Here is a 107,634-nt window from a genome sequence, read left to right as displayed (position 1 = left end):
AGCATTGTGGCACTTCTGCATCAGTGAGGGATGGGGAAGCTGTGGCCCTCCAGATGTTATTCGGACTTCATCAGCCCCAGCCAGCATGGCCAGTGGTCAGGGCTGGGAGGAACTGGAATCCAACAACATCTGGAGGGCCACAGATGTTCTCCATCGCTGACCTAAGAAACACTTTGCCCCCCTGCGTGTGAGAGATGGTAGAAGACTTCTATTTAGAAGTGGCATTCCCTCCTGACAGCAGGAAATGCTTCTTCTCAGATCAGGGATGGGGAACCTGTTATCCTCCAGATATTGCTGGCCTCCATCTCCCCTGAACTCCAACAGCCAGCAGGGACAAGCGTCAGGAATGGTGGGAGCTGCAGTCTGACAATATCTAGAGACGTCCTTCATCCCTGCTTTAAACTCAATAAAACAACAACAGATTGTGAGATATAAACCATAGACACAAACCCACAATGAAACAGTTGAAAGAGACATAAAACAAGTAATAATGTAGTAAGGAGCAGAATGTAAAAGGAGCAGATAAAATATATAAAATGCAGGGAGAACAATAGCTAATGATGATATGATACTATAAGTAGTATTAATATCAGTTAATAATTGATTATGCAATATAAAACATTTTATATTACGTTGCTCTCTAAAAACATAATAATATAATAAATATATATAGTATCATTAATATAATTATAGAGCATTACCACAACCTCTTTAATCGTAACTCTAGTGTGGCTGATGAGGTCTTCTCACAAATCCCGCAACAACAAATTAGAGATGAGCTTGCAGTATCCCCTAATTTGGATGAAGTCAGTAAAGCCATTAATCAAATGAAAAATAACAAAGCTAGTGGACCTGATGGGATTCCTGCTGAAGTCTTTAAAGAAGGTGGGCCTGAACTTACACAACAACTTCATAAGCTCATCGAAAAAATCTGGATGAGGGAGGAGATCCCGGAAGACTTTAGGGATGCCATAATTATCACTCTTTTCAAGAAGGGTGATAGAACAGATTGTGAGAACTACTGAGGCATTTCTCTTCTTGCTACCACAGGTAAAATCCTTGCAAGGATCCTCGCAAATCTCCTCCTACCTCTCTCAGAAGACATCCTCCCTGAATCCCAAAATGGTTTCCGCCCTTCTAGGGGGACAGTCGACATGATCTTCACTGCACGACAGCTTCAAGAAAAATGCAGGGAGCAAAACCAACCTCTGTGTATGGCATTTATTGATCTGACTAAGGCCTTTGATACTGTAAATCGAATTGTTCTCTGGACCATCCTTCTGAAAATTGGATGCCCTGATACATTTGTGAATGTTTTGCAACTCCTCCATGACAACATGACGGCAACAATTTTGAGTAACAATGGCTGTCAAAGTGATCCATTCAAAGTGGGATCAGGCGTCAAACAGGGATGTGTCATTGCTCCGACTTTATTTGCTATTTTCATCGCCATGATTCTACACCTTGTTGAGGGGAAACTTCCCACTGGCATGGAAATCACATATCGAACAGATGGAAAGCTTTTTAATCTCAGTAGGCTGAAAGCAAAAAACAAGGTAATTACAACCTCTGTCATAGAAGTTCAGTATGCCAATGATAATGTAGTCTCCGCACATTCAGAGGAAGATCTTCAAACTATCCTAAATGTCTTTGCAGAAGCATATGAAGAGCTTGGCCTCTCGCTTAACATCAGAAAAACCAAAGTGTTTCATCAGCAGGTGCGAACCAATCCCTCTGTAGCCCCATCAATCCAGCTTAATGGTGCGATGCTGGAGAATGTCGATCACTTTTCTTGTCTTGGCAGCCATCTCTCTGTAAAAGCTGACATCGACACTGAAATTCAGCATCGTCTGAGCTCTGCGAGTGCTGCATTCTCCCGAATGAAGCGTAGAGTGTTTGAGGATCGGGATATCCGCAGGGAGACCAAAATGCTTATTTACAAAGCCATTGTACTACTGACCTTACTGTATGCCTGTGAAACATGGACCATCTATAAACGCCACTCCCAACTTCTTGAAAGATTCCACCAACGCTGCCTTTGGAAAATTCTGCAAATTACTTGGGAAGATAGGCGGACTAATGTTCATGTATTGGAAGAAGCAAAGATCACCAGTGTTGAAACAATGATCCTCCAACATCAACTTCACTGGACTGGCCATGAATGCCTGATCACCATCTTCCAAAGCAGCTACTTTACTCCCAACTTAAGGATGGAAAACAGAATATCGGTGGACAGCAAAAGAGGTTTAAAGATGTTCTCAAAGCTAATCTAAAAAAAAGTAACATAAGCATCAAGAACTGGGAAGCTTTGGCCCATGAGTGTCCCAATTGGAGGTCGGCCATTATCAAAGGTGCTATGGACTTTGAAGAAGCACGAGTACAGGGCGAAAGGGACAAACAAGCTAAGCGGAAGGCACGTCAAGCAAATCCTCATTGTGACCATCTTCCATCAGGAAACCTATGTCCTCACTGTGGGAGGCTGTGTGGATCCAGAATTGGCCTCCACAGTCACTTATGGACCCACCGCTAAAGACCTTATCTTGGAAGACAATCTTACTCGGCCACGAGTGATCGCCAATGAATGAATTAGTATTAATGATATTATATTTTAATATTATAATGGTACTGTTATAATGATTATTTAAATTAAGATCACGCTTAATTAATTGGTTATATTAATATTAAAATGTTATTTTATTCATTATATGTTGATATCTAGAAAAATGCTTTATTATTAACAATAAATGTAACACTATTAATGATACTAATAATTATATGACTATAGTATAGTATAACATACATATAGTGCACTAATATAATATAGTGTAGTACTAATATAACCTTATATATAGCTATGGGAAGATTGGGGCGGAGCAAAGACGGAAGGGGCGGGGCTCAAGTGACGCGTCGAAATCCCCCAAGGGCGCCCAATGGCAAAAGGGAAACGGAGGAACCATCGAAATGACCGTGGATAGAGTGGATGCTCCCCGTCCCGGCATGACGCATCTATTCCTTCCAAGCACCAACCGGGCGTGACGTGGCCACCAAACCTCTCCTGCCCTTCCCTCCTCCCGCCTCTATGGAAAGGAGGACCAACCCCTCTCCCGCAAACGGACATCGTCCAATCGGGGGCGCCTCGTCAATGCCTGCGCGACCCCAGCGTCGGTGCGTGGTTCCCGGGCGCGACGCCCCCTTTCCCTCCCTCTCTCCGTGCGCGATGACGCGCCTGAAAGGGGCGAGGCCCGAGCCCTCTCAGCTGACCGCCCGCCATTTTGTCGGCCGCTCTGGCTCTTCCCCCTCCCGGTCAGAGAGTCGCCGGCGGGGCCTGAGCCGTGGGGCGGGGAGGATCCCGTGGGGCGGGATGTGAGCCGGCCTCCCCTCGCCTGCCGCGGCCTCCTTCGTTGCTCCCCCCCGCCGCTCCTCACCGCCTTTTCTCCCCCATACATTAAACCGGCGGCATCTCCGCGCCTCTCCCCTCGCCCACCGTCGCCGGGGCCTGCCTCGCCATGGCGCTGAAGATGGTGAAAGGCAGCATCGACCGCATGTTCGACAAGAACCTCCAGGACCTGGTGCGGGGTATCCGCAACCACAAGGAGGACGAGGTGAGGAAGGGGGGGGACACGAACGTGAAGGCTCTATTTCTCATGATTCTGATTTGGAGGAGAGAAAAGCCAAACGTTAAGGCTGTAGTCCTCATGATTCTGACTTGGAGGAGAGAAAAGCCAAACGTTAAGGCTCTGGTCCTCATGATTCTGACTTGGAGAAGGGAAAAGCCAAACGTGAAGGCTGTAGTCCTCATGATTTTGATTTGGAGGAGGGAAAAGCCAAACGTTAAGGCTGTAGTCCTCATGATTTTGATTTGGAGGAGGGAAAAGCCAAACGTTAAGGCTGTAGTCCTCATGATTCTGATTTGGAGAAGGAAGACAACCCAAATGGGAAGGTTCTGTTTCCTGCAATTCTGACTTGAACCGGGAAGAGTGAAAGGAAAAACGAATGCGAAGGTTCTAGTCCGCATGAATTCAGTTTGAGCAAGGGAAGGAGGAAAACAAATATTAAGGGTGTAGCCCTCAAGATGATTTGAACAGGGGAAGCTGGTGTTACCTGAGTATATATGGTCAGCTGTTGCTCCGGTTGGGTCAGTGTTGTCTGCATGCAAAACAGGCACTATGGTTCTTTATGGAAAAATTAAAGCAAGATACCAGTTCTCATAGTGGTTATGAATAAAGGGCTGGTTTAAATAGAAAGCTGCCTTATTAGCCAGTCTGTGTCAGTATTGCCTACACTGACTGACTCTCCAGGGTTTCAGATAGGAGTCTCTCCCTGCCCTATCAGAAAATGCTGGAGACTGAATATAAGTAAAGTAAGATTCCAGTCCTCATGATTCTGAATAAAAGGTTGTATGCAGAGTCACACCATTGGGCTTTCTGGGTCAGTGTTGTAAACACTGACTGGCAGAGGTGTCTTTCATAGTCCTACCTGGAGATGCTAGGGATTGAACCTGGAACCATCTCCGTACAATAGCTCAGTGATCTTGTCTGCATGGCAGTTCATTGAACGACGCCAAAGTGTGCTGAAGGGCATTGCGTTATTGTCCTTTTAGCTTTCAGCAGGTGGTGCTCTTGATTTCTGCGGAGAGTGCTCCACGTGGAGCCATAGTTGGGGGAAACTGTTTTATGATCACTGCAACCCGAAAGGGCAGGGATAGGGAACCTGGTGCTCTCTAGAATTTGCTGGGACGACAGCTTCCTTCATCCTTGACCACTGGCCATGCTGATTGGGGCTGATGGTAACGGTGAGTTCGGCCCCAGAATGGACAGTTTCTCCATCCCAGCTCTAGAACAAAACAGAACGACGCTTTCAGTGGGATAGGAATGTGCTCGGAGTGCTGCTGAATCATGCCACCAGCATTCCTGTTGGTGGTGCAAACATTCCCAGCTTTGCAGAGAACACTTGTGAGAAGTGGTGGTTCTTAAAGCAAACACGCTAGGCTGGCGGTGAGGGCACACTTCGTGCGCGGAGTGAGAGAGCCACGGGTTATGATCATCGTCAGAATTTATATATCGCATTAAAGACTGTGCATGGGAGAACTTGTGGCTCTCTAGATGTTTTTGGACTCCAGCTCCCATTCAGCGGCGGTCAGAGAAGACTGAATAGAGGAACAGAAAAAGAACCTGCTGGAATGGGCCAGTCACCCATCATAGTCCAGCGTCCTGCTCTCACAGTGGCCATCACTGCCCGTTGTAGGCAAAAAACCATCTGCAGAACGACATCCTTGCATTGTCATTAATATTATTAAATTTCTTACCTGCCCTTTGCCAGAAGATCCCAGGGCGGCTCACAAGAGTATTAAAATGCAATGTTAAATACAGTGTGAAACGAATTGCATTCACAACTAGAGAGGGTCCTAAAATCATATGCATCTCAAAGGCCATGCTGAAGAGCTGTGCCTCCAGCACTCTTTTGCTGTATTGCCTGCCTGTAAAGGGAGGAACTGGCTTATGATTCCTGCACAGCAAATGAGCTTATCTGCCGGTTGCTGGGAATTGCAAGTGGGGAGAGTTTGATGTCGCACTCGAGTCGTGCTTGCGGGCTTCGCAGAAGAGGCATCAGGTTGGCCACTGTGAGAATGCTGGACTAGGTGGGCCCCCTTTGGCCTGATCTAACAGGCTCGTCTTATGTTCACTCCTATCCTATCTATTTGGAAGCAAGCCCCTTTGAGTTCATTGGGAGTTTCACCCAGGGAAGTAGCTACAGAATTGCCAATTTTGCGCATTAATGGCTGAGATGAGATCTAACTGTAATGGTATTTAGCGTTTGCATAGCTCAAAACTGTGTTCCCTGGACCACCAGTGGTTCATTAGCTTCATTCAGGTGGTCCACACAGCATGCCTGTGAAAATACAATTAAAAATAATAAAGCATCTAGCACAGCACGTGACAATTACTACAGCGGGCAAAAAATAATTAAATGTTCTGCCAAGTTCCTCAGCAATTTTCAAGTGGTCTATGGAGAAAAATATTTGGGACTCATTGACGTAGTGCATTTCCTATGTATTTTAAGTGGCTTCCAGTAATCATTCCAACAACCTTGTAAGGTAGGCTGTCTTTGTTTATCCCCACATTATAGATCAGGAGTGCAGGTGCTACGTACATTGTGCTAACATCTTCCTCGCTCATCTTCTCCAGCTGTCCTGTTTTCTATCCATCAGAATTAGACATATTTCACCAGTTTGGACGTAGGATTTGAAGCAGAGGGGAAATAGTTTACACAAGGCTCACTTGGTGAGCTGATTGTTGAAGCAGCTGCAACTTTTTTTTTTTAAAGGAGCAACCAGTCATAAAAGGAGGTTTATTAAATGGAACTTCCATATGAGAGGCCAGTCTACCTTTGAATTCCAGATCCATGGAAGCAAACAAAGCTGGAGAGGATTGTTGCTGTTGTGCCTTGTTTCTGTGGGCTTCTTTGGAGGGGGGTAACCTGGTTAGCCACTGCTGAAAGAGATCCTGCAGACACAAAGATTCATCTTATGGGACCTGGTTTGAATTTGATCTTTTTCTCCTTCCCTTTGGGGAGGGCATTCTCCTTTGGAGCTATTCCATAAGGCAGTATAGGCAAATCTGCAAGGTTGTGTGCCTCTGGGCATGTACGGAAGACAAAATGGCGCTCTAGCAGTTTCTCGAGCTCTCTAAAGGGAGACATTCTCTTTGGTTCAATCTATTATCTTTCCGTTTTCCAGGAAATGAGAGGGGTGTGTGTCTTTTTCTAATGAAGATGACGCAAGGACCTGCAATGTGTTGCTGTTGGGCAGCAACTTCCATCATCCGTGACCCTTGGCCATGCTGGGAGCTGGAGTCCAGCACCCCCTGAAGGACCACGGATGTTCCCCCACGCCCGCTCTATAACAGGCATTCCCCTCTCTTATTATCCCAGTCGATCACTGCGCTCTGCAGGTGAGGGTCTCCTGCAGATACCATCTTATCAGGAGGTCCGTTCTGCACAATATAGGAAACGGACCTTTAGTGTGGCGGCACCGACCCTGTGGAACTCCCTGCCTCTGAATATTAGGCAGGCGCCATCCCTCCTATCTTTTCGGCGCGTTTTGAAGACTTTCCTCTTTCAACAAGCCTTTTAAGTTGAGACCTATCCCAGTCTGTGTCGGAGTTGTTTAATATGTTTTTTTAATAATGTTTTAACCCTTTTCTAAAGTTTTTTTTTAATGTTTTTAACGCTGTTTTGTTTTAATGTATTTTAAGATCTGTTTTTATGATGTTTTAAAGTGTTTTAGTGCTTTGTTTGCCGTGCAGGCTCCTGCTGGGAGGAAGGGCGGGATACAAATGAAATAAATAAATAAATAAATCTGGAGGACCACACTTTCCCATCCTTGGTCTGTAGGCAGCAGGTCTCCAGGGTTTCAGGCAGGGGAGTCAGAGATGGGGATAACTGTGGCCCTCCAGATGCCGTAAGACTACAACCCTCACACACACACCCCAATCTTCCTTGGCCATTGGCCATGCGGGCTGATGGAACAAAATGGGAGTTGGGAGCCTGACAGCATTTGGAGGGCCGCAACTTCCCCATCTCTGCCCTAAGGGAAGATGGCGGAGATCGAGCCCAAGAGGTTCTGCGTGCAAGCATGCCCTCTGCCACCGAACGACTGCCTTTGCCCCACGGACGCTGCCACCTTCCTCTTTGCAAGAAAGTTGGGAATGCCCCCTGGCTGACAGACCGAGAGCCAAGAGGAACCACCACAGCTGTAAGAGAACGGGTGGGGTGGATAAAGGGAAATTAGAAGAAACTTGGCGGGGGGGGGTCTCTGAGAACGAGAGCAGACGGTTTAAAAATTGCACCAAAGCGATGTTGTCCTTGGGGGCTCAGCTGTGATTAAAGAAAATTTAGGTGGATCGGAATGCTTGAATTTCAACAACATTCTTTCTTCCCGCTCCGGTTTCCTGGCTAATTTTTAAGCTGAACGCTTGTCAGGCCCTAATAAAATGTGTTGTATTATTAACCCGCTCATTAAGAGGACTGAAGGATCTGGGGAGTTAGCTGAGAAAAATCCCAAACTACTTCTCAATGAAGGGGATCATGCCGGCTTGGCCGTATCCAGACCCATTTGGGGGAGCTCTCTGTATCGGAAGACGTCTGGCTGGAAGGACAGCCAGCTGGAGATCTTGCCGTGGCCCCTTGGAGAGCTTTGTGTCTCTGGCCTTGCAGTGTTTGCATTCAGAGGCTTAAAACAAGTGTCGATTGTGTGAAGGTGTAGATCCATCACACCATTTTTATCAGGAGGGAGGTGGCGGTCTGTTGATACAGGGTTTTTATCAGCCACCCTTGATGAGTTGCCAGCAGAAGGGGGCTGTTCTGCAGTTAGCAGCCCCTCAGGAAGAAGGGAGACTCTGTGCTAGGTACATATGCGTTGGAACACAAGCATCAGGTTTGCAACCTGAACAATATGTAGGGACATCATTGGAGGCCACTGATTCATAGGGTCGCCATAAGTTGTGATCGACTTGAAGTCACATAACAAAGGAGGCTGATTTATATCGAGTCAGACCTTTGGTCCCATCTAGCCCAGTATTGTTGACACTGATTAGCAGCAGCTCTCTAGGGTTTCAAACAGGACTGCCCTACCTGGGAGGTGCCGGGGATTGAACCTGGGACCTTCTGCATGCAAGGCACTGAGCTCCGACCCTTCCCCAAGGCTTGTAAATCATCGTGTGCTTAGGCACCTCTTGCAAATGGGGGGAGAAGACTCCAGGGAAGCGAGAAAGAGCCTCCGCCCCCTTCATTCAGTTCTCCGTTCCTCATTCTTGAAATAAGGGTGTGAGCCGGCGGTGGGCAGAATGTGTCATGTTGACCTTGGTTGCGGTTCTTGGCGCCTACAAAAGGGGCATGCGGCATCCTCTGCCTGCTGCGGGGGTAGAGGTGAGGTGCCTGTTTGGGGAGCTCTTAATGACTCCAGAGATGACGTTGCGCTTCTCATGGCGCTGAGCCACCTGTGGGCTTCTGATCAGGAAACTAGTCATTCCCCTCCTTTTTTAAGTTTTTTGTTCATGTTGACTGAAGGATTGATTCCCAGCAGCAGATAGCAGGGCTGCTCCCCCTGTGAGCGTTTACTTGCAGACACGTCAGCCCAGTCCATCGGGAACCCTCCAGGAGAGGTTCATTGCCCCCTTTCTCCCCCAGCTGCAAATGAAGATTTGACGAGGGCTGTTAGCATTTCGTGCCCAGACCCACACGGTGCTCATCCAGCGCACTGTGCCATAAAGAGAAGACTGTAGAGTAAACTTACAGCCTTGGTGTCGGAAATTAACTTCGAAGCCCCTTTTGGCCACGGTTCGTTTATGGCACAGAATTCCGCTTCCTGAAAATAAACTTGGCGAGTGCGTTTTGAAAACTTCCCAGCCTTTACGACTCGGGTGGTGTGGAGTTGCAGAATGAATTGCGTGGGGCATTCTGTCATCAGAGCCCCCCACCATGGATTCCCTTGGGCATCTCCCCGCCAGAAAGCGTACCTGGTGTAATTAAAGCAGAGCTTGGAAAAGTTACTTTTTAAAACTATGGCTCCCATCAGCCCCAGCCAGCATGGCCATCGCTGGATTGGGCTGATGGGAGTTGTAGTTCAAAAAAGTAACTTTTCCAAGCTCTGAATTAAAGCATCTTCATGTTGCGCAGGCGTCACCTTCAGAAAGGGTGCGGCAATCAGGGCTATGGAGTTGGTACGCCAAACCTTCGACTCCGACTCCTCTATTTTTCTACTGTCCAACTCCACCCAAAATTGCTTCTTGTCAATCAGAATTTATTTGGAAGTCGGAGTCGGTACATTTCTTGGGTTTTAGTTGGCTAATGCTCCCCGTGGGACAGGGGTGTGGAATCTTTTTCAGCCCGAGGGCCACGTTCCCTCCTGGGGAAGTTTCTGGGGGCCACATGCCAGTGGAGAAGAGCAACAGATGTAAATTTCACCTTTGTGTAGTAGGCTAGTTTCTGCCCGCTGTCATGCACCTCCCTCTCTATCTGGGCAAGCAAGAGGCCTTATCAGCATTCAGGGACACATCCCACCCAAGGAGGCAGTGACGCAGGGCCGGTGGGGGGCGGGAGGACATGCCCTTTGAAGAAGGCATGACCTCGGGTCACGGGGGGCTCGCTAGAGAGGCCGGGTGGGGGGTCTGCGGCTCCCCCTGCGCAGTTCCTTTGATTCCCTTCTGGAAAAAAATGCATGAGCAGCTTCGCCGCCCGCTGTCCCCAGCAAGAAGCACCATCCTAGCTGCTGGAGTTCTCTGTCTGCCTGAGCGGTCTGTGGCAGCAGGGAGAGCTGTAGCCCAGCAATGGCTAGAGTTGGGGGAGGCCTTCCATCCATCCCTCTTCTGGTCCAGGGTGTGGTCAGCAGCCATCTTTGAGCTTGTGTCTTGACTGCACTGAGTGAAAAAGTGTGTGTGTGTGGGAATCCAATTATTGGAGTGCCTGCATCCAGAAAACATTCTTTGTCTATGTTGTTGACACACACACACACACACACACACACACTCTGTATTTCTCATAGGTGACTTGGCAACTTTTTTAAAGCTCCTAGACCATGGGCGGGTTGCCTCAGTCCCAGGGGCCAAATGCGGCCCTGTGAGCCTCTCTGCCTGGTCCTTGGGACGCTCGCCACAGCCCCTTCTCCCCAGGACATGGCCCTCGGCAGGCCTGCTTTGCATCCCGCTTGAGGGTGTCTGCCTGGCTGGCGAGGCTCCTTGGTTTCTGAGCACGGCCTCTCACTGGCTTGGGTGGAGGATTAGAGAGTGGTGGGTGTAGACATCAGCCTGCTGTGCATAGGGAAGGGTCCCCTTCATGGCACCACCCACTTTTGCCTCTGACCAGGTCCACGTGGTCCCCTGAAGGTCGCCCCAAAGGGAATGCAGCCCTTTGGGGTGGAGGTCCCCCATCTCTGTGCCCGCTGCTCATCCTTCCTTAATCCCTCGCTATGCCTGTTCCCTCCCCAACCCCAAACTTCCTGTCTCCTCCCAGTCCACTCTTTTCTCTCCGGCATCTTGTTGGCTCTTTTGCTTTCTCAAGCCTCCCCGTCCCTCCCTTCTAGGCCTTTTAACCTTCCCCCTCTCTACGATATCTGGGAGTCCTCTTGGAGAGCCTTCTGGCTAAAGGGCAGGCTACCCATGCCTTAGATTAATAACATCTTAATTATTTTTTTATTCAGAAAGGATAACAAATTAGAGTAAAACTATTGGAGTATGTTGTAGGTCACTGTGCTTCAGCCTTGGGCCCCCAAATGTTGTTGGACAGCGACTCCCATCGTCTTTAGCCCTGGCTAAGCTGACTGGGGCTGATGGCAGTTGCAGTCCGGCAACCTCTGGGACCCCAAGGCTGAAGGGCAGTGTGGTAGATAGCCACAAAGGCCACACGGCGTTACAGAGTCTTCCTCTTCTCTTAGACCTATTTGCCACAGCGATAAGGGCCCTGTGCCCTCCCATAGCTTGGACTGCGCACCCCGTGACTCCGACCGCTGGGCTGGTGGAAGCTGGAATGCCACCCTGCCTGGAAGCACCCTGCCAATGGCTCCCCACCCCCACGGTGCAGGTTTAGGGCTCCAGAATGGCCTTGGCCCTTTCTCTTGTAATGCGAAGGAGGTTTGCTGATCTCTCGTCACGTTTCGGCTGCTGCAAGAGCTGCTGTTGCTCGGCTGGCACAATTTGAGAAGAAATTCCTCCTCTCCCCCGCAAAGGCAGTGTGCGCTCTCGAAAGGTGTTGTTGGGTTACTGAATTAGACTTTGTTAACTAAGTGTGCTAAATATCACACCTGACTCTCAGCAGCTTCATATGACAGAGCAAAGTGTGGTTTTTTTTGGGGGGGGAAGGTGTTTTGGGAGGTTGGGGGAGGGCAAGAGAAGCTGGAACCTGGGAACGGAGGGAGAACGTTGCCTTTTGTATTCCTGGCTGTCGTCGCAAGGTTTTATTTGGTGCTCCTGGTTTCCTTTTCCGTTTGCTCGACGGCCTCAAGCGCACTTTCTTCTCCCAGTTAAAAAGCCTCCCGACCGGAAGAGGCCTGCCTGCATTGGCCACCAGTGGTAAAAATGGCCGGATCGGCAGGGGGCACATATCAGTGGTGGGCGGGACCAGGAGCGAAAGTGGGCGGAGCGACAAATGTAAATTCTAGCATTGCACGGTGGGGCTGGTCTCTGCACGCTCTCGCACACGCCCCTCTCTGTAGTCCATCTGAGCAAGAGGCACGATCAGAGGTCAAGGACACATTTCCGGCCGGGGAGAGGGGGACATTTGAGGGGGGTGTCCTGATAGAAAGGTGTGAAGGGCCACATATTGACTTGTCCATGAAGTGCTGTGGCACTATATAAATTCATTAGTCGACTTCTATCCCGCCCTTCCTCCCAGCAGGAGCCCAGGGCGGCAAATAAATATCTTAACCATAACCAGCCACATTTTTGCCCATTACGTGTGGCCTGAAGAGATGGACACTTCACATCCACAGACAGACACACTACCGTCGCCATCCCAAACAAGAGCAGCAGCTCTTTCGGCGAATGCAGGAGTAGCCAAGGACGGAGAACTGGATAGGCGCCTGACGGCTCCCGTGACATCTGTCTTCTCCTGCGGCGACACGGCCATCAAATATTTAGCACAAGTTAACAAAGTGTCAAGGGATCCGTTGCGTATCGCACGAGGGGGATCGTTCAGCTCGGACGGGATTGTGAAACTTGACCGGCTCGCTGGCGGATTACGTCGCTGAAGTTCTGCATTCAGTCGTTTTTACCTTTTGTTGTTCAGAATTTTTTTTGTTCAAATGCTGCTGGCCTCTTTTTCTTACATTGGAGGGAAATAGTGGCTATTGGCCTCCATTGGGTAAAGGAGGCTATTGCCTTGGAAAAGACCCCTCTAGCCTGCTGCTCTCTGGTCAGGAGGACTCAAAGAGTTAGTGCTCTCTTTCCAGAAAAGGTGGCGTTGTCTCTTTTATGGTAGAGGTGGGTAGACCTCAAGCTTGAGGGATCTAGCAATATCAGAAGCTGCCCTGTTATTGAGTGAGAAGTCAAATGCTGGGGATTGAACTCAGGACCTTCTGCACGCAAAGCAGTTGCCCTTCCACTGAGCGATGGTTTCCCCTTAAAAATAAAGTAAGATTCCAGTCCTCATTATTCTGAATAAATGGCTGATTTAATACAATTTAATGTTTCAATAATGATATTATTACAGTTTAATACTTGTATATGCTGCCTTATACCAAGTCAGATCACTGGTTCCTCTAGTTCTGTGTTGTCTACCCTGACTGGCTCTCCAAGGTTTCAAACAGGAGACGTTCCCTGAAAATGCCTTCTGCGTACAAAGCAGGTGCCCTGTCCCTGAGCTGCAGCCCTTCCTTTCCCCTCAAAATCCCATCAGCTGGAGCAAAATAGTGACTTAGAATAAGGCATAGATATTACACTTTGACTTAAGGAACAGGGTGTCTCCGACGGCACATCTTAGGCCAGAGGTTTGTTTCCAGTACCAGAGCTGAGCTCCCAGTCCCACCATGCAAAAAATCAATTTCTGGTTTCCCCCCAAACTTCCTTTGCTTCAGCAGCCTAGTTTGTTTTTGTTTTTGAGGGGAGGGAGGGGGGGAGAAGTTGCGGCTATTAAAGAATTGGGAATTAAGAAACCCTTGGTCATCTACTGCAAATCACCCAGAGATCTACCTGTAGATCCTGATCATTATTTGTTAATTTGTCTACCACCTAATACCAGAATAGGCTTCTTAGGGGACAGGTTTGATATATATTATATACTTATAGCTGATCTGTAACAAATCGGAAGTCAAGTTCTTCTTTTTATTTTTGTTGTATTGTTTTTGTTGTTTGATTTTGTTGTGTTTGTTTTATGAAAATTTGAATAATAAAAATTATTACAAAAAAAAAAAATACCAGAATAGGCTTCTGCCCATCCCTGCTCTACGGAAGCAAATTGTATTTGGTCCTTTTTTGTGTCTCCCTCTTTACTTCCAAATACCTCAGGAAGGTACATGTGGGGTTTTCCAATTGTATTCTCACAGCTGACCCTGCAAGCTAAGCTAGGCTGTGACACAGTGGCCCCGGTCACCTGTCTCCGTAAGCCATAGTTAGCAGTTTACTCTGAACACACCAAAGAGGGCTCTTTTGCTCCACTGGCTTGCACTAGCAGAAAACAAACCATGATCCCTGGCTTAGTGTTGTGTCCAAACCAAAGTTTGTGGTTTGTTTCACCTGACAAATCACGATCAGTAAGCCAGCAAGAAACCTTGGTTATCGAGTGTGGCTTTGTTGAGAGAACAGCAAGCCGCGCTCCCTGGTTTGGATGTAACTCTAAACCAGGGATCCATGGTTTGTCTCCTCCCAGCATGAGCAAGGAGGGGGGCAAAGCGGGCATGATTTCAGTAAGCTATGCAAACACAGCCAGTGGCTGGTCTGAAGCAGGGGTGAAGGGCACCCGTGGCCCTCCAGATGTTGCTGGACTACAACTCCCATCATTCCTCACTAGAATGATGGCTCCCAGGGCTGATGGGAGCTGGAGACCAGCAACCTCTGGAGGGCCATGGGCGTTCCTCACCTGCAGTCTAAATTTATCCAGAGAATTCCACAACTGCACAAGGACTTGAGGAGCTGCCTTGCCAAAATCCAGCATATCATTTTCCAGTGTGAAAGGCAATGAGCTGGCTGAAGGAGGCTGTTCACGTACATACAAATTCTGTTGCACAGTTGCTGTTTTGCATGCAAAATCTTATCAGCTGGCAATGCCCAAGCCTTGTGCCATGGGAAATTGGATTCCTGCGACCCCTCAACATTCCCTGGCCCAGGAGGCTGCCTGTTGCATCCCTGCATGATTTACTGGTCTGGCCACACTGTCTCCAGGAGAAGGAGACAGATGAAGTCTACTGTGGTAGCCAGTTGTCAAGGGAACGTATCCTGAGTGATGCTTCCTGTAGAGCAGTTGCGGGGAACCTTTGGCCCTCCAGATGTTGCTGAACTACAACCCCGTCAGCCCCAGCAAGCATGGTCAGTGGTCAGGGATGATGGGAGTTGTGGTTCAGCAACAGGGCCAAAGGTTCCCCACGCCTGCTACAGAGAATCAGTGGGTGGGTTCCTCTGATAGTAGGCAATTCTCAGTTTTGTTTACTCTAGCCCAGAGATAGCCAACAAGGTGCCCTCTAGATGCTGTTTGACTACAGCTCCCGCCATGACCAGGCAACATGGCCAATGGCCAGGGGTGTTGGAGTCCAGAAGCATCTGGAGGGGGGGGCATTGACTAGTCCTTTGGGGGCATAAGGGTGAGGTGTCTATCGAACCTGGAAACGCAAAAAAGTGTGCTTCTGCAATTGCAAGTCCAATGAAATGGCCAAGTAGGACCATACCAAGTGTAGCTAGCCTTGTATTGTCTCTAACTGGCAGCAGCTCTCTGGGGATGTGGGCAGAGGATGATTTTTTCCCATCACCGTCTATCTGAGATGCTGGGGGCGGGTTTGAATCTGGGACCCGCCGCATTCAAAACATGTTCTCAGTGGTGGTTCGCTCCCTTCCCTGGAATCCTGAAAGGGGCTGACTATAAGTGAATGTGGGGAGTCTGCCTTTTCCCTTGACTTTCAGCAGCACTAGGAGGGTGCCTGATGTTGGTGCTGCTTCAGAGCACTTTGACCGCTTTGTCTCGGTCTGCCCTTTCAGTAGCGGCCTCACATGCGGTCCGTAGAGTGGCGGAATCCCATGACTGGAAGCGCGCTGAGCTTGTGTCAGCATTATTCAGAGGAGGGGCCAAAAGGGCCTGTTGCTCTTGAGCATGGGCAGGAGGGGACTATCAGTAGTATAAACTGCAGGACAGAATAAAATAAGACCGCTGTAAAGGTGACTAGGCTCCCAGCACAACCCTCCCTATATACCCTCCTCGTCCTCTATAGACAGGCATCGGGGGAGCGGCCCCCAACCATCAGGTCAACCTTTTATGAAGGGTCCTCTTTTTTCCCCTTGAAAAGCATATAAATACCTAAATCATCGGTGGGCAACCTCTGGCCTGCAGGTCTGGTTGGGCCCGGTAGCGGGTCCTAATTTGGCCTGTGAGGCTGTTTTTCCCCCCAAGCCACGCCCACCTGTCCTGTGACATCATATTGGATTACTGCAGCCCACTTTATCTGGGGCAGCCCTTGTGCACAATGGCGGCGGCTCGCTGGGGTGGGATGCTGCCGCCATGTTTCATTCTGCACGATGTCAGTGCCACGCTAAAGGCCCGATTCCGCCTACCTGTTGTAACTCCGTCCCATTGCATACCAACGGGCACCTTCTCGACTGTCTCTTCGGCCCCTGCTAAAGGCATTTCTCTTTCAACAAGCCTTCGAAGTGGACATTTGTATCCCGGTTGGTATCTGTACTGAATATGTATGTGTGTGTATGGGGTGGTGATTTAAAGTGTTTTTAATACATAATTGTTTTTATATATGCGCCTGTTCAGTATGTTCTTACTGTAGTCCATGTTGCGTCAGGATGCCCCACAGGCAGCGATTCATACATGCAATAGGTGTCTGACTGGTGGTGCCTGCCAACTCCCATCTTTGGCAGACATGGAGGTGTATCAGGTCATTCCTGGTGCTTCCAAACCGTCAACCTTCAGAGAAGATCACCAGCTGCGTCGCTGGGTGAATTTCTGGCTGAATTTCATGCCTCTTTGTCAATCTGATCCAGCATCCTCGCAGTGGCCAGCCAGGCCCCCCCATTGCAAGCAGGACCTGAGCTCAAGAGCAGCTCTCCCCAGCTGTGACTCCCAGCAACTGCTGTTCAGAGGCACCCTGCCTCCAGTTGCAAAGAGAGAGCATAGCCCTTGATAGCCTTATCCTCCATGTCCCCCGTCTGAAACTCTGGAGAGCCAACAGAGGGCCCATCCATACCTAACTGCAAAATCCCATATTTGGTTGGTGGCCTTGAAATCCATACATGTCCTCTTTGTGGTCGGGTTATTGTGAAAACCTGATTATCAAGCATCCGTACGGGTGGGCTTTTTGTTGTCTGAACTGCCTTACCACTGGCCATCCCCCTAAGTCCACCCCTTTTCAGTGATTAGTCCATAATGGTCGTTTGCTTTTCGTGGGCTTTTTTGGAAGAGCGCAGAAACGTATATCTTTTTTTAAATTCACACGCATGCAGAAGTTTGTGGATGTGCTATGGGGTGGGAAGGAGACGGGGGGCTTGGCATATGACGGAGGAATGCCCATGAACCACCTATTGCAGGAAAGTCTGCGGCATTGCGTCCGAGCACATGGATGTTAATGCGATTGATTGATACGGGAAAGCACCTTGGCTTTTGGGGGGTATTTCTAATGCGGATTTGTGAACGTGAAAATCCGTACTAGCTTGTGGATGGCGGGGAATTAATGAGGACACAACAAGCAGATTATACGGGCCCAGAGAGTACTGAGCTAGATAGAGCAAGGTCTGATTTGGTGTAAGGCAAGCTTCCTCTATTCCGATTAAATCAGCCCGTTGTTTAGAATCATAAAGACTGTTGTCTTAATTTTTTTAGGGAAAGGACCATAGCTTAGGAGTAGAGCGTGTGGGTTGCATGCAGAAGGGCCCAGGGACAATCCCGAATGGATCTCCAGGTAGAAAGACTCCCGGTCTGAAATCCTGGAGCGCTGCTGCCAGTCAGAGTAGACAATATAGAGCTTTGTTGTTGTTACGTGCCTTCAAGTCGATCACGACTTATGGTGACCCTATGAATCGGCGACCTCCAAGAGCATCTGTTATAAACCACCCTGTTCAGATCTTGTAAGTTCAGGTCTGTAGCTTCCTTTGTGGCATCATTCATGGGTCAATTTGGTATGAGGCAGTTTGGTATACAGCAATACCTCAGTTAAGGAATCCTCCAGGAACAAAGCTTCTTTTAAGGAAGGCTTTTTTAAAGGTGAAACAGAGCAACTTTGCTTTGCTATGAATAAACTGACCAGCCTGTGTCTTTGCTTTGCTAGAGATAAACTTTCAGGCCTGTGCCTTTGCTTTAAGGTGAAACTGACCAGCCTGTGTCTTTGCTTTGCTAGAGATAAACTTTCAGGCCTGTGCCTTTGCTTTAAGGTGAAATTGGCCAGTCTGTGCCTTTGCTCTGCTATCCATAAACTTTCACGCCTGTGCCTTTGCTTTAAGGTGAAACTGACCAGCCTGTGTCTTTGCTTTGCTATCCATAAACTGACAAGCCTTTGCTTTGCTGTGGTGAACTGACAAGCCTGCATGTTTGGTTTGCATTAGAAGAGATCTCTTGCTTTCTCCCAAGGTTGGGGAGGGAAGGATCCAATCCGATTCAGAGGAGGAGAAGGAGGGAGTATGGGTGGGTGCCAGGTAGGCACCCTTGTTGAAGCTGCCCCCATCGTCTATGAGCAGGTGCAGGAAGTATCCTGATTCTTTCCATGTCATTCCTACCTCCGGTACCAAAGTTTCTGTTGAAGAAGTGATGTCCAGAAACGCATCTACTTTGTTAACTGAGGTATTACTATATATTAAGTGCACCCCTAAGGAGGCCAAACAAATATATTTTGTGCCTAAGAACGAGGTGTGCTCCAGTTACCTGACCTTTTGGGGCAATGCTAGCTCAGCAAGAGTCTGTCGATGACCTGCTCTAACCCTTTCCCTCTCTCTCTCTCCCTTCTCTTCCTCCAGGCCAAGTATATTTCTCAGTGCATCGATGAGATCAAGCAGGAGTTGAAGCAGGACAACATTGCTGTGAAAGCCAACGCCATCTGCAAGCTCACCTACGTAAGTGTCCCCCCCCCTCGTGTCAGGTTTCTTTGGCCTGGCCTGTTCAGCTTACCTATCCAGCATGGGGCATTGGGTGGCGCTGCCTCTTCAGCGATGAGCGCCTCCAGTAATTCCCCCCATCCCTCCGGTTTGGACATAGTGGAGGAGGGAGGATTATTCATATATCAATGGGATTTTTTCCCCATGGAAGTTGAGGTGGTGTGCATAGGCCAAGTTGGGGAGCCGAATGTGGCCCTCCAGGCCCCTCTACCAGGCCCTCATGACCCAGGCCGCTCCCTCTCTCCCCAGGCTATACCTCGCAACGCCCCTGTTCTGCTTCCTCCTCAAGTGCTTTTCCCCGACATGTCCTTGAGCTGCGATCGTGCCTCTTGCTTGCCTAGATGGGGGACACGGGGGGGGGGGCGTGTGAGTCAAGTAACATGTATTTCCCCACCCCTCCGAAGAGATGTTTTGAGGGCGGGTATGGGTGTACATAGGTCCCTCTGACATCTGCTGGTTAACAAAGTTAAGACTCGCACCTTTTTCTCCATTCACGTTTGCCTCTGGCCCTGCCCACCACCGGCGTGCAGCCGCAGGAAGTTTGCCCATGAGAAAAAACTGCTGAAAAATGTTCTCCGCCCCTGGCAAAGGGACTGGTATCCAGGCACTGGCCAGACTCGAGACCGGCTGATCTAGTCAGATAGCTGAATATGAGCCAACAATGTGATGTGGCTGCAAAAAAGGCAAATGCTATTTTAGGCTGCATTAACAGAAGTATAGTTTCCAAATTGCGTGAAGTATTGGTTCCCCTCTATTCAGCACTGGTTAGGCCTCATCTTGAATGCTGCATCTAGTTCTGGTCTCTGCACTTCAAGAAGGATGCAGACAAACTGGAACAGGTCCAGAGGAGGGCAACAAGGATGATCAGGGGACTGGAAACAAAGCCCTGTGAGGAGAGACTGAAAGAACTGGGCCTGTTTAGCCTGGAGAAGAGAAGACTGAGGGGAGATAGGATAGCACTCTTCAAGTACATGAAAGGTTGTCACACAGAGGAGGGCCGGGATCTCTTCTCAATCGTCCCAGAGTGCAGGACACGGAATAACGGGCTCAAGTGACAGGAAGCCGGATTTCGGCTGAATATCAGGAAAAACGTCTTAACAGTTAGAGCCATACGACAATGGAACCAATGACCTAGAGAGGTAGTGGGCTCTCCGACACTGGAGGCGTTCAAGAGGCAGCTGGACAGCCATCTGTCGGGAATGCTTTGATTTGGATTCCTGCATTGAGCAGGGGGTTGGACTGGATGGCCTTATAGGCCCCTTCCAACTCGACAATTCTAGGATTCTTGTTGCATCATCTGCATTCTGACTGCTTTGTGGCATCCCTGCCTTTGTTGGGTGGGGTCCCCGTCCCAAACTCTTGCTTCCCTGCTGGGGTCTTCTTGTCCTCCTCGCCCAGCCGGTTGTCCTAAAGCTGCAGAGCTGGAACCTTTTCCAGCCCAAGGGCTGCATTCCCTTTGGGGGGCCAGTGGTGGGTGGAGCTAGAGGCAAAAATGGGCGGGACAAGGAATGTGGCTTTATAGCTTTACTCCTCCCAACCACACAACTGAGACGTTTCAAGACACACACGTCTGCCATCCTCTGACTCAGCAGTTCTCAAACTTTTTTGGTTTGCGGCGCACTGTAAAACATATAAAAATTTCTGGCGCACTTCATGTAGAAAATTAAAAATATATTAATATATTTTAAACTATGAATAAAAATAACTTAAATACAAATGGGTTTCTTCTCATTTTAAATATATACTTTCATAATATTCGCGGCACACCTAGTCACCTCTTGCAGCGCACCAGTGTGCTGTGGCGCACCGTTTGAGAACCACTGCTCTAACTAGACAAGCAAGAGGGCACGTTCCAGCTGGGCTTGGAGCAGGGCTCAGGAGGGGCGTGGTCTAGGGAGAGTCCTGAGGGCCAGAGAGAGCGGGCTGGTGGGCCACATTCACCCCACAGGTTCCCCACTTCTGCCCTAGAGAGCATGGGAAGTTGTCTTGTACTGAGTCAGTCTATAGCTCCATCTAGCTCTGTGTTATCTGTTGTGACTGGTAGTGGTTCTCCTCTTACGGGGAGCAACCAGGGATTGAACCCCAGGCCTGCTGCAGCCCTTCTAACAAAGGGGCTAGTGGCGGGGTCAGAAAAATTAAAAAGTGGTTTTCGTGACTGTGGTGGAAGGTCGGGTCCTCCGTCGGAAAAAGGTTCAAAGGCTCCTGTCCCGTGCAGAGAGTTAATTTCTTTTGGCACGGATGCTACCCAGGAGGCAAAGTATTAAAGGCACGAATGCTTTTGGTTCTGCTAACCGTGTTTAACTGAGAGGGGAATGTCCCAAGGTTGCCTCGGCCCTCGCTGTCCTGACACTCTGGCCTTTGTCCCCTGCAGTTGCAGATGCTGGGCTACGACATCAGCTGGGCGGCCTTCAACATCATCGAAGTCATGAGTGCGTCGAAGTTCACCTTCAAAGTAAGCGGCCTGGTGGAAGTTCGGTCTGCCAAAAAGCCTCCAGGCATTCCCGGAGGCTGTCGTGAAAACGGTTTTCCTTTAAAAGGGCCCTGGCAACTTGGTTGGTGATGGGTAGCTCTCCCTGACGCAAGGAGAGTCATTCCAGGGCATCCTCGTTACTGAGAAGCCAGAACCAGGGCAGTGCATGGAAGTCCACAGTCTGGGTCTGGCTGGATTCTGCAATCTGCATGCATCGAGCCAGTTTGTGTAACTCCTCACCTTTGCAGAATTCGGGTCGTGCTGGTCCTTGGGAAAGGCGATGAACCACCACTAGCAACTTCATGGCGCGTATTCATTGTTAGTCCTACTCAGAGTAGAATACTGAAATTATTTCTTTATGTGTTTATTTTATTGCATTTGTGTACCGCCCCATAGCCGAAGCTCTCGGGGGGGGGGGTTACAACAATTAAAAACATTAAAAACAAATCTACAAATTTAAAAACACATTTTTTAAAAACCAATAACTCACTTAGCTCCGTTAATTTCACTGGGTCTACTCTGAGTAGAACTTAGGTACATCAGTTTGGATCCAACTATATCTCTAGCATCTGAGATTTAAGGGAAGTTGCCAAGTGCTCAAGCGCATTTTCAGAGCCGGTAAAGCTTACAAATTTAGTGAGTTTAAAAAAACAAACCAAAAAAATGGAATTTGTCAATGAGTTGCACTTTGTTTTGTGTCCCTCCCTCTCCCCCATTTTCCAGTCCAAAAACATGACAGCATTTGAAAAAACCAATACAGATATGTTAAAAACCATACCAAAAACATCCGTAAGCATTGGTTGGCGAAGAAAATTCATTATTAAAAGGCCTGTTTAAAAAGTTCAGTTTTCAGGAGACGCCTGAACGAGAAGAGAGATGGTTCCTGCCAAACCTCTATTGGTAGGGAGTTCCACAGGGCAGAACCTGCCATGCTAAAGGCTCGGTCCTTGGTGGAGGCCAACCGAACCTCAGGGGCCATGTGAGGAACCACCAGTAGTGCCCCGTCAGAAGATCTCAGCGATTGAGATGGAACCTAGGGAATCAGGTGGTCCTTAAGGTACTCTGGGCCCAGGTTGATTAGGGCTTTGTGAGTTAACATAAATACCTTGAACCTGCCCCAGTAGCAAATTTGCAAGCAGTGCAGCTCTTTCATGTTGCCAGTAATCTGCTCCTGTAAGCTATCTGGCCGCTGCATTCTGCACTAGTCAGATGCAAGAGCAGTGCCAGTTATAAGCACATTACGGTAATCGAGCGTTAAGGTTACCAGTGCGTGGACCGCTCTAGTCGTGCTATCAGCAGTCCAAGAACGGTCGAGTCGGCGTACCAGCCGAAGCGGACAGAAAGTACCCCTGGCCACAGAGTTCACCTGAGCCTCTAGCAACAGAGATGGATGGCAGAGCACCCCCAAATGGTGCACCCGCTCCTTCAGAGGGAGTGCATCACTATGCAGGGCAGGCAATCGACCGATCTCCCACCAACAAGGCCTCCGTCTTGTTTTATCAACCCTCATCCAGGCCCCGGCCCAGGGCTTGCACAGCCTCTCCTGATTCAGATGTAATGGAAAAATAGGGCTTGCTCCAAACCCCAATGACTGCTCCCAGGAGCTTCGTATAGATGCTGAATAGCACTGGGGACAAGGTAGTGCCCTGCGTCACTCCATAGCGCAAACACCAGCGGCCTGAACTGCAGCTTGTGCTGTCTATGCCATGGCTGTTTCCCTTGCAGCAGTGGCTAGATGAGGACAGGAACCTAGTGCCAAGTCAGAGCCTTGGTCCATCTAGCTCAGTATTGTCAACGCTGACTGGCAGCAGCTCTACAGGGGTGCAGACTTTCCCAGCCCTCCCCAGAGATTCTGGGCATTGAACCCGGGTCTTGTGCGTGCAAAGCAGATGCTCAAACAATGAGTTGTGGCCCTTCCCCCACCCCCCGCAGGCCAACTTTGACAGGTGGGTGGGGCAACCCACCTGGCATCAGGTGGCAACCTGAAAAGGGCTCGCCTTTTAAAGTCAGTTTGCAAGCAGTTTCATTACACAGCGGACCTTTAGCTTTGTGGCGCCTGTCCTTTGGAATTCCTTCCCTTTAAATATTAAACAGGTGCCGTCTCTTACCTTTTCGGCGCCTGCTAAATTATTATGATTATTATTACTACACTTGTATACCGCCCCATAGCTGAAGCTGTCTGGGCGGTTTACAACATAAAAATCAATATACATTCACATTTGGTACAAAGGAAAAGCAATACATCACATTTTAAATAAACGTAACCGGCCAGTAAAGACCTTCCTCTTTCAACAAGCCTTTTAAGGAGACTTTATCCCTTCCTCTTTCAACAAGCCTTTCAAGGAGAGACTTTATCCCAAGTCTGCATCTGTATTGCAATTGCTTTTAAACATATTTTGCTTTAAATATATTATTGTTGTTTGCCATCCTGGGCTCCCTTTGGGAGGAAGGGCATATAAGTAGAAATACATAAACCACTTGCAAACAGAATTCAGAGCACTGGTGCCCACGTCTCTAACTGCCTCGCATGTGACATCAAAGGTGGGGCTGGTGGTTTGGCAGGAAATGGCCTTGTGGGCCAAATGAAGAGTGTTGTTGGGCCTCATTAGCCCTGCAAGCTGGAGATGCTCCGCCCTGTAGGCCGCTCCAGGCATGCTAAGATCAGCCCAGTCCTGTGTCTACTCAGAAGTAAGTCCTCCTGAACTCAGTGGGGCTTCCTCCCAGGTAAGTGGGGTTTGGTTTGCATCCTCAGATGTACTCGATCCCATCTTACTGCGCTTCACCTTGAGTTCCCAGGCAAGGTCACAACAAATAGCTTTTTTAACCATTCCTGAAAACAATGGCAGCGTTGCCTGTTCGGCCTGAGGTACTGACTTGCTTCCCACCCCCATTTAACCACACAGAGGATCGGGTACTTGGCAGCCTCACAGTGCTTTCACGAAGGGACCGACGTCATCATGCTGACGACCAACCAGATCCGAAAGGTGAGCGTCTCCATTCCGCTTGACCAGTGCCTGTTGCTACCGCCGCCGCCTGCTAAGCCTCCGTTTGTTGGGGTGCTTTCTTTCCTGTGGCTTACGAAATGTAGCTTGTGTTGTTTTAAATGGCTGCTGTTAGAGCGGTACGACAATGGAACCAATTCCCTAGAGAGGTAGTGGGCTCTCTGAAACTGGAGGCCTTCAAGAGGCAGCTGGGACAGCCACCTGTCGGGAATGCTTTGATTTGGATTCCTGCATTGAGCAGGGGGTTGGACTTGATGGCCTTATAGGCCCCTTCCAACTCTACTATTCTATGTCCAACTTTACTATTCTATGATTCTTCCACCGTGCCCCCCCTCCCAAGTTGAGTTTGCTGCACTCTTTATTTGGGCAGTTGCACTGTCTAAATCTCAGGGGTCAAAGAATAACTGGTGCCTCCCAGTTTGAGTTTTTTTGGGGGGGGGAATCCGAAGCATCAATCAGTTGTCAAAAATTTGGGGAGGGCTGGAGCTTTCAGAAAGTTGGCATCTGCAGCCGGAATTAAATTTGGTAGTTTGGGATCTATGATTAAAGCTCTGGCAGATTTGCAGTATAATGGCAAGAATCTCTGATTCTTAAAACATGCGCAAACGCTTTCTCTTCTCAATTGTCCCAGAGTGCAGAACATGGAATAATGGGCTCAAGTTGCAGGAAGCCAGATTTCGACTGGACATCAGGAAAAACTTCCTAACTGTTAGAGCCATACGACAATGGAACCAATGACCTAGAGAGGTAGTGGGCTCTCCGAAACTGGAGGCCTTCAAGAGGCAGCCTGTTTGGGATGCTTTGATTTGGATTCCTGCATTGAGCAGGGGGTTGGACTTGATGGCCTTGTAGGCCCCTTCCAACTCTACTATTCTATGATTCTAAATCATTAATGATTACTGGCCACGATGGCTGCTTTCTCCCTCCACCGTTGGAGGCCGTATGCCTCTGAATATCTGTTGCTGAGTGGAATCACGAGTAGAGAGGGTTGCTCTTGCACTCAGGTGCTGCCTTGGGGCCTTCCCGCTGGGGCCACTATGAGGACAGGAGGCTGGATGAGATGGGCCCACTTTTGGCCTGACCCAGCTGTAGGGCTCTAATGTTTTTATGAGGGTGAGACAAATTCATGGCGGATGCAGGCTCTGGATGGCTTCTAGCCAGGATGGCAAAGTCCTACCTCCATCGCCGTATGCCCCTGGAGACCAATAACTGGGAGTTGCCCCATTGGGGCATCCACCTGGCCACCGTGACAACAGGAGGCTGGACTAGGTGGGCCCCCTCGGCCTCATCCAGCTGCTGCAGGGCTCTTCTGACCCGCCAAATGGCATTGCGTGAACTCCGGTGCTCAATCTTTAAAGATGTATTCTCAAGTAACTGGCAGAAGGCTGTATCTCACAGTCATCATACTCGGAGTAGGCCCATTGAAATCAGTGGACGAGACTAACTGAGGTCTGTTAGTTTCAGTGGGTCTGCTCTAAGTAGAACGCAGTCTTTCCAGGTTGGACAACTGAGGGCTCTTTTCTCTCCTCTCCCCCACTCCTTTTTGCCCGGCCCGCTCTTCCAGGACCTGAGCAGCCCCAACCAGTATGACACTGGAGTTGCCCTGACGGGGTTGTCCTGCTTTGTGACTCCCGATCTGGCCAGAGACTTGGCGAATGACATCATGACCCTGGTGAGTATTTGGGGAGGCAGGATGGGAGGGGGGGAGGCTGGCCCACAACGGTGGCCTCCTCTGCTGAGGGTTCAGCCGCTTCTTTTGAAAGCGCTTTGGAAGCTGTTGTCCCATCACGAAGCTCTGCACTTAACTCCTCAAGTGGTCTCGGAACCTGGAAGGTGTGTGTCTAGATCGCAACCTGGCGCCCTCCCGATGTCGCTGGGTGCCAAATCCATCATCTTCATCCCTGATCCTCTGCCATGCTGGCTGCAGCTCTCAATATGCACGCAGAGTCTGCAGCGGCCGGTGCCCATTGAAGCTGGAGAGGCGGAAGGCCGGGCGGCCAACAGCAAGTGAAGCCAGAGCCAATGACAGCAGAGGCAGCTAATTCCAGTTTTGTCCCCATCCTCCACCTCCTCCCTGCTGAGTTCTCCAGGGGCAGCACTGAGACTAAAAGGGAGGGAACTGACAGGCAGGGCCGCGAACCTGGACTGGTTGCAAATAAGGCAGGCAGGCAGGCAGGCACAGGCTAGCTGAGGGCGGGCCGAGGTTGGCAGGGGAGCGCCTCACCGGGCCAGCCTTCACTGCACAGAGCGTGGGTGAGGCCCAGCAGGTTTGGCCACTGCCCTGTGAGGAGTGTGCATCCCAGAATGTGTTTTGAAAAGACACGTATGCTCTGCTTTTCAGTCAAATCCTCTTTTGTAGGAGGCACGAGGAAGTTGACGGGGATAGAGGCTTTTAAATACAGTAGGGCCCCACTCATACGGCAGGTTAGGTTCCAGCCCCCTGCCGAAAAGTGGAAACCGTTGAAAAGTGGATCAGTTGTAGGGCGGGGGTCTGGAACCTAACCTGCTGATCACGCCGGAGGAGGAGAAATCAGCTGTAGCGCGGGAGTCTTATTGCGCCAGAAGAGGAGGAGATCAAGGGTAGCACTCTACAGCTGATCTTCCCCTCCTCCAGTGAGATCAGCTGGCGCGCGGGGAGCTCCAGCCCCCCCTCCAGCTGATCGCTACGCTGGTGCCGTATTAGCGGGACGCCGAAAAGCAGGGCGCTGAGAAGCGGAGCCCTACTGTAGAGGCATTCCTCCATGTCTCCTATGGAATACATGATGCTGCTACTTCGATCAGGGATGGGTAAGCCTGTTAGCCCTCGGGATGTTTCTGAACAAGAAACTTCCATCATCATCACTGAGTTTTGCTTGCTGCCTGCTGGTGTCTGGAGGCCAACCACCGCTGGAGGTCCTTCGGTCACCAGTCACTGCTGAATCCCCCCTTTCTCAGGAGGGAACGCCTCGTCTAGACAGCGGCGTTCCTCCATCTCTCGAATGCAAGTTGGGAATGTTACTTGCTGCCTGTGGCCCTCCTGATGTTGCTGGCCGCCGGCTCCCATCTTCCTCCCTGGCTGTGGGCCATGCTGGGAGTCTCAGCAACATCTGGCCACAGGTATTCCCCACCCCTCTTCCAAGGTGATTTTTTTTTTTACATACTACCAAAAAACTCAAATAGAGGACCAGTGTGTTGGCTGTGGGTTAGGGCCACAATAGGATTGAGGGGGCTCCAGGTTGAAATCGCCACTCGGACTTTGGAAGAGTATAGGACACCACCTTACATCGAGTCAGTATTGCCTACACTGACCGGCAGCTACTCTCCAGGGTTTTCAGGCAGGCAGTCTTTCACCAGCCCTGCCTGGAGATGCCATTGGGGATTGAACCTGGGGCCTTCGGTGTGCAAAGCAGAGGCTCTGCTCTTGAGCTGCAAACCCTTCCCAGTGGTTTGATTCAGGATAAGGAAAGACGTCTTGGCTTAATCGTTGTGAAAACAATACATGAGCGTTTCCCTTCCCGGACAGATGTCTCACACGAAGCCTTACATCAGGAAGAAAGCGGTGTTGATCATGTACAAAGTGTTCTTGAAATACCCGGAGTCCCTCCGGCCTGCGTTCCCCCGTCTTAAGGAGAAGCTCGAAGATCCCGATCCCGGTTAGTCTCGTGGATACAACGCGATCCAGAAGATTGCAAAGGCCGTTGGCGGGGAGGGGATGCTCTTGGTAGCGGAACCGTGTGTGTGTATATGTGTCAAGTTAAAATCAACTTCGTTTTTACTGTTTTAATTCTTGCAAACCGTCCAGAGAGCTTCAGCTATGGGGCGGTAGACAAACGTAATAAATAAACTGCGTAAGGGCTTGGCAGAGATGGTGGGAAATGTGGTGCGGGGAAGGCGTACAGGGAACACAGGGACAGGAGTGCATTGTAGAAAGGTGGGGAGGGTTCTCTGTCCTCAAATCTGTCTAGGTACTCTCACCTGAATTCACTTGCATGGATTTCCACACGCTCAACCAGAATTAGGGCCCTAGTTCTTTCTTAAGGCCACATCTGAACCTTACATTTAAAGCAGAATTGTGCCACTGTTACACTCACAGCTTCCCCCTGGGAATTGTAGCTTGCTACAGGGTGCTGAGAGTTGTTGGGAGAGACCCCTGTTCCCCTCACCCAACTACAGTTCCTAGAGTCTCCTGGGAAGAGGGATCGACTGTTAAACCACTCTGGGAATTGTAGCGCTGTGAGGGGAATAAGGGTCTCTTAACAGTCATCAGCACCCTTAACAAACTAGAGTTCCCAGGATTCTGTGGGTTAAGCCATGACTGTTTAAAGTGTGTAAATTTAAATGTATGGGGCAGATGCGGCCTAAAGCTTTGAGCCCTTTAGTTCTACGATTTGTTCAAACTTCCCTTTCCCCTGCTCTTCCCCCAGGCGTCCAGTCCGCCGCCGTGAACGTCATCTGCGAGCTGGCCAGGCGTAACCCGAAAAACTACCTTTCCCTCGCTCCGCTGTTTTTCAAGCTGATGACGTCATCCACCAACAACTGGGTCCTCATTAAAATTATCAAGCTGGCAAGTATGAGTGGGCGCCTTCGTTTGCAGCGTCTCGGGTGTGAAAACGCTTGTGTACACCCCAGCCCTGTCGCTTGCGAGGTGTAGCAGCTGACACGAACCAGAGAGGAAAGGAAAAAGCAAGAGGCAGCCTGTGCAGTTGGCTTTTGGGTGGGGAGGGGAGGGAGCGTTCTCACTCAGGCTGCGAGGAATATTTTGGGGAAAGGGGGGATGAGACCCTGACGAGAGTGCGCAGGGAGCTGGCTGTCATACTTGATGCTTCTCCAGTTAGCGGGGCTCTACATGGGATCGGGGGCAGGTCTGCGTGGTAGATGGAAAGGCCTTCTTCACATGCTGCATAGTTACATTCAGAATTCACACCTACAAAGCTGTGATGATGGCCACCAACTCTTGGAGGGCTTTGGAAGAAGATTAGAGGGCTGGTTGTCCCTGCTATATTTTGATATTTTGGACGTTAATAGTCATTACAAGAGCCAGTGTGGCCTAGTGGTTAGAGTGTTGGCCTATGACCTAGGAGACCAGGGTTCAAATCCCCACACACCCCTGAAGCTCCCTGGGTGACCTTGGGCCAGTCACTGCCTCTCAGCCTCAGAGGAAGGCAATGGCGAACCATCTCTAAATATCTCTTACCATGAAAAAAAACCCTATTCATAGGGCCGCCATGAGTCGGGATCGACTTGAAGGCAGCCCAGAACGACAAAATGGGCATTACAGCCCCTGTATTTTAGCTGTTGAAGGATACGGCTAGCAAGGGCTACTAGCCAAAATGGCTATCTTCTCCTTCCACTGTTGGAGGCAGTCAGTGCCTCTGAGTGCCAGTCCTGGGGGGAATCGCAGGGGTGGAGAGTTGCTGCTGCGCCCGGGACCTGCTTGCAGGCTTCCCAGAAGAGGCATCTGTTTGGCTCCTAGGAGAAGAAGAAGAAGAAGAAGAAGAAGAAGAAGAAGAAGAATAAAATTTTATTTCTAAGCTGCCTATCTGGCCGAATTAACGGCCACTCTAGGCGGCGTACATAAAAATTAAAATACAACATATAAGAGGATGTCGAACTACACGGGGGCCTCTTTGACCTGATCCGGCTTTTCTTAGCTTCTTTTGAGGATTAGGCAAAGCCATGCAGGACGCGGCTCTCAGTGGCTACTAGCCATGATGGCTCTGTTCTCCTTCCACTGTCAGAAGTAGTAAATGCCTCTAAGTATCAGTGGAGAGAGTTGCTGTTGCGCTCAGGTCCTCTGGGACATCTGGTTGGCCACTGTGAGAACAGGAGGCTCAGCTTTGGCCTCATCTGTTTTTGAGATGGGCAGCTTTAGGGAGCCGAAGCCAACGGAGGGAGTTTGGAAGTGATCCCCTCACGAAGGCAAAAGGCTGCCTTGGGCTGGGTCGGACCCGCTGCTCAGTCTTGCCTGGCAGAAGCTCTCCAAGGACTCGGGCGCAGGCCAATCCCGCCACCTGCTATCGAAGACCCTTTCTAACTCCACCTTTGGCAGGCTGGTGGTGCCCTCCAGGAGCTAGAGGGCACCAGGTTGGTGACGGCTGCTTTAACTGGCGATGCTGGTGACTGAGCTTGGATCCTTGTTACATGTGGAGCAGATGCTCCCACCACCGAACGAAGGGCCCTCCCCTAAAACACCAAAGTGTTCTCTCTCTCTCTCTCTCTCTCCCCCCTCCCCCCCCGTCCATAGCAGTCAAACTTGGGATCACCCAGTGAAATTCATAGAATCATAGAATAGTAGAGTTGGAAGGGGCCTATAAGGTCATCAAGTCCAACCTCCTTCTCAATGCTCAAATTGATGGGCACTGGGAGGACAGACAGGCAAGAGGGGCCTAACGCACCCCTCTACCACAAGACACGAAGTGGCGGCTGCCAGTAACTTTCTTTTAACTCCCACAACAAATGCATGAGGCCCTAGATAATCAGCGACGGTGGTTAGATGGATCCTCCTTGTCCAGGGGCAGCTGACCTCCGGCTACCCAGTTGCTGGGGAGCGAGAGTGAGAGATCCGTGCCCTGGATCGGTCCCCTTCTGCTGTGGGTCCCCAGACATTGTTGGGCTGTCATCCCCAGCTAGCTTAGCCCCAGTGGTCAGGGAGGATGGGCGTTGTAGTCCAACGGCAAGAAGAGGTCCAAGACTGAAGAGCGCTGCCCTGGATTGTGAGCTTCCTGCAGGCCTCTGGCTGGCTGCTGTGGGGGGCAAGAAGCCAGCAGACCTTTGCGGTGAGCCTGAGGGGCTCGATGGTTTATTATTTATTCAACATCTGTCCTGCCGTTTCTCCCAGAGAGGCTTCGCTGGGTCTTCTCTGTAGGAAGCTGCCTTACGCCGAGTCAGAGCGTCCTTCCATCTAGCTCAGTCCTGTCTACCCTGACTGGCAGCGGGTCTTCAGGGTTCAGGCAGCAGCCTCTCCCAGCTGAGGGGATGCTGTATGTCAAGGGGGTGCTCTACCTGCTGAACTACAGCCCTGTTGAAGCCTAAATGCAGATCAGAGTGATTCTTACTTCTTAGCCTACAAAGCCACATCCTGCCGGAGAGGTCTCCCTCTTAACCCGTTCTGTCCACTCTTACCACCACCGTGAGCAGCGTGTTTCCATCTTTTTCCTCCGGAGGGCTCTGTGCTCTCTCTCTCTCTCATGTGCAAAGTTCTGGGAGCCACATGTTTGGGGGGGCAGCAGCGGCAGCTCTTGCCAGCAGAAAGCAGGCTACGCTGCGGCCACGCGGAAAAGCCAGAGGTTTTCTGCGGAAAGAGAAGCTTGTCGATCCAGGCCAACGAAAGGCCTTGTCACAGCTCAAGGATGCGTTCCAGCCAGGCGAAAGCACTCGAGGAGGGCTGGGGAAGGGGGGTGGCCTGGGGCGAGCCGGGGTGGCCTGGAGGGTTGCTTTGCAGACTCTGCAGGGGGGCCATTTCAACATCCCCCTTTCTCCTTCCTGCAGTTTGGTGCCCTCACTCCTTTGGAACCCAGGCTGGGGAAGAAGCTCATAGAGCCGCTGACCAACCTCATACACAGGTAAGCAGGTTCAATTCTTCTCCGGCAACCTTTTGCCCGGTTCCAGGCCGGCCCTTCACCAGCTGCGCACACTGACTCCCGTCTCTCCTCCCTCGGCTGCTCGTATCCAACAACCCGGCCCATGTTCGCCTTTCCAGACCGGCCAGGCCTCTCGGTCAGGGGTGCCACCGAGCCCCTTGCAAAGCACTCGGAAAAGCTACGTCGGATGGACCCGAGTCAAAGCTTCTCTGAGCTCTTAATGTGTTTCCTGCGAAATACTCTTCAGTACCAGTATAGATACTGTTATGCCACAGCATGGTATAGATGCTGTTTTCTTTTTTTTAAAAAAACATCCGGTGCAGACATGCAGGATGGCTCTAAGCGTGGTTTGTTGTGTCGACAAATCTTTTTTTTAAATCTGTATTTTGGTAATTTTATTATATGTCTACTGTTTTCAAAGTCTGTCAAAAGATTAACATTTGGGGACAGATTAAAATGGTCTCTCTTTCTTCTAAGAGCATCAGAAGAGCCTGGCTGCTGAATCAGGCCAAAGGGGGCCAGTCTAGTCCAGCGTTGTGTCCTCACAGCAGCCAGCCAGATGCCCCAATGGGAAGAAGCCTCGTAGCGGGACTCGAGCGCAACAGCAACTCTCCCCATTTGTGATTCCCAGCAACTGGGATTCAGAGGCATTTACTGCCTGCAACAGTGGAGGGGGAACATAGCCATCGTGGCTGTTAGCAATCGGTCGAAAGCTTCTTCAGCTGACCATTAAAGTGCAAAATATAAACATTACAAAATCACAGCCTAGGAGCCCTTGAGAGCCTTTATCCTCCGTAAACATGTAATACTGGGCTCCTGCTGGAAGGAAGGGTGGAATATAAATGAAATGATAAATAAAATAAATAATGCAGCAGTACTTTGCTGGCAGACGAGTGTTTCATAAATGCAACCTCTCTCTCTCTCCCCCCCAGCACTTCAGCCATGTCGCTTCTTTACGAGTGTGTGAACACCGTGATAGCAGGTAAGGAACGACATTTCCAAGTACATAAGCCTCTTTTTCCTGCATATATACGCATGTTGCAGTTGGTTGTCTGCTTGAAAGCAGCATCTCAGTAAAACACTCTCATTCTTGTGCCTTTTTTCTCTCCGTAGTATTGATCTCGCTCTCCTCGGGGATGCCCAACCACAGCGCTAGCATCCAGGTACAGACAGCCCTCTTGGACTGGTTGTTGTTGTTTTTAATTGACCTTTCCACCAAATGGTACTCAAAGTGGCTAACGGTCATGCAGATGGAGTCGATGAAGCACCAATAAAATACAAAGGGTTTTTAAAAAAGTTTTTTATATCAGAGAGAAGAACCAGATTTCCTAAAACTAGAGCCAAGGGCCACCCACTGAAGGTGAATGTTGGAAGATTCAGGACAGGCAATTTTTTTACACACCGCATAGTTTCGGCACCTGCTTAAAACTTTTCTGTTCAGGCAAGCCTTTCCAGACACATAGGATGTTGATCAGTTTCAGGGTGCTATCCAACTTGCATTTACGCCGGGCTGAGGGGAGTTGGAGCTGGCGGATCTCCAGCAGAGCCGGCTGTGGCCAGGCTACGCTGGTGTAAGTCCCTCAGCCCAGCTCAGCCAGGGCTTAGCTAGGACCCGGCCAGCTCAGCTGAGGCTAGCACAAGTGGCGCTGACTTAAGCTGAGGTAAGGCCCGATAAAATCTGTTGGGGGCTCCCTGGTAGGGGTATTTGGAGAGCAGGGTATTACTTTCTGGTTCCTGTGCGCAGCCCCTGGCTGACCCAGCATTCAGCCGACCCAGAGGCTCCTGAACAGCAGTTGGATGTGATGAAACGTTACGTTGGCTTCTCTCGCTCCAGCACAGCTTACGCCAGCTTCCCCTGAGTTGGATTGCTCTGCCTGTCTTTTTTTTTTGTTAGTAGCTGTTTTAATTCTTTTAAATATGTTTTTAATTACTTCCTTTCGACTTTTATTGATAATTTTCATGGGGTTTTTTTGTAAACTGCTTAGAGGCCTTTACATTCAAGTGGTACATACATTTTGTTAAATAAATAAAAAATTGAAAAATAGTTGAACTGTAGAATTGGCTCCCGCTAGAGGTAGCGGTGGCCACCAACTTGGATGGCTTTAAAAAGGTATTAGACCAGTGGCCCTTAACCTTTTGGGGGTCACGGACCCCGTTGAGAATCTGATGAAAGCTATGGACCCCCATAAGTAAATACAATTTATTTTATTGCATTGGAAATTGATTTTTTTCCCTTTTGTGCCCGGTTCATAGACAAATTTATGGAGGATAAGAATGGAGTCCTTCAAGGGGCATCTGCACAGCCATGTGTCGGGAATGCTTTGATTTGGATTCCTGCATTGAGCAGGGGGTTGGACTGGATGGCCTTGTAGGCCCCTTCCAACTCTACTATTCTATGATTCTATGACACATAGATGGCAAGTGGGCAGGCAGAGTGTTGAAGTGGATCTCGGCCCAGCTAGTTACAGAAAAACTCCTAACTGTTACAGCCATACAACAGTGGAACCAATGACCTAGAGAGGTGGTGGGCTCTCCGACACTGGAGGCCTTCAAGGGGCAGCTGGACAGCCATCTGTCGGGAATGCTTTGATTTGACTTGTAGGCCCCTTCCATCTCTACTATTCTATGATTCTATGATCTTTTCCCTCCACTGCTGGAGGCCTGAGTACCAGTTGCTGAGCAATCACAAGTGGGGAGGGTTGTTGTTGCATTCAGGTCCTGCTTGAGATAAGCTTAAGGGCCTGTGGGTGAGCTATATAGCAAGTGTGTTTTGACTGCTGCTGGAAGGTCACCGGGGACAGGACTAGCTGAGCCTTCCTTGGCAAGGAGTGCCGCAGCCTGGGAACAGCCACTGGAAAGGCCCTCCTCTCTCTCTCTCTCGATCTTCCCGCCATACGGGCTTCAGATGTCAACAGTGCGGTGAAGTGGTTAGAGTACCCGTCTGTGACTGGGAGATCCGGGCTCAAATCCCGACTTGGCCATGAAGCTCACTGGGTGGACCTTGGGCTACTGACAAGCTCTCGGCCCAACGACTTCACAGAGGGATGAAATGGAGAGGAGAAATTTGCACACCACCTTGAGCTTGGAGAAAAGACAGGATGTAAATGTAATAATAGTAGTGATGGTGGTTGTAATACCGTCTCCTGAGGATTGTAGAGCCCCTTCTCTGTCAGGTGGCCTTGTTTTATTTTTGGCTTCTGAGTCTAGCACAGCCTTCCTTGGTTTGGTGCCCTCCAGACATTGTTCACCGTGATTCCCATAATAATTGATCATGCTACTTGGGGCTGATGGGAGTTGGGAGTGCACTGGGTGACCTTGGGCCAGCCTCTCTCTCTCTCTCAGCCTAACCTACCTCACAGGGTTGTTGTGGGGGTACAATCGGGGGGGACCATGTATACTATTCATTCATTCATTCAACCTCAAGCTCCGTGGAGGAAAGGTGGGCTATAAATGTAAAACCAGAACAAACATCTGCAGGGTGCCAAGTTGGGGAAAGGTGGCCTAGCACGTTGCGTTCCATTTTGTAACTGGGGAGGGCATGTTCGGAAGTGGTTTTGACACCTGGCCCACAGGTGGCTGGAGAAAAGTAAAGGGGGATGGCTAAAACATAGGCCTAGGAGTTCCATGGACCTCCAGTGGTCTTGCGAGCTTCACTCAGGTGGACTGGGGCGCGTCTGTGAAGAATGACGTGCTCAGCACCGCTCCGTCACTTGAAGAACGCGGCGTTCCCCCGCAAGGTGAGCTGAATGGGACCGGAGGTAACTTTTGACAGGAGTGGAGAGGAATAGGAGCCAAAAAGACAAAGGTAGAGGAAGCGAATCGATAGAGACAAGTAAAAGAAGCAATAGGGGTACAATTACAAAGAATAAAAGTATCTAGCGCAGGGCGTTACAACTGCAGCGGCAGAAAAATGATGAAGTGGTCTGCCAGGACTCTCGGAAACTTTCAAGGAGCTCATGGCATGGGGAAACGGCTATGGACGCCCACCCGCTGGACAAACTTTGCTTTTCAGTTCATGGTGTGTCTGGAGAGAGCCATACCTTGAACCCGGTCCTCTCCTCGCCCCACCACACTTTCTGTCATCACTAAGAGGGTCTGTCCCCTCTCGGCCTCCCAGCCCCAGTGGTGGTCGCTGGACCTTTGCTGGAGCTCGGAGGGCTTTTCTGACTGCAGGGGGAGTGGCGGAGGTGGGGGACAGGGCTGCAGTCCTGCTTGCCTCTTGCAAGGAAGGCTAATCCTGCGCATCTTCTCTTCACAGCTCTGTGTTCAGAAGCTGAGGATACTGATCGAAGATTCAGACCAGAACTGTAAGTATGGAGGGGGGGGAGTCTGTGGCACCTGACGTGTGTGTGTGGGGGGGAACCTTAAAGTCTTGCCCAGTGGAAAGCTGGAATGATCGGTTGCATGGACCAGATGGCCTCTACTGTCTCGAGTCCATTGATTTCTAGAGATCTACTCTGACTAAGCTGGATGCCAACGTCAACATGTCACACAGTCTATATCATTTGTGTATACTTCTGGTTTTGCTACTAGAGGGGGCCAGGGAACTATGTAAGGTGCAGAACCTACACACACACACTCATATACACCACACACTGAAAATCTAATTTGGTCTTTCCACTGGCTTCCACAATCCACCGGGCATTGCACTCACGCTTGCTAATCACAAGGACTAGGAACTTACCTGCCCTTTAATAATAATATAGGTTATAACCAGGATTAGTCACATTCAGAGTTGTCCCATTGAAATTAATAGGCCTGATTGACTTAGTTCTGTTAATGGGCCTACTCTGAGTAAAGCTTAGTTGGATAGAACCCTCTGTAATTGTATAATAATAATTATTATAATTAGCACCATGATCTATATTGTTAAGATTATTATCCTGTCATTGTCGTTAGTAATATTAAATGCAAGTTGTGATTCTCATGAAGTTCTCTCAGAATTGCAGCGTTCACACGGCTCTTGCTTAAACGCTTCTGAAGCCAGATAAGAACCTGAAACAGGTTCAGAACCAGGACGATCAGAACACTGGAAAGAAAGCCCTGTGAGGAAAGATTGAAAGAACTGGGCATGTTTACCCCCGAGAAGAGAAGATTTGAGGGGAGATACGATAGCACTGTTCAAGTACATGAAAGGTTGTCACACAGAGGAGGGCCAGGATCTCTTCTCAATCATCCCAGAGTGCAGGACACAGAAGAATGGGCTCAAGTGACAGGAAGCCAGATTTTGGCTGAACATCAGGAAAAACTTCCTACAGCAATGGAACCAATGGCTTAGGGAGGCGGTGGGCTCTCCAACACTGGAGGCCTTCAAGAGGCAGCTGGAGAATGACCTGTTGGGGATGCTTTAACTTGGATTCCTCCATCGAGCAGGAGGTTGGACTTGATGACCTAACAGGCCCCTTCCAACCAGACTGTCCTAGGGTTTTATGAGCAGCAAAGGGTTAGGGGAAAAGAGGGAGGGAAATTAACCAGAAATAAGCCTGAAGGAAGGAGGAGGAGGAGAAGTTATCAGGAAACATTTGAAGGGAAAGGAAGGGTTAAAGTGGGGGCGGGAGGGAGGGAAATGTCATCCAGCATTCATGATGTCAAACGCCACCGAGTATGAGCTTTTTCCCTCTCCTCCTCCTCACCATGTAGTTTTCTCCTACTCCTTCCTCCAGGAGGTAGCTTTTTTTTTCTTTTGGCGAAAGGTTTGCCCAGTGGCTGAACCAAGAGGGGCCTTTTTGCTGCTTCCGTATGGCCATAGTTCATAGAATCCTAGAATAATCAAGTCGGAAGGGGTCTGTAAGGTCATCCAGTCCAACCCCCTGTTCAACGCAGGAATCTACTGTATATTCCGGCATATAAGATGACTTTTTAACCCAGGAAAATCTTCTCAAAAGTTGGGGGTCGTCTTATACGCCGGAATATACGGTAGTTATTTCGCAAGAGTGGGCATTGCTGGACTATTGCCGGCGTGCCTTTCCGCAAACAAACGTGCAGGCTAGGGCTGGTGTGTATACACACACACGTGTGTATACACGCACAGACACCCGGCAGGGAGGGCAGGGGGCGGGGGTCAGTAGCGTCAGGCTCCCATGGCGTCACTATTGACGTCTCGCATACCAGCCGCTGTATGAAGAGGCCTCTACGGCTCCTCTCACATAAATGACGCGCGGCGTGGAGGGAGAGGGAGAGCAAGCGCGCACTCAGGAGCCTCCTTCAGTTACAACCGACAGGGACGTGGACAGGCTCTGAGCGCGCCGCAGCTAGCCGGCCGGCCTATATAAACAAAGACACATTGCTTTGGCTTGGACTCCTTACTCAGTCCCAACTCTCACAGCAGCGACACGCGGGAGACGCGGCTTCGCTTTGCTGCTGCTATATCCCGGCTCTCCCCCGCCCCTTCCAACCATCCAATGCCTCAGGACAGCGCCCACCTGCTGAGGTTTTCAGGGAAATAAAGTGTTGGACACACTACATGTAAAGACGGAACCGCCACAGCAACCGAGTACGTATACAGTATTATGAATGAGGTGCTGCTGCAACAGGGGATGGATGTGGCGGGGAGACACTTGGGCAAAGTTTGGGTCACTTTTGGTCACGGCAAATCCGGGCAGGGAACAAAACGCTCCGTCTTCGCGGTAGTAAAGAGGAAAGCGGCCGATCAGAATTGAACTCGCCACTTGAAGCGCCAGCCTTGGGGATGTGGGCTCTTCTGTGCAGCCTGCTCTCTCGATCTCGGCCAGCGGCGCTTTCTTTCCTCTGCTTGTAGTTGTCATGGGGCTGATGCTCATGGGCTTGCCCTCCCGGGCTTGATGAATGGCGGCAATTTGTCCTCGTCCGGGACAGCCGCAGCGGAGCTTTCTCTCGGGGGGAAAAGAAGTGCTCTTGGACCTTCCCTGTTGGTTTTTGCTGCGCGAGCGTGGCTTGGGCAGAGATTGGATTGGGGATGGGAGAAGAGGGGAAAACAAAAGCCGGCGGGATAGCTTAGAGGAGAAAGCGGGGCGGGGAGCTCGTTAAAGGACCTGGTGGCGGAGATGATCTGATCTGGTGCATGGAAGGGCCCGGACAAAAGTTGAGGGGATTGCGCCTCGTTGATGCTTTTCAGCTACGACAAGCCCGCACGTGGAACAGGGGGAAGAGAGGCAAAGGGGTGGCTTTTATGTTTACATGTTTGATGACAAACAGCCTTATGTTTATAAGTGACAGTTTTCCTGCTAAGTACCTGCATGTCATAAGCAGGGGTAGTCTTATACGGCGAGTATATCCCAAACTCTATATTTTAACTGGAAAAGTTGGGGGTCGTCTTATACGCCCAGTCGTCTTATACGCCGGAATATACAGTAACTTTAAGCATCCCTGACAGGTGGCTGCCTCTTGGATGCCTCCAGTGTTGGATAGCCCACCACCTCCCGAGGTCATTGGTTCCATTGCCGTATGGCTCTAACAGTTAGGAAGTTTTTCTTGATGCTCAGCTGAAATCTGGCTTTCCGTCACTTGAGCTCATTATTCTGTGTCCTGCACTCTGGTCAAGTTGGCTGGGGCTGATAGGGGACCCCAGCAGCAATGTGGGGAAGACCCCAGTCCTGAGCTAGATGGGACCGCTGATCTGAGACGGGATACGGCCGGCTTCCTGTCTTCTTCTACAACTGTAGTTCCCAAACGTTTTTTTCCCCCACGGATGACTTGAAAATCGCTGAGGACCTTGACAGGCCACTTAATGATTTTTCCTGCCTGTTGTGGCTATTGTAACGCACAGTACCAAATGCCGCCTGACTTTTAATTGCCTTTTTCTGCTGCGTTTATTTCTTGTATAATTGTGTTTTACGTTATTGCCATTTGCATTCCACAGAACTATAAAATAGAATATATAAGCAATAAAAAAGCAGCAAAAAATACATTCAGAAATCAATATAAAGATTTAGTGCTGTGGACCACCGGATCGAAGGTTGCGGACCACAGTTTGGGAACACCTCTGCAATGAATAGGACACAACTTTTGTGTCCGGTCTGAGGGGCGCTTTCTAACTGGCTTCATCTTATGCACGTGTCCTGCTCTTGCGGAAATGGAGAGCTGCCCTGCAAGGCGTCGTTGAGTGGGACTCCTTTCCACTTCTGCGTTTCCACCATCTTTTTATCACTTAGTGAAGTACCTGGGGCTGCTGGCGATGTCCAAGATCCTGAAAACCCACCCCAAATCGGTCCAGTCCCATAAGGATCTCATCCTGCAGTGCTTGGACGACAAAGATGAGTCTATCCGCCTCCGGGCCTTGGACCTTCTCTATGGGATGGTAGGTTTGCCCATCAGCACTATGGCATCAGGGGGGATTTATCTTTAAAAAACAACAACAGAGAAATACTTTATGCGACAGGGACAAACTGAAGCAGCTAACAAGCTCAGAGTAGACCCATTGGAATGAATGGGCCTAAGTTAGTCCTGTGCAGTTATTTCAGTGGGTCTGCTCTGAGTAGGACCAACACTGGATGCAACCTAATATATTTTAAAGAATTAAAGAGATGGTTTAAAAAAAGCCAGCAGCTAGCTAAACAAAACAACCACCGCCATAGAGCAACTTGGCTATAGTTTTAACCGTTTGCAAGCCAACAACGAGCCATGGCTTCACGTCAGCGTTTACTGTGTAAAAAGGGCATTGTCTTTGTAGGCAGAAAGCCCCAGGTGCATCTCAGGTAGGATTGGGGAAATCCCCTGTCCGTAATCCTGGAGAGGGTTAGTCGGTGTACTTAATACTATACTTCTCTTCCTAAAACAAACAGCCCAGGTTCAGACTTTCCAACAGACCATGCTTTGGCTAAAAACAAACCATGGCTTGGTCTTAACAAGCAAACCAGGCCTGCATATTTGCACGAGTCGTAGGGGAACAAGCACTCTTGTTCATGGTGTCTGCTTCTCTCTCTCTCCCCCTTTGGCCGCTTAACTTTAGGTGTCCAAGAAGAACTTGATGGAGATAGTTAAAAAGTTGATGATCCATGTAGACAAAGCAGAAGGGACGACCTACAGGGACGAGCTGCTGACCAAAATCATCGATATTTGTAGCCAATCCAATTACCAGTACATCACAAACTTTGAATGGTTGGTGTTTTTATTTATCTAGAATACTTAATATCTGCTTCCCATAGCCCTGAGACGCACCCAAAGTGACTCGGTGATGAAGATTCAGCAAAAATAAAAAGTGCACCAAAATCTAGCGCAGGAGCAGGAATTAGCACGGTGGGCTGAGCTTTCCTAGTCCAGAGGGGAGGAGGCTAGACAGAAAGACCTGGGAAAGGGAAGCGAGGGGCAGAAGAATCGGGTGCCCTGGAAGGCAGAGGAATGAGAGGAAGAGGTGGGGGCGAAAGGGGAAGGCAAGCTGGAGGAGATAAGTGGCCCAGAGCTGCAGAGATGGACATTAATGTTTATATGAGATTTGGGAAGTTGGATGCTTTAAACCAAAAGGGGCGGGTTCCCTTTTGGGCGCGTCCAGAAGCAAAATTGGGCAGAGCAACACGTGTTAATTTTAACATGTTGTACAGCAGGTTAGTTTCTAAACACACACTCTCCCCTCTTTATTCTTTGTCTGTGCGAGGAAGAGGCGTTAATGTACTTCAGGGACACATGCCAGCCAGGCAGAAAGCCTCACGGGATCCGAGGGCCTGGTGGGAAGGGGTGTGGCCTGAGCAGAGACCCGAGGGCCAGATAGAGAGGCCTGGAGTGCCACATCTAACCCACGGGCCAGAGGTTCCTCAACCTGGTTTTAGCCATCTATTAAAAACCTGTTTTGTTTACTCAGACCTTTTCCGATGTCCAGGAGGGTTGTTAATTGTTCTGGGTTTTTTTTAATTTACAATATTTTTTGATGCTTTCTAAACAGCTTAGAGGTGTTCTCGCTAAAATTAATGATGTTACAGCAGTGTATACATTATTATCAAATAGACTTAAATAACTAGAGGCCTTCAAGAGGCCGCTGGACAGCCACCTGTCGGGAATGCTTTGATTTGGATTCCTGCATTGAGCAGGGGGTTGGACTGGATGGCCTTAGAGGCCCCTTCCAACTCTACTATTCTATGATTCTATGAACTTTTGAAGGAAAAGACACTGGAAGCTGCCCTGGGCCCCCAGGAGCAAGCAGGATGTCAGATCGAATTCAGCTAATGCCTACATGGAGCAGACCTTTTGGAATGAATGGACCAAGTTAACCATATCCTTTAATTTCATTGGATCTACTCTGAGTAGGGACTCAGTTGGATACAACCCTAACAGTAGCTGCGGAGTTTACATGCCACTCTGAAGCAAGCAGCAAATGTTGGCTTGTCTCCTGGTAATGACAACTCTCTGGCTTGCCTGCCTCATGCGATGACCCCCTCTTAACCTTTGCCTCTCAATCCAGGTACATCAGCATCCTGGTGGAGCTGACGCGCCTGGAAGGTACCCGCCATGGCCACCTCATCGCCTCCCAGATGCTGGATGTGGCCATCCGCGTCAAGGCCATCCGCAAGTTTGCCGTTTCGCAGATGGCCACGCTCCTGGACAACGCCTACCTGCTAGCCAGCAACACCCAGCGGAACGGGATCTGCGAGGTCTTGTATGCCGCCGCCTGGATTTGTGGGGAATTCTCCGAGTGAGTCCCTACCTGTGTAGCAATGCCTGTTGTATATTGTGCAAAGTCGTTTGTCGCCCTGCCTTTTGGACTTCTCCTGTGAAACCAGGTTGCATCCGTTGTTGGTCCTACCCAGAGCAGACCCATTGAAATGAATGAACATGACTAACTTAGGCCCATTGATTCCAGTAGGTCTGTTCTGAGTAGAACCTACTTGGCTGCAAACCAGTGTAACCAAATTTTGCATGGTGGTCCCTGAGGTCAACGAGCAGGATCTCGTCTCTGTTTCGGATACATTTGGATGCCATTTTGAATCAAGATGGTGGACTGAACCTTTCAGATCGGCGCTATTAACCACTGGTTTAAAATCTTCAGTGATGTTAACCGCCGATTTCAAAACTGCACTGATTTTATGTTATTATTTCTGGGAATTCCCAAGCAACGCTAGGCACGCAGCTACTCGTTGTTTATATTTACGTGTTTGCCAGGCCTTGCCTTCAATAAAGTTGAGGTATTTTCTTTTTGGGGACCCAGCCCTTTTTAATGAATGTGCGCTCTTCAGTTTGGGATGGTTTTGCTTGTTTTATAATTGTAACAGTCTTATCTGTTTTTATGGTTGCACGTGGTTGTAACCTGCTCTGGGAACTGTCAGGGAAGGGCAGGGAAGAAATCAAATTAATAAATAAATAAGAAATACAACATTTATTTATTTAACCTGCCGTTCACCGGGAGGTCCCAGAGTGCATTAACGGCATTTAAAAAATACGATTAAAACAGCAAAAAAAGTGAACATAATCCCAAACTCACAATCTATGCATTACAAGGAGGTCACCAAAACCGGTTCTTTGGTTTTCAAAAGCCCAGGGTGGAAGGGTGCGACGTCAGCAGCCCTGTGGAAGCCATAGAGCAGAGATGGGGAACATCTGTGGCTCTCCAGATGTTGCTAGACTTCAGCTCCAGCCAGTATCTCCAGCAGCAGTCAGGGATGATGGGATTTGGGACAACATCTGGCGGGCCTCAGGATCCCTGCGCCTGCTCTAAAGGCACGGTGCCAGACTCACCTTTGAGGGGAGGGAGTTTCACGTTCTTGGCGCCACCACCAAGAAGGTCCTCTGATGAGTCCGCCGCGACGATGGCCGAGACTTCTCCCCTTGCTGCCTCGTGTGGTTCCAGAAAAGGGCGACGTGAGAGACCCTCTAAGCATCCCCTTTCCTTCAGGCACCTTGAGGAACCGCAGCAGACCCTCGAAGCCATGCTGCGGCCAAAGGTGACCACACTGCCAGGCCACATCCAAGCGGTTTATGTCCAAAACATGGTGAAGCTTTACGCCGCGATCCTGCAGCAGAAGGAGCAGGCTGGGGAAAAGGAGGTGGCACAAGAGGCGACCCAGATGATGATCGAGCGCCTGCCGCAGTTTGTGCAGAGTGCGGACCTCGAAGTCCAGGAAAGGGTAAGCAAAACGGTCCCAAATCTTGGATTTGGAAGGGTCCCATAAGGCCATCTAGTCCAACCCCAAATCGGCAGGTCTCTCTCTCTCTCTCTCTCTCTCTCTCTCTCTCTCTCTCTCTCTCTCTCTCTCTCTCTAACTATCTCATCCCTATTCTGGCATTAGCGTGAAATGTGCTCCCAGCCGCAGCAGCAATGCAGTTACGAGCACCTCATCACTTTGGCTCTCCCATGCCAACTCAAAAGTTGCCCTTTGTCTGCAAGTTAACTTATCTTTGTATTATTTAACTTAGGAATATACCTTACTGTCTTTCATTTGCAACCTGTATTCTATATTTTAAATTGTGTTTAAAAATGTGTGTCTTTGTTTTTCACGTTTTAATTGTTGTAAACCGCCCAGAGAGCTTTGGCTATGGGGCAGCATACAAGTGTAATAAATAATAAACGGTTATAAACGTTTTCCTCTTCAGGCCTCCTGTATCCTTCATCTCATGAAATACATCCACAAGCTTCAGATCAAAGAGGTGCCCGTGGCAGAAGAAGTGATCGCCTTGTTTGCCGGGGAGCTCAACCCCGTGGCCCCCAAAGCCCAGAAGAAAGTCCCTGTCCCGGAAGGGTAAGGTTCTCTCTGACAGGATGGCGTAGGGTTGGGGAACGCCGCCGGCTGAAGCCCTGGCAAGCCGCTGCCGGTCAGCATAGAGACCGTACTGAGCTAGATGGATCAACGGGCTGACTCAGGGCAAGGCAACCTCTTATGTCCCGAGGGGCGCATTTGGTTCCTGGACCCGAGTTTCGCCACCCCTGAACTCGAACCACAATGTTGTCAACGTGTGCCTGGACATTTTGGTCTTTATGCCAGCGCTGCTCTCAGTCCATTTGCCGGGCCCAGTTGCAAGGTGCTCGTTTTAACTTACAAAAGCCCCAAAGTAGGCTTAGTGCCAGGTTACCTGCAAGTCTGCCTTTGCTTGGACATTATCCACCTGATTCATAAGATCTTCTTAGGAGGCCCTGCTCTGAGTAGCACAGGCGAGGGATGCGAGGTGGGTGACTGCCCTTTTGGTAAAGGCACCCCAAATATGAAACAGCCTCCCCTTCTCTATGTTTCTTTGTCACCTGGGAGTGCATGTTTGGGCCCCAGGCCTGCAGTTCCCCCATCCCTGATTTATCATTTTATATATTATAGAGCCATACGACATTAGAGCCATACGACAGTGGAACCAATGACCTAGAGAGGTAGTGGGCTCTCCGACACTGGAGGCCTTCAGGAGGCAGCTGGACAGCCATCTGTTGGGAATGCTTTGATTTGGATTCCTGCATTGAGCAGGGGGTTGGACTTGATGACCTTACAGGCCCCTTCCAACTCTACGATGCTATGATATAGTGGGTGTTTTAAAACTTTTGTTTCCTAAGCCACCTATGGAATGTTGGTTGACAGGCATCTGTATAAATCTAGTTAAGCAAAGCTAATGTTGAATAATAAACACAAGCGGCTGCAACTTGGGAGGGGGCTTATTGACGCACAGCCCTGACATGGAGGCCGTCTCGCTTCCCAGCCTGGACCTTGACACCTGGATCAACGAGCCTCCCTCAGACAGCGAGTCTGAGGATGAAAAACCCCGGACCATCTTCCACGACGAAGAGCAGAGGCACTCCAGGCACCGGCAGCCGGAAATGGACGAGAAGGAGCTGGCTAGGGTAGGCATGTCTACTTAGGAGTGAGTTCCGCTCTGTTAAGAACACCAGAAGAGCCTTGCTGGTACATGCTCAAGGGGGCCCATCTTAGTCCCAGAAGCCAACCAGATACCCCAAAGGGAAGCCTGCAAGCAGGTGCTAAGTGCAACAGCAATTCTCCCCACTTGTGATCCCTAGCGACAGAAGCATTGCTCTAACAGAGGAGGTAGAACAGAGCCCTTGATAGCTTTGGTGTAGTGGTTAATTTTATTTTTTTTTTTTTTTTTTTTTTTAAACTTATATACCACCCAACTAGCAATAGCTCTCTGGGCGGTGAACATAAATACAATAAAATACAATATAGTACAAAAACATCACAATCTAAAATCAAATTTCACAATCTAAAAACTGCATAAGCTAAGATCAAATTACAAACATTACAATCATTAACCAAAAAAATTAATTAAAATGCCTCGGAGAAGAGAAAGGTTTTAACTTGGCGCCAAAAGGATGATAGTGTCGGCGCCAAGCGGACCTCCTCGGGGAGACTATTCCATAGTTCGGGGGCCACCACTGAGAAGGCCCTTGATTTTGTCACCGCCCTCCGGGCCTCCCTATGGGTCGAGACCCGGAGGAGGGCCTTCGTAGCAGACCGTAGTGCATGAGCCGGTTCATAACGGGAGAGGCATTCCGACAGATATCGAGGTCCCGCGCCGTATAAGGCTTTATAGGTTAATACCAACACTTTGAATTTGGCCCGGAAGCGTATTGGAAGCCAGTGCAAGCAGGCCAGAATAGGTGTTATATGGTCAGATCGCTTCGTTCTTGTTAGCAATCTGGCCGCCGCATTTTGCACCAGCTGTAGCTTCCGAACCGTCTTCAGAGGTAGCCCTACGTAGAGCGCATTACAGTAATCCAAACGTGAGGTTACCAGAGCATGTACTACTGATGTAAGATCCTCCTTACTCAGGTAGGGACGTAGCTGGGCTACCAATCGAAGTTGGTAGAACGCATTCCGTGCCACCGAGGCTACATGAGCCTCAAGTGACAGGGAAGAGTCTAGAACGACTCCCAGACTGCGAACCTGTTCCTTTAGGGGGAGTGTAACCCCATCCAGGACAGGTTATGTATCCACCATCTGATTAGAGAAACCATCCACCAATAGCATCTCAGTCTTATCAGGATTGAGTCTCAGTTTGTTAGTTCTCATCCAGTCCATTGTCACGTCCAGGCAACGGTTCAGCACATTGACTGCCTCACCTGAGGAAGATGAAAAGGAGAAATAGAGTTGCGTGTCATCAGCATACTGGTGACAACGCACTCCAAAACTCCTGATGACCGCACTCAACGGCTTCATATAGATGTTAAAAAGCATGGGAGACAAAACCGAACCCTGCGGGACCCCACATTGGAGTACCCATGGTGTCGAGCAATGTTCCCCAAGCACTATCTTCTGGAGACGACCCGCCAAGTAGGAGCAGAACCACTGCCACGCAGTGCCTCCAACACCCAACTCCGCAAGCCTCTCCAGAAGGTTACGGTGTTGGACTACGAGCTGGGAGAAAAGGGTTTGAATCCCCACATAGCCATGAAGCTCACTGGGTGACCTTGGGCCAGTCACTGCCTCTCAGCCTCATGAAAACCCTATTCAGAGGGTCGCCATAAGTCAGGATCGACTTGAAGGCAATACACACACCATGAATTTTCTAATCTTTTTAAAGCCATCCAAGGCCATCGCTTTCTCCTGCGGGAGGGAATTCCACAGGTTTAACAATGTGCTGTGGGAAGAGGTCCTTTCCTTTGACTGTCCTGAACCTTCTGACGTTCAGCTTTGGTTTCCCCAAAGTTCTAGTATTATGAGAATTCGGGGCCGCCCAGTGGAGCTTGACAGGACAGACGGATGGAAAGGCTTCTTCACGTGGTGCGTAGTTAAAACTATGGAACTCGCTGCCACAAGTTGTCGGGCTGGCCACTGACTTGAATGCCCCTTGATGATACAGCGGGGCTCCCTTTTCTTGAACCTTATAGGGGGAGGGGGGAGGTCGCTTTGGTAGCCCCTTCCAAGAAAAGTTCCTGGTCTGCATCTCTGTCAGAATGGTTTAATATGTTTTTTAATAATGTTTTTAACCCTTTTTAAAGGTTGTTTTCAATGCTGTTTTGTTTTAATGTATTTTAAGATCTGTTTCTATGACGTTTTAAAGTGTTTTAGCGCTTTGTTTGCCTCCCTGGGCTCCTGCTGGGAGGAAGGGCGGGATACAAATCAAATAAATAAATAAATAAAAGTTCCAATAATCCTGCTTTGGCATATTTTAGATATTTCCCCCCCCCTTTGTCTCTCCTTAAAGCGCCGAGAAGTCCGTAAGCAGGAGCAAGCGAACAATCCCTTTTACATTAAGAGTTCTCCTTCTCCACAGAAGGTAAGCCTGCCTTCTTTTTTGGGGTGTGGTCATTCTGGCCCACCCCGGCCAGAGGCTCCTCTCGTTCTGTTTGAATGGCCGACTTCCTGCGAGGCTGCTGTTCTTTTGAATGAATGAATGAATCTTTCTTTTTACCCCGCCCTTTTTCCAAAACTGGAACTGTGGGCGGCTTACAAATAAAAACTACACATAGGTAAAAAACATACAAAAATATACAATTAAAATAGAATTAAACGATTTGTAACATTAAAACCATGAAACATACACTTGAGATGCTAAGACAATTTAAAACATTAAGAATAGGACCATAGAACAATACAGCAGACCTTTGACAAATCCATGCCCAACCTCTCTTCTTCTTCCACCCACACCGCTATCGTGTCCAGCGATACCAGGATAGCCCCGGCGTCGAGCACATCCCAGTGGTTCAGATCGACCTTTCCGTTCCTCTGAAGGTTCCTGGTAAGAATCCCACAATTCTTTATGGAAGCCAGTTCTCCCAGTATTCTATACCAGCGCATGGAATCTGGTGGGTGGAGTTATGTAGGGGAAGGGGGAAGGGTTCCCTCCGAGTGGTTCTAAATCGAGTCCTCTGTGCCTCCTCTTCACTGTGCCCCCAAGTCTCTGCTTCCCGCTACAGATGTTGGGATTCTTAAAGAGTGCACGTTTTAGCCTACACAGACACACCATTTCTCAAGTTGAACAGCTGTGGCACAAACAGGACTCTTCATCTTACTGTCCCAGCCCTGACTCCCCAACAAGCCTGTCCCTGATGTGCGCCTACTTTGTTTTAAGTTTTCAGGGTGGATCGCTTCATCCTTTGTTACCACCTATTTTAAGGAAGAAAGAGGGCAAGGAACCAGTGGCTCTCCTGTTGATCTTTTGGGGACAGGCTTGACGTTATATAAGTCAGGGAGAGCTGATGTGGTGCCCTTCAGATGTTGCTGGACTCCAGCATTGTTTGGCGGGCATCACATTGGCAACCCCTAATACAAGTGCTTATTTAAAAATGGAGGATTTCACTGAGAGTTTCTCCTTCTGCATTGAGGGTGCATCGACTTAAGAATCAAAGTCTGCATTTCCCCCCCCTTATTTCCGTGATTTGTAGACCACTTCTCACCATAGGTGACTGCAAAGCCGTTTACGCGACAATCAGTAGAACAATTCATCCATCAGAATAATACTGGTGTTTAAAACAAAAGCAAAACCCACAGGTCAAAGCATAAAGTACAACCCTGGAGGCATCCACGAGGCAGCTGGACAGCCACCTGTCAGGGATGCTTTAAGTTGGATTCCTGCATCAAGCAGGGGGTTGGACTGGATGGCCTTATGGGACCCTTCCAAATTCTGTTATTCTAAAATGCCTGCTAGACTAGAAAGGTCTTTGTCAGGTGCCTAAAGTTCAACAGGGAGAGGCCCTGTCAAAGATCCATCCCCCTGGGGTTCCTTACCCTCAGCCGTGCACCTGAGCCACGGGGAACCGCTAGCAGAGGGTTGAATCCAACTAACCCCTGCTCGTAGTAGACCTATTGAAATTAATGGACGTAAGTCAGTCACGTCCTTTAATTTCAATGGGTCAGCTACGAGTACAATTTAGTTGGGTAGAACCACAGACTCCCTCTCGTACGCAAACACAAACATCTTACCGGCTGGGGCCGCTCTTGCTTTCATCGCGGGCTGCTCCAATGGCTGGCCCCTCCTGAGAACCCCTTTTGTCTCTTCCCACCTCCCGTGCAGGCATGCCCGTGTCTGACCAGTACGTGAAGCTGGAGGAAGAGCGGCGGCATCAGCAGCGGGTGGAGAAGGAGAAGAAGAAGAAAAAGCAGAGGAAGGAGAAAGAAAAACGGGGCAAGCACCACCGACGTCACAACTCGCTGCACACGGAGAGCGACGAGGACATTGCGCCCGCCCAGCACGTGGACATCATCACGGAGGAGATGCCGGAGGTAAGCCCTGTCCGTCCCTGTGTGCGCGCATGCCTTCCGTGGCAGACAATACGTGGATAAGAAGCATCCTGTTTTCACAATGGGTGGATTTGGAGCCAGCAGGGCCCCCTGAGTTCACATCCCACTGGGTTACGGATCTTGTCGTAGCTCTCGGCCAAGCATATCTCTGCAGGGTTGCTGTGCAGATTTTTTTTTTTTAAGGAAAGGAAGAAGAGGGGGCAAGGTAACAGTGGACAAAATCCACTCTGACGGTGTGGATTCGGGTTTGAAGATGTTGGCTGCTCGGCAAAGTTAGTCTTAACTTTTGAGCCGACTTTACGCCAAACGGTGTTGATGTTGGGGTGCTCACGCTCTGCAAAATGTAGGAAGATTCTGGGGCAGGAGGACAGTGGCTAACAGATTCCTTCGTAGTCACGATGGCTGTGTTCTCCCTCCACTGTAGGTGCTAGCACACCTTGATACCCGTTGCCAGGGATCACAACTGGGGAGAATCCTGCTTTGGGGGCTTCTCAGTGGGGCATCTGGTTGGCCACTATGAGAACAGGATGCTGGACTAGATGGGCTCCCTTTGGCTTGATCACACTGCCACAGGGGTCTTTGTATCTTATTAATAACAGTGGGCTCTTTCCTCTGGGCCCACCTGTGGGCTTTCTGGAGGAACCTGATTGGCTGCTGTGAGGACAGGATGTCCAACCGGATGGGCCTTTGCTGTGATCCAGCAGGAATCGTCTTATTGGGTGTCTTTAAAAGCGGAATAGGCAAATCCACAGAGGATAAGGCTAGCAATGGCTAGCAGCCATGATCGCTGTGTACCGTGTCTAGCATCAGAGACAGTCTGCCTCCGAATATGAGTTGCTGGGAATCGCAAGGAGAGAGAGTTGATGGTGTGCTCAGGGCCTGCTTGCGGGCCTCCCAGAAGAGGCATGTGGTTGACAGTTGTCAGAGCAGGAGGCTGGACTAGATGCCCTCCCCTTCAGACTGATCCAGCTGCCGGGCTCTTCCAATACTCTTAGTATTGGTCCGACAAATGGAGCCGGTTGAAGCACAAGTGGGAACTATAGCAGAGTTGTTATCACTTGGTTCAAGGGGGTGAGAAGAGGGTAAATCCCAATTTTATTTTTTTTAACGGCGTACCGGTTTTGCTTTCAATATTTTTTTTGTTTTAAATTTAACAGTCCCTGCAGCAGTGACCCCCTTTTCCCCCCGGGAGCCAGCACCTCTTTAACACAAGTCCTACATCTGTTCCTTACGCCTTTATCTTTGTTTATTTTTTTTAGAACGCTCTGCCCAGTGATGAGGACGACAAAGACCCCAACGACCCCTACAAGGCGCTGGACATCGATCTGGACAAGTAAGGACAAATCTGAGCTGTCTTTCCTTCCCTTGGTGGTTGTCTGGCTTCTTTCTCCAGAAAGCACCAGGAGTCTAGCGCTCGGCTTGGAATGGAAAGAATTTAGGCCTTGGTTCTTGATCTCCTATTTCTTTGCATGAGAGAAGGCTGAGCCTAGACCCTTCCCTGCTGCCTCCCGTTCACTGCTAGCCTTAAACTTCTTGACTTCAGTGCATGTCTGTTGTTTGGGGATGTCTGTTGGAGGCTTTCCATTCTCTAAACCGGCAAGGTAGCCTTTCCAGATACTGTGGGGCTCCATCTCCCTGCAGCCAGCATGGCCAGTGGTCAGGGATGTCATCCAGGTGTGGGGAACGTTTGGCCCTCCTGATGTTGCTGAACTACAATTCCCATCATCCCTGGGCCATTGGCCATGCTTGCTGGGGCCGATGGGAGTTGTAGTTCAACAACATCTGGAGGGCCAAATGCTCTCCACTCCTGCTGTAAAGTAAATAAGTAAACATTTCATTTAAAAGATACAAAAAATGAAGAACAATTAAAAACAACCATAGAGACAGACACTGCCTTTAAAAAGCAACAGGGAGCAGGTCTGATTATTTTCCTGGCAGACTCACCCACATAGCCCACATTGAAAGAAGCTGCCTCTCCTCACGAGAGGAGCCAAAGGGTGCAAGATAAAGTGGCAAAGGGCTACCGCCAAACCAGCAGCGTCCTCTATGAGGCGAGCTGAGTGAGTCAGGTTGATCTCGTCTGTCTGAGTCAGCTCCGCGGCTGCAGCCTTGAATGGGCACTCATTCTGTCTGCCAAGAAAAGACCCTTCACAGTAAGTGACCAGTGTTCCAATCTCAGTCCGGACGCAGTTCCGCAGAATTGGGCCGCACAATATTGGCCTGACTTCTGGTAGTTACAAGCGGAGCATCTGAACTATTGTGTGTTGGGGGGCTGACAGAGACGGCCCCCAAAGATACGAGGGATCAAACGGCTCTTAAGATGCAATTCCAATTTGCTTTCCCTCACCTGATGCCCTCCAGGAGTCTTGGACTCCAGCAGCCAGGATGGCCAATAGTTTTTTTAAAAAAAATTCTTTTACTTTATTTAATCAAAAGCATATAATTCAATAAAATGCAGGAAATGAAGAAGAAATACGATCGTGTGAAAGCTGAAATTAAGCATGCAGTAAAAGTGGTACGAACGTGGGTAACCGCATTCACAATCGCTGGAAAGAATAACCGTTGGTATTAGAAGGCTGACCTTTCTCTTTTTGTGTATTTTATTGTAAGAAAATGGAAATAGATTTATGGTACAGTCAAACCTTTTGCTGAAAAATTGACTCAAATTAAGGTATAGTAGAAGGGAGAAAAAGACTCGTTTTCAACCACATGGCAAAAACTTATTTTTAAATAAAGGAATAACACTTTTTTTTTTTAAAGGAATGTTTTTAAAGGTGTTTTGTTTTAATTTTAAAGTGTTTTAAAGTCTATCCTTATGATGTTTTAAAGTGCTTTTGTTTGCCACCCTGGGCTCCTGATGGGAGGAAGGGCGGGATATAAATCAAATAATAAATATAAATAACATACTCAGAGTACACCCATTGAACTGAAAGGGCATGGCTGTCTTAGGTCTATTAATCTCAGTGGGTCTACTTCAACTTTGCTGGACACAACCCAGAGGTCTATATTTGTCACTACCTGCTAAAGGGAGAGGTCCCGCTCTTGTGCACGCCTTGCAGCGATTCCCTCACCATTGAACCATCTGCCACACAAGTGTCCAAATTTATTCAGCACTTAAGAACATAAGAAGAGCCTGCTGGATCAGGCCAGTGGCCCATCTAGTCCAGCATCCTGTTCTCACAGTGGCCAACCAGCTTGCCTAACCTTTTTTTGCAAAACGAGCCGTTCGGTTGACACCCGGAAGGCAGGGACTGGTGGATGCCGAGAGGCTGCGGTTTCAGTACAAACTTCTCGCAAGCCGACTTCCAAACAGTGGCAGCCTCGCCTTTACCTGTCTCCCACTCAACGTCACATATGACATTCGGGGGAAATGGCCTGCTAGGCCTAATCAGACCCCTGGTGTACACCGTACAGGCCTAGTTTGGTTTTGCGGGTGAAGCCATACATTTGGACGCTTCCCTGCATTTTTTAATAAACGGTATCGATGATCTTAGGTCTCTTCCGACTCTTGAGTCATCTCTCTGTTGTGTGTTCCACGAGGCATCATCAGAATTTTTATTTGCATTTCTTGCTTGCGCTCTCTCTCCTGCTTCTGTTCCCACACAGTTGCTGTATTCTGTCATCATGTGGTGTTTTTCTTTCCCCCGGTGTCCCTCTTTTTCTCTCTTGTCTTTCACACCCAGTCCTGTTTCAGGAAAGTCTGCCAGGTAAGCATTCCTCTGTGTGTGCCACCTCTGTCTTTCTCTCCCTACTGTGTGGAAGTTTGGCTGCTTTCTAATATCGTAAAATCATGACACAGCCGAGAGCCATCTGCTGCCCCACCCACCCCAAATTTCAGCAGAGAGACTCTCATTATTTTGGTCCTGCAAAATTCCAGAAAAATTAATTCCCTGCCCACGCGCCCCGCAGACCTAAATTTGCACTTTTGTGGCCTGGAATGAAACAACCACATTTCACAATGCTTGGTAGGCTGGTCACCTGGATCCAATCCTCTTTCGTCACAGATGACCAGCTCTATGCAACCACACAGATAAGTGGCGTTGCTGTTAACCTGTCCAAGTGCTCCCAAAAGTTACTTTAGAGTGGCTTTCTGCAACCTAATGTCCTCCAGATATTTTGAGCTATAACTCCTATCACCTCTGACAGTTGCCATGCTGACTGCTGGGGATTTATACCTGGCTGGGAGCCCAGAGTCTGTGAGTTCAAATTCCCGCTTGTGTCTCCTGGATGTCAAGGGCCAGCTAAAGATCACCCCACAGTGAGCGGCTATGGGGTTACATGCCCTGCCACCTGTGCAGCTGTGGGCAACCTGCATAGTCCCAAGGAGCCCAGTTGCCCCCCAGCTGGCAGTTGCGGACAAGAAAGGGGCTGGCGTGCAGCCGTGGCAAGCTGAGCAGGCCCCAGCCAGCTGGGGAGGACTAGCCTCAGAGGGAGGCAACGGTAAACCCCCTTTGAATACCACTTACCATGAAATTCCTATTCATAGGGACGTCATAAGTCCGGATCTTGAAGGCTTTCCATTTCAAAATGCCTAGATGTCCTCTCTTCATCTCCCTGTAAGGCAGGCTAACCATTTTTTTTAACTAAAAAAACCAACAGCCATATATTTGGCATCAGGAAGAAGATTGGGGGCTCGTAGTTGAATGGAATGCGTCTGTAAAATTTTGAAAGTGCTCTCCAGATTTCTTAATTGGCAATGCCAGAAAAGACCCAGCAAACTTCCAACTTGGGTCTGGAGTCATTTAGCAAGCCCTCATTGTTTGATGTACAGCGGAGATGAATGCAGCGTCCAATTGGTTTTTGACTGTGTTTGACTTTTAAGAGAGTAGTTTCTGTCTCAGCAGCTCTGAGGTATGCTGTGCTTCATCTTCCCCATGTTACGCAAAGCAGCCTTTCCTGACCTGGTGCCCTCCAGACGCTTTGGAGCACAGCTTCCATCAGTTCCACCTGGCATGCCCTTGCTGGTTGGGGGGGGGGGGCTGATGGGAGTTGTAGTCCAAAAGCATCTGGAGGGCTCCAGTTTGGTGAACGTCGGCATAAGGAAGCTGCAAGTCTCCCTAAGGCCGTTTCAGATGCTGCAGAGTTGTACGCTCCACCACGGATTGCGGCTTCCTAGAGAAAGGTCCCTGTGTGATATGCATGTGTGCGTGTGTCTGCCTGTTGCATTTTAAGTGCGTGCCTTTTTGAAAGCATATTATAAGAAGTGGCCCATAGTCAGAGCTTGTATGCCTAACAGCGGCCCGTGGGCCATATCCGCTCCCCCACCCCAGAGACCCCCTCAAAGTTGTCATTTTTTTAGTAATTGGTTAATTTTAGTTTTTAAAAAAAGGCTGCTCATGTGAGTCTCTTGCTGTGATGCCAGAACTCCAAAAATGTCTTATATATGGCCACTTCCACTTTTACTCTTTGGCCGTGACCCCCAAAGGCTTGAGCATGGATCAGTGCGGCCCTCGGCCTGAAATTTTTTTGCCACCCCTGTTGTATACTCTGCACTAGAGGGGAGGGAACTGTGCCTGTCAGGGTTTTTTAATGCTGAGAAGCTGGACTGTCTATTCTGTGACTCAAATAAGATTAAGCAAATCTGCACCATTCCCCTCTTGCATATTTCTTTTGCTCTGCAAATTTTTACTTGCATAATTTCCGGGGGTGGGGGGAGCGAGGAGCCATATGACCAGTGAAGAGCATTTTCCTGGCTCCCGTAGTTACCATACACAGACCTGGCTGCAGCCCCTGTCCTGGGTGTGTTTTTCCATAGGGCTGAAATTTTGGATGTGAAGTTTGCTCTGAGGACAGCAGCCCTCTGGCATACTGATCCAGCAAAGCACCCGGGGAATCTTTTGCCAAAATTGCTATCTTTGTCTGATACATACATGTTCAATTCTGCACATTTATCTCTGCACCCAAAAGCTGCTTCTCCTGTTGCTCTTCCTTTGGATTACACCAGTTCCCTCCAGATGCGGTTGGGCTCTTGACTCCCATCATCCCTGACCATTGGCCATGCTGGCTGCTAAAAATTGCCGGTCCGACAGCATCTGGAGGGCCAAAGGCGTTCCCCACCTCTTCTCTAAGAAGAGGCATTCCCTTCTCTCAGGAGGGAATGCCTCTTCACAATAGAGGCATCCCTCCATTTCTTGCATGCAGTAGGGAGTGCTGCTTCTTAGACAGCTGGCCAGGCCAGCAGATGGGAGTTGGAGCCTGAGCAACATCTGGAGGGTTGGTGTGCTGCCCTAGGCTTGCAAGAAAAGTCTGCCAGTCTCCTCCCTAAATGTGATTTGTTTTTCCTGCGGTTCTTTTCCAAACATTCTTGAATGCCGAAAATGGCCACAGCCAGCCACGTCTTTGCCACCACCTAGGCCACATTCACACCAGACATTTATTCCACTTTAAATGCTCATGGCTTCCCCCAAAGAATTCTGGGAAGTGTGGTTTGTGAAGAGGGCTGAGAGGAGGCTCCTATTTTCCTCAGAGAGCTACAACTCCCTGAGTGGTTTAACAGTCAATCCCTCTTCCCAGGGGACTCTGGGAATTGTAGCTCTGTGAGGGGAGTAGGAGTCTCCTAACAACGCTCAGCACCCTTCACAAACTACACTTCCCAGGATTCTTTGGGGGTGACTGTTTAAAGTGGAATAATGGTGGGATAAACGTACAGTGTGAATGCAGCCTGACTGAGGAGGAGCGGTTCAGGTTGAAACGCTGTGCTGATCTTGAGGCGATGATTGCAGCCTGGGCAAGGCTCCTGGGGAACGCAGAGACCTGCCCATTTCTGTACAATAGCCCATATCCTCCTTTCCCCTTTTTTCATAAAGGCCTTTAGCAGACAGCGAGAAGCTGCCAGTGCAGAGGCACAGAGATGCTGACAGCCTCAAGTCGCCCCAGGAGGCCGAAGCTGCCCCGCTGGCGGAGAAGAAGAGCAAGCGGCCAAAGAAGAAGGAAAAGAAGCACAAAGGCAAAGAGCGCGAGAAAGAGAAGAAGAAAGGGAAGGAGAGGGAAGCGGAGGAGGAGGTGGAGCAGAAAAAGGTAACAGGCGCTCTCGTCTCAGTTCTGGCCTCCACGTTTTAAGGCCAGGGTGGACCATCCACGGCCTTGCAGATCATAGAATCATAGAGTTAGAAGGGGCCTGTAAGGCCATCCAGTCCAACCCCCTGCGCAATGCACGAATCCAAACCAAAGCATTCCCGACAGTGGGCTGTCCAGCTGCCTCTTGAAGACCTCCAGTGTCGGACATGTTGGACTCTGTCTCCCATCTGCCCCGGCCAGCATGGCCAACGTCAGGGATGATGGGAACTGTAATTCAGCAGCGTTGCTGGGTTCCAGCACGGCCAGCGCTCAGGAACGCTGGCAGAAGTTGCAGCGTGAAAGCATCTAGACAGAGGCAACGGGCTTTGCGATTTCTACACACATTGTGTAGTTTTTGTGATGATCTTTATATATTTTTCTTTCCATTAAATAAATGGAAAAGGTTGTTTATTTAAGGCATTTATGTACTGCTTAATGATCAGCAAATGTGCTACGGATAACCCCTGATGCTTTTTCTCTGGCTCATTCCAGCCGGAAGACATGGACTTCTGGCTTTCTGATGTCCCGGCCCCTGCGGTTGCTGCAGAGGCAAAGGTCAGTCTTTCCCTTTGAGGTGTGAACTGGGGGCGTGGCTGGGGGGGTGGAGTTGCCTGGAGTCAGAGCTTGGCAAAGTTACTTTTTTAAACTACAACTCCCATCAGCCCAATCCAGTGGCCATGCTGGCTGGGGCTGATGGGAGTTGTAGTTTAAAAAAAAGTAACTTTCCCAAGCTCTGCCTGGAGTGCAACTTGTAAAAACGTTCAGAATCCACATATACCTAACTCCAGATTTGGGGAGGGGGGGAGGGTCAGCTCCACAAAGGAGGTCCACTTTGCAGCCCTCTGGCTAAAAAGGGTTCGCCAATCCTACATCAATGGGTCTAGGCCAGAGGTGGGGAATCTCTGGCCCTCCAGGTGCTGTTAGACTGCAACTCCCACGATCTTCAGCCAGCATGGCCAACAGTCAGGGACGACGGGAGTTGTAGTCCATTGGCATCTGGGGGGCTAAATGTTCCCCACTCCTGGTCTAGACCCTGACCAGCCCAGACGACCCCTGACCAGCCCTTGAAGGATGTGTCCTTCGGAATTCTAGACCCCAGTTTCATAGTGGTGGGTTTTAAGACATAACAACAACTGTAGTTCTGTCTCTAGCGGAGTAAAATTGGCAAAATGGAATTGAGAATTAGCCAGCCCACCTCCCCACCACTAGCTGAATAAAACAGAGTCTTTTTTAGTTAAAAAAAAAATAGTTAGAGGACCTTGGCCAGTCTGGTCCTTCTTGCAACCCACCAGGGCAGGCGGGGGTGGCTTGTTCCCAAGCTTCTACTGCCCCGCCCCCCGGGAGATCTTCCTGACCATCCCCTAGACCCGGCTAGCCTTTGAGCGTTCCAATTTTGCTGCCTCCTTCAGAGCCCCTCCGAGCCAAGCACCAACACGGCAGGGGATATGGGACCAGGAGAAGCTCAGGAGGAGGTCCAGGCGGAGGAGCCGGAGGAGGAAGATGAAGGAAAGGTGAGCGGAGGAGCTGCTGTTCCTGATCACCAACAAACATGGGGGGTTGCCAGTTGCTTTCTGAGCAGCGGACACCCCCCTGCCCGGTCACTCTCAGGTAACGCTGCACGGGAGTGGCTCAGATCTTCTGCTGCCCTGGAAAAAGTGCCTTTGGGGAAGGGTGGCCTCAGTTAGGAGCTCTGGGCGGGAAGAGACAAGCCCATAGCGGCTGCATCTTGGGGTGTTGCATCAGGCGAGCCTCGGGTTTTAATTGGCCAGCTGCTCCAGGAAGGAGCTGGGGGTGGCTGATTCATGGTTTGCCTGGCCTAGTAGAAATCCTCCAAGCATAAGAAGAAGAAGCATAAGGAGGAGAAGAAGTCCAAGGAGAAGAAGTCAAAAAAGTACCACGGCGGTGGAGGAGAGCCGCCGATGGAATCGGTGCAGAACGGGACACTGGAGGATGAGCCACTGCCGGTGAGATGCATGCTTGGGTATGGTACGGGGGCGGGGCTTGTATCTCAGTTGCTGGGCACACGTGGAGACCTGAGGAACTGCTGGCCAGTGTGGGTAGTACAGAGCTAGATGGATCCAGTGGTCTGACGCAGTGTGAGGCACCTTCCCTATGTTCCTCATCATAGATCAACCCACCCTACTAAAAAGATGGCCAGAAGATGATGATGTAGGAATTGCGGTAAGGAATTGCTGCTTCTTAGGGCAGAGACGGGGAACTCCCATCATCCCGGACTATCAGCCATGCTGGGGGTCGGAGTCCAAGAACCATCCAGAGGGCCCCCGGTTGGGGAGCGCTGCGTCAGTAGTCCGGACTCTGCGAGGCGGCTTGGATAGCAGGGCCTGGCTGCTTACAGGAGGGCTTCTTCTGCTTTTTGGTTTTTTAACTCCTGCCTTTAAAAAAAAATATTAAAATTCCATAGATTAAATTTATTACAATAAACATGTGGCTGTACCTTACTGCGTAAGGGGTGGGCAGAAGGTGTATCAGGATCTCCTTGCAGCTCTCGGCAGAGGGGGATTTGCAGCAGATCAGCCAAGAATGTCCGACTCCCCATTGGCCTAACGATCCCCCCCCCATGTAAATTAGAACATCTGAAGTGAGGACAGCTTGGGGGTAAAACCAGGGATAGGATGGTATTCCGTGCTAGTCCTACTCAGAGTAGACCCGCAATGGCTAACTTAGCTAGGTTCACGAATTGCATTGGGTCTACTCTGAGTAGGACTTGGTTGACTGCAACCCATGGATGTGTGTGGAAGGGAATGTGAGTTCAGCTGAGTCCTGCCACTCAAAACAAGACCAGGCTATGGTCTGAAGGCCCATCTTGCTGAAGCTAGGCTTGTCTGGGTCTGGTCAGTGCCTGGATGGGAGACTGCCTAGGAACCACATGTATGCCGCCTTGGGCTCCAGGGTGAAAGAAAGGCGGGTTATAAATGTAACAAGCAAACAGACAAATAAATAAAACAAGGTCCAGCTCTCAGCAGCGGCTCAGAGGCATCACGTTCTTTCATTCGGAGCGTTCTGCCTTTTGCGACTGGGTCCTGTCGGTGGATCTCAGTGGGGCTTTGTTTTGTTTTGAGCAAAATGCAAGGTAGATCCCAAAGTCTGAAGTCTGCCTTCCCCTGACGTGAGTGCTATCATATCTCCCCTCATTTCCCCTCAGAACATTTGCACCTCTCCTGTGTTCAGAACGGGGGGGCTGGTGGGCATCTTAAAGAGGTGTGGGGATTCACTGCCAAGCCAGTGCAAACCGAAACGGAGGAGGAAGAGCAAGCTGCCTTTCACGCATTGTGGATTTTTGGAGGGGATGTTTGCCGAGACCTTTTGCAGATTCCGTAGAAGGTACGGGTGGGCACCCTGATGCAATGTTGGTGAGGGTGGTATGATTATGATTATTACATTTATATCCCACCTTTCCTCCTTCAAGGAGCTCAAGGTAGCGTACAAACATGGGTCTCCCATTCCCGATTTTATCCTCACAACAACCCTGTGAGGTAGGCTAGGCTGAGAGACAGTGACAAAGTCAGCCAGTGAGCTTCATGGCTGAGCAGGGATTTGAACCCTGGTCACTCCAAGGTCCCAGTCCAACACTCTAACCAGTAACACCACATGTTGGCGACCTCTGTGGTGGTAGTGTTTGCTTTTCTCTAAATCCGGAATTTCAGGTTGTATTCAGTGTCGATCGTATTCAAGAATAGACCCATTGAAGTGAATGGCCCTTGACTGCCTTAGATCCATTAATTTCAGTGGCTCTGTTCCGACTTAGCTGGCTCTGGCCCATAATTTCCTGCCCAGTGATGACGCTGTCTCTTTTCTGCTTTCTAGCCTATGTCAAGTTACTTCCTCCTTGCCGAAGATGCATACATTAAAATGGTAAGTAGGTTGGATCTCAGTCTTCCTCGAGAGCAAATGCCTTACCATCCGTCAGGCACTCGAGCAACAAGCACCCCGCTGCCCCCCAAGTTCTCTCTCTCCCCCTCTACAAATGTCTCCTCTTGCAGACCTACGACATTCAGGGGAACCTCCAGCACGACAGCCAGGTCACCGTCTCCGTCATCTTCGAGAACAAAAGCAACAGTTTCCTAAAGAGCATGGAGCTGAACGTTTTGGACTCGCTCAACACCAAAATGCTCCGGCCAGAAGGCTCCTCGATACACGACGGGATTCCTGTCCCTTTCCAGCTGCCCCCTGGTGGGTCCCGACAGATTGGGGGGCGGGGGGCGGAGAGTGGCGGAGGCAGGAAGGAGGAAGCCATGTCAAGGTTTCGAATGGATTCGGGGTCAGAAATCCTCTGAATGAAACGTGCAAGGGATCTGGGCGGGGCACAGTAGCTCGTGATCGTGTGTCTAGTAGACCCGAGGGGGTCGGTTATCTAAATTTGGAGGGTCTAATATCAGTGTGTGTGTATGTGAATTGGCTCCCCTCATCTGCCGTAGCTCAGTAGTAGAGCCTCTGCCTTGCATGCAGAAGGTCTCGGGTTCAATCCCCGGCATCTCCAGCTAGAGCTGGGAGTGATCCCAGTCTGAAACCCTGGCAAGCCGCTGCCAGTCAGTGTGGACAACACTGAGCTAGATGGGCCACTGGTTGACTCAGTATGAGACAGCTACGTTCCTCTCAAAAGGCGGAGGTGATGCTTGAGGGTGGAGGCGGTTGTGCAGAATCATCTGACTTCTTGCTGGATGTGGGGATCCATATTGGACCCCCCAAAATCACAGCAGTAATATCAATCCAAGGAACACTTGTGGGGTGGGAGGCACGGCAGACTCACCGGTGAAATAAGAAGAGGGATTTGGGGGGCCCTGAGTTACCCTTCCTCTTGAGATCAGGTGGTGGGAGGTTGCTTATTGCTGTTCCGATGTTGCCTTCAGTGCTTTTGGTTTCCATACACTTATTTAATAACAGGCTGCCGACTTTATGATGTTTTCTTGTGGCATGAGCTGGGGGTTATATTTATTTAACGACTCTAAGCTATGTTTGGACGCTGTTAGCAGAGAAAAGCATTAAACGAATCCAGGTTGGGGGAAGCAAATTAAAACGAAGGGTTCGTGCATTCAGGATGTAGTTTTCAGATTTTACAATTCTGTCTCCTCCTCTCAATTTAGGGGTCTCAAACGAAGCCCAGTTTGTCTTCACCTTGCAGAGTATTGCCATGGCGCAGAAATTAAAAGGAACGCTGTCGTTTATCGTCAAAGTAAGGGGCCCTGTCACCTGCCGCAGCTGAAGGCAGTTTGTCCTGTACTCTTTGGGGGTGGGAAAGGGTAGGTCTCACATGCTTGGAGAGGTACAGCTTATCTGGATAGTTTGAACGAGTGGCCTGTACTGGTAAACCCATATACCGTAGCTCCTTAATCTGGGTTGGGGAACCCTTTTTCAGCCCGAGGGCCGGATTCTCTCCTGGGCATTCTTCCGGGGGCCACATTGCCAGCAGTGGGCAAGCTAGAGCAACAGGTGCAACTCTTAACCTCTTATATAGTAGGTTATGTTCCACCCGCGCACACGCCGACGGGCAAGGCGCATTGCCACAGTTCAAGGACGCATTCTAGGCGAGAGCACGCGAAGAGAACTTAGAGCAGGGCTAGCAAGGGGACGAGGAAAGCCTCCCTCTCTCACAAGGCTAGTACTCGAGGACATTCAACGAAGCTGAACGTTGGCAGATTCAAACAAAGGATTCTTCACGCAGCGCAGAGTTAAACCGTGGCGTTCGCTCCCACAAGAAGCAGCGATGGCCGCCAACGTGGATAGTTTTCAAAGAGGATCAGATGAATGCATAGCAGAGGAGAAGGCAATCAGTGGCTACTTTTGGAGGCAGGGTGCCTGTGAACACCAGTTGCTGGAAACCGCAGGAGGGGAGAGTTGCTGTTGAGCTCAGGTCCTGCTTGCGGGCTTCCCAATGGGGCATCTGGCCGGCCACTGTGTGTTGAGCCTCCGCTCCCCCACGAGGGCCAGGGAGGGGGAAGGTTCAGTTTCTCAGCTGTCAGAAGGCGCAGAAGAACAAGGAGCTGTTGAGTCTCCGCAAGACCTTGGGAGGGGGAGTGAGGTTGACGCCGGGCCAGTTGCCACGGGTGGCGCGGTCTCGGAAGCGGAGAGCGTGCCGCCCCCAGACAGGTCAGAGGAGCCGTTGGAAGATGCTTCGGAGGGGGCATTGACTCCCGCCTCACCGAGCGGCCCTCGGGATGCCTCAAGCGCGTCACCGCCCCCTGACCTCGAGCTGGTTGCTAAGGAGACGGTCCTTGCAGACGAGCCGTTGGAAGCACACACCCCATCACCCCGCTCTCGATGCTGCAGAGCGAAGGAGCCAGAGATTACGATCTAAAACTTTCCCTACTTAAGACTGCAGCTCTCTGGGTTGAGCTGCTGGGTCAACTTTCTTCACGCGTTGCAGAGCATGTCGAGAGTGCAGTTAGGGAATTCTAGTGAGCCAGCTTGGCGGTTTCTATGAAGCGCACGGCTTTTGATGTATCCGTTACTTTAATAAAACAAGATTTAATTGCACCTCCATCTCAGCCTTGTGAATCCCGCTCTGAACAGGACACTGTGAGGACCGGAGGCTGGATGAGATGGGCCCCTTTTGGCCTGATTCAGCACCCAGGCTCTCGCATTCTTTGAGGAGAGTCCAGAGGGCCGGATAGAGAGGTCTGGAGGGCTGCAGTTGGGCCCCCGGGCCTTAGACATTCACACACATTCAGGCGCATATATTTGTGTACATGCAGACACAGCAGGCTTCCCTTTGCTGTTTGGTATGAAGCAGATCTGTTCCGAGAGGATAAGCTTTCCAGCTTTGAGTGTACATCTGAACTCTGGCCTGTTTTAAACAGTGTGTGCGTGTGGTGGGGGTTGCATCGGGGAGGGGTCAGTTCTGGCGCTTTCTCTCCGCCACTCCTCGTTTGGACCCGTGCGAAGTGGCTGTTTCAGGGGCCCTTTGGCTAGGGCAACGCTTGCTGACCTCCCCACACGCGGCATGTTCTGTTATTTTGCAGGACGAGGAAGGCTCGACGCACGAAAAGCTGGATTTCAAGCTGCATTTTAGCTGCGCCTCGTACCTGATCACGACGCCCTGCTACAGGTGAGCCACGTGCGACCGATGCCGTCCTGTCTCTCGCTCGCAGAGGAGGGCAGCATTGTTGCAGTTACTTATTATTATCGATATGTTAGTCGCCTCATACTCGACGGTCTCTAGGCAGCTTCCAACAGAGCTAAAAACGAGCGGTGTACAAATAACAAGCAAAACAAGACGAGATAACTAAGCCCACATCAAGAGCCAAAGGCCTGAGGGAAAAGGAGGCCTTTGCCTGGCGCCCAAAGATGGGTAGAGAAGGCACCAGGTGTGCCTCCCTGGGGAGTGTATGTCACAGGCACGGGGCCACCACTGAAAAGGCTCGTCGTTGTGCTGCCACCCTCCGAGCTGGCCGTGGCGGAGGGCGCACAAAGAAGGGCCTCCGATGATGAACACAGGGTCCAGGTTGGCTCCTACAGGGAGAGGCTCTCCTTGAGATGTCGAGGTCCTGAACCGCATACGGTCAAAATCAGCACTTTGAATTGGAGATTAATTGCCAGAGATTGAACCTGGGACCTTCTGCACGCAGCGTATGTGCTACACCATAGACGTGTGGTCCCTGCTCTAAAAAATAAAGTAGGACTCTAGTCCTCATGGTTCTGAATAAGCAGGAATGTGGGAATCTGCCTCATCCCAAGTCAGACTTTTGGTCTGTCTGCTCACTGTTGCCGACACTGACGGGCAGAGGCTCTCTTGGGGGTTCAAGACAGGGGATCTCTCCCAACCATACCTGGAGACGCCAGGGGATGAGCCTGGGATCTTCCTAGTAGAGGATGATGTCACTTAGACAGCCTTGCCCCCGTCGAAAAAATGCTCGAAAAGGTGTGCTTTGTGAGAGGAGGGGATGTGAAGGGAAGTAAGAGGAGGGGGTGAAGAGGGGCCAAGGCAGCATCCTTAGATCTTCACCCACGCAACAGGTGCCAGCCACTGGAACGCTCTGGGAGCAGGCTTTAGGATGGGTGCTGACGTAGAAAGGAAGAGCGGGGAGGGAAAATGGGCTGGTTGAGTGACTCAGCGCATCCAATTTTAATCTTGACTCTTTTGGTGTTTCTTAAAATTCATGATAACGCCGAACCTGCAGGACTGAGGGAGATAACCGTGCGCAGAGGCCCCTCAGCACATAGCAAAGAGGGGCAGGGCTGCAGGCATTTCGGGAAACAAAGACCGCAATGCACCAGCACGCAAGAGCATTGAGCTTTTCTGCCCCATCTCAGGGAGAAGCGGCCAATCCAAGATGGCTGGCAGGCCCCAGTTTTCCCAGCATCCTCTGCTGCTCAACTCACTGCCTTCCTCTTTTGTTCCCTCCCCCCCCCCAAAAAAAAACCCCATGCGCAGTGACGCTTATGCCAAGTTGCTGGAGTCGGGGGACTTGCACGCCAGCTCTTTCACAGTCAACGGCATCGCCATCCCTTTCCATCACCTCCTGGCAAAGATCTGTTTCCACCATCACTTCTCAGGTGAGTTCCTGCTGCGAGAGTGTACCCCCACCCTCGTCCCCACCACTCCGAGATAGGGACTGAGATTTGGGGGTGCCCGTGTCCTGCGTAACTCCTGGCGCACGACTGACAGAGCCAGAAGAAAGCAAACTAGGCACACCGGTATGCGCTGGTGTCTTTTAAAACAGCAGAACAGCCTTTCCCAACTTTTGACTGCCCAGATGTTGCTGGACGACAGTTCCCAGCATTCCTGACCGCTGGCCATGCCGGCTGGGGCTGATGGGAGTTGTAGTCCAGCAACAGCTGGGGGCCCAAAGATCAGGAAAGTCTGCAGTAAACACACACGCAGTTGGAACTGTGTCTTGTAGCACCTTAGAGAATCGTAAAAATGGGGCTTTTTAAACCAGAAGTGCTTCTTTGCTGCCCTCCAGAGGCCAGCCCTAACAGGCTGAAGTGACGTGAGGGTAGATTTTGGTTGAACGGTAAGAGACATCTTGAGCGAAAGGGCAATTTGACAATAGGACCTGTGACCAAGAGGGGTGGGTTGGCTCTCCCTGACTGAGGGTCTTCAGGGAGGGCTTGCCAGCCACCTGTTGGGGGTATTTTATGATACAGAAATACTTGTAAACCCTCTTGATTCTATACAATTTTGTGGGCTAAAGTCCACTTTATCTGTGGAGGTTTCCTGCCACATCTCTGCATGAGCCGCCACTCTGGGCTGGCTTTGTTTTGAGAACGAGGTATAGTAATTGTCATGAACCGCTCCCGGTTCAGTCCCAGGACTCTGTTTCCCAAACCCAGGCAATTGATCCTAGCAAGGCACAAACCCGTGCCTCCCCTTACTAGGGCTGAGTAAACCAACAACAACCCTGTAAGGTAGGTAGACTGCCACCACCCCTTAATCTGGTTATCCACTCCGGCCCAAGGGGAACCCAAAGTACCAGAAAGAGACCTGCCACGGATTCCAACAGACAAGAGCCAGACTACACTCCTTGTCTTATTTAGGCAAAATATCCAAATATACAGTAGTCTGTGGTCAATTGGCCAAGGTACTGGAGAATCCCCTCCTGCAATGAGCACACACTGGTGAATAAGAAGTAGCTTTATTAAATAAAATATAAGTGCACACAATTACAGCAGCAAAATGGATCCTTAAAACCCACACCTCTCAGGGCTAGGTAAAATAGAGAGAGTTACAGTCACAAAACAAAACTGTCTAGCCTAGTCTATACTAAACAGCAAAATAGCTTCATGATTCCACATCTCCCCAGAGATGTATAGCCTGGATAACAGATGGAAGATGGAACCCCACCCAACCCCCAGGTAGCATGAGCAACCATAAGGAACAGAGGAACAAAGACCTACGGTCTGAATCCTATCCTTATGGGAAAATGCCCAGCAACAGCTAGGAATTAATTAGCCAATCGGGGCTTTCTGACAATGAAACATTTCTGGAGTTTTCGCACCTCATGGTCACGCTGTCCCCAACCTTCCCAGGCCAGGCGGCCTTGAATACCAGTCACCACTGATAAGCAGGTGTTCTTGCTTGGGCCTAATTAACTAGCTTCAGCTGTGCCAACTGCAGTCATGTCTCTCAGAGGCCCCATCCCAGACAAGATGTCTTCCCCCAGAATCCTTTGCCTCAAAGCCATTTTAGAAGTCAGGCGTTCTTGACAGTAATCTCCTGTCGTTCCCAAACTGCATGTTGTGAGATAGCAGTTTAGACAACAAATGCCTTCTTTTAAGTCCCAAGGCCTCTGCCCCCAGAGGACATTTCCCGCTCTGTACCTGCAGGAATTATTTGGTTGGCCTTGTCTCCTTCCAGTCGGTTACTCTGTGAGTAACAGAGCAATCCTAACCATATCTACTTGGAAGCCAGTCCTATGGGGCTTGCTCCCAGGTAAGTAGGGTTCAGATTGCAGCCTTAGTCTGCCGTCTCTACATCTGGTGCGATTGCGTCAGGAGCGATCAAGATGCTCAGCAGAATCGCCTGCTCCCAGAGGAGGCTGCCAATTGCCTCTCAGCATGAGTTGCTGCTGTGGGTGCTCCTTCCTATCCCATCAGGAGCTCTGCCCAGAGCAGTGCCTCATGCTAATATGGACGGAGGGAGCAGGCTCCTCTGAAGGCATGTTATTTTTACTCATTCACACTCTAAATGCGAAGCCTGGTTTTTGAGAGGGGAAGGCAACAATCCCCTTAAACCGTTGCCCTCTTCTTTCAGTTGTGGAGCGAATGGGAGCGTGCGCATCCATGTATAGCCGTTCTATCCAAGGCCACCACGTCTGCCTGTTAGTGAAAAAGGTGAGAGGGTGGCAGGGAAAGGGATGCAATTGGGGGGCAGTGGGGGGTACTCCCTTATGCGTAAGCCCTCTGAAGACAGAAAGCATGAGCAAGCATAGTTTGGTGTTCCCAAGGCATCTGTGTAAAAGTTAGGTCCGGCGGAATTAATCTGAGCTTTGGAAAGTGCATAGAGCAGAAGGAGGAAGTTGGGAAAGAGTGTCACGCTTCCCAACTTCCTGCTTCAGCTCTGTATCCTTTTCAAGGGAAAGGTCATTGCCCTCGTCGCCTCATGACTCAAGGGGGCTTGGTGGGTGTCAGGGGAAGACGTGTCAAGTTGGCGACCCGTGTTAGACCTTTTCTTAAAGAAAAAAGTGGAGTGAGAGGCAGAGCGAGCTACCATTCACAAGGGGGCTCAGGCTTCCCCAAGCTGGTGTCTTCCGGATGTTGCAGGGCTCCCCAACCCCCAGCAGTCGGCCTGCCCCCCAGCGGTCAAAGAGGAGGGTCGAAATTGGAGGGAAAGCTGATGTCAACTATCCTCTCCTTTCCATGGCGAGGTGGCAGTGATGTCACACCTGGGCATTCCCCACAGCCAGCGGTACCCCTGGTCATTTCCAGAGGATATGGGGACTGTGATGATCTGGGGGGTCCTTGGAGAGGCGGGCGGGCGGAACTCTCTCTTCCCCCACCCTCCCCAAACTTTTACACTCTCTCTGTCTAAGGGAGAGAATTCTGTCTCCATTGATGCAAAGTGCAACGATTCAACCTTACTGGGGAACCTGCTGTCTGAGCTCAAGGAGACCTTGTCCAAGCGCTGAGTGCTGCCAGGAAACTGCCGCAGTTCCCTTCTCCTTTCCCCCGCTCCCCCCAACAAGAGAAGCACCACGAGGCCCACAGACTGAATCAAGCCAAGCGTTGAAAAGATCTCTCTCCCCTCTTCTCTTCTCCTCCACACGCATGTACGATCCGCGCCCCTCGCTCCCAGGACGTCCATTTTTCTTGTCCACTCCACCCTGGGTTGGGTCTTTTTTATTTTTTGTTGCGGTTTACACATCCTCAAGCTGTAGTCTCCTCTCCCCACCACCACCAAATTTTGTTTTGAACTTTGTGACCAACTGTGTGCTGGTCACCTTCTCTGTACCAGAGAGATCCTTGCCATTATTGACACCCTGTCATGGTAGTTGGGTTTCCCGAGAACTCACAGGATCCTCTTCAAATCAGCAGCATCCCAGTTGCATTTCTCAGTGAAACAGGCAACGGCCTCAGTGTGGTGATGGCTGGCCCGGCTGATTTAATCTGTAATTATTATTTTTTTAAGCTGGCAAGGATTGGCCTGAATTCCCCTCCGCCCTGACCAATCAGGTTGCCTCCCCACCCCTTCTGCCGCCGAGGGTGGAATTCCTACCTGTTCCCCCTGCCCCTTAGGCAAGATTGATCAACCCCTCCTGTTCCTGGTGGGTCTCTGATGCTGTGCTTTGTGACATCCATTTTGAAAATCAATAAATCTCACATTCCTGAAGTTTTTCGAATGTAGCAAACAGAAAACTGGAAATCCAAAGGCTCTTCTGTCTGTCTGTGTGCGGTTTGGTTTTTGGTTCTGTCTGAGTTATTTTATTTTTGCCGCCGTTCTGTTTGACGTACGATGTTAGGCGACCCAGTTTCCCGATGAACCTGGTTCCCCCTGCCTGGGTCCCGATTTCCAGGCTGGGCCCTACCTTGAGTGCCACCCGTTCCTCAGACTTCCAAATCCCCAGAAGGGATGTTGGTACCATGGTTTGAAACTGGCCAGTGCAGAGCTGGGGGCAACTCTTGTGTTTTTGAAAGTCTTGACTGGAAGCAAGACTCTCTCTAATTCCCCCCCTCCTATCAACCTTTCTTTTCCTGTACCGCCTCCCCTTCCTCCAAGTTTGGAAGTGGAGCGATGGCTATATTATTTGGGAATCCAAGGCAAGAGCATCTTGCTTGGCCCTTAAAAGGAAAATGGCACTTAGTGACCTTGTGCCTCTTATTTCGCCAAGCATTTTTTTGAACAGACACCCCCCCTAAAAAAAAAGGGGGTTATTATGTGGGACGAAGAGCACAGAACGAGCATGAGAACTCTGGTTTGGTTTTGATGTGCTTCTTGTTTCAAGACACAGGCGCCTCAGTCTTTCCTTTTCCTGCCGTTGTGTTGTTTCTTAAGCCACCTGCAAAAGGCTTGTTGGCTAAGAGAAGGGACGCATTTGCTCTGATGGAACGTGGCATCTGATGAACCTGGGTCTCCTCTCCCCCATTATAGCAGGGGCCCTCTTGCTTGTTAAAGTGTTAAAAATGATTGGGGGGGCTGGCTGTTGGTCAACCTTTCATGGCTTCGTCAGGATGGTGTGTCTGTTGGGAGCGAGAATCTGCGCACACTCGAATTTGTCTTAAAAAGGTCATATGCTCCTTGGAATTAGTGGATTAAAAAAAGTATATATATCTATATATGTGTATATATATATATTCCTTGATGAAAACCTCACTAGCATGTAGAGTCTGTTCTCTTACAGAAACCCTGTGCGGTGATTCTAGACCCTAAAAAAACTGTATGAAGTGTTATGTTTAAAAAAAAAAAGGAAGGGAAAAAATCAAACTTATTTGCTATCGACATTCCCCCCCCTGAAAAAGAGAAAATGCCACATAGCTGCTGTACTAATTTTTGTGTGTGTCGAGATGATCCAATAAAATTTCAAAAGTAGTTGACTTTGAAAGCTTTTTCATCTTTTTTTTTTTTCTTTGAGAACTGTGCCTGAGAACTCTTTTGCAGCGATTACTTGAAACATTTTACTGGTCCCAGCACCTTCACTTAACCATGGTTAGTCATTTTACACACCTGCACTGATGGCAGCCAAGTTTCCTCTTGACCAGGGTTTGAAGCCAGTTTTAAAATCCACAGCTAAGAGATTAACCTTGGTGCAGGCGGTAAGCTTTGCAAATAATAGCCCTTGTTGCAAAAAGAAGAAAAGGCTGCATTTGAATTGTGTGTTGAAATCCTTGGGACCAAAGGGATTGCAGAATAGGACTGATGTGCGTCAGTGCCCTGAATATATCTGTGCCCCTGCCAATGATCTGGTTATTTATTAAAGCCTTAGATCCTAGTCCTTATGTATGAATACTGTCAGGCTGGCTAACAATTAACAACGTTTAACCAGGGCAGGCTTAAATCCTGCTTTTTGTGGTTTAAGCCCTGGTTTGTTTTAACGAACCACAAGTTGCCCTACAAGCCATGGCTTGTTTCTGCAGTTTGGTTTGTTGCCCATCTATTCAGCATCTGGGATGGGATGGTCCAACAAACCATGGTTAAGAACCAAGGTTCATAAGCCAGCAACAAACCACAGCTTCAGATCATGGTTCGCTGGCAGTAAACAAACCATAGCTTTAAGCAGCTGGGCAGAGTTCACACATGATGTTGATTTAAGTCATAGTTTCGTATTCTGTGTGAACAAGGCCAATTTTTTAAAAAAGGGATGTGGAACAGAATAATTATTGGGGAGAAGGGGGGGAACAAGTGTTTTCCGTGGTGAAGTGCTTCAGAGCAATCCCGTCACCCCAAACTTTTCTACATGGAGTGAGGAGCGGACTCGGGATTTCCAGACATTACCTTTATCCTCCCTGCCACTCTTTGGACGCTGGAAGGAGACCAGGGGACACAGCTGGGATTAATAACAACTTGGATGGTAAGGATGGCATAGGTCACTTTATCCATACTTTTATTGCGTCAAATTGGGCTCTTTGCAACGTTGCAGCGCATCAGCAAATTGGAGCAAAGAGCTGGAGGATGGGCATGTCTCCCTCAAGCTCCTTCAGGGCCATCATGTTGAGCCAGTTTTTCGAGAGAGTGCTCTCTATACCTTGGGAGTGTGGAAGGGGAAAGACAAAGCCATTAGCGGTTCCTCCATTCTGCCATCTCTGCCTCTCTCTCTAAAACAGCCCTGCACTGGAGACCCCCCACCTCTTGTTCATAACCTTACTGGCATGACTTCAGAACAGGGAATTGGGAGCAAACATGGCCCTCTAGATGTTGCTGGACTCCAACTCCATCATCCCTGACCATCAGCCATTCTGGAGGTACTGGAGACCAAAACCATCCAGAGAGCCACAGGTTGCCTATCTCTGCTGCAAGAGGAATGCTCCTTCCACAGGAGGGAATGCCTCTTACGCAGAGGCATTCCTCCATCTCATTCAGGCAATAAGGGAATGCTGCAATTTCCACCCAACCATTGGCCCTGAGCAACATCTGGAAGGTCACAAAGAACCTGTACTAGGAGTTTTCTCCAGCAGCTGGTCCGGCGTCCTTGGACCGGGCAAACTGTCATTGTTGACATGCTTCCTTTTGAAGACCAGCAATCTCCACCTTCAGAGGGCCATATGGAGAGGCCTGGAGGGCCGCACTGACACACCCCTTGAGATTCCTCATATTTGCCTTACTGATATACGTACTGAGGCTGAGCACTGCCCGTGCGACCCCAGCCACCGCCATCTTGATTTGCCCAGAGGCACTCTATACGTAAATGCAAATTCATACTGCGCGGCCTGTGCCTTTAAGCAGCGCAGCCGCCGTTGGATGGAGCCAAGGCCTCGGCGGCCTTGATCCTCGAGGTTTGGAAGACTTACTTGTAAAGTTCAGGTTGTCTAGGCTGCAGAGGGACAGAAAATAAGGAGTAAAGATAAAATAAGCTTTGTAAGAGAAGGGGGCTGAAGAGCCTTCGCAAAGAGAGAGCATGGTATCACAATAAGCGCATAAGAATCGCATTGGCTGGGTCACAGCAAAGTTCCATGTAACCCAGTGTCCTCTCTTCAACGGCGTCTAGCCAAATGCTTCTGGGAAGCTTCAGATGGGAGCATGAAAGTGACGCCCGCTCTGCTCAGAGAGAGGTGGCTGGCTGTCATTTGTTTTGCCATTTTGGCATATAAGCGATATATAAACAAATACGTTAAAAATGTGTCCCTCCGGCCCCCAAAAGTTAGCCAGCTCTGGTCTACTCAGCTGGATGGGCCAGTGGTCTGACTTGGTAGAAAGCTGCTTCCTATTTAAAACAGCCCTTTATTTAGAACCATGAGGCCTAGAAACTTGCTTTTTAGGGGAAAGACCATTATATGCAGAAGGTCCCAGTTTCAATCCCCGACGGCATCTCCAGGTAGGGCTGCGGCTGTCCCCGTGCTGGAAGGCCACTGCCAGTCAGTGTAGGCAATACTGAGCTAGATGGATTTGAAACGCAGCTTCTTCCAGCCACTGATTCATTCAAAAGATCCCGGGCCCGAAGAGAGCTACCCAAAGGATCTTCCCCCGCCTGCTCTCCTGAAGGCCCTCTTGGCAATCAGATTAAGACCATCCTAAATCAACGAGGCTATTGATTTGGCATTGGGAAGCTTTAACATATCCTGCACAGAGCAGCTGTTTTGGCTTTGGATTTTTTTGGGGGGGGGGGAGAGCATGATTTGCTTACCCGAGTGACTCGCAACAGAGGGTTTGGGGGGGTGTCTTTTTGCACACCAGGGCTGCGTTCACAAACCATACATTTAAAGCAAGCTATTCTCCCCCCAGGACCTGTCGTTTTGTTAGGGGTGCTTCCAATGGTAGTTCTGTGAGGGGGTAAACTACAATTCCCAATATTCTTTGGGGGAAACCGTGTGCTTTAAATGTACGGTGTTCTGTTGCCATTCGACAACTCGGCTTTCCTTTCTGGAGGTTGCTTTTTACCTTGTTGATGTGCAGTGGCTGAAATATAAGAAAAAGATGGGAACATCATCAGCGACGGACAGCAGACTTCCCAAACTGCCATTTCTTTCAAAACACGCCTAGGCACAGTTCCTGACCCCTTCTCTTTTTCACTGTCTCTGCGCCCAGCTTTCCTTGGGCCTCTTGTGCGTCTCCTGCCCCAGGCTAGGTTTACACCCGCTTAGCTTCCACAATCCCACATCAGCAGGAATCAACAGAGCTGGGAGGGATCTTTAGAGGTCATCTCATCCAACCCCTGGCAAAATGCTGCAGTGCAGGACCATCATACTGCAACTACACTGATGGTCTCTGCTTCAGTGCCTCCCCCACAAACCTAGAGTAAATCAGCAGGGTCTCCTGGCTTCTATGCTTGATTTGTATAGAACCAGGCCAAAGCAAATTATCCCACTGAGGGATATATGACAATAACTGCTGTTGATGCAGTGGATAGTTGGCTCGTCTTGGATTCTTGGCAATTGCCCAACGCTGCAGCCGGCTTCACATACGGCTCCCCTCTCTGTCCCGGACCCTGGGCATAGCATCCCCCCACCACCATTTTGCCATCTGCAACTGTTTGTCTTACGCAGGCGGGGGGTGCCTCAGTTTCCCCCAGTGGCTTTCAAAGCAATGGGGGCCTACCTAAATCCAGGGATTTGCTTCAGTGCCATTGACCATTCGCCAGGCTGCCTGTGAATGCAACAGCCAGATATTAAAAGATGTCCCTGAAAAACATTTTCCTGTATAATCACTTCTGATAGTGTAATCGCCTCCCCCCCCCAGTTCCTCTGTTGTCATACACACACACACACGTGCAGAGTTAAGAGTAGATTGTTGTGCGTCTCGGCTCTTTTGCAACTGCAAAATAACATGCTACCAAGCTACTCTTGGTGTTTATGTCTCCTAGGAATCTTCTAAATCAGCTCAGGTTGTTTTCTGTCCGACTAAACTTCTGATCAACCCTGAGCATTGCCCTGGGGCAGGTCAGAGTTGCAGTCCAACAACTTCTGGAGGGCCATAGGTTGCCTGCGCTTGCATTAAACCAAGGGTGGGGGGCCTTTTTTAGCATGAGGGCAGCATGCCAGTGGTGGCCAGGGAAGGACAAAAGCGGGCAGAGGGAAGGAATGTGAATTTTACCTTTGTACAGTACCCTCATTTCTACACACACACACCCCTCTCTAGGCGCTATCCAGGCAAGCAAATAGGCTTGATCAGAATTCAAGGACAGCCACCTGTTGCGGGTGCTTTCAGTTAGATTCCTGCATTGAGCAGGGGGTTGATATTATTATTACGGTTATCATTGGTTAAATTGATGTCCTGCCCTTTCTCCCAGAAGGAGCCCAGGGTGGCCAAACAAAACATTCTGAAGCATCTTAAAAACAGACTTTAAAGGTGAAGGTGTCCCCGCACTTGTAGAGCGAGTCGTTTCCGACTCTTAGGGTGACGTCTTGCGACGTTTACTAGGCAGGCCGTATATATGGAGTGGGATTGCCAGTTCCTTCCCCGGCCTTTCTTTACCCCCCAGCATATGCCGGGTACTCATTTTACCGACCACGGATGGATGGAAGGCTGAGTGGACCTCGACCCCTTTTACCGGAGATTCGACTTCTTCCGTTGGAATCAAACTCTGGCCGTGAGCAGAGCTTCGGCTGCGTTACCGCCGCTTACCACTCTGCGCCACAGAGGATCTAAAAACAGACTTTAAAATATATTAAAACAAAACATCTTTTAAAACATCTTTTTTAAAAAAAGCTTTAAAATCTTCTTAAAAAGCAATTCCAACACAGACAGGTTGGACTGGATGGCCTTATAGGCCCCTTCCAACTCCACTATTCTATGATTTCAGCCAGGCAAAGGCACTCAAGGAAGGTGCAAAGCAGGGCTGGCGATGAGGGAGTGTCATCTTGGGAGAGTCCCAAGGGTCAAGTTGATGCTGCCGTGAAAGAATTGGACTTCGTTGTCCTGGACAGTGCGTATTATATGGGGATGCATATCTTGTCTGCTTGTTTGGAGGTTATAGGGTTAACCTGCTCAAATGACCTGCCCTGGGGTTCAAATGAGGAAGGAGTAGAATTCCAATGTATACTTGAGAGACGGCATCCCTCTTGTCCAAGGGCAGGAAAATCAAAGGCACTATTTCCTCCTGCCTAGTGTGGCCTAGTGGTTAGTGTTGGACTACGCCCTGGGAGACCAGGGTTCGAATCCCCACCCAGCCATGAAGCTCCCTGGGTGACCTTGGGCCAGTCACTGCCTCTCAGCCTCAGAGGGAGGCAATGGGAAACCCCCTCTGAATACCGCTTACCATGAAAACCCTGTTCATAGGGTCGCCATAAGTCGGGATCGACTTGAAGGCAGGCCATTTCCATTTCATAACCGGGGCTCTAATACTTCCTGCAGGCCTAACCATGGTGGGCAAAGCCTGTGATTGGCAGGGGGCAGGAAAACAGAGACAACTTGCAAGTGTAAGTCTGGTGGCAAGTAATTTAAAGGCAGAATTTAGCATGGTAAAAGCCAAGAAGGGAAGGCTGCAACTCTACAGGAGATTCTGCAGGGGATGTTTTTAGGCCTGGGGGTAAAAGGATTTAACATAACGGGCTGTTTTGCTTGCTTTTTTTCCTTCTTCATTCCAAAGGGAATAGACTGCTTTTCTGCAACTTTTGCATGTAATTTTTTTTTTTTAATCTCTGTATTTTTGTCTTCGGTTTGTGTTGCTGCCCTGGGCTCCTTCTGGGAGGAAGGGCAGGATACAAATTTAATAAATAAAATGTTTCCTAAACCTGGTGTGGTCTCTCCTTATTTTGACACCCTCACGCCTAGAAGTCACAAAACTGCACTTCAGAGAGACCCAAGGAAGGATGTTTTTTTCTTAATAATAAAGATCATTCTTAGGCATCAGGTATCAGGTATTCAAATTCCACCCATCTAGGGCAGCGAGCTCTTAAAGGATGGGCTGAGTATAGGGCACACTCTGTGTTAGCCGGGAACCCCTTCCCTGAGACGGCACAGGACCCAGGGTCGCGGCCCTCACAGATGCAGAGGGCCGTATTTGGCCCACAGTGTCCCAAGCCCTCCTTTAAACGTTACAGGTCATCCAGTACCTGGCTATACCTGTTTCACTTTTGCCACCTCTGAACCAAGGTTTCTTTTCCACCCTCGGGGCCAACCCAGATCTCCAGCTGGCCATTTTGGAAAGCAGCCAAACCTCAGCATCCGTCGCCTGGGTGACTTTACGAGAGCGACGCCTTGGGCGCAAGCGAGGTGCACTTTGCCAACAGTTGCAAAGTGAGCGTTTGGGTTCCCGCGTTCTGATTCTTTGACCCGGAAACGGGTGCGGGCGCCTCACTTACGTGCTCAAATTATTTCTGAGGAAAAGAGACGGAGAGAGAAGAGGGGAAAAAAAGATATAACAGGTTGGGAATCTTGTCTAAAGGGAGAATGCAGGATTGCTGCATTCTGCTTCCCCCAAACCACCTGAGGTTTGCTGCCTGTGCACAGACATGGCACTGTCAACCTGCACAAGATCATAGAATAGTAGAGTTGGAAGGGGCCCATAAGGCCATCAAGTCCAACCCCCTGCTCAATGCAGGAATCCAAATCAAAGCATTCTTGGCTGTCCAGCTGCCTCTTGAAGGCCTCCAGTGTTGGAGAGCCCACTACCTCTCTAGGTCATTGGTTCCATTGTCGTATGGCTCTAACAGGAAGTTTTCCTGATGTCCAGTCGAAATCTGGCTTCCTGCAACTTGAGCCCGTTATTCCGTGCCCTGCGCTCTGGGACGATTGAGAAGAGATCCCAGCCCTCCTCTATGTGACAACCTTCCATGTTATTGAAGAGTGCTATCACAATGAAGATCTTGAGGCAGAGACAAAGATAGGCAGCCTAAGAACCTAAGAAGAGCCTGCCGGATCAAGCCAGTGACCCATCTAGTCCAGCATCCTGTTCTCGCAGTGGCCAACCAGACGCCCCCCTCGGAAGCCGGGAAGCACGCAAGAGCAACTCTCCCCTCCTGCAGTTTCCACCGAGTGGTTTTCAAAAGCATGCCACCTCCGCCTATGGTGGCAGCGCACAGCCATCGTGGCTAATAGCCACTGGTAGCCTTAGCCTTCCTTAGCACGGCTGATGGTCAGGGATGATGGGAGTCCAGCAACATCTGGAGGGGCGAAGCAGGTTCCCCACCCCTGAAGTAAGAAGGGGTATGCCTCGCTCTCGGGAGAGAATGCCTCTTCTAAACAGAAGCATCTCTTCCATCTTTTGCATGCTGTAAGGAATCCTCCCGGTCGAAGGATTGGGGAACATCTGGAGCCCTCCAGATATTGCCGGAACGCAACTTCCTTCAGCCACAGCCAGCCTTGCTGATGGCTCAGGATGAGGGGAGTTCTCCAGCAACATCTGGAGGGCCACAGGTTGTATGCCGCCGTCTTATTTAGATCTGCCCTGACTGCAGAACCATGAGGACTGGAAACTTCCACAAGGGCTACAGCTTCCCGTGATTGCAGAGGTGGGGAACCTTTTCCAGTCCAAGGGCCACATTCCCTTCTGGGCAATGTCCCAGGGGCCATAGGTTGCCTGCATTTGCATTAAACCAGGGGTGGAGAACCTTTCTTTCAGCCTGAGGGCCATGCTGCCTTCTGGGCAGCCTTCTGAGGGCCACATGCCAGTGGGGCGGGGCCAGCGGCAAAAGTGAGCAGAGAAAATAATGCAAATTTGCCTTTGTACAGTAAGCTAATCTCTTTACACATGCGGACACCCCCCCTCTCTATCCTCCATCGAGACAAGCAAGAGTTCAAGGACACAGCCTAGCTCCTCAGTGCACAAAGCAGGTCCATGTAGGGGGTGTGGCCCGGGGGAGGTTCTGAAGGCCAGTTAGAGAGGCCCGGAGGGCTGCGTTTGGCCCTGGGCCAGAGGTTCCTCACCCCCCCTGCTTTGAGCAGGAGGTTGGACTTGATGACCTTATAGGCCCCTTCCAACTCTGTCACTCTATGCTTTATGGCCCGGCTGCTGCAGTTCACCCTCGCTGGGCAGGCCCAATGCCCTGTTTTGAAGGGCAGAGCATCGCACAGCCGCCGCCGCCGCTGGGAAACTCACATGTGCTCATAGAGGCCCTTCAAGGCATCTTCCCATTCTTCAGAGGACCTGTCGGAGAAACAGAATGTCGGGGTCAGAATGCAGGAATGCAGCAAGCTGGATTTCCCATGCGACCATGGTGGCTGATGGGCATGGGTAGGCCTGGCGGGGCGGAACGCCGGGAGCCCCAGCGGTGGCGCCAGAGCGGATGACAGGCAGAGCCAATGAATGCTAGTTCTGTCCTTATCCATCTCCCTCCTGAGTAAGGGCGACATTGGGACTGAGGACAAGGAGGGCAACGACTGGTTGCGCCCAACCCATAGAAGTGTTGTAAATAAGGAGGGCTGGCTGAGGGCAGACTGAGTTTGGTGGGGCGGTGCTGTACTCGCCCCAACGAAGCATCTCCACTGCTTTTAATGGGAAATTGGGCCTTCATGCAAAGCACCACTGAACTACCGACCACCCCTTGCACCTTCACGCCTGGCCTGGCTGCCCAGGCAGAACAGGGGCTGTGTGTGGACGGGGATCTGGCTGAGCATCGATTACCTGTGGAAATGCTTCATTGCTGAGAAACTGGGAAGAAGGGAGGGGGAGCCACAAGAAAGTACAGGGAACGCCCTGCTGCATAATCAATCTCTCCAAACTGTTAGTTTCTAAAACAAGCAAACAAACCACAGGATGGAGGGAGGGAGGGAGAGGCAGGGGAGAGAAACAATCCCTACTCGCAATTATATCCAAAGCAAGTTGGTTTGGTGGGGCTGCATGTTTCACAAGAGATGGCTTCATACTGCTTTATTCCTGGGGGGAAAAAAGGACCGATTTTGAATTTCATTTATTTATTATTAAATTATACCCTGCCCTTCCTCCCAAAGGGAGCCCGCCACACCCCCTAAGGGCCAGGCCAGGCTGTAGCTCATGGTAGAGCGCCTGCTTTGCATGCAGAAGGTCCCAGGTTCAATTCTCAGCATCTCTAGGTAGGGCTGGGAATGTCCCCTGCCTGAAACCTTGGAGAGCTGCTGGCAGTCGTAACAACATACACTTTTTTTTAAAAAAAAAGCTGAAATAAACATCAGAGATTAAAACCTCAGAAGGGATGGGGAAACTTTGACAGCCGAGGGGCCGCATTCCCTTCCGGGGGCCACATGCCAGTAAATTTTGTGATGTGAATTTTGCCTTTGCACAGCAGGCTAGTTCTACACACCCACTCACACACCCCTCTCTGGCCTCCGCCCAGACAAGCAAGAGGCGTGATCACAGGTCGAGGACCATTCCCGATGGAGAGGCCTGAAGGTTCTTTGTCCCTGGATTACGGTATGAAAGTCTCTCTCTTTAAAGACAGAGTCCCCCCCTTTCCCTCACTTACCACAATGGCGTTCACACTTCACTCTGCCTAAGGAGAGGAGAGAGAAGGAAAGTTGGTTTGGGGTGGGGGGTTGATCTCTTGTGGCGTGCCTGATCATCTCACAAGAGCAATGAAAATGTTCGGGTGCATTTAATCAACTTGCAGTGCAATGCCAGACACGGACTCACAGGAGCAAGTCCCGCTGATTTCAGTGGGGCTTACTGTAAAGTAAGTGGACACAGGAGTGCACTCCTTAAACAAAAAGAACCTGTTTGATAACTAAGGAATTCCCCGTTTAATTGGGCAGAAAAATTAATTCTTGTAATGTTTTTTCAATTATTTATTTTATTTATTTATTTAAAATATTTCTATCCCGCCCTTCTACCCTATAATAGGGCACTCAGTGGCACAAACTGGTGGCTAGCAGGTATAGTCGTAGAAGAGGCATTGCCACCAGCTGGCCTATTAGATGAGGCAATCTTACCAACCACCATCTTAGAAGAGAGATTCCCACCAGCTGGTCTATTAGGAGTGGTGTTCCCAGCACCACCATTTTAGAGGAGGTGTTCCCACCAGCCATCATCTCAGAAGAGGCATTCCATCTAGACGTAATTTTAGAAGAAGCTTTCCAAGCAGCTGGCCTATAAGATGAGGCATTCCCTTCAACCAGCTTTGTAGAAGAAGCATTCCCACTAGCTAGCCCCACTATTAGAAGAGGTATTCTCATCAGCTATCATCTTAGAAGAAGCATTCACACCAGCTGCCATTTTAGAAGAGGCGTTCCCACCAGCCATCATCTCAGAAGGTACATTCCATCTAGCTGCCATCTTAAAAGATGCATTCCCACCAACCACCATCTTAGAAGAGGCATTCCCACCAGCTAGTCTATAAGAGGAGGCATTCCCATCAACCACCATCTTCAAAGAGGCATTCCCACCAGCTTGCCGATAAGAGGAGGCATCCCCATCAATCACCATTTTAGAAGAGGCATTTCCACTAGCTAGCCTATTAGAGGAGGTATTCCCACCAGTTATCATCTTAGAAGGAGCATTTGCACAAGCTGCCATTGTAGAAGAGGCATTCCCACCAGTCATCACTGGCTCTGAGCTGACCTATTAGAGGAACTATATCCACCATGCACCATCTTGGAAGAGGCATTCCCATCAGCTCCCATCTCAGATAAAACTTCAGAGGAAGAATTCAAACCAGCCACCATCTTAGAAGAAAGCAATGCCACCAGCTTCCATATGAAAAGAGGTGATCCCATCATTTAGAAGAGGCATTCCCAGCAGCTGCCATCTTGGAAGAGGCATTCAAACAAGATGCTGTCTTAGAAGCATTCCCAACAGTTTCCTTACACATAAGTGGGAATGCCTCTTCCTAATTGGTCCTACTCTGACATTCACATATATAACCTAACACAGAGAAGGGAGAAAAACTCACTTTCGATGATGGCATTCCGTAGCAATTTGACTTGTTCCTCAAAAATGGAACTCAGGATTACTGGAAGGACACCTTGGAGGGAGGAGAGAGAGCCAGCAAACATATGAGACTGTGGTAAGTTAAAACCAGGAATGTGTACATGTATGTTACAAATTTGCATGAATGAAATCCAGTGCAAACCAATCAAAGAAAATCTAGTTATCGGCCGCATTCCTAAGGCTGCAATTGTATGCAAACTTACTGGGGAGCGCATCCCATTCATATCAAGAGGATTTACTTTTGAGTAAGATGAGGAACCTCAGCCCAACCCTGTGGGCCAGACCTGGCCCGCAGGCCACTATACTGGGCTTTCTCTTCACCAAATAGAATAATAGAATAGTAGAGTTGGAAGGGGCCTATAAGGCCATCTAGTCCAACCCCCTGCTCAATGCAGGAGGTGTCCTAAGAACTCTCAGTACCCTTCACAAACTAGGGGTTTTTCACAGGGTTCTTTAGGGAATCCATTATTGTTTAAAGTGGCATTATACTGCTTGAAATGTATAGTGCAAATGGGGTCTGAGTTATACCCAGAGAAATGTAAATGTACTGCCTTCAAGTCGATTCGGACTTATGGCAACCGTATTAATAGGGTTTTAATGAGGCTGAGAGGCAGTGACTGGCCCAAGGTCACCCAGTGAGCTTCATGGCTAGGTGGGGATTCGAACCCTGGTCTCCCAGGTCATAGTCCAACACCTTAACCATGACGCCACACTGGCTCTCTTATACCCAGAGAAAACCCACTGAAATGAATGGACCGAAGTCAGTCATGTCCATTATTTTTAATGGGGCCAATCTGAATAGGACTCACATTGGATAACAACATGTTGTTCAAGGACTGGGGGGTTGGTCTGGATGATGTATGTGACTCCCCTCCCTAGTAGTGCAGTGGCAAATTCAGAAGTGCAGGATTCCTTCATGATAGTCACAGCCACACACCATTCTAAGATAATATAACCTGCTAAAGTTATAGAATAATCTGGCTAGGCTTGAATGCCGCTGTCTGCTTCTCTCTCACTGTCACCATTTGACTGTCCTTTCTCGCTGTCAAGAGATACCGCTTGAATTACTGATTTTAATGTCTGTGTGTTTATCTCCTGCTGCTCCCAAACTGATGATGTAGATGGGATGCTATCCTCGGGATTCACTGTCTCTGCTTCTGCAGGTACAGAATTCTCACTCTCCGCAAGTGAAGTCGGAACTAATAACGGTTAGCTTGCCGTTGACACTCATTGGTACATTGCCTAACACACTCCCCTTTCATGCTGATTGGCTCGTAGGACACTGGAGACATAGGGACCCTGATTCCAACAAAAGTAAGGTGCCTAAGACCCTCCAGGACCCCAGACAGTGACACTCCTACCTCTCCCAGCCTACAATTCTGTAACTGCAGAGATGAAGCCTGCAGTTTTTAGTAGAGCCTGTGGTGCTAGTCATACTAGTCCCTTTTGTAAGTTAATAGTTCTGGCCAGATTAGTTTCTTTGTTTGCTTGACGGGCCGATCTGCATATCAAAAAATGTGGTCCAGGGTAGCCTTGTTGCTATGGGAACTCTCTTTCAGGAGACAGCCCCCCTCGCCTCATCCTGGAGCCAAGAAGTAGCCTGCATGTGTTAGTCTTAGTCTGGTATGGAGCGGAAAAGTAGAACAGACAGAGAGAGGCTTGCTTTCTGTCTGTGCTGAACCCCACATTTAGGCTCTGGAAAGCCTTCCCTATAAGCCTGATGGAGAAGCTAGATCTGCGGGAGTGTCGATGGTAGTGTTGATGTGGGATCTGTGGGAGATTTGATGCCAAGAACCCCTCCATCTTACGCTCAGGTTGTATATATGTGTAAATAAGCCATATATCTTAAAGACACCATAGTCTCCACTGACCTTCATTCACCAGCTGTGGCTGGTGGGAACACCACCTCTAATACACACACACACACAAAAAAACCACAATAAGCAATTGTAATTATTGCTATGGCACCATAGCTCTTGCCAGGGTTTCTTAAGCCAAACCATTGAGGGCATTCTCTGCCCCCAAGGTGCATACAGATTACATTTTGTTTACAGAGGCCACTAGTGGAGAGTGCAGCCAGGGATGAAGGTTCAGACAAAACCACACTTAAAGCAATTCCTTCCAAAGTTAACATCAGATGCTTATCTGGGGCAAAGAAGGCACGGGTATGAACAAGCCCTATCTGCGTAAGAGCGATACATTTGTTTACCTGGCTTGTAGGTGTTGCCTTTGAACAGGGTGTCGAGTTTCCCGTACACGGTTGTTGCGATCATCTGGAGTTTCACCATTGCTGGACAGATGGAGAGAGATGGAGAAGCAAAATAAACATCCAAGCCATCCAAGGGGTTAAACGTCAGCCTGCCCTATCAACTGGGTGAGGCAGTGGTCTCGTTCTTTTTAAGAACCTGGGTTGCAGTGATCGCCACCGAATCTGTGGAAGGGAGTTCCACAGGCTCACTTGGCCTCGGTGCGAAAAGGTCCCTCTTTTTGTCCAAGGCAGGTGTGGGGAGCCTTTTTCAGCCTGAGGGCCACATTCCTGTCTAGGCAACCTTCCGAGGGCCACATGCCAGCAGTGGGAGGGGCCAGAGAAAAAAGTGGGTGGAGCAGCAAATATAAATGTTATCTTTGTACAGTAGACTAGCTTCTGAGCACACACACACACATCCCTCTCTGTCTTGCATCCAGGCAAGCAAAGAGGCATGACCAGGGTTCAAGGGCAAATTTCCAGTCAGGTTAAAAGCACTCAAGGAAGGCCATTGAGAGGGCTGGCCTGGGGAGAGTCTTGGCCCCCAGGGCCTGAGGTTCCCGAACCATGACCTAACAGGCCACAGCACACGAGTGGGGCGTTGCAGGGCCTCAACTGGCACAGGTTAGAGGGGAAGCAAAGCAGGCCAGGATCTGACTCACGGATCTCAGCCCGAACCCCCAGGTGCAACTCCTGTAGCGTGTCCTGGGTCCAGCCCCGGAGCCTCCGGCCCGCGGCTGGGACATCCCCCAGCCCCCAAGACTTGCGGCTCAAGTGGGGGGCGTACGAGGCAAAGCGGATGGCAAAGTTTGGGTCGCACTGCAGGCAAAGCCAGGAAGGTCCGGGGGCCAGGATTACAACCACCGCCAAGGCCAGACAGCAGGTTTGGCAACCCATCGTCCCGGCTCTGGTTCTTCGTCGTCCTAGAATATGACATCTCCGAGCAGCCGCACAATGGGGGCGCTGAACGGTGGGGCATTCTGCTTCCGTGGAACTCTCTGGAACAGCTGCAATAGTTCTAGAACGTTCCAACATCTATTCCCCTTTGACTTAGCAATCTGACTACCGCAGCCGGGGGTGAAGGTCTCTTAGGGTGGGGTTGCCAACTCCCCCTCTTTGAAGAGCTCCTACGCTGTATAACAGAAGTTCGGCAGATGAAGGAAGAGGATGGGATGAGGGGGGTGGGCAGCTTCTCCAGGAGAATTTCTCCCTGTTGGCGCGGATGTCAGGAAGGCAGGAATCCTGACTGGTGGGAGTAGGGGTGGGAATTAAAAGGTTGGTAAACTTCATAGGGTCGCCATAATTCGTAATCGACTTGAAGGCACATAACAACAAAAAATTAGTTATATCAGAAGGGGAGGGGGAAGCTTTTTCATCTTGAGGGCCACTTTCCTTTCTGGGAAAGCTGCCAAGGGCCACATTCCCATGGTAGGCGAGTGTAAATTTTATCTTTTTGTGTAGAAGTCTAATTTCTACACACATTCGCATGCGCCTCTCAGTCCTCAATCCAGACCAGCCAGAAGCTTGATCGGAGTTCAAGATCCATGCAAAAAGGAGGGTGTGAAGCAGGGCTAGTGAGGGGCATGGCCTGGGGAGAATTCCAAGGGCCAGATAGAAACGCCTGGAGGGCAGCAGGCTGTAAGGCAGGGAGAGAAATGGTGTTATTACTTACAGACGAATTCCTGAGCATTTAAAGTAAAGAAGAATTCTCTTGCATGGGCATTCTGCAAATTGAGAGCTTGCATCGTGGAACCAAAGACAGTCCACGCTTCAGGAATCTGGCATTCATTTCTTAAGTGGGCTTTCGCACACAGTTCTCCCGCAGAGCCCTCCCCTATCTGTGCTCTTGGGTACCCAAACTCCTCGGGGGACAGAAATCTGCATAAACTTTGCACATGCTACATTATATGTCTCCATGCTTGGGGAGAGGAGCAGCTCACTGGCACTGTGACCAACTGCCCTTGAAGCAAAGCAATTTATTTCAAACGTTTTTAAAGCGGGAGGGGAGGAGAACTGGGGGTGCAGCAGAAACCACCTGGGACTCTATTCCCCCCCCCGATCACCCCCTAACAATACCGCTGTTGGGATGCCTCCTTATGAGCCACCTTATTGCCGCGCATCATTGTTCTGCCTTGCCATAAATGACCCCCAGGGTGACTATGAGTGAATAGAGGCGTGACAGGCGGAAGTGCAGCGGGTGCAGCTTCACTCGTCGTCTCCAGGTCAGGAAAAGCCTCACCTGTTCTGGCTCTCTCTGTAACATAACAAGAAGTGCCTCACTGGATTAGGCCAAGGGCCATCTGGTCCCGCCTCCTGCTGCCCACAGCAGCCAACCAGATGCCTCCAGGGAGCCCACAGGCAGGGCGTGAAGGGGACAGCCCTCCCATGCTCCTTGTCCCCGCAGCATTTAGGACTCTGTGGTAGACTGCCCCTGTGCACCGAGGCTCCGTGTTGCTGTCAAAATAACTCCCCCTCCCACATTGTTTTGCTCAATCAGAGCAAAAGTCCATTTAGCTGATTGTGACTGTAACTTATGTATGGATCTGTCTATAATTTTTGACCAATTGTGTTTGTACATCGCCCTAGGATCCTTCAGGACGAAAGGCTATCTATCTATCTATCTATCTATCTATCTATCTATCTATCTATCTATCTATCTATCTATCTATCTATCTATCTATCTATCTATCTATCTATCTATCTATCTATCTATCTATCTATCTATCTATCGTCTGTCTATCTGTCTGTCTAATCTCCATCCTGTTCATATCTATCTGTCTGTCTGTCTATCTATCCATCCATCTATCTATCCATCTATCTCTCTCCATCCTGAGCATCTATCTATCTGTCTATCTATCATTATTATTATTGGGTTGTATTCAACTACATCCTACTCAGAGTAGACCCACTGGAATTAACAAACCTAAATTAGTTGTCTCCATTGACATCAAGGGGTAGACCCATTGAAATGAGTGGCTATGACTAACTTAGGCCAATTAATCACAATGGGTACTTCAAGTAGAACATTATTATTATTATTATTATTATTATTATTATTATTATTATTATTATTATTATAGCATCCTGTTGATAGGAATCTAGGAAGTGGCCTTCTACCGAGTCAGACCACTGGGTCCATCTAGCTCAGTGCTGTCCACTCTGACTGGCAGAGGGTCACCAGGGGTTCAGGCCAGAGTCTTCCTCAGCCCTACCGGGAGACGCCATCGGGGATTGAATCTGGGACCTTCTGCATGCAAAGCAGATGCTGGACCACTGAGCTGTGGGCCTTTTCTTTAAAATGAAGCAGGCTTCTAGTCCTCATGTTTCTGAATAAAGAACCGATTCAAACAGAAATCTGCCTTCTACCAAGTCAGCCCCTTGATCCTTCTAACCCAGTATTGTCTACACTGACTGGCAGCAGCTCTCCAGGATTTTGGATTCGGGGGTCCCTCCCAGTCCTACTTGGAGATGCCGTTGGGGATTGAATCTGGGACCTTCTGCAAGCACAGCAAGCAATAAATTATTGCTATGATTATCATCACCATTATCATATTTTATCTAGTACTCCCAAGGGATGAAAGGGCTCCATGCACAGTATCTTGCGCCTTACAAACGGTAAAGTTTGCCGGTGTTCTTAACCCCGTTTTGCAGATGGGGAAGACTGAGGCTGAGCGAGAGAGTGGAGAGCGGGAGTCACAACCAAGGCAACATTCAAACTGGGGGCTTTCCCTCTTGTAGCTGTGCCTTTTATTTTCTTTGGACCACAGCCTAAAATTCCCATGCTCTGGAAACTCAAAAACAAGGAATCCGTAGATCAAAACTAGCATTGAGGCAGAGTTACTGAAAATGTTGGAGGAAATGGGGTTCCCCTGCCGGTTTTCTGACTGGAAATACACAAAGAATTTCCTGCTGCTGGGAATTAATCTTGGAGGCATTTGTCACGTCAAAGAACTATGAATAATCAGAATTCTTACTTCCTAAAAGTCCTAGAGTGTCATTTTATTCTTTTAATTGCCTGTATTGTGGGTGAATTGTGATTTTGGGGGTTTTTTTTAACATGAGTTTTTCTAATCTCTTTCCGTCCCCCACTCACAGTTAATTCTGATTATCTGTTGGCCTCAAAACAGGAGATGATTTAAATTAAAATATTTCTTTTGGCCCTGCTCACCCGATTAAGGCCATGAAAATGATAAAGAGGATTTTTTTTTTTTGTAAGCTCTTTGGGGCAGAGTCCTCTTGAAGCTTCACGTATTTATGACAGTGTGTGCTTTTGTGGACTCTTCTTTAACACTTGTAAAGCGCCGACAATTTTCCTAGTTGCAGGTATTAAAAGCAAAGACAGCCCCTGCCCACGGGCTCGAAATCTAATAGACGTGATACAAAAGGAAAAAGGAACTTGGAGGGGAGAGGAAAGCAAGCACTGGGGAAGTTGATCTTTCATTGGCTGATGGGTGGGGCCAGGCTAGTCTATCCTTTGCCATGATGTCTGGAGAGGTGCAGCCTCCCAATTACCCATGGCTCCCTGGCTGATGGCAAAGGCCAGAGTGTGCCATCGTTCAGCTCTGCAGTCCCGGGTAACTGGCTCCGACCGCAATTTAGCAGATGCACAAGCAGCCTTAGCTAAGTGGGAGAGCCCCTGCTTTGCATGTGGAAGGTCCCAGGTTTGATCCCAAGCATCTTCAGGTAGGGCTGGGAAAGACTCCCTGCCTGAAACTCTGGAGAGCTCATGCCAGTCAGTGTATGGAGCTAGTTGAACCAATAGTCTGACTCAGAAGAAGGCACCTCCCTCTGTTCCTGTTAAATCAGTCCTTTGTTCACAACCTTGAGGGCTAGGATCTTACATTATCTGTCAGCAAAGGGCCATAGCTCAGCAGTCAGACAGCTCTTTTGCATGCAGAAGGTCCCAGGTTCAATCCCCAATGACATCGTCCAGGAGGGCTGGGAAAAGACTGCCTGCCTGGAAGCCCTGGAAAGCCCCTGCCAGTTAGTCCAGGCGATACTGAGCTTGATGGAGCCACGGCCTGACTCGGTATAAGGCAGCTTCCTATCTTCACTCCCGCATTTTGCATATCTGTGCAAAGGTTAAGAGTCCTGTATGTGGCTCCACCCACTTTTGCTTTTAGCTCCGCCCACTGTTGGCCTGGAGTTCCCCGCAAGGCTTCCCCTAAGGGAGTGCAGCCCTTGGGCTGAAAAACGTTTTCCCACCCGTGATGGAAGCGAGGAGCCCTGCTCGATCACACCGAGGCTCCAGCATCCCATATTCTTGGTCAGCCTGGATATCTCTGGGAAGCTTGAAAGCGACCCCTTTTGCGTTCAGAGATGTCTGGGGTGTGGGGGACATCTGGCCAACCACGGTGGAAAGCCCGGTCTCCGGCTGGATGGACCTTTGGCCTCAATTCATCCAGGCAAATCTTTCTTCAGGCCCATTGATGTCCACCAGCTAGCATGGAATGCCTAAAAAGGGAGCCTCCAGATGCAAGGAGAGTCTACCTTGTGACCCTAGCTGCAGGAGGAAATTGACTGAGTGGAGAGGCCTCTGGGCCTCTGCTGGAATTTTCCCAGAAGGCTGAGCGCTGCTTGGAAACAGGGCACGGGGTTAAATGGACTTTTTCCCCCCCCACAGACCCAACAATGGCATTCCTTATGTTCATAAAGCAAGGAATGCCTGCTCATGCATGCCTGCCCTTTCTCATGTGTGGGTGGAGAGTTTGCATGTATTCTCCTGTTCTTTTGACTGTAAATTGTTTTTATCTGCGTTTAGTCCTGTGCTTTTGCATTGAAGGGCAGTTATTATCATTACTATTATTATTATTATTGTTATATTTTATTATACGAGGACTGAAATGCAGCCATCCTTTGAAATTTGCACTTATTTGAATTTTGTGATGCAGTCTGCCAACCAATAATAATTATTATTATCATTTTAAATGATCAAGGCAGCGAATAGGGATGGGTGAGAATTTCGATTCAGTTCACATTTGAAGCCAAATCTATCACATTCACAATATGAGCCATCCTTTGAAATTTGCACTTATTCGAATGTTGCGATGCACCGCACCAACCAGGGTTTACAAAAATGCATATATTGGGGGGGAGGGTGCATAAAAATGAATGCATGAGTGAAAATACCATGCAAAATGGCATTCTGTGTACGTGACTCGAAACTGCGGACAAGAAGGTGTTTATTCGGAGACATTCGCGCTCAAATGCTGGAGAATTTTCATGAGGTTTTTTAAAAAAATTGCAAATGGCTATAGGCATTGGAGAGCTGAATAAGATAGGGAAAATGGGAAGAACCGAAATGGACAGAGCTTTCCGTCCCTGCGTTCCCTAGGGGGAAGTCAAGCTATCTTTTTTGGAAGGTTTCATCTACAGAGGGGAATATTACCCTGGCTGGCATCCAAAACAGCTTTTTGATATAAATAATGTTGCTGTGAAAGAAAAAGAAAAAAACCCACTCATACAAGAACTTAGCTTCCCCTAAAAGGAAGTGGCACGCCGTTGTTCAGCGTGCGTTACTCATCAGGGTTTTAAAATCTTTGGCAGGCCGTGATACTTCTGGTTTTGGAGTCGGTACAGAAAGGAACAGTTTGCAATACGAGCTCCTCTTCCTCCTCCTCCCCTGTGCTTCATCTGTGCTTGCCAGTCTTTTTTTTCCCTTAAAATAATTGCACCGAGTCTTGCTTTGTCTTTTTTCTTTCTCTTTTAAAAGAAGCCGCTTCGAAAAAGGCCCATCGCTGGTTCCTCCAGAGGATCTGCCTTTTTTTCCTGCTTGACAGACATGCAGGTAGGAACTTGATCCAGATCAAGAGATCTATAGGGGGCAGGAGATGCCTTTTAGAGTTGGGGAGATCTGACGTGGTCCTTTTCGTGTTTTGCAATCTCGCTGAATCTCTTTTACAGTATTTTATTTTATTTATTTTGGATGACAGTGTGAGAGATTTGGAGGGGGGGAAGAAAAGTTTTGAGCCAGCTAAATCTTACTCAGAGTGTACCCACTGAAATCAACAGATCTAAGTTAGTCTTGTTTCATTCATTTCAATGGGTCGCATCCAACACTGCTCAGAGCAGACCCACTGAAATCGATGAACACGGCAGACTTAGACCCATTAATTCCAATGGGCCTTCTCTGACTGGTTGGATTCAACCCATAGGGTCTACTCTTAAGTAGAGCTGAGGTTTTGATAAAGGAAACTGAGACATTTACAAGGGAAATTGGGTTATATGTGCAACATTAGTCATACTCGCCCACTGAAATTAAAGGACATAACTAGCTTAGATCCGTTAATTCCAGTTAGTCTACTCAGAGTAGAATTTAATTAGATATAACCCATTGTATCAAAAATATACGACTATATGCTTACTAAAAGGGGGGAAACAGGGCATCTATAGCAGCAATATAGAGCTGGAATGGCCCTCTGGACGTTGCTGGACTACCTCTTCCATCATCCCTGACCATTGGTCATGCTGGCTGCTGGGAGATGGAGTCCACAGGTGTTCCCGGTACCTGATATCATCGATACCCATTGCTGATATTCCTAATTCTTCTTTGCTGTGTCTGTCCAGTTATTTAGGGTTTCTTCGTATGTTTCTCATTACTGTAAGGCACCAGTCCATTTTAATGGCCTCTAATTGCTCCCGTAGTTTTTCTAATCAAATCTAACGTGCTGGGTTCCCTGATTGTCTTTCCAAGTTCTGGGGAATAAAACTCTAGCCGGCGTTTAAGTGCGATATCTGTAACTGCTAGTTTTGGGGAAGATTTTGACTGCTTGTGTTGACTCCACCCTGAGCTGGACTGGGTTGCAGTGTGGCTTTTCATGCAAAGCGTCCTGGGTTGGACTCCTGACTGTCTTCAGTTATCTTAGAGAGCTGCTGCCAGTCAGAGTTGGCTCCGCCAGGCTGGATGGACCAGCGTTCTGACTTTTTTTGAGGCAAAGTAGCTTCCTATATTGTTATGGGCTGCTTGTGAATTTCTCAGAGACATCCGGCTGACAGCTTTTTGAATACGGGGTGCTGGATTAGGTAAGCCTTTTGGCGGCAGGGAGAGGTTCATTGTTCTTTCCTTGTTGGGAAAGACTCTACAACTCTAAAGAGATGCTGCCAATCAGTGTAGACAATACTGAGATAGATAGACCAGTGGCTTGACTTTATAAGGCAGCTTCCTAGGTTCTTATGAAATCAGCCCCTTATTCAGAATCATGAGGACTGGAATCTTACTTTATCTTTAGGAAAAGGGCCATAGCAACTGCTTTGCACGCAGAAGGTCCCGGGTTCAACCCCCTAAGCAGAGCTGGGGGAGGGCATGATTCATAATTGCAGGGAGTCATATCATGGTTGTTGCAAAAAATAAAAGGAAAGGTAAGGTTCTGAGGGGTGTTTATTTTGCAACGTCTTGTGGCAATCACTGGAGATGTGGGGGGGGAGCATGGGACCCCCAAAATTAAAAAAGCAATCTTATCTCAATCTTGTCAAACAGAAATACAAATGCAAGAAAATACAGTTCTAACATGTCGTTTTGTTATGCTGATTTTAAAAATATCTTGATAAGTTTCAGGTCAACATATGGCTTTATTGGTATTTTTAATTAATACTTCCTGGTTTAGGTAAACTGCTTGGATTCCCCCCCCCCCATTAAGCAGAGTATAAATCTTAGGCAATAAATGGATTGTCCAAGTGAAATAGAAAATTCCTCTTAGGAATTTTGCCGTTTGCACTGTGTTTTATAAAAATTAGAGCCATCTAATAAAATGATCATCAAGGGACTCTGAAAAGTGGCCTGGGTTCCTGGTTTTAAACACACACACACACACACACACACACACACAACAGCCTTGCACTTACAAATAACATGTAAAACTAATTCCATCTCTGTGTTATTACAAGGACAGCATCAGAGTAGCCCATTGAAATCAGTGAGCCCAGAGCCAATGTGGTGTAGTGGTTACAGTGTCAGGCTGGGACCTGGGAGACCAGGGTTCAAATCCCCGCTCAGCCATGAAGCTCACTGGGTGACCTTGGGGGCTAGTCACGGCCTCTCAGCCTGACCTACCTCACAGGGTTGTTGTGAGGATAAAATTGGGAGGGGAAGAACCATATCTGTATGCCAGCCCCTTTGAAAAAAGGTGGGATACGAATGTAATAAAGAAAGAATGTTACAGGAATACCCCGCTATACGGACCTTCACTTTACGGACACTCACGAGAACGGACATATTTACAGTAGCACCATTCCCCTGTTTACGTAGGCTCGCTTTGCAAGAACGGACACTTAACGGCATGACGCCACCGCCCGATCAGTTTCCAACTACAAACATTTTCTTAAAATAAGGCCTACTGTGTTTGTTTTAGTTACAAATGCGTTATTTACAACATTTATGCCTGTATATGATGATTGCAGTGCAGTATATGCATCGATAAGTAAAAAAGGTACTGCTTCACTTTAAGTACATTTTCGGTTTACGTACTCGCTCTGGACCCATTGCATACGTTAATAAGGGGTATTCCTGTAATTAACTTTCGCGGAGGCGGAATGGACAGTAGTCAACGTTAGTCCTACTGGGACTGTTCTTATATCTGCCCTCTAAAAGCTTTGTGGGTAAGGCCCTGAAGTGTGCCAAGGAGGCAGAACCTCCCCATGCAGGGGTAGTCTACCTCTGAATTAGCAGATGCCATGGACAAGCTGTGTTCAGGGGCTGTCCAGTGGCCTCTGGCCAACCCCCATTAGAAACAGGATGTTGGCTGAGATGAGCCTTTGGGTCTGATCCAGCCACAGCGCTTGGCTTATTCAAAAAAAAACAACCCTGCTCACTTCACTGGGTTTGAAATAAACCTTTGAAATAAGATCTTTCTCTGTTTTGTCTTTTTGGCAAGGCGGTTTGGGGCTGTTTCTTTCTGCGGGTTGGGCAGACTCTCTTGTGCAGTTCCTGCTTTTTTACCAGAACTGACATGTGTGTTTTGTGCACAGGATGTGGTTTAAAGCAAGGCCTTGACTCGCTTCTTAGTAATCAGACCTTGCGCCATTTTTCTCCCTCTGCTTTTGGGGAGGGGTCTGCTCTCACTTCCTCCCCCCCCTGCAGGTTTCCGTTTGCAGCTTCCCTTAATGATGCATCTGTCTTGTTGTGAAGACATCTGAAGCTCATGGTCTGGTGATGGTTTATTTATTTTTTATTTATTTCGTTCGTTCCGGGAGAAGTTCCTAGGAAGCGCCTCAAAGCAATTTCGCAATACCAGAAACGCTAATAAAGACAACTGCGTGTCTAAAGGGAAGGGCCGTAGTTCAACGGTAGAGCATCTGCCTTGCACGTAGAAGGTCCCAGGTGCAATCTGCAATGGCATAGGATAGGTAGGGAAACCCTGGAAGAGCTGCTGCCAGTCAGTGTAGACATTACTGAGCCAAACGGACCCGACCGTTTGAGGCAGCTTCCCATGTTTCTGTTTCAACCCTTGATTCAGAACCCATGAGGACTAGAATCCTGCTGTTGTGCTTGTGTCCTGCTTGGGGCAATCTGCTTGGCTGCTGTGAGAGCTGGACTAGATGGGCCCCGTTTGGCCTGATCCATCAGGGCTCTTAATGTTGGACCTCTCTTTTAAGCTTTACTATGTATCTGTTGCGCTGCAGATTGGAAGGCATCTGGAACGCCAGCAGAACACCGTGACGATTTAAAAGGCTACGGAACAGTCGCCCTGTAGTGGTGGTGGATCTCCAGTTATCAAAAACTTTGGGAGTCGAGCAGGAAATGGCTAACCCTCTGAAGCAAGTTTTCAACAAGGATCGAACGTTCCGCCCCAAGCGGAAATTCGAACCCGGGACACAGCGCTTTGAGCTCCACAAGAAGGCCCAGGCGTCGCTCAACGCGGGGTTAGATTTGAAGCTGGCTGTTCAGCTGCCGCCCGGCGAGGACTTGAACGATTGGGTGGCCGTCCACGTGGTAGACTTCTTCAACCGCATCAACCTCATCTACGGGACCATCAGCGACTGCTGCACGGAGCAGTCCTGCCCGGTCATGTCCGGCGGCCCAAAGTACGAGTATCGATGGCAGGACGAGAAATATCGCAAACCCACGGCCCTCTCTGCCCCCAAATATATGAACCTGCTGATGGACTGGATTGAGGTGCAGATCAACAATGAGGACCTGTTCCCGACTAATGTCGGTGAGTTGGATGGGAGGCCTTTGGGGATTTTGTGAGAATGTTGCAGTCGGTTGCAAACTGAACGTGAGGCAGTGGTGTGCTGCAGCTGCAAAAAAGGCTAACGCCATTCTAGGCTGCATCGATAGAACCATACGTTTCCAAACCATGGGAAGATGAATCATTCCATTTTATCCTGCACTAGTCAGACCCTGAACTGTAGCCCAGTTCTGGGCATCATATTTTTAAGAAGCATGTAGACGAATTGGAAGGGGTTCAGAAGAAGGTGATGTAGATGGTCTGCACTATGAGGGGAAAGTCCTATGGGAATGGTTGAAAGAAGGGCCATAGTACAGTAGTTACAGCAGCTGCTTCGCATTAGAAGGTCCCAGGTTCAACTCCTGATGGCATCTCTAGGTAGGGCTGGGAAATCTCTCTGAAATCCTGGAGAGCCACTGCCAGCCAGTGCAGATGAACTAGATGAACCCATAATCTGGCTTGGTATATGGTAAAAAGGTAAAGGTGTCCCCGCACTTATAGTGCGAGTCGTTTCCGACTCTTAGGGTGACGTCTTGCAACATTTACAAGGGAGTCCGTATATATGGGGTGGGATTGGTAGCTTCCTCTTAAATCAGGAATGGGGAATCTGTGGCCCTCAGACATCCTTGTCTTAAATCAATCCTTTATGCAGAACCATGAGGACTAGAATCTTGTTTTATAGCTATGGGAAGGACTTCATAGTTATGGGAAGTATAGTTACTTTACAGTTACGGGAAACATGGTGGTAGAATCCCTGCTTTGCAGGCAGAAGGTCCCAGGGTCAATCCTCGGTATTTCCAGGTAGGGCTGGGAATGTCCCCTGTCTGAAACCCTGGAGAGCTGCTGCCAGTCAGTGTAGACAACATTGATCTAGATGAGCCACTGGTCTGATTTGGTATAAGTCAGCTTTCTCGGTTCCTATTTAAACCAGTTGTTTATTCAAGACCCTGAGGACTAGAATCTTTCTTTATCTTTAGGGAAAGGGCCGTAGCTCACCGGTAGGGCACCTAGAAAGTCCTAGGTTCAATCCTCAGCATTTCCAGGTAGGGAATGTCCCCTGCCTGAGACCCCGGAGAGCCACTGCCGGTCAGTGCAGGCAACACAGTAAGGCAGTTTCCTTTGTTCCTGTAAAGTGGATATGTTTAGCCTGGAGAAGAGAACCCCAAGGGTGAATATGATAGCTCTCTACAGATCCCTGGAGGGCCATCACCCAGGAGAGAGGGCAAAGGCTTTGTCCTTTGCTGCAGATCGAACGGGCTTATGATGCAGGAGGGTAGATTTCAGAGGAACATTAGGAGAGACATGTTAGAGAGTCAGAGTGGCTTGACAATGCAGGAAACGACCTAGTTGGGTAGGTGGACTCTCCCTCACTTCAAGCAGAGTTTGGATAGTCATCTGTTGGGGTTGCCGTGGCTTAGAATTTCCTGCGTCAAACGGGGTTAGACTGGATGACCTCTAAGGATACCCTCTCCAAATCTAGGGTTCTGTTTTGTGACTTCTGTTTCCATGGGAGGGAGGCTATGGTAGACCTAGTGTGTGTGTGTGTGTGCAAAATCTGTGTTGGTTCCTTCCACTTCTCTAGATTGTGTTTTTCTTTTTATTTTGAATACTGACATATCCTGCTTTGCAGCCCTGAGAGGCTCTTGTAAGCAGCTTATGAAAAGACTCTCCGAAACGACAAGAGTGCTGGGTTTCTTGGGCTGACAAAGCCCTGTGTCAGATGCAGCCTGTCCCGGCCAAATCCGGCATACGGGGGACGCGGCAGAGGGGTCCACCGTCTGCCGTAACTGGCGGCCTCATTCGCATGCGGGGTGTGTGTGTTTTCCTTTCAGGGACCCCGTTCCCCAAGAACTTCCTCCAGGCCGTCAAAAAGATCCTCTCCCGGCTTTTCCGGGTCTTCGTCCACGTCTACATCCACCACTTCGACCGGATCGCCCAGATGGGCTCGGAAGCCCACGTCAACACCTGCTACAAGCACTTCTACTATTTCGTGAAGGCGTTCGGCCTCATCGACACCAAGGAACTCGAGCCGCTGGTGAGTGCCGAGCCGGATTTCGCCAAGGCCGTCCGCTGGCGGATGTGGTAGACCTCGCTCGGATATGGAGAGCCTCAGGCCCCTGGGGAGGGGGCAAGTGCAGCCCTCCAGGCTTCTCTGCCTGGCCCCCTGAACTCTCCACAGACCACACCCCTCACTGGCTCTGCTTTGCACCCTCCTTGAATGTTTGTGCCTGGCTGGGATGCAGGCCTTGAGCTCTGGCCAGGCCTGTCGCTGGCCTGGATTGAGAGGCGGGTGCGTAGCAAGTAGCCTGTCGTACAAAGGTCAAGCTTGCACCCATTGCTCCGCCCACTTTTGCTTCTGGCCACGCCCACCACAGCCACGTGGCCCTTGGGAGCTTTCTCAGGAGGGAATGTGGCCCTTGGGTGGAAAAAAACAATGTGTTGTCAGTGGGGGACTGCTGCCTATTATGGTAGGACTCTCTGGGGGGTTGTGGGGCCACTCACCTGTCCCCAGAGATCTGGCCCTAGTGGCCCTACTGGAATCCTTATATCCACTCCTGGGTTTAAGCACCCACCAAAGGTCATAGAATCATAGAATAGTAAAGTTGGAAGGACCCTATAAGGCCATCAAGTCCAACCCCCTGCTCAGTGCAGGAATCCAAATCAAAGCATTCCCGACAGATGGTGTGCAGCTGCCTCTTGAAGGCCTCCAGTCACTGAGGTTAAGGTAGAGGCTTTTACCTGCTGCCCACATCACTGTTCCCGACTGCTGGTTTGGCTCGCCTGCCCTTGATGCTCTGCTAAAAAAAGGATCCTTGCTGGGTCAAGCCAAAAGGCCACCTGGACCAGTGCCCTGTTCCCAACAGCGTGCAGCTGGCTGCCTTGCTTTGTGGCTTTCCTGGGGGCTATAGCATTGTTTTTCCCTGGCATCGGGTCTTCCGAAATATACTGCCCCTGAGTATGGAGGGTCCATTAAACTCTCCTGGCGGTATGGAGTCCAAAGATCTATTTAGCCCAGCCACTGACCATCCAAGATGCCTATGGGAAGCTCACGAGCAGGGCATTAAGCCCAGCAACCCTCTCCTGCTGTCTGTCCCAAGCACCTTCAGAGGTAGACTGTTTCTGAGCCTGGAGGGTCCATTTGGCTCTTGTGGAGTAAGAAGAGCCCCTGCCCAATTGGAACAAAGGTCCATCTGATCTAGCACTGGTTCCCAAGAGTGGAAAGCCGGAGTGTTTGGGCAGAGCCCTAATTCATAAAATCATAGAATCATAGAATCGTAGAATTGGAAGGGGCCTATAAGCCCATCCAGTCCAACCCCCTGTGGCATTGCCCCATTCTCTCATGGTTCACATCTTCCTTGGCATCTAATCTTCAGAGGTAGACTGCCTCTGAATGTGGAGGCTCTGCATGGCCTTCATAGCTAACCACCATAATTTTTGTCTGATCCTAATTTGGGGGGGGGGAGGAGGCATCTAACCTCGTCTTTGTGTTTGCAAGATGCATTAAAAAAAAAGCAAATGAATGAAGGAGACAGCATACAAAAGGAAGCCAAGGAAGACTTCCTTTTGAACATAAATCTGCTCACAACTTCAGCAGGAATCAAAGTCCCACTTGACTCCCTCCTTGCCTGCTGCTCTGTCCTCCATAAGGTCTAGCGGCTTGCTACTTCCCCCCCTTTTTCTTTTAAGCTGTGTCCTGATTTGACATTTGCGCTTGTGCAGTGTTGATAGCTGACCTGGTACCAGCCTTATATATAAAATATTTACTTTGTCGTAATAACTTGGAACAGCAGCAAAGTAATCACCTCCGTCCTTTTCGTTTGACAGAAAGAAATGACCTTGAGGATTTGCCATTGACGTCCCGGAGCATTTCCCGCCGTCTTCCGAGTGACGCCGAATCCAAGATTCTCCTGGGACTGTGGAGCTCTCCTCTACTAGAGATTTGGAGCACCTTCCTTCCCTTTTGAAAAGAAAATAATATATTGTTTTGAAAACAAAAGACAAAGAAGAGTTATCCTGGATGACTACTGAAACTGTTTTACACAATGCTTTTGACTGATCGAGAGTGTGCGTCTATATATATCCATGTATATGATTTATAATCAGGGACATGGAACCTCAGGCCCCCAAGGGCCTGCATGCGGCCCCCAGGCCTCTCTGTCTGACGCCACCCCTCACCAGCCCAGCTTTGCACCCTTGAGGGTTTTTACCTGGCTGGGATGCCTTGTGCTCTGTTACGCTTCCGAATTGTCTGGGCAGAGAGGGGCTTGTGAACATGTGTGGAAACTGGGCTATTGTGCAAAGGTAAACTTTACATTTCTTGCTCCTCCCACTTTTGTTCCAGCCCTGCCCACCACTTGCATATGGCCCTCAGAAGGTTGTCCCCCCCGCCACCAAAAAAAAATCCTCTGCAGTTTTGCAAAGGATTTGGGGCGTGCAAATCTTTAGTTGTTGTTTTTTAACTGAGCAACAGAACTGTGTTCAAGCCGCTCTCTGGCAATACATTTTTTAAAAATAATAATAATAATAAAGTTTTCTAACACCGCCTCCATTTGATAATCTCCTCCTCTCCTGCCTTGAAGTGTTCTAATTTGAGGGGCAGATCAAGTGTGTGGGTGCTTGGGTTTTTAGCAATTCTTTTCCTGGGAGCTACAGGTGTAAAACCACAGAATGCAACGTCTGAAGTGTGTGCAGATCTCTGGAAACCCCATGAAGTCCTGCAAACCCCCAGGCACAAGGTAACTGTGGTCCTCCAAGCCTCTTTACCTGGCCCTCAGGACTTGCCCCAGGACACCCACCCTCACTGGCATTGAACTGCCTGCCTGCAACCTGTCCTTGAGCTCCCATGATGCCTCTCGCTTGCCTAGATAGAGAGGGGTGTGTGCGAGTGTGTGTGGAAACTAGCCTGGTAGAAAGTATTATTAAAGCTAGATTAACTAAGCACATAGAAGAACAAGCCTTGCTGAAGCAGAGCCAGCATGGCTTCTGCAAGGGAAAGTCCTGTCTCAGTAACCTATTAGAATTCTTTGAGAGTGTCAACAAGCATATAGATAGAGGTGATCCAGTGGACATAGTGTACTTAAACTTTCAAAAAGCTTTTGACAGGGTACCTCACCGAAAACGTCTGATGAAGCTTAGCAGTCATGGAATAAGAGGAGAGGTCCTCTTGTGGATAAGGAATTGGTTAAGAAGCAGAAAGCAGAGAGTAGGAATAAATGGACAGTTCTCCCAATGGAGGGCTGTAGAAAGTGGAGTCCCTCAAAGATCAGTATTGGGACCTGTACTTTTCAACTTGTTCATTAATGACCTAGAATTAGGAGTGAGCAGTGAAGTGGCCAAGTTTGCTGACGATAGTTTGACTATCCTATGATTCCATGATAGCAGCCTTTGTATATCTGAAGGGCTATTGCTTCACCATTTTTGCTGAACGTTAGGAGAATCTCCCTAATGGGAAGTGCTGTTAGGTAGTGGAACAGGCTGCCTCAAGAGGTGGTGGCAGCTCGCATTTGCTGGAGATATTTTAAGCAAAGTCCGGACAACCATCTTACCAGGGTGTTGTGGTTGCAGATACTGCGTTGAACGGGGTTGGTCTATAAGACCTTCAGGGTTCCCTTCCAATTCATATGATTTCACATGAAATGGGGACAGGGATACGTGGTCAGGGATTCATCAGTTGGGAACCAGCATCATATTCCTATTTTTATTCTGTAAGATGCTGTGATTTGATCACAGATTTGTTCCTCTCAAATTCCTCCTTTTTCCAGTCTCAAGTGCAGTCCTCCACGTTTCTGCCTCAGTGGGTGGATTTTATGTGCATTTTACTGCAAGCCTCTCATATACACATTCTTGCATGGCATTCTGCCTGAGATACACATTTTTGGCAAGCCTTTGATACATTTTCCTATGCGCGATTGCGTATTTTATGTACGCAATTGTTGCGTCCATGGTTTCTCTCGTGCTTGTGAAGTCGCTTCAAGATGCTTTATGGGAAGTGATTCCTAAATGAAAATAAAATAATAACATAGTATGCATTTGTCGGCACACTTTCCCCTCAATCTTTCTGCATCACAAAATTCAGAGAAGTGCAGTTTTCGAAGGATACAGTTTTGGCAAATTAGGTAGGCTTGCTTTGTAACTGGAACTGAAGTGGTCCTTCATCCTTAGGCAAATGGAAGCCCTCGACCTGCTTGGGAGATAATTATCTTTGCCGCACGCCTTTTTCCTTAAAGCTCTTCTCCTCCCTGCCACCCTGCCCTCCGCTGCCTTCCCGGACTGAGGGATATTCCAGCGGGGAGTTTCCAGAATCCTGTATAGCTTCTGAAAACGATCAACGAACTCTGACATTTAAAAGCTGTGGATTGCCAAATGCGGTATTATTATAGGAAGGGACTTTTTATTTATTTAAAGGAAGTCCTTTTCAAAACAAATAAAAATCAACCCCAAGTACCTTTTCCTGGATGTCTGTGTGTGTTTGTTGAAATACACTTCTGCTATAATGATCAATGCCTTATTTATTTTTTCTGCCAGCTTTTGCACTTTCTTGAAACGGGCGCAATAAATCTGTGCTCACATTTCCTTTCTGCATTTTGCTGACTGGAGTGAGGCTATTTTGACTCTCCTACTTTGGGTGGGCAACACTGATATACTGTATTACCTGACGAGATAAATCTTTGTTGGTGCGTCAGGATGTAACTCTACAAGGGAAGCTCGGAGGGTGGCAACAAGGGACAGGGCCTCCTCAGTGGTGGCCCCCAAATTATGGAATGATCTGCCTGACAAGGTGCGCCTGACGCCAACACTGTTATCTTTTCGGCGCCAGGTCAAGACTTTCCTCTTCTCCCAGGCATTTTAGCATGTGTTTTAAATTGTTTTTATATTGTTTTTATATTGTTTTAAATTTTAAAATTGTGTTTTAAATTGTTTTTAAAATATGTGTTTTAAATTGTATATTTGTTTTAATGTTTTTGATTGCTGTAAACCGCCCAGAGAGTTTCGGCTATGGGGCGGTATACAAGTGCAATACATAAATAATAAATAAATAATACATTCACACTTTGAAGTCTTGAACTGTGAATTCATATATGAATTATACCAGAATTATATGTGAATTCATATATGAATTATACCAGAATGAAGGTATAATTTGTTACTGAATGCTCCAAGCAGCAGTAGTGAAACTCTGAGCCAATAAATATTGGGCTCCTGCTGGGAGGAAGGGCACAATAGAAATAAAACAATCAATAAATAAAAATAAATGTTCAGTAGCCCAGTTCGTATTGGCCGCCAAGACACTGCGGGCTCACCATGTTAAGAATTATGATGGTATTATAAAAATTTTACCTTTAAGACCTGAACGCCCAACCTCTTAAATGGATGGTAATAACGGGCTGTTTTTAATCGTTTTGGTAAGTTTTATAAAATTCTGTTTTATTTCGTTGCATGAGAAAGGTCCATTTAATAATTCTTTGCATACAGTAGGGCCCCGCTTATACGGCGGGTTAGGGACCAGTCAACTCAATCTCTCTCTCTTTTAGTCAGAACTATTTTATTAAACCAGAAAACACAAAGGTGTACAGAAACTTCAAAGAAAGTGTGCAGTCTCTGGGGATGGTGAACTGAGGATGGTGATGATGATGGAGAAGGTTGATGGCAGGTAATTATATTGTAGGATTGTTGAAGAGGTAGATTCAATGGAGGAGAGGTAACTTCTGAGAGAAACGGCTTCTGGAAGAGGCAATTCTGGCAGAGAAATACTTCTGAGAGAGAGGTAAAAAGGAGTGGTGTCCTCTGGGGCTACTAGACCTGCTGATCACTTCATGTGATGAGTGAAACAACTGAGGCTGGTTTTGGAGGGAAAACTAACTAACCAATTAAAGACCGATGTCACCTGACAGGAAGTTACTGTAAGGCTGAGGGAGACAGACCTTTGGAGTCCCATAAGTTTAACCTAATAAAAGCCTTTTTTAGCACAACAGGAGTCTCTCTCTATACAACTCTAAACCCTGCGGAGGCAGCACAGGACCCACTGTATTCCCTCATGAAAACCTTAGGGAAATGGGCACTAAATGGTTCCATTCACCGTCCTACACGTTACATAATATTGATAGGATTTACTCTTTGAGCTTTCCCAGGAAACTGTGCATCAGTTGGGATTGTCATGCCCATTGACTTTTCTGATGTTTCAACAAGAGTTGCAGCATTTTTGGATGCTCTTTTTTTTTTTAGCACAGTCAAAAAATGTAAATTTAGGATTGTTGAAGAGGTAGATTCAACAGAGGAAACTCCTAAGAGAGAGGTAAAAAAGGAGTGTTGTCTTCTGGGGCTACTAGGCCTGCTGCTCACTTCACTGATGACTGAAACAACTGAGGCTGGTTTTGGAGGGAAAACTAACTAACCAATTAAAGAGAGGGGTGATGTCACCTGACAGGAAGTTACTGTAAGGCTGAGGGAGACAGACCTTTGGAGTCCCATAACTCTAACCTAATAAAAGCCTTTTTTAGCACAAGGGAAGGAGTCTCCCTACGGAGGCAGCACAAGGACCTTTTCTAGTCCTCTCATAGCTGTCCTCCCCAGTCGTAGCCTTCTTCTGATTTCTTTACTGTTGTCTCCATTTTGGTTAGTGACTGTGCTGAGGTATTGATAATCGTTGACAAGTTCCATGTCCTCATTGTCAATTGTAAAGTTACATGTTGTCATTACTTTAGTCTTCAGCTGTAGTCCTGCTTTGGTGCTTTCCTCTTTCACTTTCATCAGCATTCGTTTCAAATCATGACTGGTTTCTGCTAGTAGTATGGTATCGTCTGCATATCTTAAATTATTGACATTTCTCCCTCCAATTTTCACACCTCCTTCATCTTGGTCCAATCCCACTTTCCGTATGATACGTTCTGCGTACAGATTAAACAAATAGGGTGATAAAATACACCCGTCTCACACCCTTTTTGATGGGGAACTAATCGGTTTCTCCATATGCTGTCCTTGCAGTAGCCCCTTGTCTAGAGTATAGGTTGCGCATCAGGACAATCAGATGCTGTGGCACCCCATTTCTTTTAAAGCATTCCATAGTTTTTCATGATATTCTACACAATCAAAGGCTTTGCTGTAATATATAAAGCACAGGGTGATTTTCTTCTGAAATTCCTTGGTCCGTTCCATTATCCAACGTATGTTTGCGATATGATCTCTGGTGCCTCTTCCCTTTCTAAATCCAGCTTGGATGTCCGGCATTTCTCGCTCCATATATGGCAAGAGCCTTTGTTATAGAATCTTGAGCATTACTTTACTTGCATGGGATATTAAGGCAATAGTTCGATAATTTCTGCATTCCCTGGGATCCCCTTTCTTTGGAATTGGGATGTACATTGAATGCTTCCAGTCTGTGGGCCATTGTTTAGTTTTCCATATTTCTTGACAGATTTTTGTCAAAGTTTGGACAGATTCAGTCTCAGTAGCTTGTAGCAACTCTATTGGTATGCCATCTATTTCTGGTGATTTGTTTTTTCCGAGTATTTTAAGAGCAGCTTTCACCTCGCATTCTAAAATTTCTGGTTCTTCATCATACGGTTCCTCTGTGAATGAATGTCATCCTTTTATATAGTTCTTCAGTGTATTGCTTCCATCTTCCTTTTTTCCCCATCTGTCAGTCAGTGTGTTCCCCTGTTGATTATTCAACATCCCTACTCTTGGTTTAAATTTCCCTTTAATTTCTCTAATCTTTTGGAATAGGGCTCTTGCTCTTCCCTTTTTGTTGTCCTCTTCTACTTCTATGCAATAGTGGTAGTAATAGTTCTCTTTGTCCCTACATACTAGTCAGTGTATTGTTGCATTTAGGGTTCTGACCGTGTTTCTATCTCCTTTTGCTTTTCCTTTCCTTCTCTCTTTAACCTTTTTAAGAGTTTCATCAGTCATCCATTGAGGTCTTTGTCTCTTTTTAACTAGACATATTGTCTTTTTCCATTATTCCCTGATAATGTCTCTGACTTCAGTCCATAATTCTTCTGGTTCTCTGTCAACTAACTTTAAAGCCTCAAACCTGTTCCTTACTTTATATTTACATTCTTTTGGGATGTTATTTAAATTGTATTTTGGCATTATGATTGCTTTGTTGTTTACTTTATTTTCAGTATTACCAGTCCATTATGTGTACCTCAGTCTGCTCTTGGTCTTGTTTTTGGAGAAAGTATGGAACTTCTCCATCTTCTGCTACCAATTATATAATCAATTTGATTCCTATATTGACCATTTGGTGATGTCCACATGTTCAGTCGTCTTTTTGGTTGCTCAAAAAACGTGTTTGCAAGAAACAAATTATTGGCTTCACAGAATCCGACAAGTCTGTCTCCTTCTTCATTTCTCTCTCCTAGTCCCCATTGTCCGACAATTCCTAATTCTTCTCTGTTCTCTACTTTTGCATTCCAGTCCCCCATGATTATCAGCACATCTTGTTTTGGTGTGTGATCAATTTCTTCCTGTACTTGTGCCTAAAATCTCTCCAATTCCTCTTCTTCTGCATTTGCCGTTTGAGTGTAGGCTTGTATGATGGTTATGTTAATAGGCTTCCCATTTAATCTCATTGATATCACTCGCTCAGACCTTGCGTTGTAGCTCCTAATTGCTTCTGCTACATCACTTCTCACTATTAAAGCAACCCCATTTCTTCTTGATTTCTCATTTCCTGCATAAAATATTTTGTAGTTGTCTGATTGAAAATGTCCCATTCCCATCCATTTAAATTCACTCATGCCAAGTATTGTAATATTGATACCGTTCCATTCTTGCTTGACAATTTCTAACTTTCCCTGGTTCATGCTTCTCACATTCCATGTTCCTGTTGCGTGCGTCGTACAACTCCGGACTCTCCTTTTGCATCTGTGCGCATCAGCTGCTGGGCTTCCTTTTGGCTTTGACCCAACTGTGTCATTAGTCACAGCACTACTCGTACTTGTCCTTTGTTCTTCCCCAATAGCTCGCTGAGTGCCTTCTGACCTGGGGGTCTCATCTTCCAGCACTATCTCGTGTTGCATTTTGGATACTCCGTTCATAGGGTTTTCATTGAGGAGGTATTCAGAGGTGGTTTACCATTGCCTTCCTCTGAGTTTGGATGCACCTTAGTCTGGTGTCTCAGCTTTGACCATTCCGCCTTGGGTGCCCCTGCTAGGAGTCTAACCTCTTGGTCTAGACTCCTGACACCATTGCTCTCAGCTTCTTGGACACTCTCAAACCCTCTCACCACGTTAAGGTGTGCATCCCAAAGGGTAGTGTTCTGGATTTGCCTCTAGAGGGTGCTAAACGAAGAGATGAACCTGAATAAATATTGTTTTTAGAAAACTCGTGGGCATGAATCTGGCTGCAAGAGGGAAAAAATTGTCCTGGTCACCCCAGGGATAGAAGTCTCTCTCTTGTCTTTCTCCCCTTTCCTTTTTCAAAGCTCTACGATATTTGAAAGGAGTGTTGTGGTGGAGGATGTTACAAGATGGCTTCTTTTGGAAACGATATTAGAGAAATTCCTAGGTCAGGAGAGGCATCCCAGTGGTTACTGGCCATGATGCTGCAAGGGGAACCTCCATATTTCAAGGCAGTCTACCTCAAAATGCCAGATCCCCGAGGGCAAACACTGGGCGAGGGCCACTGCTCTTCCAGGCTGGGGCCTGATCAAAACTGTAATTTAGTCAATGCACGTGCACAAACCGACCGATCCAGCCTCAGAGAGGTGAGAGGTGAGTTCGCGCTAGGCCTGATTGCCACATGGTGGGTTGTTATCCACAGTGGGTGGGAGGGAGTTACAGTTGGGGTGGGAAGGGTTAACCCCACCTTTCCTATTCATTGGTCCCTAAACGTCACACCCACACCCACAGACTGGTTGAAAATTGCTCAGATGCCCTACGATTCTTTCAGATTGCTTTTGCATTGCCTCTTTGATTTCTTGCAGGTTACTGTATTTCAAGTCGCATTCTGCAGAATTCAAATTGTCATACGGTAAAAATGCGAGAGAGGAAATCAAGGAAGCAACAGATGTACAACTGAAAACCCTTATGAACAGCAGAGCAGCGGCAAATTCAGACGTGCAGGCTCCCGTCACGATAGCCACCCCCTCCCCCCTTTTTTCGCTGCTGGGTTGAGTAGGAGATAATTCTTAATGCCTTCTCTTCTCCCACAACAGCAGACGTCTCTCGGAGGCAATCAGCATGAAAGAGGAGTTAGCTACTGAGAAGAGTCCTTTCAATCTGATTGGCTCCAATCAGCAAAAAAAAGACATAGAAGAATATTAGAAGACTCTTCTCAGTGGCCAACACACTCCCCTTTCATGCTGACTGGCTTGTAGGATGCTGGAGACATAGGGACCCTGCTCCCAAAAAGGTAAGGGGTCTAAGACCCCCCCTAGACCCCAGATGACTACACTCCTGCTTATGAATCTTGAATGCAGACATGTCACCTGAATGAAGCTTGAGGACCACCAGTGGTCCACGGACCACAGTTCGGGAACCCCTGAACTAGACTATATGTGCTCGTGTATATTCTGGTCCTGTCCTGGGTTCAACTCTCTGAAGCCTGCTGGCTTCTCGGTGAACGTTCCTATTTTTAACGACGATGTGCTGTTTTGAGAGGCGGTGGTGGCTGTTTGAAACTGTTAGAGGGAGAGTCTTGTTACTTGATGACCTACGTGGCTGACCCTTGGCTTGGGGAGGGGGTTACCTTGAAGTGGGGTGATCCATGGGTGGGGGCGTAGGCAGGCCCCCTTTCCAGCTCACTTTCCACACACGTGGCTTTATTCCCATGTATGGTGCCAACCTGGTTTCTGGCACCATTTCATGTGAACTTTCCGTTGTGGTTCATCCGCGATTTCCTAGAACGAGGCAGCTGCTCTCGGAAAGAAATTGGAGCTTTTCTGTGTGTG

At 48.9% G+C, this 107,634-nt stretch overlaps 3 protein-coding genes across 7 annotated transcripts; 2 read left to right on the top strand and 1 right to left on the bottom strand.

The window, feature by feature from the left end:
• The first annotated feature begins 3,085 nt into the window (after nt 1–3,085).
• AP3D1 (adaptor related protein complex 3 subunit delta 1) lies at nt 3,086–70,429 on the top strand. 2 transcript variants are annotated; one of them, XM_061600645.1, is made up of 33 exons: nt 3,086–3,602; nt 18,645–18,740; nt 21,154–21,234; nt 24,156–24,236; nt 25,819–25,926; nt 27,757–27,886; nt 28,658–28,797; nt 31,722–31,795; nt 32,746–32,795; nt 32,927–32,976; nt 36,072–36,120; nt 39,943–40,088; nt 40,740–40,888; nt 42,183–42,413; nt 43,611–43,842; nt 44,309–44,454; nt 45,392–45,533; nt 47,855–47,926; nt 48,313–48,388; nt 49,664–49,872; nt 51,150–51,223; nt 53,574–53,597; nt 56,697–56,907; nt 57,439–57,501; nt 58,356–58,457; nt 58,770–58,910; nt 60,772–60,819; nt 60,948–61,137; nt 62,049–62,137; nt 63,924–64,009; nt 65,336–65,457; nt 67,658–67,737; nt 68,436–70,429. In XM_061600645.1, the coding sequence occupies exons 1-33, from the start codon at nt 3,507–3,509 to the stop codon at nt 68,529–68,531; spliced, it is 3,684 nt and encodes a 1,227-aa protein (XP_061456629.1). In that variant the 5' UTR covers nt 3,086–3,506; the 3' UTR covers nt 68,532–70,429. The 2 variants fall into 2 exon arrangements, with proteins under 2 accessions (XP_061456629.1, XP_061456630.1); XM_061600646.1 differs by lacking the exon at nt 53,574–53,597 and having other exon boundaries at nt 3,087–3,602.
• Nucleotides 70,430–71,481: 1,052 nt separating this feature from the next.
• On the bottom strand, nt 71,482–84,474 carry IZUMO4 (IZUMO family member 4). The gene is made up of 11 exons (XM_061601585.1): nt 84,240–84,474; nt 83,542–83,622; nt 81,295–81,366; nt 79,873–79,899; nt 79,232–79,307; nt 78,531–78,578; nt 76,795–76,809; nt 74,090–74,137; nt 73,433–73,450; nt 72,346–72,368; nt 71,482–71,582 (listed from the first exon to the last, which is right to left on the bottom strand). The coding sequence occupies exons 1-11, from the start codon at nt 84,472–84,474 to the stop codon at nt 71,482–71,484; spliced, it is 744 nt and encodes a 247-aa protein (XP_061457569.1).
• Nucleotides 84,475–90,100: 5,626 nt separating this feature from the next.
• MOB3A (MOB kinase activator 3A) lies at nt 90,101–99,730 on the top strand. 4 transcript variants are annotated; one of them, XM_061601586.1, is made up of 4 exons: nt 90,101–90,364; nt 94,195–94,727; nt 96,575–96,777; nt 98,568–99,730. In XM_061601586.1, the coding sequence occupies exons 2-4, from the start codon at nt 94,313–94,315 to the stop codon at nt 98,595–98,597; spliced, it is 648 nt and encodes a 215-aa protein (XP_061457570.1). In that variant the 5' UTR covers nt 90,101–90,364; nt 94,195–94,312; the 3' UTR covers nt 98,598–99,730. The 4 variants fall into 4 exon arrangements, with proteins under 4 accessions (XP_061457570.1, XP_061457571.1, XP_061457573.1 ...); XM_061601587.1 differs by lacking the exon at nt 90,101–90,364 and adding an exon at nt 93,579–93,716; XM_061601589.1 differs by lacking the exon at nt 90,101–90,364 and adding an exon at nt 93,579–93,721.
• The last annotated feature ends 7,904 nt before the right edge of the window (nt 99,731–107,634 follow it).

This window comes from Rhineura floridana, chromosome 18 (genome assembly GCF_030035675.1).
Source record: "Rhineura floridana isolate rRhiFlo1 chromosome 18, rRhiFlo1.hap2, whole genome shotgun sequence".
Classification (NCBI taxonomy): domain Eukaryota; kingdom Metazoa; phylum Chordata; class Lepidosauria; order Squamata; family Rhineuridae; genus Rhineura; species Rhineura floridana.
The sequence above is the reverse complement of the archived record's forward strand: the minus strand, read 5'-3'. Positions and strand labels throughout refer to the sequence as shown.

Excerpts from the sequence above, each read along its gene's own strand:
- AP3D1 (XM_061600645.1), top strand. The coding sequence starts at position 3,507 with ATGGCGCTGAAGATGGTGAAAGGCAGCATCGACCGCATGTTCGACAAG. Across the intron at positions 45,534-47,854 it reads ACGAGAAGGAGCTGGCTAGG|CGCCGAGAAGTCCGTAAGCA; the intron begins GTAGGCATGTCT and ends CTCTCCTTAAAG. Across the intron at positions 49,873-51,149 it reads TCACGGAGGAGATGCCGGAG|AACGCTCTGCCCAGTGATGA; the intron begins GTAAGCCCTGTC and ends TATTTTTTTTAG.
- IZUMO4 (XM_061601585.1), bottom strand. The coding sequence starts at position 84,474 with ATGGGTTGCCAAACCTGCTGTCTGGCCTTGGCGGTGGTTGTAATCCTG. Across the intron at positions 83,623-84,239 it reads GGGGGTTCGGGCTGAGATCC|CAATGGTGAAACTCCAGATG; the intron begins GTGAGTCAGATC and ends CCATCTGTCCAG. Across the intron at positions 79,308-79,872 it reads GAAGTGTGAACGCCATTGTG|GAATAAAGCAGTATGAAGCC; the intron begins GTAAGTGAGGGA and ends TTTTCCCCCCAG.
- MOB3A (XM_061601586.1), top strand. The coding sequence starts at position 94,313 with ATGGCTAACCCTCTGAAGCAAGTTTTCAACAAGGATCGAACGTTCCGC. Across the intron at positions 94,728-96,574 it reads CCTGTTCCCGACTAATGTCG|GGACCCCGTTCCCCAAGAAC; the intron begins GTGAGTTGGATG and ends TTTTCCTTTCAG. Across the intron at positions 96,778-98,567 it reads CCAAGGAACTCGAGCCGCTG|AAAGAAATGACCTTGAGGAT; the intron begins GTGAGTGCCGAG and ends TTCGTTTGACAG.